The following is a 113497-nucleotide window of genomic DNA, read 5'->3' as shown; positions in this document are numbered from 1 at the left end:
TAATCTAAACAACTCTTTATAATTCCCTAAATATTTCATTTGAGCTAATTTTACTTCCTAGGGTGTTTTCCCTACACATTGAAGAAAATCAATGAACGCATTGCCTGAACCACAATTGTGAGTCTATTAATATGTTTTTGTTTGTTTGTTTTTTAAATAAAGCGAAAAGAGGCAGAGTGGTGTTTTATAACACATTACACATTTTTATTGTTGCCTAAAATATACATACAGAGATAACTGGAGAAGCCAGAGCGAGCTGGGTGACGTTAACAAGTATGCTGCTGTGCCATTTGCAGAATCACCGTACTTGCATCCTCTCGTTCACAAAAGTTTGTTCTCCTGAGTCGAACTTGCCACGTCCTAACTACCAAGGATGCAAGTCCGAACTTTGCGAACTTGGTATTGAGAAACGCCTACTGTCTCGTTCCCTCCTCTCAGGGAATCATTGTTATGTTTGGTAACCAGAGACGTTTTTGTTACACGATTTTGACCAGCAGATGTCGCCACTTGCCAGCTTGAGGTGTTTCAATTACTTTGAAACGGAATAGTTTTTTGAATCAATTGGTTCAATTGATGTTTGTGGATGTTTTCACTCATCCACACATTTTAATCATGTTTGTTTTGTATGTATAGCCTATTTGTCTATCAAAGTTGTGTTTTTTTTAAGAAAAATGAACATATTCTGCTGCATAAGGGCCTATTTCTGTTTTGTTGGTGAGTCATTTAAAAAAAAAAAATTATACACTTTGTTCTTTTATCTTTGGTAATGGACAAAGAAATATACCACAATTAAAATAATCCAAATAAAAAAAATGTAAGACTAAAAAAATAGGAATATACAAATAAATATACAGAGGGCAACTAATCACACTCCAATTGAGTTCAGCTTCATTTAGTTTTAAGTTTTAATTAGTAAACTTGCAATGTTTGCTTTGATCATGAAGTCCGTTGAGCTCAGTTTGATCAACAGTCCATCGTCATCATTGGTTTAGTGAAAATTTGTATTATAGTTCAGCATTATGAACAATTTTACAAAAACAAAACACACAAACCACAACTTTACAACAAAATCTTAAATTAAACAACAATTGAAGCTCAAAGATCTGCCAATTCAAAATACCATTTACAGTCCAGATCTTTGCTTTGACCAAACACAAAATTATTAAAGAGCAAGGGATTATGGGTATTCCACAGCCACAATGCTTCTCCAGTGAGCATGAACAGTAAGAATATGAGGTTTTATAATAGTGTTACAACAGTGTACTGAAGTTTCTTTCTTTTTACAGTACATTAAGTTATTGTTTCTGTTTTCTCTCTGATGAATCCTCAAAACTCCACCTTCAACAACTGCTTGATCCATATCTGTTCCCAAACACTTGGGGGATTGAACTCTTTTAGAGACTTTTTTTGCGATTGAACTCTATCAGGGATGTTTGGAGATTGAACTTGTTTAGAGACAATTGGCAATTGATCTTCATCTACTCTGTAAGGAGGAACAGAAGAGAAAACAATCAGTATTCAGTTGAACAAAATGCAAATTAGTTACTATATTTAAATTACTGTTTTTTGAGAAGTTACATCAAATTCCTGTAATCAGATTAATTACTGACTTTACATGATCTTGCAGAGATATGTGTTCTAATATAATACATTTAAACATGAATCACGTTGATATGTTTGTTTGTTTTCTTGTCAAAGTAAAAACACACTAGAGACAGAGACGTTTCTCATGTGAGGCTGGACAGCTGTGAGCTGAAGCTGAACACTGATTTTAGCAGGAGTGCAGCGTTTCCTACAATCTGAACAAGTCTATTCTCAAACTGAAATGATTCACTTCTACTGACACAGTTAATAAAACAGGTGTTGTTGAATAAAGCTGTGACAGTTTGATTTTGTTCTCTTTCCTCCTTTGTGTTGAACATTTTAATAACTTCACATTTTGTTCTCACACAAACCCTTTGTTGCAATAAAGCTTAATGATAATTTATTTTCATGAATATCTGAAAAGTTTGTTCGCATATCAGAGGTAAATGAAGATCTTTAATATCACAGTGATGTTTTCTCACCTCAGGACACAGTTTGAGTCTCGTATCACGTCACGGAGACGCTGCATTGAGTCTCCTATCTTATTCTTCCTCAGATCAAGAACTTTTAAAAACTGCAGTGCTTTTGAGTTAATGAAAGACTGAGTTAAAGAAGAAACATCTGTAATGCCACAGAACTGTAGACTAGAAAGACACAAACAGAGGAAGAGAGATCATCTTACAAGTGAAGAATTTTAATTAAAATATAATGATGAACTCAGACTCATTGAGAGATATTGAGTATAAAGTGTTTTAGTTTAAACTGTTGAAGTGATTTTCAGCATTTTGATTCTTGTATGTGAAGAATGTTACTGACCTCAATCTCTCCAGTTTACAGTGTGAATCCTTCAGTACGTCACATAAGCGCTTCACTCCTGTGTTTCCTATTATATTCTCTCTCAGGTTCAGCTCTCTCAGGTGTGACGGGTTTGATTTCAGAGCTGAAGTCAGAGCAGAACAACCTTTTTCTGTGATATAACAGAAGCTTAAACTACATTAGGAGAGACAGTGAGAGAGAGAGAGAGAGAGAGAGAGAGAGAGAGAAGAAAATAAGAGAAGAAAAGAAAACCCTTTATTCTGTAAAGACACCATCTTCATAAGCAAATAAAACAGAGGAAGAAGATCATCATTTTTATTTCAGCAGATCACAAAATACTAAGATGAAGAATTTTATACAAATATAATGTGAACTCAGACTCACTGTGAGATATTGAGTATAAAGTGTTTTAGTTTAAACTGTTGAAGTGTTTTTCAGCATTTTGGATTCTTGTATGTGAATGTTACTGACCTCAATCTCTCCAGTTTACAGTGTGAATTCTTCAGTACGTAACATAGGTGCTTCACTCCTGTGTTTCCTAGTTTATTCCTGCTCAGGTTCAGCTCTCTCAGGTGTGATGGGTTTGATTTCAGAGCTGAAGTCAGGATGACACACTGTTTCTCTGTAATACTGCATCTATCCAGACTGAAGACAGAAAGAGAAAATGACTCAAATCCATGTTCAGTTCATGTGTGAGTAAAATGAATCATGAATAAATGTGACCAATTGGGAATAAATAAAGTAAATAAACTTCAATCTCACTGTAACTGCTGTACAGTATAATGATACTAACTGTAGTTTCTCCAGCTTGAATTGTGGGTTCATCAGTAGATCACTGAGGTTTTTCACTCCATAGTCTCCTAGTTTATTCCCGCTCAGGTTCAGCTCTCTCAGGTGTGACGGGGTTGATTTCAGAGATGAAGTCACATCAAAACAACCTTCTTCTGTGATATAACAGAAGCTTAAACTACATTAGAGAGAGACCAGAAAATAAGACAGAAGAAAAAAAACTCTTTATTCTATAAAGTCACATCATCTTCATAAGCAAATAAAACAGAGGAAGAGAGATCTTCATCTTTACTTCACCAGATCACAAAATACTAATTTGAAGAATTTTACACAAATATAATGTGAATTCAGACTTATTGTGAGATATTGAGTATAAAGTGTTTAAGTTTAAACTGTTGAAGTGTTTTTGAAGTCATTTTGATTCCTGTATGTGAATGTTACTGACCTCAAACTCTCCAGTTTACAGTGTGAATCCTTCAGTATGTCACATAAGTGCTTCACTCCTGTGTTTCCTAGTTTATTCCAGCTCAGGTTCAGCTCTCTCAGGTGTGACGGGTTTGATTTCAGAGCTGAAGTCAGGATGACACACTGTTCCTCTGTAATCCTGCAATCACTCAGACTGAAGACAGAAATAACAATAGTTCACATCTATGATGATCATCTTATTGAAGAGCTTCAGCAGCATTTAGTTTCCAATAGTCTGTTCTGAAACCCAGTTACATTAGTTCTGTGTGCTGAAGACACTGTTTCTCCTATTTCTTTTGAACTATTTATTTGAACTCTTTATTCTCAGTTGAAAAGGCAAATCTCTGCATGTACACAATCAGTACATTAGGGGTGTGCACGAATAGTCGTATAATCAATCTGTCTTTATTATTCGAAAAATAAACATATTGAGTACTTTTTTCTTTTTTATACTGAGTTTTTCTTTTTTTATGTTGGTACTCATCACTTTCTCTTAAAAACAGGAATTGTTTGCAGACTTTAGTTAGGACCTGCTAAAAATTATTGGTGTGCCTTTGTGGAGTCTAACAGAATTCCATGAGCAACAAATGCTAAAGAAAACTCGGAGGGTCACGGAAGATGACTCTCATCCCTTGGGGGTTTACTTTGAAGCACTGCCCTCTGGAAGACGATTTAGAAGCATTAAATGTTTATCTATCTAATAGATATAAATTTACCTTTGTTCCAGAGGCTATTCATCTTTGCAATTTTACGTTTTAATTAGTATTTTTTTTTAATGAATTTATTTATGAAGCATGTTGGGTTATGTTTTTACTAGTGGTGGGCTATTATTGGCATTAACGTGCTGCGTTAACTTGAGACTCTTATCGGGCGATAAAAAAAATAACGCCGTTAATCTATTCTCAAAGTTGGGTTGGGAGCTGGGTCTATACTAGCCTGACTACGTCAGACTTCCTACTTCCGCTCAATTTCATTTCGCTTCTGTACTCAGTCTGATACAGCGTCAGAGCTTTCTGTTTGCCACCGGTCTGGAAACAGCCGGGCCAATCAACGAACAGAGGGCGGGCTGAGAGCCGTGACGTAGATGCTAAGCGCCGAGTTTTACATTGTAGGTTAGAGAAATCAAAAACCGAAACGACCGCGGAAATGGGAAACGAGACACGGGATGCAATTCGCTCTGTTATGGAGAACATTCAACTCTTTTTCAAACTGAAGCCAGAACAAGAAGAGTGTTTGATAAACATTTTAAATGGAGGTGATGTTGTGGCCCTACTCCCGACTGGTTTTGGGAAAAGTTTAATTTATCAATTTGTTACCGTTAGTTAGCGAGAAACTGGGGAGGCCAAAGGCCGGCAAGGCTATAGTTGTAATTGTGTCCCCCTTGGTTGCACTCATGGAGGATCAGGTCAAGGAGGCAGAAAAACTTGGTCTGTGTGCTGCACAGCTTGGCGTGCACAATGATCAAGATATAATGGCGGGGTATTACAGCCTTATTTTTGGTAGCCCCGAATCCTGGATTCTGAATCCCAAATGGCGAGCTATGCTAGCATCAACGCTTTATCAAGACAACCTTGTCGCCATTTAATGCAATGTATCTATACACTGTATCTAATGTACAAATTAATGTGTTCTTGGAGCAAACTTTAATGAAAAAACAAGTGTAATATTTGGAGTAATCATTTCAAACATTTTAATAATAAGATGTAATATTTCATATGAATATTGATAACTTATTTCTATATTCACATGTATGAAATAAACATCCTGTTCTGTATCAGAAAGTCATTTTATGATTAAAAAAAAAGAAAAGTAAGGCCTGCCGTGTTTTTCGTCGCAGATTTAAACGTACCTAGTCTGCATGTCTCTTTAACATTCTCATATGAAAAAAAGTAACAGAAAAAAAATGCTAATTTTAAATTTAGTAGATTTGTAAACAGGTAGTTGTAGTGTTTAACCCACCTCGGTGACACTGCTCCGTGATCGCAACTCCATGGACTTTCTCGGCTTTTTTATGGTCCTTGGAGTTTTAGATGGTGTATCTCGGTCTCTTTTATCGGTCGAGCTCGAACTGGCGAACGTTACCTTTTGACAGGCCAGTGTCTCCTTTCTTTTCCAGTCCTTAAATATTTCCATGTCATGATGTAATCTTGAAATTACGTTGCAGCATTTCCGAACAAACTCGTGAGGAACAAAGAGCTGTGTTTAAAAGATCTAATCCTAAGTTTGAGAGTTGGCTACAAACATTTTCTTGTTTCACTCTGTCAAAAATAAGTTTAGAGGCCGTGATTGTACCGTGTATGCGTAGATTAACTTCGCATAATCTGCAAAAGTCGTTTACAGCCATGTTCACTCCGGTATTTCGCTCGCATCATCATGTGTTTACAACAGGTTTACAGTGGAAGTTCAATCATAGATTTGAGTTCGATGCATGATGTCTGTGCTTCGATGCGGCTGTACAGGCGCATAACATACGTCATAACTAAACGTATCTGATTGGCTTACGGGTAACCAATGATTTTAAACTTCAGACAAGCGCCCCCTAGCGAGAGAGAAAACACTTCTCTATTATGCCATTCCAGACTCTGTCTACGAAGCAAAGTGAAGTAGCAGAGTCTGGTATTACCAGGCTAGGTCTATACTACGCAAGCTATGATGACTTTCACCTTGATATTTTAGCGCGGATGTATACCTAGCTGAATTGACCCTTCGCAAAGACCCACCCCCTTAGTTACAGGTGCTTTGTCCGATAAGCCATGGCGCTGTCACACCACACACTGTGATTAATGCATCACGGAGCAAAGAGGATACTGACAACACGTCGACAGACAAGACAGAGCAGGTTACTTATGATATTAAACAAAGTCCCAGCTTTAAAACTGTGTAGTTTTTTAAGAAATTCAAACAATAAAAACCGTTTTGTGGCTCTTTAATGTGTCGTGACCATAGTCATGACAGATCACTGTAGCGCCTCAGCTCAAGAGGCTCGTAAACCGATCATCTCTTACTACGAGTCCATTTATAGCATCAAATAAACATGAATGAACATGAGAATCAATGTTGTTTCAAACGCGGAAAGATGTCAATATACACAATTTTTCAAGTTTAACTCCACCGAGGTTAATCTTCTAACTCCTGACTGCTTTGTCGGACAAAATGGCGGATTACTTTTAGTCATTATTTGGGTAGCACACATATTCTGAATGTCTTCAGCAGAATTCAAATGAGCCGTTTTAATCTAGATTAATCTAGATTAATTCCAAGGCTACAGTGAGATTAATCTAGATTAAAAAAAATTAATCTATGCCCACCACTAGTATTTACTTCTTTATGTACTTATTTTCTGTACTGTCTAGGTGTTATTTTGTGTCTGCTATATGATGCTACTACCCTACTAGAATTGCCCCTAGTGGGATTAATAAAGTTCTTAAGTTTAACTTTATAAACTTCAATCTCACTGTAACTGCTGTACAGTATAATGATACTAACTGTAGTTTCTCCAGCTTGAATTGTGGGTTCATCAGTAGATCACTGAGGTTTTTCACTCCAGAGTCTCCTAGATTATTCCAGCTCAGGTCCAGCTCTCTCAGGTGTGACGGGTTTGATTTCAGAGCTGAAGTCAGAGCAGAACAACCTTCTTCTGTCATAAAACACAAGCTTAAACTACATTAGAGAGAGAGAGAGAGAGAGAGAGAGAGAAAAAGAAAAAGAGAGAAAAAAATAAGACAGAAGAAAACCCTTTATTCTGTAAAGTCACACCATCTTCCTAATCAAATAAAACAGAGGAAGAGAGATCTTTATTTCACCAGATCACAAAATACTAAGATGAAGAATTTTACACAAATATAATGTGAACTTAAGACTCATTGTGAGATATTGAGTATAAAGTGTTTTAGTTTAAATTGTTGAAGTGATTTTCAGCATTTTGATTCTAGTATGTGAATGTTACTGACCTCAATCTCTCCAGTTTACAGTGTGAATCCTTCAGTACGTCACATAAGTGCTTCACTCCTGTGTTTTCTAGTTTATTCCAGCTCAGGTTCAGCTCTCTCAGGTGTGACGGGTTTGATTTCAGAGCTGAAGTCAGGATGACACACTGTTCTTCTGTACTACAGCATCCATCCAGACTGAAGACAGAAAGAGAAAATGACTCAAATCCATGTTCAGTTCATGTGTGAGTTAAATGAATAATGAATAAATGTGACCAATCAGGAATAAATAAAGTAAATAAACTTCAATCTCACTGTAACTGCTGTACAGGATAATGATACTAACTCTAGTTTCTCCAGCTTGAATTGTGGGTTCATCAGTAGATCACTGAGGTTTTTCACTCCAGAGTCTCCTAGTTTATTCCAGCTAAGGTTCAGCTCTCTCAGGTGTGACGGGTTTGATTTCAGAGCTGAAGTCAGAGCAGAACAATCTTCTTCTGTGATATAACAGAAACTTAAACTACATTAGAGAGAGAGAGAGAGAGAGACTTTTGACTTTTAAACCGCAATTTAATTCACCATCAAAAAAGATACTTTTAACATACAAAAAAAAAAAACATTATTTAAAAAACTATTTACCAGTTAAAATAAATCTCTTCATCTTCTATAAAAATCAATCCTTTGTTTACACACCATTTCTTCTCAAACATTAAAAGATCACTATTCATTTTATTAAATTCATATTCTAACCTAATTCTAGACTCAACCAAGGCCTTAAATATATTTACCATATTTACTTCGTGTCCTTCCATTTCAATTTTATATGCCTTCCAAATGGCTAATTTTGCTTGACCAACTAAAAAATTTGAAAAGGTACAAAATTCCCATTTATCACGAGAATATTTACACCCATAAATAAACACTGTTTTCGAAAAAATTATTCCTAAACTACTCAAAATTCTATCCAAAATATTGAAAAGCAGGGATAATTTACAACATTCACCAAAAACATGAAAAACAGTATCAATTTCATTACACAAAGTACAAAGTGCTGAAACTGAATAGTTACATTTAAACAAAAACACTTTTGTTGGTAGTGCACAATGCAAAATCCGCCACTGTAAATCACCAGACCTCTTTGGTAGTGGGTTTTTATACAATAGCCGCCAGGAAGGTGATTTATTTCCTGACTCTAAGAGATGAGTTCTCCACTTTGTGTCTCTCCTCTCTCTTAACTGCCCAACAAAAAAAGACTTTACACAAACATTATATAAACTTAGTTTGTTCACTACAGAAAAAGGAAGACTTTGTAAACCTTTAAAGGATAACAACATATTCACATTAACACCATTATCATTCCAAGCTTGATCAACCTGTGGAGTTATATACACTTCTGGAAAAAGCACATTTATATAATCATTACCAGACATAAAATTGGTTATATATTCCCCAATATATTCAAATTCTTCAATATATTTCCAACTATTCTCTCTGATCTGCCTCCAATCTTTGTTGTAAAAAAAGGTACTGATAACCACTCTCTATTTATCAAATCAACCAAATGTCCAACCTTAGTTACCCCACCTGAGACAAAGTTAGAAATATCAATGTTGGAAATAATACATTTTTGGGAAAACCAAGGATTATAAAAAAGTGGTTCATCCAAACCAAAATGTTCTTTTCGCTCCAACTTAAAATAACTCCAAGCTTTAAAAACAGATCCATAAAACTTAATCCCAAACACATCCTTTACAACTTTTCCTGAAATCAAAAACATTTCTTTATCAAATTCCATCTTATTTCCCCCCCTTATTATGGCAAGACCAAAACTAATCCACGGTACAGAGTCAGATGTATAAAGCAGTTTTTGGGCAGTCTGTAACCTCATGGCTTTCACCTTAGAGGCTAAATGAATTAATCCTTGACCACCCTCAATAACAGGAAGACAAAGTACTCCAGGGGGAAGCCAATAATGGCCACCCCAAAAAAAGTCTATAAAAGCTTTTTGAAGGTGTGACAAAAGTTCTTCTGGAGGATCCAGCACTGTTAGACGATGCCACAGCATTGAGGCGGCTAGATTGTTCAATACTAACACTCTGCCTCTGAAAGATAGCTGGGCTTGAATCCATTTCCATCTCAGGAGCTTTCCTGTCACTTTTTCTATTAGTCCTTCCCAATTTTTTTCCATATACTGCTCAGTCCCAAAAAACAGTCCAAGTATCTTAACTCCTCCTTTGATGTGGAAGCTTAGGTGGATTCTGATTTGTCCAATGCCCTAACAACAACATGTCAGTTTTTTCCCAATTAACACGTGCAGAAGAAGCATTCTGAAAGATGTTAAGACACGAAATTAGATTTTTAACATCATCATCGGATCGAATGATCACTGTGATGTCATCAGCATAAGCTGTTAGTTTCACTGCTGGTATATTTGAGAAGCAAGATGATGTCAATCCTTGCAGTTTCTCTCTCAACATCTTCAACATCGGTTCAATAGAAATGATGTACAATAGGCCAGATAAACTGCACCCCTGTCTCACTCCCCTACGTACAGAAAAAGGACTCGTCAGATTTCCATTGATTTTCAACATACTATAAACATCCTTATATAGAAGACTTATCCATGAAATAAAAACTTTCCCAAAGCCAAAGCCCTCAAGTGTTTTGAACAGATATTCATGATCTACTTTGTCGAAAGCTTTCTCCTGGTCCAAACACACAAGACCAAGATCAAGTTTGTGCAATTCAGTTAAATATAACATGTCTCGCACAAGAAAAAGATTGTCAAATATAGATCGCTTTGGTACACAATAAGACTGATCTTCATGGATAATAGTTGCTATACATTTCTTAAGACGATTTGTCAAAGTTTTAGATAATATTTTATAATCAGTTCCCAAAAGAGAGACTGGTCACCAGTTTTTTAATAAACCAAGATCTCCTTTCTTGGGTAGAAGAGTCACTACAGCTCTTCTGCAACTAAGGGGTAAGACTTTTGATTCAGAGCTTTCAAGAAACACAGCATACAGATCCTGTCCAATAAGAGACCAGAAAGCTTTGTAAAATTCAGAAGTCAATCCATCCAGCCCTGGTGATTTTCCTGGAGATTGTTGCTGAACAGCCATGGTTAACTCTTGAAATGACAAAGGTTTCTCTAATTCAGCTTCATCATCTTTTTCAAGATGTGGAAGTCCATTTAAAAGCTGATTAGTTGCTTCTAGGTCACAAGGTTGTGCAGTATATAAATCTTCATAAAAAAGTAAAGCTTGTGAAATTATTTCTTTCTTTTCCGTTATCTCTTTCCCATTTGACAATCCAATGAGAAAAAGAAAGTTGTTGAAGAATCCATGCTGTTTAACTGAAGATATTTTCCCCGTAAAAATGCACTGCGACTTCTTTCTTCATATAAATTCTTCAAAATCAAGTTATACTCTTTTAGCCTTTTTGCTGTTTCCGTCTCTTCACCCTCACTGATGGAACTGCTTAACTTGAGAATCTGCTGTTCCAAAAACTGGACTTTTTCTTTCAGTTCCATCATTCGATTGCTTGTATATTGTTGGCAAAAAATCTGAATCAGTACTTTTCCAATATCCCACCACTGGCATAACGTTTTATACTGTAACTTTCTCTCTCTCCACTCTCCCCAAAAAAGAGTGAAAAATTTTACGAAAGATTTATCTTGTAATAATCTATTATTAAAACGCCAAATTTTATGGTAAAATTTTTCCTGTTCGTCGGAGTGATGAGATAGTTAGCAGGTTATCATCACTCAATGGCTGGCTGTCTAAGTGGTGTGCGCAGAATAATATAGGTTTCATAGACAATTGGAAAAGCTTTTGGGGCAGACCTGATCTGTTGAAAAGAGATGGTATTCATCCCTCCCGGGATGGTGCTGCTCTTCTTTCTAGAAATTTGGCAAATAGTCTTAGAGCTGAAACATGACAAACCAGGGCCCAGATCAGGACGCAGACAAACTGGCTAAACCGACCGTCTGCTAGCCGCCTCATGTCACAGAACTCAGATAATTCACAGCACATAGAAACACTTTCACCTAGATATTATCACATAGAGACTGTGTCTGTACCTCGAACTAGTAAATACAAAAAACTTCCAAAACCTTTTAAGGGTAAAAATTTAATTGATGTTCAAAAAATGAAAATCACAGATAAATCAGATAAACAAATGATAAAGCTTGGGTTACTGAATATTAGATCTATTTCTTCAAAAGCACTTATTGTAAATGAAATTATCACAGACAATAAACTAGACTTGCTGTGTTTGACAGAAACCTGGCTAAAACCAGACGATTACATTACTTTAAATGAATCTAGTCCTCAAGGTTATGATTATCGACACAATCCTCGACAGAAAGGCAAAGGGGGAGGTGTTGCTGTAATTTATAGTAATATATTCAGAATCATTCAAAAGAATTTCAAATATAATTCCTTTGAAGTGATGGTGCTTTATGTAACATTATGTAAGTTGACATTTGTGCTGGCTACTGTATACAGGCCACCAGGGCACCATACTGACTTATCAAAGAATTTGCTGAGTTTCTATCAGAGTTAGTACTGGCTGCGGATAAAGTCCTTGTTGTTGGTGATTTTAATATCCATGTAGATAATAATAAAGACGCATTTGGATTGGCATTTGCAGATATTTTAAACTCTATTGGAGTTAAACAACACGTGTCAGGACCCACTCATTGTCGCAATCATACCCTAGATCTAATACTGTCGCATGGAATAGATATTGATGCTGTTGAAATTCTACAGCAGAGCGATGATATATCAGATCATTATTTAGTCTCGTGTATAATACAATTAGCCAAGGCTACAAAACCACCACCCAGCCATAAATATTGTAGAACAATCACGTCTGCCACTAAAGATTGCTTTATAAATAATCTCCCAGAGCAGTTTCATCGCCTTAGTATACCTGACAACTTAGAAGAACTCGATGCTGCAACAGAAACTATTGGCTCTCTCTTTTCCAGCACATTAGATGCGGTCGCTCGTTTGCGTCTAAAGAAGATTAAGGAAACTAATCCAACGCCGTGGTATGATGAGCACACTCGGGCTCTAAAACGAGCTGTTAGAAAAGCTGAACGTAGTTGGAAGAAAACAAAACTAGAAGTTTTTCGCCTTTCGTGGAAAGAAAAAATGATTGAGTACAGAACAGCCATAAGAAATGCTAGATCTACTTATTTTTCAAATCTCTTAATAGAAAACAAACATAATCCTAGGTATTTATTTGACACAGTGGCTAAATTAACTAGAAACAGAGATTCAACTGCTGACGTTTCCATAGAGCACAGCAGTAATGACTTTATGAACTTCTTTACTTGCAAGATTGATAATATTAAAGAGAAAATTATAAACATGCAACCGTCTACAGTTTCTCTTCAGACAGTGCACTGTAGTGTCCCTGAGGTAAAACTAGAATCATTCGCCGCTATAGGAGAGGAAGAATTATCTAAACTTATCAAATCATCAAAATCAACGACATGTATGTTAGACCCAATGCCGACTAAACTACTGAAAGAAATGCTTCCAGAGGTCGTAGGTCCACTTCTTGATATAATTAATTCATCTTTAACACTAGGACACGTGCCAAAAACCTTTAAGCAGGCTATTATCAAACCTCTTATTAAAAAACCTCAACTAGATCCGAGAGATTTAGTAAATTACAGGCCAATCTCGAATCTACCTTTTCTGTCAAAGATACTAGAAAAGGCAGTTTCAACACAACTGTGTTCCTTTTTAGAAAGAAATGGAATCTGTGAGGATTTCCAGTCAGGATTTAGACCATACCATAGTACTGAGACTGCTCTCGTTAGAGTTACAAACGATCTACTCCTATCATCCGATCGTGGCTGTATTTCTCTATTAGTGTTATTAGATCTCAGTGCTGCTTTTGACACTATCGATCATAACATTCTTTTAAAAAGACTTGAAAACTATATTGGCATTAGTGGAATTGCTTTGGCATGGTTCAAATCATACTTATCTGACCGTTATCAGTCTGTGGTAGTTAATGAAGAGATGTCGTATCGATCACAGGTTAAATATGGGGTACCACAAGGCTCAGTATTAGGACCGTTGCTTTTCACTCTGTACATGCTGCCCTTAGGAGAGATAATTAGGGAAGCATGGTGTTAGTTTTCACTGCTACGCTGACGATACTCAGCTCTATATTTCCTCGCGCCCTGACGAAACCTACAAATTCACAAAACTAACAGAATGCATAGCTGACATTAAAAACTGGATGACAAGAAATTTCTTATTATTAAATTCAGAAAAACTGATTTCCTAATCTTTGGACCAAAAACTTCCTCACGAAAAAAACCTTGAATACTCTCTAACACTTGACGGGTGCTCCATTAAACCTTCGTCCTCAGTTAGGAACCTGGGTGTGCTCTTTGATACCAATCTTTCATTTGAAAGTCATGTTTCTAGTATCTGTAAAACCGCCTTCTTCCATCTAAAAAATATATCTAAATTACGACATATGCTCTCAATGACAAATGCGGAACAGTTGGTTCATGCATTCATGACCTCAAGACTAGATTATTGTAACGCTCTACTGGGTGGTTGTTCTGCTCGGCTTTTAAACAAACTACAGTTGGTTCAAAATGCGGCAGCTAGAGTTCTTACTAGAACCAGAAAGTATGACCATATTAGCCCAGTTCTGTCAACATTACATTGGCTCCCTATTAAACATCGTATAGATTTTAAAATCTTGCTACTTACTTATAAAGCTCTAAATGGTTTAGCTCCCCAGTACCTAAGTGAGCTCTTAATGCATTATAGTCCTTCACGTTTATTGCGATCTCAGAATTTAGGCCAGTTGATAATACCCAGAATATCAAAATCAACTGAAGGCGGCAGATCATTTTCCTATTTAGCACCTAAACTCTGGAACAATCTTCCTAGCATTGTTCGGGAAGCAGACACACTCTGTCAGTTTAAATCTAGACTAAAAACACATCTCTTTGCTCTTGCATACACATAACACATTATCAATACATTAACATTTTTCAAATCCGTTAAAGGATTGTTACGCTGCAATAATTAGGTCGGCCGGAACCGAGAACATTTCCTATAACACTAGATATACCTGTACATCAGAACAAGAATGGCATCTACGCTAATATCTGTCTCTGCTTATCCTGAGGTTTGCCGGGTGCTGGATCCAGGCCGTATCCAGGTCAGATGGAGAACCTGCGTCTGGACCTGACTACAACGTAGCCCAGGATCCCCGTATCCGCTTACGTATATTTATATATAATAGATTTTTAATCTCTAAAATAAAAATGTACAATTCAGATTTTGATCTCCATATACATTTACATATATATATCTTCCAAGGGGTTTTTTCCCTCCTAGGACTTTTTTCCCAGTGCTAGCACGCTGGGTTTTTCTCCTAGGGGGTTTTTTCCACCCCTGGAAGTCAGCCGACATTGGCTTAATGTAGCACCATCTTGTATATGTTACATATTACCACGCTTGTTTGTACAGTTTTAACCACTTCCCTTTTTTTCTGTGCTTCTAATATGTAAAGCTGCTTTGAAACAATTACCAATTGTAAAAGCGCTATATAAATAAATTTGACTTGACTTGACTTGACTAAGAAGTCCTCTGTGTTGTTATCATAGTTACTGCAATATAATGATGATCAGAAAAAGATGTTGGCAAAATATTACTATTAAAAAATCTACCTCTTTTGTTCATTTGAACATAAAATCGGTCAAGTCGTGCACCAGAAATAGTGTTAGAATTAATTTTAAGCCACGTATATATTGTTTATCATAAGGAAAAGCTTCCCTCCATATATCCACAAGATTATGATACTGAACAACAGTTTTGAGGTTCGACATGATTCCATAATATAATCAAGAGTACAATTAAAATCGCCAGCTAAAAATATTATACTATTGTGTGATACTTTCGAAATAACCTCTTTTAATTTTCTAAAAAAAGAAACTCTTTCTACACTATCATTTGGAGCATAAATATTAATAAGAGAAAAAGACAACTCGTATAATTTAATCTCAATCAATTGCATTCTTCCAGGTATGATTTCTTCAACTCTACTATCTTTAATTTGTAAATCTGGAGAAAAAAGAACTGCCACTCCAGCACTAACATTAGAACCATGGCTAAGAAAAGCTGTTCCTTTCCACTCCCTTAACCATTGCACCTGATTATCCACGTCCGTGTGTGTTTCTTGCAAAAAAACTACACTCGCTTTTTTCCAATTCAAAAAATCAAACAAAGCAAACCTTTTTTCAGCACCACGGCATCCATTAACGTTTAATAATCCAAAGTTTAAGGATGCCATGATACTGACTATTAGAAAAGAAGGCAAAAGGCATCCAAAACCAAACTCAATCCTTCTTTGCATTAGCTTTTATCATGCCCTTCACCTTTGTTACTATTTTCTTAAGACGATATCGCTTCTGTCTACTGAGTTCTTCAAGGGTTGCCTTGTTCAATGCAGTTTTACATGACGCCAAAAAGCGCTTCAAATCTGGGAAAAATTTCACAATTTGTGGTTTTCGAGCTCCTTTGGTTTCATCTAGAAAATTGTTAATTTGTTTTAGTGTGTACAATCTAGCACCCAAAGTCTCCGTTCTTTCAGAATCATCCATATCAGAAATACTGCCTACACTCTCAAGATCATTTTCTGATTCATTTTCAGAACAAACATATTCTGAACTCATAATTGACATCTGAGTATTACTCTCATCAGCTGCCTCACTTTCACCATCTTTATTATTTTCTGTTGTTGTTTGTTCTTTTTCTGATCGTTTGTCATCTTCATTAATCGTCAGATTGGATTTCTCTCCACTATTTGCCTGATTGACGATCTCCTCGCCCTTGTCACTATTTACTACATCAGTGTTTTCTTTTGCTGCCGTTTCAACACCAGGGACAAAGTCATTACTTTGTCCAGTGTGTTGCACATTTGTTTGGAAATTAGACGGCTTATCAATTGGTTTATTTGGGCATGTTTGTCTAACATGCCCATGTTCTCCGCATGAAAAACACAGCATGTGATCCGAACTAATGAAGATTGTATAGTCTTTACCCTCATTAGTTAACTTTACAGCCAAGTTAAGCGGGTCTTGTTGTTCATTCAATATCATGTATGTGCATCGGCGAAAAGACATAACATGTTTGAGATCCGGATTTTTTAGACCTATCGGAATCATTTTTATAGGTGCTGTTAATCTTCCGTATCTTTCGAGCACTCCTTGAATTACTTCGTTCTTAATAAACGGAGGAACATTCGATAGCACTATTTTCTTTGATGGACTAGATAACGGCAGTACCGGCACAAACGTGTTATTAATTGAAATTCCACGTTCAATCAAACCATCTACCATCGTAACATCTGCAAGAAAAACAACAACAGCTATGTTCATTCTGGAAGCTGACTTAATGTTTATCCCACCAACCGGTTCGCTGACCGCGACCAACACATCTTCCACGGATATGGAATCATCAGGTGTACACTTCAAACCATGTCTAAGAGTCAAGCGTGAGAGATCTCCGCTTGACCCCATTTGCCAATTTTGCCGACCTCAGTCAGCGCGCAACAAAAAGTCTGTTATATAAATTTAATCTCTTTCTACGAAATTTCAAATAAAAGAAAACGAGAAAAAGATTAACGTAACAAACTCTCAAAAGCGTGTTCCCAAACTCTAAGCTCCTCCCACTACCCACAATCCCTAGAGAGAGAGAGAGAGCAGAAAATAAGACCGAAGAAAAGAAAACGTCTAGGTTACGTATGTAACCCTCGTTCCCTGAAGGAGGGAACGGAGACATTACGTCAGAGACTGACGAAATGGGGTCTCGCCCGAGAGCCCAATCACCTTCGAGTGTTAACAAAACAAGCCAATGATACGAGAAGTATCTTGGTCTGCGGAATTTGCATGCGCAAGCTCCGCCCCACACTGTGGGTATATAAGGAGCAGCGCGAGCAACACGCATTCAAGTCTTCGCTGAGGAGCCGAGCCAAGTGACCCGGCCAATCAGCGGTACAGCTTTTGTGGCAAGGGGACGTAACGTCTCCGTTCCCTCCTTCAGGGAGGGGAGGACCTTGTACTGAAATGCCTGCCCCTCGAAAGCAAACCGAAGAAATGGTCTGTGTCGAGGAAGAATGGAGACATGAAAGTACGCATCCTTCAGGTCTATCGCTGCAAACCAATCTAGTGGACGAACACACTCGAAAATGCGTTTGGGTGTCAACATTTTGAACGGGAGTCTGTGAAGACTCTGCCAGGTTCAGCCATAGGTGGCGCTCCTGGACTACCAAGGTGGACATCACCTGACCAACTGAGTGCACGGCAACCTTAGTCGCCCGAAGGGCAAGGTCGGCGGCCGTGCGAGCCTCCTGGAGGGCCGCTTGGTCAGCACCCGCCTTGTGCAAGCCCTTGAGCACCTTAGCCTGGTAAACCTGCAAGGTGGCCATGGCGTGCAGGGCGGAAGCAGCCTGACCCGCAGCTCTGTAAGCCTTGGCCACAAGTGTGGATGAGAACTTACAGGCCTTGGACGGGAGCTTAGGATCACCACGCCACGTGGAAGCGCTCGGAGGACACAATTGCATACCCTTTAGCCGCTCCGCCATCGAGGGAGGTGAAGGCGGAGGAGGCGCCAGAACGGTTTCGGGCAGTTAAAGGTGCCCTCCATGAACTGGTGACCTCCTCATGCACTTCCGGGAAGAAAGGAACTGGAGGGGGACCCTGGCATTCAACAGAGCGTGCAGCCCCTAGGAACCAATCATCCAACCTTGAGCGCTCAGGGCGGGGTGGAGGATTCCACTCCAACCCAATGCTCTTGGCTGCACAGGCAAGCATGGCCGTCAGCTCGGGATCTGACGCGGACAACGCTGCTCTCCCAGGGGGAGGCACCGCAGCCGAGTCTTCATCTCCCGAGGACTCAAACCCGCCTTGTGATGCAGCGATCAACATACGATCATCCTCCGGAGCCCTGAATGAGACGCTGGGTCCCCCAGAAGGGGAGGCAGCAGGCCCATCCGGAAGCTCCACCGGCTGAGACGCTTGAGAGGGGGGCGTGGCCCGAGGAGGCTGGCTTGTCAGGTTGTTCCAGACCGTAACCCTCAGATCACTCTGGCCACCAGCCGAAGATCGGGGTGTGGCAGAGGGGACTCGATACTGTTTAAGGTAAACGAGTCTAGATCTAAGCATCTTGATAGTCATGTTCCCACAATGAGAACATGAACCATCCACGAACGCTGAGACAGCGATCATGGCCGTCAAGAGGCGCCATATACCGGCCGCACCCAGAAACACAAGGGCGGTACGACATCTTGAAAAAGACGCGACCTGGAAACTCGTTAGCTCTTTCAGAAATTACTCTTTTAGTACTGAAGCACTCAGGGGAAACAGGCAAGGCAGGAACACTGGAATCCGCTGAGATACGCCGTGACACCAGTACTGCAGAGACTCGCTGAAAACACTCCGGTGAAGGCACGATGCACTCGGCTCCGAAGCGAAAGCTTGAATGCGTGTTGTTCGCGCTGCTCCTTATATGCCCACAGTGTGGGGCGGAGCTTGCGCATGCAAATTCTGCAGACCAAGATACTTCTCATATCATTGGCTCGTTTTGTTAACACTCGAAGGTGATTGGGCTCTCGGGCAAGACCCCATTTCGTCAGTCTCTGACGTAACGTCAAAGTGACCGACTGAAAGGGAACTCTTTATTCTGTAAAGTCACACCATCTTCATAATCAAATAAAACAGAGGAAGAGAGATCTTCATCTTTATTTCACCAGATTACAAAATACTAAGATGTAGAATTTTACACAAATATAATGTGAACTCAGACTTATTGTGAGATATTGAGTATAAAGTGTTTTAGTTTAAACTGTTGAAGTGTTTTTCAGCATTTTGATTCTTGTATGTGAATGTTACTGACCTCAATCTCTCCAGTTTACAGTGTGAATCCTTCAGTACGTCACATAAGCGCTTCACTCCTGTGTTTCCTAGTTTATTCCTGCTCAGGTTCAGCTCTCTCAGGTGTGACGGGTTTGATTTCAGAGCTGAAGTCAGGATGGCACACTGTTTCTCTGTAATACTGCAGTAAATCAGACTGAAGACAGAAAGAGAAAATGACTCAAATCCATGTTCAGTTCATGTGTGAGTTAAATGAATCATGAATAAATGTGACCAATCGGGAATAAATAAAGTAAATAAACTTCAATCTCACTGTAACTGCTGTACAGTATAATGATACTAACTCTAGTTTCTCCAGCTTGAATTGTGGGTTCATCAGTAGATCACTGAGATTTTTCACTCCAGAGTCTCCTAGTTTATTCCAGCTAAGGTTCAGCTCTCTCAGGTGTGACGGGTTTGATTTCAGAGCTGAAGTCAGAGCAGAACAACCTTCTACTGTGATATAACAGAAGCTTAAACTACATTAGAGAGACAGAGAGAGAGAGAGAGCAGAAAATAAGACAGAAGAAAAGAAAATTCTTTTTTCTGTAAAGTCACACCATCTTCATAATCAAATAAAACAGAGGAAGAGAGATCTTCATCTTCATCTTAGTATGTGAATGTTACTGACCTCAATCTCTCCAGTTTACAGTGTGAATCCTTCAGTATGTCACATAAGTGCTTCACTCCTGTGTTTCCTAGTTTATTCCAGCTCAGGTTCAGCTCTCTCAGGTGTGATGGGTTTGATTTCAGAGCTGAAGTCAGGACGACACACTGTTCCTCTGTACTACTGCATCTATCCAGACTGAAGACAGAAAGAGAAAATGACTCAAATCCATGTTCAGTTCATGAGTGAGTTAAATGAATCATGAATAAATGTGACCAATCGGAAATAAATAAAGTAAATAAACTTCAATCACACTGTAACTGCTGTACATGATAATGATACTAACTGTAGTTTCTCCAGCTTGAATTGTGGGTTCATCAGTAGATCCCTGAGGTTTTTCACTCCAGAGTCTCCTAGTTTATTCCAGCTAAGGTTCAGCTCTCTCAGATGTGACGGGTTTGATTTCGGAGCTGAAGTCAGGATGACACACTGTTTCTCTGTAATTCTGCATCTATTCAGGCTGAGGACAGAAAGAGAAAAGACAATGACTCAGATCTATGATGATCAACTAACATGTTTAGCTTCATTCAGCAGACTTTTGCTGACAAATAAACAGGGATATCCAGGAGCAGAAACGTGGAGGAAGACTACACATTGTTCATTTAAATATACTACCAACGTTGTAAAGGTACAAAGGTTGAATTCATTGATCTATTTATGTTAGATTACACATTCATTTCATATCATCTGTAAGGTCCTTTTGTGTCAATGTCACTCTTGGTTTGATCACTGGGACAAATGTGTTTATGTTGGTTGTTTTCAGACCCATTGTCTACTCTAGGCCCATCTCCAATTTGTCTTTCATTTCAAAAATTATTGAGAAATCAGTTCTTGATCAAATACAATCTTTTATGGCTGAAAATTTGATCTTTGAGGTTTTCCAATCTGGGTTTAGAAAACATCACTCTACTGAGACTGCACTGCTGAAAGTTTCAAATGATATACTGTTAACATGTGACTCAGGTAACTATGCGGTTTTACTCCTTTTAGATCTCACCGCTGCATTTGATACTGTCGATCATGCTGTACTTCTCGATCGACTGGAATATAGCGCCGGTATTACTGGCAGTGCCCTGCAGTGGTTTAGATCCTATCTGACAAATAGGACCTTTTCAGTGAAGTTAGGAGATCATACCTCAAGTAAAGCTGCGATAACCAGTGGAGTTCCTCAAGGATCAATTTTAGCTCCCTTTCTTTTCTCTCTCTATATGCTCCCTCTTGGCTCTATTTTCAGAAAGTATGGGCTATCGTTCCATTGCTATGCGGACGATACACAAGTTTATCTGCCTCTAAAACGGAATGCACCGGATGGACTGAATGCACTATTGCTTTGTTTGAGTGATGTAAAGAAATGGTTGTCTCTAAACTTTTTAAATTTTAATGAGAGCAAAACAGAATTGATTGTTTTTAAACCCTCTGTGTCTGTGACTTCTACAATTCCAAATTTGGGTGAGTTATCACCGTATGTTAAGCAACATGTAAAAAATTTGGGTGTTGTATTTGATGAACAAATGAAATTTGATAGACAGATTAATTCTGTGGTTAAATCTTCCTTTTTCCAACTGCGGCTTCTTGCTAAAGTAAAACCTTTCCTATCTTTTAAAAACCTTGAAAAAGTGATACATGCTTTCATTACCTCCAGATTAGATTACTGTAATTCACTGTACGCTGGGATTAGTCAAACAGCTCTTTCTCGTTTACAGCTGGTCCAGAACGCAGCAGCAAGATTTCTGACCAGGTCTCGTAAGCGGGATCATATTACTCCAGTTTTACAGTCTTTACACTGGCTGCCTGTACGCTATAGAGTTGATTTTAAAATTGTATTAATCGTGTTTAAGTCACTACATGGTATGTGTAACGAAGGCGGGACTCAGGTAGGGATCCAAATGCAGCGTTTATTAAAGATAAGCGTCGTCGTACAAGCAGGGTAAACCAAGGGCAAACAGGAACAGCAGAGGGTAGACAGAATCGTAATCCAGGTACAGGCAGAGGTCAGAACGGGCAGATAACATTCACAGGTCGGTAAACAAAGCAAGGGTCAGAGGTAGGCAGCACAGGATCGTGAAACAGACAACAGGCAGGAACGGTAACACAGGACAGGCAGACAAGGAATAACGCTTAGAAATGACACACTGGGTAATCAAGACTTCGCAAACTGGTGGTGTGAGTGTGAGTCCTTTATGGTCCTGATAATGAGCTGCAGCTGGGTGTGGTAATCAGTGTGGTGTGCTAGGGTGGATGTGGCAACAGGTGATTGGTGGAGTGAGTGCATGTGATAGGCAAGGGAGGATTATGGGAAATGGAGTCCGGAGTGAGCAGGAACGGATGGTGATCGTGACATAACGCCCCCCTCCCGGAAGGCGCGTCCTCGCGGCGTGAAAGGAACAGCTAGGGAGGGGGGGGTGGGTGCATTGGGGACCTGCATGCAGACAAGAACAGGGTCCCCAATGCAGGTCCAGGCACTCGGGCAGCCACGGAGGGTCAGGTGCCACGGGCGGCCACGGCAGGTCAGGAGCCTCGGGCGGCCACGGCGGGTCATGTGGCTCGGGCGGCCACGGTGGGTCAGGGGCCACGGGCAGCCACGGCAGGTCAGGCGGCTCGGGCAACCACGGCAGGTCAGGCGGCTCGGGCAACCACGGCAGGTCAGGCGGCTCGGGCAGCCACGGCAGGTCAGGCGGCTCGGGCAGCCACGGCAGGTCAGGCGGCTTGGGTAACCACGGCAGGTCAGGCGGCTTGGACAGTTCAGAGGCCGCTGATGGCCGCGGACGTGCAGGGTTCCCACCCACAAACTCCCCACCCTCAGGTATACTGCCCCCTCCCAAAAAGTTCTTAGGGATTTCAACGGGGACCGTGGCGGGTTCGTGGGCAAGGAGATTGGGTGGCGCCGGCAAAGCGAGGAGCTCGGGTGGAGCTGGCAGGGCAAGACGTTTGAGTGGCGCTGGCAGAGCGAGGCGCTTGGGTGGCGCTGGCAGGGCAAGGAGCTCGGGCGGCGCCGACAGGGCAAGACGCTTGAGTGGCGCTGGCAGAGCAAGGCGCTTGGGTGGCGCTGGCAGGGCAAGGAGCTCGGGCGGCGCTGGCAGGGCTGGAAGCTTGGGTGGCGCTGGCAGCGCAAGGAGCTTGGGTGGTGCTGGCAGGGCAAGGAAGACCTCTGGAGTGGTCACCAGACCCACAGCGGGTTCGAGGAGGACCTCCGAGCCCTGAAGAGGGGAAGAAGCCTTCTTCCTCCTCCTCCTCTTCTTACGAGGGTGAGGCGATGAATCACCGGTAGGAGTGGATTCTTGAGCAGACTCACCGGCTGAAGCGGGTTCTGAAGCGGACTCACTGGCTGCAGCGGTTTCTGGAGCGGACTCAATGGCTGGAACACCCCCTACATCCTTAATCACCGAGGGGGCGGCCATCTTGCCCGTGGGCACTGGCAAAGTAGCCATTTTGTCCATCGCGTCCAGGGGGCTTGAGTGCGTGGCAACCGGTGCATTTGAGTGCATAGCAGCCGCCGGGCTTGAGAGCGAAGCAACCGCCGGGCTAGAGAATGAAGTGGCCACCGGGCTTGAGAGCGTAGCGGCCGGCTGGCTTGCGAGCGTAGCGGCCTCCGGGCTTGAGAGCGTAGCAACCGGCTGGCTTGAGAGCGAAGCGACCGGCTGGCTTGAGAGCGAAGCGACCGGCTGGCTTGAGAGCGAAGCGGCCTCCGGACTTGAGAGCGTAGTGGCCGGCTGGCTTGAGAGCGAAGTGACCGGCTGGCTTAAGAGCGTAGCGACCGGCTGGCTTGAGAGCGAAGCGGCCTCCCGGCTTGAGAGCGTAGTGGCCGGCTGACTTGAGAGCGTAGCATCCGGCTGGCTTGAGGGCGTAGCGACCGGCTGGCTTGAGTGCGAAGCGGCTGGTGGATGCTTGGGGATGCCAGCCGCTCGTGCTGATGTCATCGGTGGATCTGCCACACTGCAACGCAATCCTCTCCGCTCCCTGACTGATCTCGAGATGAGACGTGACTCTGGGCGATCAACGGAGACGTGGCATTGCCCTGGGCGATCAGCGGAGACGTGCCGTTGCTCTGGGCGATCAGCGGAGACGTGCCGTTGCTCTGGGCGATCCGCGGAGACATGATGGGGCGTTGTAGCATCCGCCATTTTGTGTGCGCTGTCTGTAGCGGTTGCCGTTATGTGGTTCAGCGTGGTATCGCGTTCCTCTGCGACCCCCACAGTAAAAGTTGAACCCACTGTGAGCAGGGCAAAGTCCAGGAATTCCACGAACGACCCTCGGGGACCATTGGTGAGTAAATAGTCCTTAAGTGGTTCGTTTAATCCGTAAATGAAAAAGTCAATGAGGGCACAGTCAGGTAGATCAGATAGGTGGGCTATATCCAGAAACTTCTGAATATGTGCCTCCTGGGTACAGTTACCTTGACGAAGGCTGACAAGACATATGGCTGGGTCCATGCTGAGGCTGGACACACTCGTAGAAGCTGCTGGATCGTAGTTGGCGAAGTCTTCTGTAACGAAGGCGGGACTCAGGTAGGGATCCAAATGCAGCGTTTATTAAAGATAAGCGTCGTCGTACAAGCAGGGTAAACCAAGGGCAAACAGGAACAGCAGAGGGTAGACAGAATCGTAATCCAGGTACAGGCAGAGGTCAGAACGGGCAGATAACATTCACAGGTCGGTAAACAAAGCAAGGGTCAGAGGTAGGCAGCACAGGATCGTGAAACAGACAACAGGCAGGAACGGTAACACAGGACAGGCAGACAAGGAATAACGCTTAGAAATGACACACTGGGTAATCAAGACTTCGCAAACTGGTGGTGTGAGTGTGAGTCCTTTATGGTCCTGATAATGAGCTGCAGCTGGGTGTGGTAATCAGTGTGGTGTGCTAGGGTGGATGTGGCAACAGGTGATTGGTGGAGTGAGTGCATGTGATAGGCAAGGGAGGATTATGGGAAATGGAGTCCGGAGTGAGCAGGAACGGATGGTGATCGTGACAGTATGGCCCCTTCGTATATATCTGAACTTTTAATTGAACGCAGCGAAACAAGATCTCTCCGGTCATCAAACCAGAGACTATTGTTTACACCAAAGACAAGGCTGAAGTCCAGGGGCGATCGTGCGTTTTCATCTATCGCCCCAACTCTTTGGAATGAGTTGCCCTCTTCTATTCGATTAGCTCCCTCTGTGTTCATTTTTAAGTCAAGATTAAAAACCTATCTGTTTGACAAAGCTTTTATTTCTGGTTGAAGCACTGTGTTTTACCATGATTTTATTTATAGTTTTTTTTAATTTCCTTTTAAATTATTACAAATGGCTGTGGTACTTTTTATAAGTTTTTTTTTTTAACTGTTACTTTTATCTTTATTGTGCAAATGTGGTGTGTGTTTTATGTAAAGCACATTGGTCAACCATGTGTTGTGGAAATGGTGCTATATAAATAAAATTGACATTGACATTGACATTGACATTGACTCTCTAACACTTTACAACAGTTGTTGGCAATAGGTGGCCTGCTGGCCAAAACTGGCCTGCCAGCAATAATATCTGGCCCGCACCCGCAGCCAGATTATTTTATTAGCAGCTGGTTCTAAAATAGTGATGTCCGGTTCGTGAACGAATCGTTCTTTTTAACCGGTTCTTTTCAGTGAACTGGTTGAACCAGTTCACCAAATCGGTCTGAATCGTTCCAAACAGTTCGCATCTCCAGTAAGCAAACACGAATCCACAAATTACTAAAGTTACTCACTTTTTGACGTGCCTGACACTACCTCTCGAAATATACCAACATCCTGGAGTTACTCAGTTAATCCAACAGTACAATTACTTAACCTGCTGTGAAGAGAGAACTGATGATGATGAGCACGAGCAGCAGAGCAGCTGATATGAGTGCGCGTGCGCGGAGCACACGAACGAACATACACGGCCTGTCACGGTTCTCGTTCTTGAGTCAAGAACCGGTTGCAACGGTTTTCGGATCATCAGTACACAACCGAGAACCGCTTTTTCGGACGTGTCCGATTTGAGAACCAGTGAGCTGATGATACTGCGTGTGCGTTTAACTTTTCAAGAGAACGAAAAGCACGTTAGTCAAGTTTTGTTGAACATCGGACAGTGTGATAATACAAAACATACTGGAAATATGTTTATGACTTATTTCAAAATACAAATGTTTTTGTGCTTTTCCAAATACACCATAGCAGATTGATAGTATATAATACTGTACATAATACTGTACATAAACTACATGCCAACATGAACATAATATTTTGTACATAGATTAATAATGTTCAGAAATAGTTCTACAAATTTATTGTTCTATATTAATGTTATTTAAAAAGCAATATAGTGAAAGTTGTGCAGTTGTGCTTTCAAATTATTTTTTTTAAAGACTGGAAACTTATTTATTTCATAAATAATCCATTTAATTTCTAAACAAGGTGATATAAACATAACTACAGCAAGAGCAAACAAGCGACTCCTTTTGAATCGCTCTCGCAGTTCTCGAATCTCAATCTCGTTCTCGAGTAGAATCGGTTTTCGGATAACCAGTACACAACCGAGAATCGCTTTTTTCGGACGTGTCCAATTTGAGAACCGATGAGCTGATGATACTGCGCATGCGTGATTCAGTGTGTGATCTGAAGCTACCGAACAGTAACATCACAGCACCGGTACCTAGGACAACTATTAGAGGACTCGAATGAGGGGCCAATCTGGCGAAACGTAAGTTTATTTAATTACAAATAAATCATAATGCAAGCGGATCAGGGTTTCTGCTCTGATGAAGACTAATTTATTTACTTTATAACTGTAAAACTTTGTTTGCACATCACTGCCTGTATATGTCATGTGTTTGGATGCTTTAGATGCAAAACTATGCAAAACTAAATTGTGTTGTGTTGTGTCCCGCCACATCCAGTGTAGACAATATCATTATAATGGTTTCTATTATCTTTTGTAGCGTTGCGTCGCGCCGATCACGTCTGGTGTCGGTGTGATATTCTTTGAAAACAGCGACAACGTCGTTGCAGATAAGACACACCGGCTTTGCATTCACAAAACTAGATCGGATTGTCTTTCCATTCTTCTTTGTATGCCCTATTTTCGTTGTCAACTTTCCTCTTTAGACTCTTTGATAGTGCCATTTTCTCTTACCAGCTAGCTTAAATGTTAAATTCACTCTGCACATGACGTAATAGCGTACCTCCATCACACAAACAATTTAAAAAAAAGCAGTTTAGTGCATGAGGATGCCAAGGAATAATTCTGAGTGTAACAGTAAGCTACTTCATATAATTATTAAAATAAATTATGCTTCATTGTGTAACAAGCAAATTAAAATGTTACACATTTATTATTCACAATATGGAAAGAGGAAATAAAACATAGTTTGTTAAGAGCATGACTCAAACATGCCATTAATGGGCTTATTCAAGTTACATTTATCCATTTCACATCTCTCACATATATGTGTTTAAGCAAGGCAGTCTGTGTTGCAAGATGGTGAATGATGATACTTGACAGGTTACATGTCACCTCTCTGCTTTATTAATTTATCATATAAAACCTGGTGGCTTTTTGTTAATGACTGTCCTACTACAGGATTTAACAGAGTAACAGCTCACTACAAGTTACAAAAAACACTGTAAGAGTCTGTCACAGTCAATTCTAGTTGCATTTTTCAATTAATTTCTTAAATTATACTTTGACTATATTCTGGCCCACCATCTAGTGGCATTTTTTTCTTTTTGGCCTGATGCCAAACTTAATTGCCGACCCCTGCTTTACAATAAGTTTTCATTTTTTTACATTAACTACATTAGTTAACCTGAACCAATGATGGACAATACAAGAAGAGCATTTAATAACCTTAATGTAAGTTTTAATTAAACAAGTTTTGGAAAAGGTTCATTAGCTTTAGTGCTGCACCATGAGGCAGTGTCACGTCTGTTCTAGTGCTAGTTCTGCTGCTCAATTGCTATATTTAATATTTAATATTCATATTGACTCGCACATTACATAAACCAGCAAACTGAGTTAATATAATTTGTGAAACATAACATGACAAATTGGCTAGATCAAATCGTCACCCGCCACAGTTGATTTTTACCTGCATTTGACAAGTGTTAATTTCAAACCTTTTACTTATGAAACTGCACAGAACATCTTTTGAGTGTAAAAGCAAACTGTTTAATTACATTGTGGTTATGACAGTATAGTAATTGGTAATGTTAGTAGAGTTATACAAGTTGTATTTGGAATAGAAATGTACGTTAACAATGTTAAATCAAAACAAGTCAACCATGTCAGGCTAATTAACAGTCCCAATCTTTACATATCGATACTTAACATTCAGAGGTCGGATGGTCGCGCCAGCGATACTACTTCATTTTTTTTTCTTGCCAGTGTGTAAGAGACTAAAAATACTCTGGCAATTTTGGAAGTACAATTTGGATGTATATCATTAAAAACTGTGGAATGTCTTTTTTTATTTGTATACACTTACAGTAAAAACTATGTTGTGCTTTTTGCAAAATAAAGAAAACAAACATGATGCACGAGTCGCAGTCTCTCTCTCTGAATTGTGTAATGACACGCAGTATGATATTTCAATTATCATTTTAATACCAATACCAAAGCAGGAAAGGGTATCAAAAAGATAGGCCCACTCCACCCTATCAAAAGCCTTCTCAGCATCTAGGGAAAATAAGGCTGTATCAGATGTTCCTTTTTTAACATGTATGATATTTAACACACAACATATATTATGAAAGGCCTGTCTACCCTTTACAAAGTCATTTAGGATCAGGATCAATCAATAATGGTAAAAACGTATCAAGTCTGATGGCTAAAACTTTGCCAATTATCTTGGTGTCTGAATTCAAATGACTAATAGGTCTGTAGGAGGTACATTTTGTAGGATCTTTCCCTGTCTTAAGAATTAAGTTAAGGGCTGAACACAAGGAAAAAGGAAGTTCTTCATTGTTGAAAGATTCTTTAATCATATCAATCATTGGGGTTATTCATTTGTTATGAAAAATCTTGTAGATGTCAATAGGCAGGCCATCGGGGCCTGGAGCTTTTCAACTATTCATCCAATTAATGGCTGCACTCAAGTCTGCCTCTTCAATTGGTTGATCCAGTGTTTTGGAATCTTCCTCATATAGCAGGAATAACTGAATTTCATCCATAATTTTTTTATAGAGATGGGAATTCACAGGAGGTGTCCATTTATAAAGATCTTGATAATAGTTTCTAAAAGAAGTATTAATTTCAGTTGGAATCATGGTCTTTTGTCCGTCTATAATTTCTATTTCATTTATAGCCTTAATTCTCCATGCCAATAGCCTACCAGCTTTTTCTCCTTTATCATAATACGATTGTTTAAGCCTAGTTATATTAGCCACAGCTGTATTGGTAGAGAGCTCATTTAATTCTGCTTTAAGTAGTAAAAGGTTATGTCTCAGATCAGGAGTATCTTGTTTGAAAATTTCTTCTTCTAAGTCCTTAATATTCAATAATTTTAAGGGTAGATCTGTTCTTTTTAGAACTAATAAAGCTGATCATTTGTCCTCTAATGTAGGCCTTGAATGCCTCCCATCTTATTGAGGCAGACGTCTGGTTTGTGTTACATTAAAAAAATGTCAATATTATTACCTACAAAATCAAGAAACTCTCAGGGTTATGTGACCATTTTGTTTTCATCTAGGTGGGTTATTTTGTGTTAAAATTAACAGTGGTTTGTGAACGTAGACGCTTTAATAACAAATGGTTTATCAGGATTTTTAATGCTGGGCTGTGTAGGATTCGCGACGACACGTGAACAAATTATTTCAAGGAAATTGAAATATTTGTTTTTAAAGGTGAAGCACTTCTCCTTAGCCTTACCTTGGAGTTATGGTTCACTCTATGTGTGTGTGAGAGAAAGCATAGGAGTCATGTAGTTTACCTTTGTGTGTGCAATATTTATATATGCCATATATTTTTGACCTCTATTCATAATGAAGAGCTGAGCACGTGCAAGTGACAGGATTTTGGGTCTGAGAACCACTTGCACACAGTCACTTCACCACTACGAGAATTACCACCGATTTGCGACTTTCGTGTGTCTTTGAAAATGAATAATAGACTTTGAGCGTCTCGAAGTTCCTTTTGTGTTCTTTTTGGAAGTTTGAAACGGCTTGCCAAAGCGAACTTTCAGGAAAAGGTCACTCCAGCAGCATAACACCTTCGTACTACCATTGGTCAGTGATGATAACATATTAGGAGGTGTGCACTGAGGCTCCGCCTTCACTCACGTGGGACGCATCTTTGACTCATTTCGTGTTTTTGAGTTCGTCAAGGTAAGAGCTACGCGGGTGAAAACATGAACACACTGGATAGCCGCTTTATAGTACAAAATGAAGTTGTGCTTGTAAAAAAACAAGGCAATAACAATGTTTTTCATGTTTGATACTGTAAAGCTGCTTGATTTTAAGCAATCTATTGAATAAAGTGCTATATGAAGATGTGACGTGACTGGAGTGCTAATTTGCAGAGCTCTTGCTAACATAGCCATGTTGTTCTGATCAGATGTTTTTCTTATGCTTTCTATAATAAATGCTTGCTGTTTTCTCATTTTTGCTGTTTATTTTGTTACTGAGAAGAAAGTGCACGGCACATATTTACATATTCATCTAACCGTCACTCTCAGCAGTGTGGGTGGCGTCAGATGTTCGATTACAGTATATCTCTGGTCATTCCGAACTTCATTTGAAGTATACCGAGGCCTTTAGTGGTTACCAGGGCTGAAAATGGGTGAGATTCATTGGGGGGACTCTATGTGGGAAGGATTTATACATATACAGGTGCTGGTCATATAATTAGAATATCGTGAAAAAGTTCATTTTTTTATTGTAAATTATTTTAAAAAATGAAACTTTAATTTATTTTAGATTCCCTACATGAAAAGTAAAACATTTAAAAAAATTGTTTAGAGTGTACAGCTAATGAAAGTTCAAAATCCAGTATCTCAAAATATTAGAATATTTACATTTGTGTTTCATTAAATGACCATCCCTACAGTATAAATTCCGGGTATATCTTGTTCTTTGAAACCACACTAATGAGCTTCACAATGAGTCAAATGAAGCCGGAGTCAGGGCATCAAGAGTCACCACACTCAGACATCTTCAGGAAAAGGATTACCAAGCCACTTCTGAAACAGAAACAACATCAGAAGCATCTTACCTGGGCTAAGGAGAAAAAGAACTGGACAGTGAACAGTGGTCGAAAGTCCTCTTTTCAGATAAAAGTAAATTTTGCATTTCATGTTAAAAATCATGGTCCCAGAGTCTGAAGGAAGACTGGAGAGGCACAGAATCCAAGCTGCTTGAAGTCTAGTGGGAAGTTTCTGAAGTTAGTAATGATTTGGGGGGCCGTGACATCTGCTGGTGTTGGTCCATTGTGTTTTATCAAGTGCAAAGTCAATGCAGCCATCTTCCAGGAGATTTTTGAGCACTTTATGCTTCCATCTGCTGACAAGGTTTATGGAGATGCTGATTTACTTTTCCAGCAGGACTTTAGCACCTGCCCACAGTGCAAAAACCACTTCCAAGTGGTTTGCTGACCATGATATTACTGTGCTTTATTGGCCAGCCAACATGCCTGACCTGAATATATGGGATATTTTTTTAAGAGAAAGATGAGAAACAGTCGATCCAACAATATATAGATAGATAGATAGATAATAATGCCTCAGCAGTGCCACAGGCTGATCACTTCCATGCCACACTTCACTGATGCTGTAATTTGTGCTAGGAGCAAGTCATTTGCTGTAAAATGTGCTGCCGACCAAGTATTGAGTGCACAAATGAACATACTTTAAAGAACTTGAACTTTTTTGATTGATCTTAGAAAATATTCTAATATTTTGAGATACTAGATTTTGGACTTTCATGAGCTGTACGCTCTAATCATCAAAATAAAAAAAAAGAAAAAAGAAAAAAATGTTTGAAATGTTTTACTTTACATGTAGGGAATCTAGAATATATGAAAGTTTAATTTTTAAAAATAATTTACAATAAAAAAATGAACTTTTTGATGATATTCTAATTATATGACTAGCACCTGTATATATGTATGTGTATATATATATATATATATATATATATATATATATATATATATATATATATATATATATATATATATATACTTTCAATGACTTTTTAGATGTATTTAAATATAAAATATTCTATAATATGCTAACATTAAACAGGCCTAATTCATGTTTCCTCAAAACAATATTTTTTAATTATCAAACAAGCACATGAAAGGTCAATGAAGAACATTTCTGAATTGTGTGTGGCACAGACATGTTCATTCAACAGAATCTTTGCTTAGAGAAAATTACCTGTTTGATTTTGGCCAAATTAAAGATACATTGTCTAGGAATTTGCATATGTGGTGCATACTGAATTGAACAGGTCACAAACCTTTTAAATACATCTGTCCTCAGGTTAAAGAAAGCTGAATGTTTTGGATGGCTACCTCTCAGTTTAGTATATTTTGAAAATCAACAATTAAACACATTTAAAGGGGAAAAAAAATCCATAGACATGGAGTTTTTTGAAACATTGCTACCTGAACATGCAGTTCTATTTTAATATTCACTGAAATAATTTCATTATAATCCACAGTGTAAAACAGTGTTCACAATTCTCCCACGATTCTGAACAGAACTACCTAAACAATATGAGATCTAAACATCTGTTGGGTGCTGCCCCTTTAAGGACACTGGAAACCAGGTTGCCATAAAGTATCACTCAAAAATAATTATAAGAGCTTCTCTCACATGAGTGAAAGCTGAATCAGGTGTACAATACTACAAATGAAGACATACAGTGTGTTGGGCGTTACCTTAAGGACGCTGGTACGGTGGGCACATAAGATTTGCAAAAAAACAGAAAAAAAAGTTGCACATAGAAAACACTGAGAAAGCCATGTTAAACTTCATTGAACCTCTTTAAGTATGTTCATTTCAGTTTAAAATTATTCCCTGAGAGTAATTGTGAATTTTTTGTTTTTACAGTTTGACCACACACATACACATAAAAATACTCAACTAAAATTTAACTACAATAACAACAACGACCAAATGTATATATTGTGAGTTCTGCACAAGAGGAATAAAAGAAAAAAGAAAAAAATATCAAGATCCAAGTCAATGTTATCATTTCATGGGTAACAACATCATTGGTTCAAACGCACGCTGGAGCTTTCATTTTATCTAAATGATATGATCTTATGTAACTTACGTGCGTTGATATAAATTATTTGATCGTTTGAATGACACACTGACCTGTCGATCTTGTCTTGTAAATCAGGATAAGCAAGTGACAGATGCTTGGCAAGGTTTGATGGTTCTTCATCATTTTTACAAGCAAAGTATTCCAAATTATGCATCTACTGCTCTCATTATTAATTAGTTTTGGGTGTGTTGAGTGAGATTCAACTGCTTTATCCATTTTATTCCTCTATGTTGTCACATTTGCCGGTTTCGCGTCAGATTAGGTAGCACAAAATGAGCAAAATCATGATATCGTACCGTTTGAATTAAAATATATACCGGTATTTTTCCGGTATACTGCACATCCCTACATTGAATCCTTTAATCAAATAAATAAAATAAAATACTGAGAATGTTTCATGATGGTATTCACCAATACAACTTATTAACAAAGTCAACGTGTGACCAAAAATTAGAAACACATGAAATACCTTTTATCAGATGATGTTTTTTTCTCACTTAAATTTGGTGGTACTTCATCTTTTGACCGGTCACTCTTCAGAGACACAGAGCTGGACACATGTGAGTCTGATCTTACTCTAATGACACAAAGAACAGAGAGAAACACTTTAGTAAAGGAGGATAAACTGTGTCTGAAACACAACCGTGTCTTTATCTAATCCTCCAGAGAAATACACACACTCAAACAATTTACAGTTTTTACTTTTATAATTAATGATTTCTTTAATTTACATGAGTGAGACTAAATATGATAAAAAATACCTGACTGTAATTTAAGTCAAGTGTCAAGTTTTGTTTAGAGAGCAGAAATGTCTGTGTGACAGTTTTGTTAGCAAACTTCAATTAAATAAAGTGTATAGTTGTTTCCTAATATCTGTCAATAATTTATGATCTAAAAAACAAAGTCATGTATTTGGATTAATTCAGTGTGGTCGCGTCTAGAAGGTAATTAACAAATTATTAACTGTTATATTGTCTATAGAGAATGTCAGAGAATGTCTTAATTTAAGAAATTCAAAATGGAAACAAATATAAAACAATGTCTAGAGTTTTGTTATTCACAGTAAAACAGAAACTCCAGTAGAGTTTAAAGTGAAAACAGACGCAGTGTTACCTGTGTTTCTCTGAGAGACTCATCTTAGAAAGAGAGTCCTTTCCTCGCTCAGATAAACTGACACTGAACACAGATCAATCAATCAATCACTCAACCTGGAAATGACACGATTTCACAGAGATGAAGAATTATTGAAGAACACAATGAAGAATACTGAGTTAACAACAACAGCAACAACAATCAATAAAATAAAGTGAGTTACAAACAAATATATTGACATGTAAAATAACTGAATGATCTTAATCATTTCAGATTAATGAGTTTAACTGATTCATGCATTAAATATGAATTCATTTGGGAACAGAAATTTACATTGTGCTGGAAAACTCAACACTATTGCAGCTGAATATTATTTTAAAATCATATTTACCCCATCTTTATTAATAGTTTAATCATTTGTTATTTAATTATTACTTTAAGTTCACAATAATGGTTGATTATTATAGTACTTCCTAAAATAACAGAGTAAAAGTAGCCTGAATTATAATGGTCAAACTCTATAACTACTAATCATATATCACAAAAACGGCAGCCTAAAACGGAAGAGAAAATAAGAGAAAACCTTCAGAAACATAGTCGTTTTAATAACATTTTCCATAAACTTCATGTTTTATCACCCATGGCCTTAAAAATATTGTAATTTCTGGAAGATTCTTCATCTGTTCAGAGCAGCTGTAACACTTCTGTAACTTCACATTTAAATCACGCTTACATATACAATATCAAGTTCCTAGTAAAATTAGAATCGAGAATGTGTTAAAACTTACTTGCAGTTTTGTCCTCTAAGGATTCATAAGTATTGAAAACTCTTTTCGTCCTGCGTTTGTTTCCTGTCAGCGCTGATATCAGTTTCTGTTGATGATGTGTTCCAGTTCATCTTTTAAATGCCCTTCCCTCGCTAACTTCCCTCAGTCTCGTTGACTCATTGCTCTACTGGCAGAACCCGTGCAATGGGCTGAACTGGAACATCCCAATCCCTTGATCACTTGGAATCTGCTATGGAGTTAATTTATTATTTAATTTTTCCCCTTTCAAAATTGTTTAATGCAGCATTCTATATGTATATATGTGTGTGTTTTAAATATTAAAAAATTATTATTATATCATAGAGTTTTTTTGTTGTGTGTTAATGTGTTTGACACATTGTTTGCATTTTAGAAGAAGAAACAAACGCACTGCCGTCTGAGGTGCCAGTCAGGAGAGATGAATTCAGATGTATATAAAAAGATGTGACCGCACACTCAACTTGCAAATAGTTTATTTACCAACGTTTCGGCAAAAATCCTTTGTCAAGCCTTCACAGGCTCCCGTTCAAGATGCTCTTGCAGAAACACATTTTCTAATGCATCCGTCTCTCCGAGATTGGTTTGCAGCGATTGACCTCTCGACCTGATTGTCAGGTTCCTTACGGGTGCCAGAAAGCTAAATCCTCCTCGCCCTTATGTCATACCCTCTTGGGACTTCTCCTTGGTGCTAATGGCATTACAGAGAGCACCTTCTAGCCTCTGCAATCAGCTGAGCTGAAAATCTTCTTGTTAAAGATGGCACTCCTGACTGCATTGGCCTCCATCAAGAGGGCAGGGCACCTTCAGGCATTTTTGGTCGATGAATCACTCCTTTCAGGGACCAGATGGTGAAACTGCAAATGCTGCACCTGGAGGAAGGAGACCCAGCCCTTACTCTGCTCTGTCCCGTCTGTGCATTGTACCTGTAGGTGGATCGAAAGCAGAGCTTCAGGACCTCAGACTGTCTGTTATGGAGGCCAGCAGAAGGGAAAGGCTGTCTCTAAGCAGAGGTTGGCTGACTGGCATACCAGTCCTGTACCAGTTGAGCGCTCACTCTACTAGGAGTGTTGTTTCCTGCTGACAGACATCTGTAGAGCTGGGGGCTGGTCAACACCCAACATGTATATGGCTTAATGTAAAGTAAATGATGTCCCTTACTGAAATATGTAGTATGTTACAACCCTGTCTTTTCCTTTGTCACCCGGTGGTGGCAGTGTGGAGTCTGGATGTGACGTAAATGCCAAATTGGATAATTTATGGGTGGATAGTATAAATATCTGGCTGATTTACTCAACAGTACTTCCTCTGGTAGAACGTGTTTCTCCAGAGAAGTCATTTGCTCCGACCTGTTTTCATTTTGTTCTTTCCAACCTTTCTTACCCATTGGATTCTTATTTTCTTTTGTTTATTTAAACCACTAGACATTGTGCTATTTTGTTTGGAACAGATAATTTTTGTAATAAACATGGCAATTCAAAGAACTCATTTGTGTGATTCTCTTTATGTTACGGTCAAGAACGAGCTGGACGTGACAAGTAGAAAACCCATAAAAAGATTTACCTTATTTAAAAAATCCATGACATAATTTGCCAAAGTGAAGAGATCTTTAGGAAGTTTTATTCTTCCCATTCTTTTCTCCTCTTATCGCAAGTAAAGCAGTAAAGATCGCTTCTCGTGGCTCATCGACTGAAAATTACAACCAAAATGTGGCATCATATATTATATGAGAGTTGTGTTGTGGTAAAAAAAATAGCAATAGGACAGTGTCAGTAGCTCACAGAGAACAACCATTTGACGTCATCGACATAGAACACAATGGCGCCGCCCATTGTTCAAATATGTTATGGATTTTTTAAATAACGTAAATCTTTCATGGGTATTCTACTGCATATTTCAGTAAGAGACATCATTTACGTTATATTTATCCATACAAGTCTTAATACCAGGGGTTCCCTTTAAGTGATTTGTTTTATCACAAAAGTAGTTTATTCAATGTACTGAAGCCTCTTCTCTAATGGCATCCATTCAAAAACAACTGACACATCTGTTTTTTCATAGTTCTTTATACAAAACAGATTGTTTCAAAGCAGCTTCACAAAAATAAACAGTAAAATAATGATCAATGATTCAAACTTCAAATATAAGACAAATTCTGCTGTAAAGCAGCTATACAGAGGACATTAGTGTCATTATTCAGATAAGGTCTGTCCAGTGCTGATTCAGTTCAGTTCAATAACTGTGTAAAGTTAATCAGTTATGAGTTCAATTCAGCTATAAGCAGCTTTACAGAAGACAATAGTGTTGTTGACGGAGTCAGTTCAGTGTTGATTCAGTTCAGTCTGGTTGAGTTAGTCAGTAGTGTGTTGAAACTGGTGGTTATGGTAAGGGGCGGGACATTTCCCAAACAAGCTCGAAACATTTGACCAATCACAGCACACTGCTCCAACCAACCAATCAGAGCCCATTGTGCTTTCAGAAGGAGGGGCTTCATAGAGACAGGAAGTAAACAGAGCATTACTGACAGACTGGGAAGAGAGGAGCTGAACAATGGAGAATATGAGGAGAATAATCAACATTCAAGCAGGAAAACCTGTTCTTGTAAACTTAATTAAGGGCATAACATGGGCACAATACAGTACATCCTATTGACATAAAAATAAAATCTTTTATATGCCTTCAATATGCCTTTTATTATCTTTCTTGTTCCAGTTTGTGCTATTCTGGACAATGTTTGAAACTTTGTATTGTAACAAATTATTAATAAATTTAATCACTTGTCCTTATTTTTAAATTTGCTAAAAGTGATATATAAGTGTGTATATTAAATGTAAATATATTTTAATTTGATTTATTATAATTATTTTTTAATTTATTTTTATTATTTTAATGTAACATATGTCTGATCTTTTGGCACCTATTTCTCAATCCTACAGTCTTGTGTACAGTCATATCATGACAAAAAACAAACTTGTGGCAAAAGTTTTCTCGTTAGTTTCAGGTGCAGTATACACAAGGAGCACAGAGACAACAAAAGCTGGAGGATTCTTCATCCTTCCGGTACTTCCCTGAGTTGGGTGGGTCCCTGCATTCAGATATGAAGGCCTGCAGCTCTGATAACGGAGCTCCACACTTCTGGTAATGCTGCAGTTAAAGAGAGAGCAGCGGTGAAGTGTGATTATTCATGCTGCTTACTGAGACTATCAGCACCACACAATAGATCCTGAAGATGTACACATCTAGTTTCACTTGTAATCTCTTGCACCACAGCTGTGGTGTTGTTGTGTTGTATAAAGTAGTGTTGTCAAAAGTACAGACTTCAATACCAAGTTGGTACTGAAATTTTAAAAATGTGACACTTTGAGCACTGTTGAGGGGATTTATAAACACCTCTGACTGGCCATTGAGTTCACATGCTCAACAAATATGTCTCTGATTGGCCATTGAGTTCATACGCTCAACAGATATGTCTCTGATTGGCCATTGAGTTCACACGCTCAACAGATATGTCTCTGATTGGCCATTGGGTTCACACGCTCAACAGATATGTCTCTGATTGGCCATGCTCAACAGATATGTCTCTGATTGGCCATTGCGTTCACATATTCAACAGATATGTCTCTGATTGGCCATTGAGTTCACATGCTCAACAGATATGTCTCTGATTGGCCATTGAGTTCACACGCTCAACAGATATGTCTCTGATTGGCCATTGAGTTCACATGCTCAACAGATATGTCTCTGATTGGCCATTGAGTTCACATGCTCAACAGATATGTCTCTGATTGGCCATTGAGTTCACACGCTCAACAGATATGTCTCTGATTGGCCATTGGGTTCACACGCTCAACAGATATGTCTCTGATTGGCCATGCTCAACAGATATGTCTCTGATTGGCCATGCTCAACAGATATGTCTCTGATTGGCCATTGCGTTCATGCGCTCAACAGATATGTCTCTGATTGACCATTGAGTTCATGCGCTCAACAAATATGTCTCTGATTGGCCATTGCGTTCATGCGCTCAACAGATATGTCTCTGATTGACCATTGAGTTCACATATTCAACAGATATGTCTCTGATTGGCCATTGAGTTCACATGCTCAACAGATATGTCTCTGATTGGCCATTGAGTTCACATGCTCAACAGATATGTCTCTGATTGGCCATTGAGTTCACGTGCTCAACAGATATGTCTCTGATTGGCCATTGAGTTCATGTGCTCAACAGATATGTCTCTGATTGGCCATGCTCAACAGATATGTCTCTGATTGGCCATGCTCAACAGATATGTCTCTGATTGGCCATTGCGTTCATGCGCTCAACAGATATGTCTCTGATTGACCATTGAGTTCACATATTCAACAGATATGTCTCTGATTGGCCATTGAGTTCACATGCTCAACAGATATGTCTCTGATTGGCCATTGGGTTCACATATTCAACAGATATGTCTCTGATTGGCCATTGAGTTCACATATTCAACAGATATGTCTCTGATTGGCCATTGAGTTCACATGCTCAACAGATATGTCTCTGATTGACCATTGAGTTCACATATTCAACAGATATGTCTCTGATTGGCCATTGAGTTCACATGCTCAACAGATATGTCTCTGATTGGCCATTGGGTTCACATATTCAACAGATATGTCTCTGATTGGCCATTGAGTTCACATGCTCAACAGATATGTCTCTGATTGGCCATTGGGTTCACATGCTCAACAGATATGTCTCTGATTGGCCATTGGGTTCACGTGCTCAACAGATATGTCTCTGATTGGCCATTGAGTTCACACGCTCAACAGATATGTCTCTGATTGGCCATTGGGTTCACACGCTCAACAGATATGTCTCTGACTGGCCATTGAGTTCACATGCTCAACAGATATGTCTCTGATTGGCCATTGAGTTCACATGCTCAACAGATATGTCTCTGATTGGCCACTGAGTTCACACGCTCAACAGATATGTCTCTGACTGGCCATTGAGTTCACATGCTCAACAGATATGTCTCTGATTGGCTACAATGATCAACACTTCAAAAACATGCTGTAAATAGACAATAGCCAATCAGAGGTGTTTACGAATCCAAATTTTTAAAATGATCAACTTGATATTGAAGTCAGCACTTTTGACAGCACTAGTATAAAGCACTATTCAGTAGCAGGCTTTAATAAACTCACCTTGATGGTTTCATACGTGTCTGTGATAATGGCAATGAAGAGGCTCAAAATCATGTATGTAAAGAGTGCGATGAAGCTGTAGATGTACATTCTGCTGAACAACCACACCAGATACGTCTTGTCCCGGAGCTTTTTGAAGGTAGAGTAGACTTCATCCCCGTTAATCAGGGAAAAAAGGCAGTAAGCTGCCATGTTAAATGTCCGAAACTGTGAGGAAATAATCATTAGTATTGTTTTCTTCATCATCTCTTAATTTAAATGCTTAATTTAGCTTAAAGCTGCTTGAATGGGTAGCTGACATCATGGTAACAAGCTTAATGAGATAACGAGGCTCGACTGGGGGAGTCAATCGACAGGGAAAAACTACAAAGAACTGTTTGATATTGCTCACGTTTTCATGATGTGGTCCCAAAACGATCCATCCGCAGAAGCAGTAGCTGAGATAGATCATAACAGCGCAGAAGGAGAATCGAATGGCATTAGGAAGAGCAGCCTGCAGGGTGAGGATGAGGATCTGGAGACACAAAAGAGACAAGGAAAGCAGACTCATCAGTGTCTTACATTAATTATGAAGCAGATTGAACTTGTTCTAAGTTAATGAGATGAACTGAGAAAAGACGTCATTTGCTTTGCCAATGACACCTTTTTGTATTATATCACATCAAAAACTGAATAAATGAGTATCTTACATAATATTTCTGAAAGAAACTCAGATAACGCATTACTCCAATCCACACAAGCATTGTAGCTGTGCCCAGCAAAATACTGCACACGTCATAGTTCGTCAGCTCCTGAAAACAAGACCATTACTGAACATTAGTGCATAGATCTGAACAACTGTACATGTCTGATCATATGATGAGACGACTGTGGCTTATTTCCTTTTAAAGTGCCCCATGATGCTATTTTAAAGCTCCCTAATGTTGTTTTGTCTTATAATAGGTTTACATGCTTCAACAATTTAATTTTCTCATAATATATACTGTACTGAGCTTCACCTCTTTTCTCACAGTGTCTGAAACGGTTTGATTCAATCTCTCTAAACCCCACCTTTCCAAGAGCCTACTCTGCTCTGAAACCAAATACCCATTACCATATCTGAATCTCAGCACTTGATACACAGTGATACAAACAGTAATGATGCCGTTGGTTTTACCGTATCAATCTCATCCTTTAGAAGTGCATCAAAGTGGACTTGATTTGGTAGCAGAAAACAGCTTCTTCTCAACATATTGACAACACAAACCAAACTCTTCCAGTCTCAGCTACAACTACAGTGTTTGAGGGTCAAAGTTGACATTGTTCGTGGGCAGCCAATGAAGACCATAGGCTGATATTATGCAAATGCATTACAAACCCACGTAGGTTCAGCAGGAAGTGAGACTGGAATTACTGACGACTCGTTTCAGGCAGTTGGGAGACAATAACTCCAATAATTCATCTGCACTTTGTTCTATGAAACTTTGCAGACCTTTTACTTTCACTATATTACATATTACATGAAAGGTAATATATGAAAAAGCATAATAGGGTCACTTTAGATCTCTTGCTCACCTTGCTCTGTATGCAGATTTTGAGAACTGAACCTGCAATACTCAGCGTATCACTGATGATGATGAGAATGTACCAGCCGTTGATAAACTCCATTCTCTCAGACCAGGAAACTGTCTTATGGTGGTGAATGGACACAAACGTGGTGTACTCCTGAGGAGAAAAGACATAGACATAGCTGTTACTATCGACATATACCCTGCTCCTGATTTTATTTTTTCTTCAGTTTTAGGATGGTGATTTGTTGTCTGTTTACTTGATGGATTATAGCCTTAATGGGCCTTAATATATGATTTTAAGCAGAGATTCCATTTCCTTTTTTGTGATCTATATAAACTATATGGACAAAAAAAGTATTAACCATTAGACCAACAAATATAGACATTAATATGGATTTAGTCCCTTTTTGCAGCTATAACAGCTTCTGGGAAGTCTTTCCATCAAGATTTTGGAGTGTTTCTTTGGGAATTTTTGCCCATTGATCCAGTAGAGCATTTGTGAGGTCAGGCACTGATGTTGGACGAGAAGCACTGGCTCTGTACGAGCCAGTCAAGTTCTTTCACACCAACCATGTCTTTATGGACCTTGCTTTGTGCACTGGGGCACAGTCATGCTGGGATAGAAAACAGCCTTCCCCAAAGTGTTCCCACAAAGTTGGAAGCATAGTATCATCCAAAAAGTCTTGGAAATGTTTGTAAATGAAGACTGCATGACCAGGTGCCTGATTTTATACACATGTGGCAATGGGTCTCAATGAAACACCTCAGTTCAATAATTAGGAGGAGTGTCCCAATACTTCTTGCATCTCATTTTGAAGGCTGTGCTTAGCTGCATAAATCACACGACACAGGAGAATTACTAGAATAAGTCAGTTTTTAGAGGATCTGTTCAATTTCAAATGAAAATTAGCCCCTCAAGCCATCCTAGATGTATATGACTTTCTTCTTTCTGATGAACATAATCTGTGTTCATGATTGTGTTCATCCGAAAGAAGAAAGTCATATACACTAGGATGGCCTGAAGATGAGTAAAGCTTGTGCTAATTTTCATTTTAAAGTGAACTAATCCTTTAAAAACAACACTCCGGGAACTCAAGAAAATCACTGGAATAAAACAGTATACATCAACCAAGTAAACTAAGACAACACAGAAAAATGAACAGAGGAAACTAAGGGCACATGTACACTTAAATACACATGGGAATCTAATTAACAGAAACAGAAACATGTGCGTGAAGTAATCAGTAACCAGAGGAACTAAAAAGGGAATGTAGATGGGTAGGCAGACAGGGAAAACCAAAACAAAAACACAAACAAACTGAACATAAGGTTACTTTTCTGAAATGAGACATCCTTGATGACATATGTGGCATAGAAATCTGACCACCAGAGGGCGAGGCCTTCAAAATGAGCCATAGCTGTTGAATTAACTCTTAGTTCAAAGTTTAGTTTGAACTTTTAGTTAGTGTTTGACTTTTTCATGGATCGTAACTCTAGATCTACACTTTATGGAGACTTACTGACTGCAAGAGAAGGCCTGAGTAGACTGAGCGCGTGCAGAGGATGAGCGACAGCAAACAGGAGCAGATGACCACACAGTCAAACAGAACAATGAGCCGGAAGTGACTGTCTGCTGGAACAAACACAGCAAAAGAGACTTTTAGACATTAATCTCATTATGGCACATACTAGTTAGCTGCTACATGGACGGCAGTAATAATTATAGTTGATTAAAAATGTATTCAATGTCCAGATTTTTATTTGCTCAGCCATCGGAAACTGATCACATCAATGTGTTGAAAAAAAAGGATCAGAAAAGTGAAGTTAGCTTTAGGAAACTTCTTTCTGGTATTATTTGCAGATTGGTCACTTGGTTTCATCTTTAGTGTCCAATCATTCATACATTTTTAAAATCTTTCCAAAGTGTCCAAATACTTTGGAGCCACTGTATATTTATGTAATGTCCAGTTTAGTGATGACCACAGTGAGGTATGTGATGATGACCGCTGATTTTGTAGAGAGGAAGTGTTTGTGGTAAATGGTCCAGTATCACAAATCAACTTACTTGAGCCAGAAACATTCCAGTCCTTACAAACATTTATCTGTACATGACTGCTTAAAGATATCTTGATTTTTCCACTGTGTGCACTGTTGTCAAACATGATCTGTAATCAAACACAGCACTGAATCAGTCATTCATTCTCTAGCTGACACTGAGAAATAAAGAACTGAACAGCTTGTGACATGAAGAAATTGGTTGACATGAAAAATTAAAACCAAAATGATGTAGAAGTGGAAAACGTATAGCTTTCATGTGACTAAATGTGACAAACCTCTATTAGCCAATCCTGGAAATTCTGGCAAGTAAAAACTTTTGAAAATGTTCTTTTTGAATTCTAAATCAGAAACTTTCTTTGAATGTTAAGGAAGCAGAGAAGTGTATTTCTTGAAGTCTAACACTTACATTAATGTTGAAGTCATAGCAGTCAGGAAGCTCTTGATGGCGTACTGTTTGAAGGTTGATAGCCTTTACTTTAAAATGGATGTTTACTGCTAACAACCTGGGAAATGATCACAGAATCATTTCATAAATAACAAACTCTATGCAATAAAACTGATCAATGTTTTTAAAGAAGAATGTAGTGTACACACCTTTGAAAATCTAAAGTGAGGTTCATGTCATTGTCCAAACTATCATTCTTGTAGGGTGATATGGGATAAATAGAAATACATTCTGCAAAATTAATATAAAAAAATATATATTTAAAAGGTAAATAAACACCAAACAATAAGCTATAAATCCAGTGACCAAAACCCTTCAAAGAAAAATCTATTAACATTACAACACATTATTTAACAGAAACCCCCGATCTAATAATGTACAGTAACAGTGTGTGTCTACTATCTAGAAAATTGTGCATAATATCTATATCACTCATCTGATCTTTTCCACAGAATGTTGATGAAGTATGGTACAGACCTGTCTCTACACGAGGATCAATATCAAAGGTCTCACTGGCGGGTGAAATCTTAGCGTGTCGATAGAAGTCTTGACAGAGGGACAGAGGGGTGAACATGTCATCGATCTTCTCAAACGCGTGATTATCTACTGTCAGGTTTTGTAGGTGTAGATACTAAAAAAAAAAGAGACAGTTTGTCAAATATAAAGCAGTTTCAGTCACGTCACTCCTAAGACATTTAAAATGTTAGCAACTTAATATTTAATTGTGCTAAAATGAAATTAAGCAACCTAAAACATTCCCTTTCGAAGTGGAACTTTGACGCTATGTCTTGTGTTGATGTTACGGGAATTATCCATACTTCCAGACCCAACAGTAGTTGGAGAGGGAGGTAAAAGAAACAGAGGGACTCTCCATTGCCCAAATAATTTCGTTCACCTAAGGCTGAGTTTGAAGCCAGTTCAGTTCAGTCCCTGGTCGGTTTTTGTCTGTAATTTGCTGTGGTATCATTCTAGGTGAGTGTTTGGATGATAAAAAGACTGTTTTCTAGAATCTGCTTCATGTGTGCTTACCCCAGTGTGACATTGACCCAAAAGACTTACCCTTCTGATAACGTAGAGTATGTGGTCATGGACCTCGTGTCTTGTGTACAAGGCATAATCTTTGTTGCTGTCCTTGTAATTTTTTAGGAAGAAATGTTTGAAGGCGATGAGATTTTCCTCTTTAAAGGTGACCATCATCTCGTTGCTCAATCCAAAAGAGATTAACTGTGATACAAAAACAAAAGGTAACACGTTATTTCAATAGTCCACTTTAGACATTTTACTAACTATAAGTAACTTTGCAACTACATGTCAACTAGCAGACATTAGAGTATTAGTAGACAGTCTGCTTAATATCTGATAACACTTTATTTTGATGCTCCTCAACAGACATTTTGGTGCTGCTCAAGAGTTGATATGTAAATATGTGCTGTGTGCTTTCCTTTCAATAATAAACACACAACAAAACTAAAATTGGTGAGAAAACAGCAGATAAGAAAGCAGTGATGTGGATATGTTTGCATGCGCTCTGCAATTCTGCACTCCGGTCAAATCACATTATGTTTATTTATATACCACTTTATGCAATAGATTATTTACAAGCAGGCAGCTTTACAGTATTAAACATGAAAAAAAAAAAACAGTATCAGTGTCTCTTTAAATTAGAATTACAACTATATTTTCTACTATAAAGTAGATATCTAGTGTGCTCATGTTTTTAATCACAGACGTCTGACCTTGAAGGACTGAACAGAAGAAAAAAACCGGAGAAGATTTACGATTTCCACGAAGGCAGAGCCTCAGAGCCAAACATAAATATTACATAATCACCATTGACCAATGGTAGTTTGAAGGCGTTTACCAGCCAGAGCAAACATTTCCGGAAAGTTTGCTTTGGCAATTTTTTTGGAACTCCTGAACCGAACACAAAACAAACTTCCTTCTGGCCTAATTTTGTTCTAAATGACGTCACACCAGTTCGTTCTTCAATTCCACTATTAGTATATCAGAGACTTAACACTGTTTAGTTCCTGTCTGTATGAAGCCCCTCCTTCTGAAAAGCATGATGTACTCTGATTGGTCAGCTGGAGCAGTGTGTTGTGATTGGTCAAGCGCTTTGAGCGTGTTCGAGAAGAAAAAAATATCTTCACAGATATTGTAAAGAAAACTCAAGAAATTCAGAAACACTGACACTGATATAGAGAATAACTTTATGTTAAAGTTTTAGAGTGTTTTTATGCTCAAACAGCAACATTACACACTAAAGAAAGCTAAAAAATGCATAATAAGTCCTCTGTAAAAAGCTTCTCCTGTGACAGACTACAAAAACAATTTGATAAATCAACAGTTCTGGGGTAAATAACATTTATTAGTAAGGTAATCACATACCTGAATGGTAATAATGGCGATCTTGAGTATCTGCAGGATCATTTTCCATGGCTTACGACCTCTTGCTCTGTATTTCTGGCATGGACTCATGAAGAAATATTTTAGTTTCCTCCTGAAGTTTTCCACAAACTGCGGGTCCGCATGTGATTTATCTGTCCTGTTGCATTTCAAGTGATTATTTGAAGCACCACACAGAAAAGGCTCCCCGTCAGTCATTTGTGCCACCTCACTCTCGCCAGAGCATCAGACTGACTCGGCACTTACCACACACAGGGCTTTTCTACATTTGAGGAACTGAAGCTGTTGTCTTGCAGTTTTCAAACTGGCAGAACCAGAGCTCATCCTCAAGTTGAGTTATCTGTCAGTGCTGATAAAAGTAAAAATCAGATAAAGTCACATTTTTTAAATCACCACACTGTAGAGCGGAAGGTGTGCAGACTGGAGAGCAGGTTGAACAGCATTCACTTCATTTGTCAGTCACTCTTTATGGGTGTGACTGTAAAGTATAACAATATGAAAATGCTATGATATCCCTAAATAAGAGATAAATAACATGAAAATAATGCTTGAATCAGCCAGAATCTGTTTCCTTAACATCAAATAGTTAGTGAAGTCAATCGATCTGAGAATGAATTCCTCCATCACTCATCAGCGACACATTCAGTTATTCAGACATTATATGACTGGGATTTCGCAAGCATGGCTGCCGGCATGACACGTTTTCAAAATTCCAATCTGACAGTTTCATAACATTTTGTTGACAGTTCATAAAAACTGAGAGATGTTTCTTTATAACTTTTTAAACACATTTAACAACACATTTTAGCATTATTGTAAAATAAGTGTAACTAAACATTGTGTGATGTTTATATTAGTTCATATGACTGTCAGTATGAAAGATGGTTTTTCTATAATGTCCTTGAAGGAAGTAAAGTCATTCAGTATGTGTACAGTAATTAATATATTAGTAACACTTTACAATAAGGTTCATTAGTTGACATGAACTAATAATGAACTGCACATATACAGCATTTATTAATCTTTGTTGATGTTAATTTCAACATTTACTAATAAATTATTAAAATCTTGTTAACATTAGTTAATGCACTGTGAACTAACATGAACAATGAACAACTGTATTTTCATTAACTAATGTTAACGAAGATTATTAAATACAGTAACTAATGTATTCTCATGGTTAGTTCATGTTAGTTAATTAACTAATGTTTAACTAATGAACCTTATTGTAAAGTGTTACCAGTATATTCAACACAGATCAGTCAGTTCTAATTCATTTCGAATTTGAAGTCCTAGTATTATTTTTTTCATGGAATCTAAATGTAGCGGATACATGTAAATATAAGAAAATGTATTCCTTGACAGTGTCAGAAATGTGTCATCACTTTCTACTTGCTTTTACAATTTGCATGTACAATACAATTAAAGAGAAAAAAATATTTTCTCCATGTTCATCTTTCTTTAGCGTGTGATGTCACTGTTTGATCATGAAAAAGTCCAGCAGGAGTTCTTCTCTATATCACTGTCAGTGTTTCTAAACTCCATCTTGAGTTTTCTTCACAATATTCCTCATTTAAATAATTTATGCACAGAAAAAAGGGGCGGGGCCTGCTTGAGTTAGTTAGTAGTTCCCAAATTACCAATCACAACACACTGCTCCAGCCGACCAATCAGAGCACATTGTGCTTCAGAAGGAGGGGCTTCATAGAGACAGGAACTAAACAGAGCGTTACTGACAGACTGGGAAGAGAGGAGCTGAACAATGGAGAATATGAGGAGAATGATCAACATTCAAGCAGGAAAACCTGCTCTAGTAGAGCACAAAAACTAAATAAAGACTTGAAAAGGTAATCTTTAATACTACCATCATTATCATTATTAAATCATTTGCTCTTGTTTGTGTCTCTGATGGGTACAACTAAAAGAAACAAGATCCAGGGGTCTTGAGGTGTTTTTTTTTTTTTTTTTACTTAAAGGCATAAAAACTAAAAATCAAACATAAATACTGTAAAACAATGAAATTATAGAATAATATCCAAACTGCTCTTCTTCACACAGTGGAAGTGAACGGTGACCACAGCTGATTTTCAGTGTGTAACAGCTTCAGTTTCAGTGGTTAATAATCACAGGAAGATATGATATGGCTTCAGAAGCTGTGTTGGGTGATACCAGGAGTGTCCAGTAGATGGCAGTGGATCTTTGTATTCAGGTGAATCAGAGCGGGCGGAGGGTGAATGGCACCTACCTGTATGTCTATGGCTACTGAGATGGGTTGTGAATAAGAGACCATCAAGATTACATCCACAGTTTTCCTTTAGTATTCAAGATACTACAGCAGTCATCTGGAATTGCTTGTTAGTATTATGCTGTTTTTATCTCTATATAAACTTGACAGTGCCAGATCTGTAAGAGAGCAGTGTGAAGAAACTTCTCTTCTGCTGTTCCAGAAAATAAAGAAAGTCATGTAAGTTTTGAATGATTTATAATGTACCTGTTGAACAGACAAAAAAAAAAAAAAAAAAAAAAAAACGCTCATGCACAGTAAAAACAAACCCACAGTACTCGAAACAGGTCATTTGCACCCATTTTGTTTGGGAAGACTTCATCCAATGTGATAAGCAAAGTCTTCGTTGCGGTAAATTTAACATTTGTCGGTACAATACACAATACAAAGAGTGAGTAATATGAACTCCTGTTTGTTATTGTACTAAAAAAGCTTCTGTTTGCCATGAACAAGAAGTTACTCATTTCTGCACTGATTTCAGTACAGCTTTTGCTCAGTGAATGGAGAAACTTACACTGAACTTAATTCATGCAGCCGCCCACAGCCTCACCACACGCTTCACTCTGCAGCACAATGTAACCACAAACACTTCAACATAAACTCGGTTAAATGTCAAACAGCAAATAATAACTTAATTTCAACATTTACTCGCCTGATCCAGCCCTGTGTAAAGCATGCTGGAAACTAAAAATCAAGTACCCAGTTTCAGTTAATGCTAAAAACGTAAAAAAAAAAAGTCCCAACACAAAAACAGACTTCAGTAGTTTGGACGCAGTTAAATTAACTCTTTCCCTGCCAGAGTTTTATTTTTAAGTTGCCAGCACCAGTATTTTCACTAAACTTTCATGGCCGCCAGAATATTTTGTTGCACAAATATGTAAACAGTCAATACGTACTCGATAATTCATGGCTGTGGGTTATCATTTGCCAACATTGACAACATAAGCTGATGTTTTCAGCTCAATATTTGACCAGAAGGGTAAAAATTATGGTTATTTTCATCAGTTATGGCTCGTTTGAACTAGACACAAACTAGTAAGAAAGATTGCATTTATTTGAATTCATTATCGAGCGAGAGAGAGTGAATCAGCTGCGTCTGTGAGTTTAATTACTTCAAAACCAGCGATGTTAACCCCTCCTTGCTAAGAAATATAATGTAGCGAATCAGAAGCTAAGCTATTTTACTAATAAGAGTCGTGTAGAACCCGTTCTCCACTATATGGAGAAAAATCCTGGAATGTTTTCCTCAAAAACCTTAATTTCTTTTCCACTGAAGAAAGAAAGACAAAAACATCTTGGATGACAGGACTTGAATTATCAGGACATTTTCATTCTGAAGTGAACTAATCCTTTAACTAGTTATCATGAGCACTGAAATACAAACTGTAACACAGAACGCAACGAGCGCAGCGCTGAAAAGGGGCGGAGCTACAGAAGCTCTATAAATCAAAAGAAAGAACCTCTGCTTTTAAACATCAACAACAAAAACATTTTATTCCAGCTTCATTCATTATTACCAACACTTGAATGTGGGAAAGTTTCATTAAAAATATGCATTTTCGAACAAAAAGCTGAGAAAATCATGTTTTCGTCCATAGCTGTAGTAGATCGAGCCCATCAACACCCCAAAGCCGTTTCCTCTTCATGGGTTCGACAGGTCATTCAGTAACGTTAGTCAGTTTGGATTATATGATCATGTTAGCTTCCATGTGTGTAAACAACTATCCGCTCCTCCTGGTTTACAAAGATCTTTTTCTTTGATTGTTTTTGGATCTGGAGATGCTGTGCTATTTCAGAAGATCTGTAACAGCGCCCCCTACCGTATAACAGTGAAAACACAGAAAAACTCGTCAATGGCGAGGAAAGAGTTAAGCGGAAACCAAATGTTACTTTAACTTATTTCAATTAAGCAAATTTAACAAGCAGCAGAATGTGCTTTGATTGGAGAAAGACAGACTACTGGTTTGGAAATGTTCTGAATCTCACACAGAGATTGCGTTGAAGGGTTACGCTAGGACATGTGCGGAGTTAAACAACGCGAGCGCAGCGGCTGGAAGTTGGCGTCCCCGCTGCTCCCTGCACTTCCACATACAGCAGCGTCCGGATCCTCCATGTCCAGCTCCTCCGGCAGCGCTGGAGCTCCAGGGTCTCCAGGTTTAGGAAGGCTGGATGATGTTGTGGAAGACACGTTCATGCTCCCGCTGCCTCCACAGCCCGACAGAGCCTCGTTCCCTCGACCCGACCCGTAGCGCAGGTTAAAGGATCCCGTAGCGACTGAGGCGGATGTACTTGCTTCTCCTTCAGGATGGTAACATATAGTGGAGTACTTGTCATAGTCCAAGTCCAGTTTGGAGAAGTCATTGGTTGCGATTTTTGTGCTTGAATACGCCGAATTGGCCGAGGAGCCTGCTGCAAAACATGAAAATATGGGGTTGTTGAATATTGTCATGTCTGGAGGCCTTACATGATAAACAAGAGACTATTCAATAACATTCAAAACCAAGAAATTTATTACAAATACTTAATAAATGACTCCCATACTATTAGTTATGAATGCAACTTCTTTTATTAACCACAGTCTCCAGATGTTGAGAGCTTTGGGAGACATCATAATATATACATCAAAAAACATAATTTAAGCTATTTTCTATCCTGTTTTTGATTCTCTTTTTCAAACACACTGTTCTGATTTGAGATTTGGATCATTTGGATTGTAACAGTTTTGCATATTAAAATTATTTTTAACGTCCCTGCGATTACACGTGTGGAACTGTTTTGAAAACTTCTGATGTTGAAAAATGGTATTTTATTACACTATATTATTGTTGAAGATGCAACAGAAAGGTGTTTATCACATTACACAGTTGGAACATTTGCCAACTATGAAACATTACTGGGTATTAAATATTATTTATCAATGTTGGTTGTTGCAAATAAAGTTTAAGGAGTTTCCAGTTATATCTGACCGGATAGCTTGTGGTGTTTCGTGTAAACTAATTATTGTTGCGTTGTCATTCTTATAGTCATTGTTCATAATCTTCAGTAAAGTGAGTACATATCAAATGACCTGTAACAGACAAAGCAATAGAGACACATGGTACAAACTCACACTTGTGAGACACAATATAGTCGTCACTGCATCATCTTTTATTTTCAGTCTCTCTGAAAAGTCTGCGTCAAACTGTGTCGTTTAAAAACGAATCCACAGTAAAATGAAACAAACAGTGTTTACTAACGCGATTCTGGAACTTTGTTCAAATAAACGACACAAAAATGAAAATGATCCCATGATTTACTCATCCTCAAACCATCCTAGGTGTATATGACTATCTTCTTTCAGACCAACACAATCCGAGTTATATTAAACAATATCCTGGCTCTTCCCAGCTTTATGATGGGAGAGAATGATAACGGAGATCTGGAAGCTTAAAAAAGTGCATCCATCCATCATAAACGTATATGCATAATATAACCACCATCTGTTTCAAGCTAAGATTTAAATCTGAATGAGGTATGCTGCAAAATATGACCATAAACCCTAAAAAACCTACAGTAGATTTGATCCACAAATTTCTAAGGCCTCTCAATGATCCACATGATCAAATCTTTGCTGATAATCTGTCGATCGACTGCAGTATTTCGTCTGAATCGTCTGAATAATAGTTCACACTGTGTTAGCAAATAAAAAGTAATTAAAGTAATTGTACAAACGTCAGCTCGTGCTTCATGTCTTTTTGCTTTGAAATTATCAAGTAAATGTAAGAATAATTTGATCATAAAACTAAGTATTTAAATATCATCAGATAGAGTGACGACTGATATTGATATGCATTTTATGTAAGTATCTGCTATATTGTTATAAAGATCTTATTGATTTACATTAAAAGCATCATAATTTAATATAAATATGCAGCAAATGGCATGTTTTTGCTCAGTTTGGAACTCTGAATAAATTGGAGGTGTTTTCCCTCCTCAAGTTTGAGCTCCATATTATCACATTATATGAGCCATAAAAGCCTGATACTCAGTTCAAAGCGTTCATCGCTGCCACTTCACTCTGCGGCCAAAAAAGGCTGATGGTCTTGTTTGAGTCACTGTTTTCATCAGCATCAGCTCGTCTACAGGGGCAGCTGTGGCCTGGTGGTTTCAGAGTTGGACTACAATGAAAGGTTGTGGGTTTGAGTCTCGATATTGGCAGGAAATGTAGGTGGGGGATTGAATGAGCAGCGTGAAAAATAAATACGTTTCAGACCTTAAAAATTCCTCCTCGCTGCAAACTGGCATTTGTTCAAACCAAGCTGGGCATTTTCTACTTCCACCACAATAATATGTATGTGTACACTCGCACTAATATACATCAATCATAATGAATCCACTCCGATTCGGACATTGTGTTTATATGAAAACCCTAAACATTGCAATCTGATTCACATGTTCATTTAGATGAGCATTACATGTGTTCAAACAAAACCAGTCCGTCGCGTGTTCAGGACTGAACTGTGGTTTGTGTTTTTGTTTGAAGGCTTTTTAATCCGACTGAGTCATCCATCTGATTTCTAACGATTATTTGGTTCCATGTACGTCACGCTGAGGAGGAGGTGATGTTTTTGTTCTGGAGGACTTTGGTTTTACCATTACTAATTTTTAAGTGATAACGGCATGTCTTGCCTGACAGCTTGTGGTCAAAATGAGCAGAACTTGTCCTAACACCACTGTAAACTACCCTTTGAGATCGGAAAGTGGTAGTGTACTTTCATCTCGTAAAAAACAAGAACATTTGTATATATATATCATCACTGTTGAGCAGAAACCGCATGTGTACGAAACAGCTACTTCACAGGAAATGGAAATAATTAGACACAATGTTGCCATATATATGGCTTTATAAATGGTCAGACACCTGCATGTGTATTATTAACAACAATATTAATAACATTCTACCAAAATCAAGCTCAAATTAGATTTCCAAGTATTTGTCCAGTGAATTTTTGACATGCGTGTTTTATACTTCAACAGATCGGAAGCATCTGAGACAGTAAGAGCATCACATTACGCTTTCATACAGGTTATGAAGTTTACTGTAGATATATGTGGGTACTCAGTTTTTCCTGTAATTTCTCATCAAAATCTCGTCTGATTAAAGCATTAGTTCACTTCAGAATGAAAATGTCCTGATAATTTACTCACCTCTATGTCATCCAAGATGTTCATGTCTTTATTTCTTGGACTTCACTGGGGTTCAACGGGTTGAAGGTCCAAATGTCAGTTTCAATGTCAGAGCTCTACATGATCCCAGACGAGGAATAAGAGTCTTATCTAGAGAAACCATCGGACATTTTCTAAAAAAATTAAAATTATTTACTTTTTAACCACAAATGCTCATCTTGCACTGCTCTGTGATGCTCCACGCATGACGTGATCATGTTGGAAAGGTCATGTGACATAGGTGGAAGTACCGCAGTAGAGCAGAAAACTCAAAATCGTCCGACATCAATGTTTTAGCTTTATTGTTTGTAAAGGCCGTTTGACTTAGTCTTTGACATTCGCTTTGTAAACACTGGATCGGTACTTCCGCCTACGTCACGTGACCTTTCCGACATGATTACGTCATGCGTGGAGCATCACAGAGCAGTGCAAGACGAGCATTTGTGGTTTAAAAGTATATAATCATTATTTTTTTTAGATAATAACTGATGGTTTCTCTAGATAAGACTCTTATTCCTCGTCTGGGATCATGTAGAGCTCTTTGAAGCTGCACTGAAACTGACATTTGGACCTTCAACCCGTTGAACCCCAGTGAAGTCCACTATATGGAGAAAAATCCTGGAATGTTTTCCTCAAAAACCTTCATTTCTTTTCCACAGACATGAACATCTTGGATGACATGGAGGAGAGTGAATTATCAGTGAACTGACTCTTTAAGAAAAGTTCTAATTCTGAATAACAGCGACAGTATTTCATTCATGATATGACATCTTTAAATAATATTTCTTTTACCTTTCAAAGCTTCCAGTCGCTCATTTTTCACGCGCTGCACCTCATCTGTGATCTTTGCGATGATGAAGTTGAGTGTGCGGCCCCACTTGATGGACTCGATCAGCATGTCTAAACCCCGTGGGTTTTCTGCGAGGATATCCAGCAGTTTGCTGGTGCGTCTCCCTCTCGTGGTCCTGCAGCTGATCTCCTCCGTGTCCTCTCTGGTCAGGATCTTCTTAGAGCGCAGGTAATCGAAGTGCCGCTCCGCGATGATCTTATCCACCAGGTATGGCCGTAACCGGTCTATGGCCTACAGTGAGAAACAACCAAAGTGAAATACTTACAGAATGACTTTTACAATTAAAGAGGACTTTTCTGATGTTGATGTTTGAGCATGAAAAAGTTCCAGTTCTTCTCGCCTCCATCTTGAGTTTTCTTCACAATATTCCTCATTTAAATAATTCATGCGCAGAATAAAGGGGCGGGGCCTGGTTGAGTTAGTTAGTAGTGTGTTGAAACTGGTGGTTATGGTAAGGGGCGGGACATTTCCCAAACACCAATCACAACACACTGCTCCAGCCGACCAATCAGAGCACATTGTGCTTTTCAGAAGGAGGGGCTTCATAGAGACAGGAACTAAACAGAGCGTTACTGACAGACTGGGAAGAGAGGAGCTGCAACAATGGAGAATATAAGGAAAATAATCAACATTCAATCTAGTAGAGCCCAAAAACAACATCAAGACTTTGAAAAAATGTGGAAGATTTAATTTCACATTTCTTTGTATATTTACCATTACATATGACATAATTTAAAAGGGCCTAATGGTTGTATCTAAATAGTTAAGATGACATATGGCCTATTATAAATCAAATACATCTTAAAGGCCTTCAGCCAATGGGATCACCCGTTTGTTAAGGAACACCTTAAAGAATTGAATTCATGATAGTTAAAAATAGTATGTGTAAGCGGTTTCTCAACCCCAGTCCACGTGACTCACTTCCCAGAATGCTCTACATCTCTCCCTATTCAACACACTAAGAAGCTGATGATTTCAATCAGTCCTTTTAATCTATCTAAAACATTAAGGTATCCCGAGGACCAGAGGTGAGAAACTCTCCCTGTGTCTGAATATGCCTACTTCCATACTATATAGTAGGCGAGAAATAGTATGCGAGTCAAGTAGTATGTCCAAAATCACATAACTTGGTGAAAAGTGACCAACTAATTTTTGAACAGATTCCAAATGTAATTCCTACTATGTAGTATGCGATTTTCTGACACTACTTGCTTCACCTACTCAGTAGGGAAGTATGCATATTTGGACTCCAAGCTGTATGATTGGCTGACACGTGTGGAAAAGCAGATGTTTGTTTACTCAGACACTGATTTCTCATAAAGCAGAAATAAAGGTTTAACTTCTGTTTTTGAAAGCTGTTTTGAGCTACATATTTAATACATAAACTTTGAACAGTAACTTAATTATTGTGTCTGATATCCATATAATTTATCGCGTATTCCAATATAATTAATATACAAGCATGTCTGAAAGTTCAAGTGTACTTTATAGTGTTTATACACTGTACGTAAACTGATAAATCTCAATGAACCGAATTAATATGTACGCTCTTTCATACATTTCGATCAGGTTTATGATCAGCAGACCAACACCTCTTTCACTTCCACTTTATCGAATCATAATCAGCCAAACTCACCGACATGTTCACACACAGTGTTTTACACACTTTCATACACATCACACTTACTTCCTTCTTTATATCGGCCATTTCGTCCTCCGTCAGGTGAGTAACCTCCATCCTCCTGTTCTGTTTTTCACCTCTCGAGTTTTCAACTAGTTCCGGTAAGAAAAATATCACTACGATTCCACGTCAAAGACGGGAAAAGAATGAAATGAGTATTAATGTTATAGACGTTCATAAACATGCGATGGCGAAGCTCGAACTATAATAGTTCTCTAAAGTTAAGGGGAACTACCGGGATCTCCAACTTCCTGATTTGATACATAGAGACGCTCTTACGTCACAATCCATGCCCTGATATCTGCTCAGTGTGTAATATCTACATCTGCTTTACTGCTGCTTCACACATCACTGGCCACAGAAATCTCTGATTCTTCTGAATGCTTGGGCACAATTCTGTCTGTTCCTTCATTTATAGCTTATTTCAGGATTATTCATTTACTTTTAGACTTTATTTTAAGGTGTCTTTGTCTGTACTGAGTAATGTACTTACTATAGGGTTATGGTTTGGTTTAGGGTCAGTTATTCATGCAAGATTTATAGTTTTTATTATAATAAGTACATTTAACTGAGTGTCATATCTTAATGCATAGTTTATTAAGTTTATTATGCATAGTTATTTGAGCATTTTATGCAACCTTGACTCAATAGTTCAGATTTGGCACAATATAGAAATGTTGAAGCTGGCCAGAGGAAAATGGCTCCCCCTGCTGGTTCATGGTTCATCCCAATCTTTATTTTTTTACTTCATCTCATCAGGCTGCTGAAAAAAAGTTTCTTATCCTTTCATATAATGTGCAATCTTACAAATAACAGTAATAATTTAAAAAAAATAATTATGTCCTATAGCTTACTACTCATTAGTACAGTTCAAAACTGTAATTAAAAAAAAAATACCACTCTGCTACTAAAACTATGTTTTGTACCTTTAACATTTACTGACAACCACCATAATATTCCACATGATGAATCAAAGTTCATTACAGGCAGCTTTTCCATAATCTGAGGAAAATACTGATATATAAAAGGTGCACAAAATAATACAAAACACCATCATGGTAACACACACAACACTAAAATAATGCTTTTAATAACATTTGACGTAACAAAAATCCCTAAGGTACATCACTGATAAGAAAAAAAAAACATCAAATGTGAGCTGTCAGAGAGAATTTATATATAAATTATGTATAAGATGTATTTTTAAGATGTATTATTGTGAAATCATTTTAGACATGTCAAGTTGCGATGCTGAACAGAACCACATGGAGATGCTAAAAAAAAAACTAAACCAACCACCTTGACCTGACTGCATATTAGGGGTTGCACAGACTAATCGACTTTAACGCTCTGCCATGACACTTTAAGCATGACATTAGCTAGTCGCTGGTCATGGCCTGTGGAGGGCGCAACAGGATAAAAAAAAAATGTTGCAATTTTACAGTGTTTTACAGTTAAAATTACAATAATTTTTAGAGTATTCAGGGGCATTGTAATTATAGAATCCTAATCACTCTTCATGCAATTCATTATTTGTTTTAATTTTTTAATAAAAGTGTAAATTGTGCTGATGGAAAGCAACCAAAGCACAGTCCACTGAGCCCCACTAACACCAGGCCTAAATGGGGTTTTATGGCAGATTCACTATTCCCTGGTTTCACAGACGAGACTTAATCTAGTCCCAGACTAAAATGCATGTTTGAGCTGTTTTAACTGAAAGTATATCACTGAGCCATCGGATTTCATCAAAATATCTTAATTTGTGTTCTGAAGATGAACAAAGGTCTTATGGGTGTAAAACTACATGAGGGTGAGTAATTAATGACAGAAATTTCATTTTTAGGTGAACTAACCCTTTAAGAGGGTAAATAGCAGGCAGGCGCTGCTAATTAAATGTCTTTGATTAACTTATCACCAGCAAGTGTCATCACCTCTATAAAAGCTGAAGTTCTGGCAGTTTGAGTGTCTGGAGTGTCTGGAGCCTCCAGATGTGTGTTAACACAATGCCAAGAAGAAACGACATCAGATATGATCAAATGTTGCTTCCATCAAACTGGGAAGGGTTACAAGGCCATTTTAAGGTACCTTAACAGAGCTCCTGCATAAACAAATGCCGTGAACCTCAATGAACTGAAGCATCGTTGAAAAGAAGAGCGGCCCAAAACAATGCTTATTATCTCAACAGTGTGAGACACTGATAAAGTTATTGCTGCTAAAGATGGTACTACAAGCTATTAAATCATAGGGTGTACTTAGATTTTCACACATGGCTTCTCCATTTTGGCTTTATTTTTGTTAAATAAATAATGACATGGTGTGATATGTCATGTGCTGTTGTTCAGACCTGCTAAATACCAGGGACCAAGAGTTCTCCTAAACAGCAGTAAAAGTTCTTATGTAAGAGCTTCCTCTTAAAGGTAGGGTAGGCAATTTTCTGAGAGGCTAGCAATAGCGAGCTAGCTTTGAAAGCACATGATCCCTCCCTCCCACGCCTCTTTCAAAACACATGAACGCACACAGCAGAGAGCTAACAAAAGCGTCACAAGAGACAGTGTTAAACTGCCTCATGTCTCAAAACACATAACATTTTTATATGTTTTGCAACATAATGACAATTGACTTTTAACCTTGTAAAGCCTTACATAAGAAATAATAGTCAGAAATATATATTTTTAAAAATGGAACAGATTTATTAAACCTTTGTCTTTTAATGGCTTATATAGTTTTATGTATTGAGAATATGGAGCTCAGACACCTTCATTTTATTTAGAGGCCTAAACTGAGCAAAATTATGCAGTTTACTGCAGATGTTGATATTTATATGTCCAAAAAAACAAGATGAAATTCTGAATTCTGAATTTTTGAGGGCTGTCTCTCACTCGAGCAAGCATGTTTAAAATCAGGGCTGCGTTGTCCTCATGTCTAGGCACAGGTCCTTCATCTCATCTGGATACGGTGTGGATCTGGCAGACTACAGCAAACCTCGGGATAAACAGAGAGACTAATATTAGTGGTAGATGCCATTCTTCTTCTGATGTAACGAGTACATCAGGTGTTATGGGATGTGTTCCCAGTTCCGGCTGACCTAAATTATGTAGCCTAACAAAAACCTGTTCCAAAGTTTAGGTGCTAAAAAGGAGAAGGATCTTATAATTGCCCTCCTCTATTTTAAAAAGGCATAGCTAAAGATAAATCTAAGGGAGAGGCTTACCAACCACAATTAATATCTTTTGTGATAGAAGTGATAGTTCTACCATATTTGTAACCAGGAGTCGACTTTGCAGCCTTGGCTAAATTAAAATTGATGTTCTAATCGGAATGGAAGAGCGGTGTTTTGTCGCACGAATATGCCGCCTCACGGTCACCTAATCGCCCTGCTGCGCGGGCTCTACAGCCAGAACTGAACAATGTACACAGTTCACTAAGCTAGTCGCATCCAAAAAAGTATCTAAAGCCTTACATTCTTACTATGGATGTGTGTCTCTAATACTGAAATATTCTCCCTGCATTTATCACATGTGTAAATATCACAGCTGACAGAGAAAGCTATATTACACAAGTGGCAGGCAGTGCAAATAACAGTAACAGGTGAAGATGACATGACTTAACATGTTTGATGACTGATCCAAATCACCACAGTCAGTTGATGGACTTGTAAAGGTGCGAATGCCCACGAGAAAAGAAAAAAAAAAGACGGCAAGCAAGTTATGGCAGGTTAACCCTTAAATGCATGACTGTTTTGCCAATCATTCTTACATATTCGGGTCTTTATCGACCCGGAACTATATCTAACACGGAAGGATCTCTACCTGTCGCGATAATATAAAACTCCTCTGATATTAGAGTAACAATTACAGAAGAATAAAATAAAGCATATTTTGTTACCTTTTGGAGCTTGAAAGGGCTCAGATTGAGCAGATGTTTTATGTCATCATCACTATCCTCGTCAGAGATCATTTCCCAGTAAATTCAGCAAATAATAGGCAAGTTTTATGTTTGAGGTCACCAATATCAGCCCATTCATGATCTCAAACGTATTCTCAAAACTATAGAATTTTCAACATCTTCAAAATCAATATTTTGATCACTAACAGCTTGACCAGATCCATCCAGTAACAGTTAGTCATATTTGATTGCGTTCAGTACTCGCTCTGCAGTAAATCACTGAGCCATTTCATGTTTGTTTTATTATTTCGTTTTCTGTCTGAATGAGTCGTCACTTCAGCATTGTGTATCAGACATTGCCACCTTGTGGAATAAAGGTGAATTCCACTTATTCAGTCATCTAAGATTAAATTATTGTTGCGCAGAAAAAATATATGTACACTCATACACACCTCGGGTCGTTAGCGACCCTATACAATTTTTTCACAAAATGAACGCAAAAATAGGCAGTCTTCTGTGATTTTTTATGATTTTTTTCTTGTTATATTCTTTATAATGAATTGATTGAGGAATACCAAGAAGGTTGTCTAACTTTAAAAAATGAATGAGGAGGAGGGTAGTGAATGATGTCCCGGGTCACTAAAGACCCGAGGTATGCATTTAAGGGTTAACAGGTTAGTGAAATGCTAGCACATTGTGCTAACAATAACAATTTAGATTTAAGCTAGCAGTGTCAGATTAATATGGTAGGCAATATTAGACCATATCTGATATATGGTGAGGAGTAAGTTATATTTAACAATATAAACAACAATAAATGATAGTGAATAGAGATTCAAAACAAAAAAACTATACAAAACTTGCAGAAGCAAATCACTCAGCAGTGAGGCAGACAGGAGGGGTTAATGCATGATGCTTCTGTCTGCCTTGCTGCTGAATAGCTTTCATCTGTAGCTCCGTATAGCTTTGTTTGTTTGTTTTGTTTCTATTTATTATCACTGCTGTTATCACATTATGACTGTTGTTTTCTAATTTATCATCACCATATATCTGACATTGTCTATTATTGTCTAATATCATCACGTTAATCTAACGTCGCTAGCTTTTCATCTTTTAATCTAAATCGTTATCACGTGTTAGCATTTCGCTAGCTTGTTAGCTTGTCATCCTTGCCCACAGTCCTTTTCTCTCATGTGCTCCTTTTTTCTACGATTCCATCAAACAACTGTGGTAAGTCGATCAGTCTACAAACACTGTGAGTTATGTCATCCTCTCCTTTTGTTGTTACGTGCACTGCCTGTCATATGCATAGTATAGCTCTCTATGTCAGCGGCGAGGGATTCACATGTCACAAAAAACAAGGGAGATAGTCAGGCTGACAGAGAAAATCTCAGAATTAGAGACACGCATCCAAACTTTAACCCTCTGAGGCTGATTTGGGGCCTGGAGAAGTTTTGACATGCCCTGACATTTGTGCTTTTTTCAGTTGTTCATAAACATATTAATGGAAAAAGTGTCATTACACTGTATTCAGCACAAACTAGGCTACAATAATATGTAAGGAACATGTATGTACATGTTTGTATTTTTGAAGGAATAACGTTTATGCGTGGTTATTGAAAAAACAAAAAATTAAGTCACTGAAATAAAGCCAAAAAATATATATTAAATCTTTGTTCATGTCACAGACACGTCAGGCTCCACCTCCCTGCAATATCCACGCACTCAATCAACGGAGTTCTAATCACCGCCGCCTGCACGTCATCATCCCCGCAATCACCAGCACTATATAGCCCACACTCACACACACAGTCTTTATCCGGTTTCGTTTGTTATACAGACTCATGTATACTTACCTCAAGGACTCCAGCCTGCTACTTACCTGCTACCAGCGATCCCAGTCTCTCCAGTCTTCCTCCTGTGTTCCTCCCTCCGTGTGTGTGAGTGTTCCTCGTCTGCCATTCTCCACTTCAAACACGAATTCCATCTACAAGCAACAAAGGACAGTATCAATTCCCTATCTTCACCTTGAACTCTCTATCCACCATTTACTCACCTGCTCATTGCTGAATTTCAATAAACAACCTTACTTGCTTTTACTTCTGCTTCTGTGCCGTCTGTACCGTAACACCTTCATTTGTGATATTACAATATCTCAGCCTGCAGAAAACAATGACAATCTATCAGTTCAGCAGCACCTACACAACCACAGAGAGAATGAGATATTAAAAACTAAATCGGTGTGGGTTTAATGATTTCATTACTTTACTTATTACTTATTTTTGTTTACTTTTGTTTTATTGTGTGTTATCGTAATCACTAAGATTTAAACAGTACAAGGAGAATAATTCCTTAATTTGATTCTTGTTGCACTTAAGATTAATGTAAGATCTTACTTCAGTATCTCCAGTTTACAGTGAGGATCCTTCAGTCCATTAGAGAGCAGCATCAGACCTCAACCTCCTATTTTATTTCCAGTTAGACTCAGTTCTCTGAGGTGTGAGTTTGATCTCAGAACTGAAGCCAGAGCGGCACAACCTTCAGCTGTGATATTACAATAAAACAACCTGCAGAAAAACAATTACACTCTTCACTCTCTCAGTTCAGCAGTTATGGGTTTAATGTTTTTATTCATTTATGTTTACGTTTGTGCGTTAATGTAAATTTTAATCTGAAAAAAAAAAATAAGGATAATAATCCCTTTTGTAGATCTTTTGTGTACCGATCCAAGTGTGTCTTTTGTTAAGAAAACCAGGCAAAATTAAAGGGGTCATATGGCGGTTCTAAAAAGAACATTATTTTGTCTATTTGGTCTAATGCAATGTGTTTATGAGGTTTTAGGTTAAAAAAGTAATTATTTTACACATACCGAACATTATTTTTGCTTATCTATGCCGCGCCTTTCTGACATGTATCAATTTTTACAAAGCTCATCTTTCTGAAAAGCGTGGTGTGCTCTGATTGGCCAGTTATTGGCCCAAATACTTTAAGCATGTGACGGAAATGTCATGCCCCTTACCGTATTTGGAACATCAGCTCCCAAAGCAATATTGTATGTGTTGGACAGGAACAAGGTCAAATCACAGCAGAGTATGCTACTTTAATAAATCACAGGAGGTGACATACACACGGACAATTGTGACACAGTGTACAATAGGCGCGTGCTTCTTCCCTTATTGGGTGGCCAGTGTGACACTGTGTCCCAGAGAGACGAGACAATGACAAAACAACCCATTATAAACAAAGCATTTGTCGCATCCATTGGGGACATAATTACTGATCTATAATCAGTCTTTGTGCACAGCCTGTCTTGTACTCTTCCAGGTTCTGGAAACAATCCTCTGAAAATGTGCAGTACACTGTTGAATATTTGGGTTGTACTGTTCTGGAACATTGTTGTAAACCACTGTTTTCTAATTGTGCCCTCTTTTGGAAGGCCAAACAAGGTAGTTTGGCTTTCGCAATGAAAAACACAGCGTCTCCACGACATGGTGGCGTCTGAAAGTATAAAATGTAGGTCTCCTCCTTTGCGTATACATTTTGGGTGGTGTTATGAAACTCTGCCCCCACAGACTGATGTAGATTTGTGGGGGCATGTTTGAATGAAGCGTTTTAAAGAAGGCATAGCTGAGCCTTAACTTTTACAAAGAATATCTCTTTGAGTTTGAGACTTTGAGCTGTGTAGCTCTGCAGATATTATACATAACACACTAAAGAAACAAGAAATCGCATAATATGGCCCCTTTAATTTACCATAGATGGCATAGAACAGAGAAACACTGCACTACAGACTTACTGAGCTGATCTGGAGGCTTTAACTACAGGCAAGAGCTTCTGAAGTACTTCATCTGATGACATGTGGATTTGGCCTTGACTGATGTTCATGTATTTCCTTAACTTGAACTCATCCAAATGCTCTGAGGTTAATAAAACAAAGACAATAGCTGACTACTGAGATGCGGACAATCTGGTGCTTAAAAGACTTCCAGATCTGACATACTCCTGGATTTCATTTATGAGAGAATTATCACCCAGTTCATTTAAAAGGTGGAATAGATTGATGGATTTCTCTGGTGAGAGATTTGTTTTAATTTTCAGTTTTATGTATTGAACCGTTCTTCCTTTGCTGTACAAGATTTTTCTAACACGTGTCAGAAGGCCTTTCAGGAGCATTGAAGATCCAGATGTCCATTTCTACTCTGCAGAGCCATGTCCACGGCGCTCTGATGCAGCTCAGATATCGTGTGACATGCATGTTTTGAGCTGAGGTTTTCATTAAGCACATCCCTCTTGTACAGCAGAAATGAAAGCAGCACATAAAGAGCTGCTAGATGTTCCTGAATGCTCAGATGAACGAAGCAGAAGACTTTCCCCTGATACAAGCCAAACTCCTCTTTGAAGATCTGAGTGCACAAACCTAAGTACACTAATGCTTCTGTCACATCAATGCCACACTCTCTCAGATCTTCCTCATAGAAGATCAGTCAGGTTGCCTTTCACAAGCTGCTGGAATGCCAGTTTCCCCAGTTTGAGAATCATGTCTTCATCTTTCACTTTCTTCTCATAGTCCTTCTCATGTTTGATGTTGGTCTGAATGATCAGGAAGTGTGTGTACATTTGAGTGAGAGTCTTGGGAATCTCTCCACTCTCTGCTTCACTCAACATCTCTAGAACAGTGGCAGAGATCCGGCAGAACACTGGGATGTGGCACATGATGTGGAGGCTCCTCGATGACTTCAGGTGTGTGATGATCCTGTCGGCCAGACTCTGATCACTGATTCTCTTCCTGAAGTATTCCTCCCTCTGTGGGTCACTGAATCCTCGTACCTCTGTCACTTGATGGACACACTCAGACGGGACGAGATCAGCTGCTGCTGGTCTGGAGGTGATCCAGAAGAGAGCAGAGGGAAGCAGATTCCCCTCAATGAGGTTCATCAGCAGTACATCCACTGAGGCTGATTTAGATATATTACACAGTTTCACATTAAAATTCAGAGACAGACGACACTCGTCCAGACCGTCAAAGATGAACAACACTTCATATTCTTCACTGGATATTTCCATTTCTTTGGTTTCAGGGAAAAATACATGAAGAAGCTCTGAAAGACTGAGTGTTTTGTCCTTCATCAAGTTGAGCTCCCTGAAAGGAATTGGAAATATGAGCTGGACATCCTGATTCTCTTTCCCTTCAGCCCTGTCCAGGATGAACTTCTGCACAGAGACTGTTTTTCCAATGCCAGCGACTCCCTTTGTCAGCACAGTTCTGATGAGTTTTTCTTGTCCAGGTAAAGGTCTAAAGATGTCATTGCATTTGATTGGTGTGTCCTCTGTTGCTGCTCTCCTGGACTGTGTCTCAATCTGTCTCACCTCATGCTCATTGTTGATCTCTCCACTCTCACTCTCTGTGATGTAGAGCTCAGTGTAGATCTCATTCAGGAGTGTTGGGTTTCCCTGCTTTGCTGTTCCTTCATACAGACACTGAAACTTCTTCAGCAGATTTGATCTAAATGTCTTGAGGGCTTCGGCATGTTGAGGGTCACTGCTGTAAGATAAAAATATAAAAATCATTAGATAACTAATGCATATTTCATGTAGTATTTTTAATGACTACCAATTTGTTTAATAAGATCTTCCTTTAGTGTAGGTAGTTAAGACTGCTGTTTAGTCCAATCAGACCATTCTTTAATGAACAATCCAACAGAGGTCTCAAGACCGTAACAAGCAAAGGTCCAAGTAGGAACAAGTAGACTCAGAGATGCTGTCCCACTGATCATTATGAGCTTTTACTACCCCTTTGCTAACACTAGTCCAGCAACTAGTGGACCTCAGGCACATTCCAGGAGGAGGAAGGCATGCAAAACAGAAGGAATGCGAACGAGTTAACTCTCACTCCATTTCCCCATTGAAACACACATAATGCCCATTAGGGCTGCACGATATATCGCATGAGATTGTCACGCGCATTTCGTCAGTAAAGCCGGTTCCCTGATTACCGGTAAATCGCCATCACCTGCTTTCAAATGGAGCGGCATTTAATAGACAGAGCCGTAGATCACTGATAAGCCACGCAATATCACATTCATTATCGAAGGCGATTCATCTGCGATATGAACGCGATATTGCGTGGCTTATCAGAGATCTACGGCTCTGTCTATTAAATAAACCTGGAAAACCAATAAAAACAAGACATGAGTGTCAGGACCTTGAAACAACATTAGCCTGTCAGGATAAAAGTCTGTCAAATGCATACACGTAAATGGAAACATGTATAATCAAACAAATGAATATAGCATTTACCTAAATCCAAATTTAGTGTGTCCACTAAAGTTATGTTGAGTATCCGTTGAGCAATCACTCTTCATGGATTTACAGCTGGATCCTGAAGGGTCCAGTCTGTGCATTGAGATGAACACAACACATGAATGTAATTCACGCTTTCTTTTATTAATCACTTTTGTAATGACTGATTGTTTTAGGTAATTAAAATATTTCATTAATATGTACTATTCACAGAAAATGTACTATAATCAGTAGTATTAGCTGTTAATTATGATCTTGATTCTAAAATGCATTGCATACAGGTATTGAAGATACTTTACAGCATTACATTTGATCGGTTCTTTCTTGGTTTTAAAACAGATGTGATGAGATAAAGACACATTAATGCATTGTTTACCTAAACCCAGGATCAGTGTGTCCACTAAGATTAAGTGGAGGATCCATTGACCAGTCACTCTTCATGGACACACAGCTGGATTCTGGCTGGTCCAGTCTGTGCATTCAGATGAACACAACAAGTGAATGTAATTCACACTCTTTGTCATGTCTACATTTGTGTTTCCTTGCCTCTCAGATTATCTTGTTTATTTGAATAAATATTGCTGCAAACATCCCTGTCCCTTCTCACCCTTCATCTTACTTGAACAGCACCACTAAACTTAGGGCTGGACTGGGAGAAAAAAAAAATCAGCCCTGGGATTTTTAGTCCAGGCAGCCCACCACTACGATCCAGAATCATTCCAGTCGGACACCACCCATATATTTGCTGTTTAAACAAGTGGATCCTGCAACTGGGTAGCTTATTGAGAGTCTACAATTTAGTGCCTGACAAAAAAAAAATATGCTTTAAACACTTTAATATTTCCTGTATTATGTTGGAAAACACCTTATCAGAATAGTTCATGTTAACTTTGTGTATATTTATAGTTAAAGCTGCACCGGAGAACTGCACGCCACACCCAGGAACCAATCATCCAACCACGAGCGATTGGGACATGGTGGAGGGTTCCACTCGAGCTCAATGCCCGCGGCAATCCGGGAAAGCATGGCCGTCAACTCTTAATCTGATTCAGTGTGAGCAACCACCCTGGAGGGGGGCAGCTCAGCCTCCTCATCCTTTCCAGAGGACAAAAGCCCTCTCTCCGATGCAACAATCGACATCCGATTGAATCCAAGCGCCGAATGAGATCATGTGAGGGACCCACACCAATATTCAACAACTCGTGAGAGCATCTCACAGTGAGAGCATGCATCAGGCATGTGAGACATTGATCGTGGCCGTCAGATAAGTCAGGAAACGAACCCATCAAGAAACACACAAGTGAAAAGACATCTTGAAAAAGACGCTGACCGCCTATGCTTGATCTTTTAGGGAAACTGCTCTGAACACCGAAGTGCAAAGGGGTGAAGCGCTGCACTCTCCAATGTTCATTGGCTCGTTTTGTGAACACTTGGAGATGATTGGGCTCTATGGTGAGACACCAATACGTCAGTATTGATGTAACGTCAAATGTGACTAAATGGGAAGTGTGGTTCTTACCCCAAAAACATCACGTTAGAAATGAGATGAAAAAAGTTCAATAAGAAATTCTAATAAGAAACCCAACTTTATGTCTTTGTTGACTGAAGTAAAGTTCTACATTGACAATGCACTAAAAAAAAAAGCTATAAAGTCTTAAGGTTTGTTAACTTTACACAATTTAATTGATATTTTTATACCTGCATGCATTTCGGATTTTTATATTTCTACTTCCCTCTGGCGCCTTTTATTTATTAATTTATATTGTAGTTATTCTCTCTTTTTCCTTTCCCTTACTTTAATTTATGGGTTATTTTTAAAAAAATTTTAAAAAAAAAAAAAAAAAAAAAAAGAGTATAATATAATAAGAGTATAATCTAGAGCAGGGATGGACAACTCCGGTCCTGGAGGGCCAGTGTCCTGCAGAGTTTATCTCCATCCCTGATAAAAACTCACTTGCCTATAACTTTCTACTAATCCTAAAGACCTTGATTAGCTGGTTCAGGTGTGTTTGATTAGGGTTGGAGCTAAACTCTGCTGGATACTGGCCCTCCAGGACCGGAGTTGTCCATCCCTGATCTAGAGTATAATATATAAGAGTATAATCTAGAAATTTATCTAGCTGGCTCTGCAATGATCCGTTAGTGCCCCTGGTGGTCAGGAGGAATGAAACAGAAGATTTTCAAGCATGTTTTGAGCCAAGCCTTTACATGGCAAGTTTTGAGATTTAATGTCAGAGCAAACTATGGCTTTTTCTAGTAAATATCATTAAACTGCACCACATTATTTACAATGGGTATTCCTGTACTTTGTGCCAAAAGAACTGTAAAACTGTTTATGCCATTAAAATATTACGGTGGTAAATCTGTAGAAGAAAAGCAACTTTTTGAACCATATAAACTCCTGTAAATGTGTCAGAAACCAAATATCTGAATACAAAAATCGAACTAGTGTTTTTAAAAAGAAGAGTGTCAGAGCACATTGTTTAACATGCTATATTTAATAAAAAATTTTAAATGACTGAATATTTTTTTGTGTTTAAAGCTGTTTTATTTACTCTTTAATGGATATTTCAAATAAAAATAATAATAAAAAAAATAGGTCTGGCATAAATGGGTTTAAATAATGGCTTTTTAACTGTCGGTCACATGTGGGCCGTCAGCACTTTACAGAACTCAACCATACAAGAATTACATATAAGGTTCACATATCTGTGATATATGTGGCCCTTGTTTTTATTATTTGGTTCACCATGGGTGGAGATTTGGTTTAGTTCTGGCTAAAAAGTAAGTTGGGTCAGTTTAGGCAAGTATATGGACGTTAAACAAGCTTCAAACCAATCATCTTTTCAGACCTTCTACTTTGGATTCAACCTTCAACCTTCTGAGCACAGCTCAGAAGGGCTTCATTTCATGATTTGTTTTCCGATATACATTTGTGACATTCAATGATTTGCTGAGGTGATTCAAAATTTCCAAATCCAATTTATTGATATTTTTAATTATGTGGAGTGCTAAAGCACATTTTGCTTCCATCACCAGCCAAAGGAAAATTTAATTAAAGTTATAATGTCACTTTCGAAATCACACAGAGCAGGTGGAACAAATCAAACATGTTCTAATTTGACCCAAATCTATACCAAAGGAAATTTTCTGGCTGGGAATATGTCTACTTTAAGATATAAATTATGTTTTAAATAATTTAAATAAGTTCGCAAAACACAGTGGTGCTATGGAATGGGACATAGCGGCAGCTAGAAAAACACAAAATTAAAATATAAATCGATTCCTTAACTACATTTGTTACTCACCTGTGTGGAAATGTATCCGTGGACAGGTCTTCATAATGCTGACCTCCATGATGTTCCATCAATCTAAAATCTAAATGAAGAAACTCAACACTTTGATAGAGTCAAGTTGTTTTCCGTTTCATAAAATGCCAGCATAGGATTGAACTTTGTACTTTGATAACCACCTCAGGTGAACAGAAAAGGGGCGGGAGACTCAATCTGTAGACTTTAGTTCCAGGAAGTGCTTTAATGGCAATTCAAATAGATATTCCTATAGAGATAGAACTGATTTTTGGTAATTTGAAAAGCACTGATTTACAATATTATAATACACTGACATGTGAAAGTATTGTGTGTGTGTAGTTACAGCAATGTTTTTAAAAGATAAAAATCTGCTTATATTTGAGGATCTGTGTGGTCAACCAGCGTTGCCTGTCTTGTTAAAGGTTTAGTTCACTTCAGAATTAATTTCCTGATGATTTACTTAACCCCATGTCATCCAAGATGTTCATGTCTTTCTTTCTTCAGTGGAAAAGAAATGAAGGAAAACATTCCAGGATTTTTCTCCATATAGTGGACTTCACTGGGGTTCAACGGGTTGAAGGTCCAAATGTCAGTTTCAGTGCAGCTTCAAAGATCTCTACATGATCCCAGACGAGGAATAAGAGTCTAATCTAGAGAAACCATCTGACATTTTCTAAAAAAAATAAACATTATATACTTTTCAACCACAAATGCTCGTCTTGCACTGCTCTGTGATGCTCCACGCGTGACGTAATCATGTTGGAAAGGTCACGCGTGACGTAGGTGGAAGAACTGCGGTAGGGCAAAAATCTCCCTCTGTCCCTTCAAAATCGTCCGACATAATTGTTTTACTTTTTTTGGTAAAGGGTGTTTGACTTAGTCTTTGTACGATCACTTTGTAAACACTGGATCGGTACTTCCGCCTACATCACATGACCTTTTCTAACATGATTACGTCATGCGTGGAGCATCACAGAGCAGTGCAAGACGAGCATTTGTGGTTAAAAAGTATATAAATCCTGGAATGTTTTCATCAAAAACCTTCATTTCTTTTACACTGAAGAAAGAAAGACATGAACATATTGGATGACATGGAGATGAGTAAATTATCAGTGAATTAACTATTTAAGAAACATTCTGATTCTGAATAAAGTATGATGTTTAATTTGATAAAACACAAGAGAGAAAATTGTATTAAACAGTTTAGAAACAAAGCAAAACCTTTTTATTACAATTATTCCAAAACAGAGAATTTATTTTAACAAAACACTCTGTGGTAGAGTCTTCATGCCATTTCTTCCAGAAGGATTTTATGTTATTGTAGTTGTTCAACTCTGTTATTTCAGTCAAATGTCATCTTCATAACAGTCTGCTCCAACAAGCCCAGGATGAAGTTCGCAGGACGTTTTCATTCGCTGGTAAGAACTGAAACCTCTTCCAGGTGCTGACGCACAACACCGTCCAGCACTTTACTCAGACCTTTACACGCCGTCATGGCCGCCTCCATTAACGCGCTCAGGTGGTCCTGGTGGAGCCGGGCGTCCATCTGCAGCAGGGCGATGTTCCCGCTGCGGGGCAACAGTGCCAGTGCCAGCGACGTGCCGCCTCCGCTCTCCTCCGCGTGACACAGATCAGCCAGCGCCGTGTCCTCCACAAAGCCAGCGGTGCAGGCGCACACATAATCCCGCATGGGGATCCCAGCGTCCACCAGAGCCAGAGTCGCAGCATTGACACACGCGCTGTAGTTTCCACCGTCCGCCTGCAGAATCTACAGCACAGGATGAGATCGGGATTGTGGGGTTTTTAACTGTGATGATATTAATACGCATTTATAACACTCAATTCGATTATAAACACTCTTCAATTCAGACTAGCGCACATTTCTTTGCAGGTTATTAAAGTGCAACACAAACAGCACCGACAGACGCTCACCTTGACGTAGATGTCGATCTGTGAGCGCGGGTAGAGCTCCGTCAGCACTGCCGCTTCAAAGGTCTGCTTCAGATGAAGGCTCATCTCGCTGGACTTACGGTCGCCGTGTGGACGTCTCTTCCTCTCGGCGGTGCTGAACGTGGCCATGCTGTACTGACAGTTAATGACCGCACGATCGTGCAACGACTTACTGCGAGAGCCGCGGGTCTGAAGGGAGGTGTGACAGCTCACATTATTATACAGTTTATCCAGGATAATGATTAGGGCTGGGTATTGACAATTTTCACAATTCAATTCGATTACTATTCACATGCTTTTGATTCGATTCGATATCGATTATTTTGGATGTCGTATTTCAGTTTCAGTACATGGCAAATTTTCTAGAGGAATAAAATCTCTCAACTAATGCTGTAAACTACACATGTAAGTCAGCTGGTGCTACTGTAATAATACTGAAAGTTAAATTAACTTATTTATATACAAACACTTAAATTACACTCAATGATGTTTTTATTATAAATAAAGTTTAGTATGACAATCATATTTCTACTCCAATTCGTTTTTTTGAAATATAAACATACATATCGTGGCTGATTTATTCAAACATGCATTAAATACTGAAGAACATTAAAAATTATAATGAATATGTAACGGTGCATCACTATATTTATCTTTCCAGAGTTCACTTTTTTATCTGACTAATGAGTTTATGGTCACTGAATGTGTTTTTCTGAGGTAAATGTGACGTCACGTGACATTGAAGCTGTTTTATTGAGGTTGAAGCACTGATTGAGCGATTACACGAGACATGATACGGATTTCAGTAAGTTGTACTGTATATTTTAACATACCTTCAGATGTTCATGCATGTTTATTTCGCTGTAACTGGTATTAAAGCGGAGGAGCGGATGATCACATGCTTCTCTTTAACTGAGGAGCTAAAGCGATCCGTCACGCCACATTAAACAGCGCCAAAACTGTATTTATTTTTTGAATCTCATAATAAGATGGACATCATTTGAAATCTGAGACTTTGCTTCAATTCAAAAGTAACAAAGATTATTGTGATTTATTGGATGGGAGGAGCTACATATTCTGCTCATTCATCAACTGAAAACAGACTAGACTAATCGATTCTTGGATTTAAGAATCAATATCGGTTCGTAAAAATGAGAATTGATTAAAATCGAGAAATAAATATTTTTTACCCAGCCCTAATAAAGACGGAGGATAGTACGCATGATGACACATAACAGCAGGTTTCTTAATGGTGTTTCTGGACAAAGTTATATTTGCTTCAGATTTTAACAGCGCTCGTCAATGTCAAAATGACTGAGATGGCCAATCAAATCAAAGGAGGCGGGGTTTTCTGACCTCACAGAAACAGAAGGAATGTAAGGAACATGTAGGATGTAAGAATAAAAACATTTTGCAATATGTTTTCTAAATGTCTAGAGAGAAAAACAATGAGTTATATTTGCAAAACTTCAGAGATTAAAAACACAGTTTCCAACAGATATCAGTTACTTTTTAATTCATTTTATTAAAAAAGTATCTTGAAATAGAACTAAATATGGAAATACTCTGAATGCACTGTAAAACAAAAAATAATAATAAAAATTTGAGCTTCTTCCTCAGTATTTTTGTCTTGTTTTAAGGTGCAAATGTCTAGAGATTCTTAAATCAAAATACATTTACTGGAGAAGCAAAATGACATAAAATATCAATTAATCAAAATGTTCATGATTAAAACAAACAAATAAAAAAAAAAGATTTGCCAATAGACTCAGAAATTCAACAATTCAAAGGGTAAGTTTTTATTTTTAAGACTTTCTCTGCAAGGGCGAATTAAGACCCGAAACATCACGATAACCACCACAGGCTCTATATGAACACATATATATATCTCTATAAACACACACACACATGATGCACTCACCTCGTGTGGCCCGTACACCACCGCCAGAGCTTTGGTGTTGCCCTGCTCCAGGTACGCGGACCCGTCGGCCTGCGCGAACACACTCATGCGGGCCTGCACCTTCCGCAGCTCGGGGGCTTTCCGTCCATCGAGTCGGTATCCCTGATCTGACAGCAGCTCCAGCCCCGCCATTGACCAGCGTTCATTCGGTAAAAACACGCGTAGACTCTTCACCGTTCTTCTTCTGCTGTTGATTTCAGTCACCGAATGTGTACACCGCCCCCTGCTGGACTATTTCTTCTCCGGATGTTTATGATCATGCGCTACCGCCGCCTGCTGAGCTGGAGTGTGAAGTGTTTTTTTTTATAACGTCAACTTTATTGTTTTTTAAAGATTTAATTATCAAAGAAATATGCATCAAACATATCAACACTGCAAGGTGTTTCAAGAGCCATTTTTTTTTTACTTATGCTTCAACTCAAGCAAACATAACATCTGGACTTCTGTTTTCAGCTAAAATCGGAAAACGTTTTATGCTTTTGTTCGTTCATTTTGGGGGCCTGAAAACGCAAACAGGTTTCAAAGTGCAAGTTTTGAAAACGATACTGTTATTGTCTCTGTAAACTACAAAAATGACGCACATGTGTATTACGTGTTCAGTCTATTGTTTCAGTAGTGTTTCTTTACACAGTGACATCGCCATCTACTGGCCTGGCAGCAGAATACAGCAATTTTAGTCATTTTCACGGATCCGTGTGAACGGGATCTTACGGAGCGCAGGACATGACATGCAGGAAAAAAGTAGTAGGCTAAAACATGCACATGATTTATGAATCAAGGGAACGAAATAGTAAATCGTGTGCATGTTTTAATAAATCATGCGCACAATTAATTTTTTTTTCTTGCGTGTCATGTACGGGGCTCCGTAGGATCTGTATTATATTTGTGTGAAATGCTTGTATTTAAATATTTTATACCAATGATAAAACTGTACTAAATGTTATGTTTTGTGATCACTACGATATAGTGGTTTTCGATTTACATCACAGTGATAAAAATATGTATTTTATGTAAGGGAATGGCATATTTTGAGTTGTGATATTTGGGTCATTGGGCTATTTTTGGGCTATTTTAGATTGGACATTGCTAGTTTTGTTGCGTAGATCTGGCAACCCCGGCATCCGCTGAGCATTCTGGAACTGGAACTCCTGTCAGTCATTAAAGGAACAACATAATGGAGGGTTCACGGCTAAATTAAAATGACTTACCCCGTCTGTGTTGTCTTTCTTCTGTGCAACACAAGATCTTAGGCAGAATGTCCTCAGGCAGATTTCAGTATAATTAAAGAAGATAACTTTAAATGTCAAGCTCAGAAAAAGACCAAAACATCAAAAAGTAGTCTTCTGAGGACACACATAGCTTTGTGTGAAGATTCTGAGGAACAAAATTAAATTTTACTCATTTACTAAAGGTCTTTCCCTCTCTCTGAAGTTACTCACAAATGCCATCCCGTCACGTTCGATTAAAAATGGCGCCGCTGGACGATCCATTATTGGCGCCAAACACTTTGCATCACATCACAGACACGACCGCGAATGATATTTGAGTAAATAATGACTTAAATTTTCTCATACAAAGCTTTTACTGTAGGGGAGAGTGGGGTAAGATGAGCCAGTGGGTAAGTTGACCCACTCCCTGATTCTTGGCAGCCGTACTATTTTATTGTCATGTCTTACCCCACCATAAGGCACTGAAGTTAAGTTAAATCTGAAGTATAAACTGGTGTCATTTCAATGTAATATTATGCAACTGGTTTAAATCTTTATTTTTGAGTGTATTTGATAGGAATAGTGTACAAGTACACCAAATCCTTCTCTGATACGAACCAGAAGATGTTTAATCATATATATCTCTCCACCTGTAGTCTCTAATGTTCTAACATGGTCGACATTGCAGAAAAACTACCATGTCAAGAACCTTTTGACTAAAATGTTTATTAATTTCAGTGACATTTATTCATTCTTATTTAGTTTTTATTTAATTTTACTCAAACTCTCTGTTCAGTCTGTTAATAGGAAGGTTACATCTTTGATGTTCAACATATTGTTTCAGAAATGCAAACAATTAAATTTCAGCTTCATTTGGTTGGTTTTGTGTTGTTTAATTTAGCTTTTAAAAAAGAAAGATTTGATAAAATAAAATATTTTTTACAAAGACCATTTGTAAAATAAAATGTGATTATTAGTTTTTAAAATAGGCTCATTACCTTTAAAATTTCACATGTGTTTGATTCAGATTCAGTTAGATGGTCAGTTTACACCCACCTACTGACTCGGCTCAACTTACCCCTAACCTGGGGTAAATTGAGCCAGAGGAAACATTTTTTATAAGAAGCTATATTTTTAGGAACCTTCCTCATAGATATATTCTGATCATTTAAAATGATAGGAAACATCCTGAAATTACTTTAAATACTTTCACTGTACTTCTGTCTCATTTTCCCGTATCTTGAGGACATGAGTAAAAAAAATGGCTCATCTTACCCCACTCTCCCATACCTTCAGAGTTGCTCACATCGTGTGAACTAGTACCATGATTTTTTTTTAAATGGATAAATCTTCTCTGTCGGCAGGTCTACTGAAAAAGTTCCCAACAAAATGCAATAACGCCCACTAACCACTAGATGGCGCCTAATGACCCCAGTTTATTTGTTCGTTCTTTCCTCAAATGTAGGTTCAAAGGTCTCAGTTGACTTTGAAAATCTGGGATTGAAAATGTAATTTAAACCATACTCAGATCCTGCTGGAGAACATGATCATCAGGAGTTCATGCAGCAAACGCTCCTCCTCAGAAGAGCCAGAAGCTTCTGTTTTTAATCATTTTAAAGCTCTGTCGTGATGTCACGAGGCTCATAGATAACATCTTATACTTTACAACAATAACAATCAAAATGAAATTGTTTGTTTGCTGGCAGTCGATACTTCTTACCTCATCTCGGCTTCGGACATAAGAAAGACACAGCAAGAAGCATAAAGCCTTTAGAAGATATTACAAATTCCCACTGATTTAAAGCTCAACCAGTTTGATCTCAGAACACTTCTCATTAAATTATTCCTGGAAAACAAGTCATTTTGATTTTGGTGTCTGTTGGGGCAGCAGGAACTAGACTTTATAATTTGGCAAACACACGTTTCCACCATTTAGTCACAAAATGCATAAGAACATGACTATACATACATCTCAAACAATATTAAAACACATCAGAAATCCTTCAAACATTAAATGATGGCCTTAATCACGTCTGTCCTCACTGATACTAATCTAAGTCTCCTTTAATTCCCAGTCTCAGCCAAAGAGCTCGAACGCAGAACATGTTTTTATTTAAAGTTGTTGCATTTCCGAGGCTTATGTGAATTAAGTCTTTACTCAGGATTGTGAAAATCCATGGAAGAATGCGAACAGTCCCACACACTCGATAAACAAGAACATTGTGCTGTTTACAGAAGGATTCTGACCTCATTATATCACAGTCCACATGGTAGCTAAACGCTCACTGGATCCTGCTGTATGTAAACTGTGAGTTTAAATTATAATTGATGGGATAGATAAAATATATAGACTTTAAGACACTATATAAAGGTGCACCTGGAGGTGTGAATTCAGTGATTGGACGGCTGGGTGTTGATGTCATCGACCATGTGCGTGGGATTCTGGATTGATGTCACAATATTTTCTTAGATTGTATCAGTTTTATTAACCACAAGCGTGTCCTGTTTCTGTTGTGCAAGCATACTGTTGACACATTAATTGTAATATTTCCTAACCCTTTAATGATCAGTGGTTATTTGCACCGGCCCAGCAGTAGTAAACATAATTTTATCAGTTCATCACGTAGAATACAGAGGGTTGTTGAAAACATGCCTAATTCGTTTTTGAACCTACTAATTTTTATGCCGATACCTATAAATATATACAGAATGTAATTTTAAAATCAAAATTCATGAAAACATTTATTAAACTAATGATTAGAATGTGTACAACAGCATGTATTCAGGTAAATATATTATCACTTTTTATTTCCATATGCACTTATGCAAATGCTGCATTAAAAACAATTCAGGTTGTATTGAAAAGACAAACCCAGCAAATTGGATGTTTTTTTAACCCAGCGGTTGGGTTAAATGTTTGCCCAACCTGCTGGGTAGTTTTAAAAATTACTGTATTGCTTAAAATGAACCCAAAGTATGTTGTAAATTAGCATTTAAACAACCCAATCGCTCGGTTAAAACAATTCATTCGCTGGGTTAAAACAACCCAATCGCTGGGTTAAAATATCCCATTTGGTGAGTTAAAACAGCCCATTTGCTGGGTTAAAACAACCAATTATCGCTGGGTTTAAATGTCCCATTTTGTGGGTTAAAACAACCCAATCGCTGGGTTAAAATATCCCATTTGGTGGGTTAAAACAGCCCTTTTGCTGGGTTAAAACAACCCAATCGCTGGGATAAAAGATCCAATTTGGTGGGTTAAAACAGCCCTTTTGCTGGGTTAAAACAACCCAATCGCTGGGTTAAAATATCCTATTTGGTGGGTTAAAACAGCCCTTTTGCTGGGTTAAAACAACCCAATCGCTGGGTTAAAATATCCCATTTGGTGGGTTAAAACAACCCAATTGCTGGGTTAAAATATCCTATTTGGTGGGTTAAAACAGCCCTTTTGCTGGGTTAAAACAACCCAATCGCTGGGATAAAAGATCCAATTTGGTGGGTTAAAACAGCCCTTTTGCTGGGTTAAAACAACCCAATTGCTGGGTTAAAATATCCCATTTGGTGGGTTAAAACAACCCAATTGCTGGGTTTAAATATCCCATTTTGTGGGTTAAAACAACCCAATCGCTGGGTTAAAATATCCCATTTGGTGGGTTAAAACAGCCCTTTTGCTGGGTTAAAACAACCCAATCGATGGGTTAAAATATCCCATTTGGTGGGTTAAAACAACCCATTTGCTGGGTTAAAACAACCAAATATCGCTGGGTTTAAATATCCCATTTGGTGGGTTAAAACAGCCCTTTTGCTGGGTTAAAACAACCCAATCGCTGGGTTAAAATATCCCATTTGGTGGGTTAAAACAGCCCATTTGCTGGGTTAAAACAACCAATTATCGCTGGGTTTAAATGTCCCATTTTGTGGGTTAAAACAACCCAATCGCTGGGTTAAAATATCCCATTTGGTGGGTTAAAACAGCCCTTTTGCTGGGTTAAAACAACCCAATCGCTGGGATAAAAGATCCAATTTGGTGGGTTAAAACAGCCCTTTTGCTGGGTTAAAACAACCCAATCGCTGGGTTAAAATATCCCATTTGGTGGGTTAAAACAGCCCTTTTGCTGGGTTAAAACAACCCAATTGCTGGGTTAAAATATCCCATTTGGTGGGTTAAAACAACCCAATCGCTGGGTTAAAATATCCTATTTGGTGGGTTAAAACAGCCCTTTTGCTGGGTTAAAACAACCCAATCGCTGGGATAAAAGATCCAATTTGGTGGGTTAAAACAGCCCTTTTGCTGGGTTAAAACAACCCAATTGCTGGGTTAAAATATCCCATTTGGTGGGTTAAAACAACCCAATTGCTGGGTTTAAATATCCCATTTTGTGGGTTAAAACAACCCAATCGCTGGGTTAAAATATCCCATTTGGTGGGTTAAAACAGCCCTTTTGCTGGGTTAAAACAACCCAATCGATGGGTTAAAATATCCCATTTGGTGGGTTAAAACAACCCATTTGCTGGGTTAAAACAACCAAATATCGCTGGGTTTAAATATCCCATTTGGTGGGTTAAAACAGCCCTTTTGCTGGGTTAAAACAACCCAGTCGCTGGGTTAAAATATCCCATTTGGTGGATTAAAACAACCCAATCGCTGGGTTAAAATATCCCATTTGGTGGGTTAAAACAGCCCATTTGCTGGGTTAAAACAACCCAATCGCTGGGTTAAACTATCCCATTTGGTGGGTTAAAACAGCCCATTTGCTGGGTTAAAACAACCCAATCACTGGGATAAAATATCCCATTTGCTGGGTTAAAATGTCCCATTTGGTGGGTTAAAACAACCCATTTGCTGCATGGGTTTGTTAATTATCAACCCAACTTGGATTGTTTTTAACCTAAAATTTAGAGTGTGGATACACAACATTATTAAAGTCATTAAATCAAAACTTTTGTTGGAAATGGTATAAATGTTTATCAAAAACATTTGAAACCAACATGAATACAAATATTACTGTATTTTGCACAAAATTGTTAAACACTAAAAAGGTCTTTGTTGTTCCTAATATTCCAAATAAATAAATACATCAACTTTGAGATTTCATGGATTTATTTCACACTGCAGCCCAACAGTAGCGCCAACCTTCTTTCGCAAACATATTTATCAACTAATGATTAACAAAATTCCACATTGAACACTTGAACTGAGCGTGTCTACACACACACAAAGTTTCTTCTTTTATAAAAGCATAACCTTTACGTTTTGTGAGTATAAACACCAAAAAAATGTACTTGATATATATTTTTGGAGCACTGGCTATAACAAGTGGAGTTTTTAGCCAAGAAGACGCAACAACCGTACTGCCAGAGGTTCGAGGTAAGCTTTATTTGTTCAGAAACACACTCGTTGTCTCTCCTGCAGACACGAGCCTGTTGGATCTGTCCAAGCCTGTCTCTTTTCCTCCCTCAATAGAAGTGTTTGTAGCCATGGGTTCATCTGTGAAGATCCCGTGCGCTGACGGAGAGGGAAAAGGGGTGGAGTGGAGATTCAACAGCTCAGTGCTCGTCTCAAGCCCTGTTCTCTCCATACAGAACACGAGTCTGAAGGACCGAGGCTTCTACACCTGCCACCAACCAAATGGAAACCTCATACAAACAGTATCTCTAAATGTGGGATGTAGGTTGATGCTTATTTAAAGGAAGTCTGCTAAAAATGTCAGAGAGCTTACACTGAAATAACATTGAAATTTCATTCTGTTTGCTCTATTTAGATCCGCCTTCTCCTCCGAATGTGAATTGTTGGTCTCCAAGTTACCCTAAAAGAGCAATCTGTTCCTGGACACTGACTCCAGATCCCATACTTCCAACATATTATATTACTACATATAGGTATCTGTATATTAGAATGCATTGGTACAATACAAAGTTTGAATTGTATATATATATATATATATATATATATATATATATATATATATATATATATATATATATATATATATATACAGTACAGTCCAAAAGTTTGGAACCACTAAGATTTTTAATGTTTTTAAAAGAAGTTTCGTCTGCTCACCAAGGCTACATTTATTTAATTAAAAATACAGTAAAAAACTGTAATATTGTGAAATATTATTACAATTTAAAATAACTGTTTTCTATTTGAATATATTTCACAAAGTAATTTATTCCTGTGATCAAAGCTGAATTTTCAGCATCATTACTCCAGTCTTCAGTGTCACATGATCCTTCAGAAATCATTCTGATATGATGATCTGCTGCTCAAGAAACATTTAATGTGTACAATTGTACAAAATATTTGTGTACAATATTTTTTTCAGGATTATTTGATGAATAGAAAGTTCAAAAGAACAGTGTTTATCAGAAATCTAATCTTTTGTAACATTATAAATGTCTTTACTGCCACTTTTGATTGATTTAATGCATCCTTGCTGAATAAAAGTATTAATTTCTTTTCAAAAAAATAAAAATAAAAATTCTTACTGACCCCAAACCTTTAAAGGTAGTGTATAATTCTACAGAAGCTTTGTATTTCAGATAAATGCTGTTGTTTTGAACTTTCTATTCATCAAGGAATCCTGAAAAAAAAAGTACACAACTGTTTTCAACATTGAAAATAATCATAAATGTTTCTTGAGCAGCAGATCATCATATCAGAATGATTTCTGAAGGATCATGTGACACTGAAGACTGGAGTAACGATGCTGAAAATTCAGCTTTGCATCACAGGAATAAATTACTTTGTCAAATATATTTAAATAGAAAACAGTTATTTTAAATTGTAATAATATTTCACAATATTACTGTTTTTACTGTATTTTTAATTAAATAAATGTAGCCTTGGTGAGCAGACGAAACTTCTTTTAAAAACATTAAAAATCTTAGTGGTTCCAAACTTTTGGAACTTTATATATATATATATATATATATATATATATATATATATATATATATATATATATATATATATATATATATATATATATATATATATATATATATATATATATATATATTTATATATTTATTTATTTTTTTTTTTTTTTTGTTGATGAATTTAAAATGTAGTATAATACACAGTGAAATCCCCAGAGTTAAATCAGCTCTGCTCAGAGTACATACGGTCCCTCTCTAAATAGTGTTAAAGTAACACTGAAGCAGAGTTATATTTAATGAGATAATTAAGCAATTAATAAGACTATGACTGAAGTCAGTTGTAGTTCTTGTGTTTCTGTTTTCTTCAGTGATTCTGCTTGTTAACAGCAGGCGTTCATCACTAATGCTCAATCATCACTTAATCGCTTAGTTATCTCATTAACTCTGCTTCAGTGTTACTTTAACACTGTTTAGAGAGGGAGCATATGTACTCTGAGCAGAGCTGATTTAACTCTGGGGATTTTGCTGTGTAGTTCAGAATATTTGCTTCTGAATTTAAATTTAGGAGCTTCTCAGAGCCACTCTCAAGTGCCCGTCAGTGTCAGAAACGGGCAGAAGGAGACAGGCAGTGTGTGCTGGAGGAACTGGAGATCTTCGCCAGAGAACCGTCTCTTCTCAACATCACAGCTGTTAATGCTCTGGGAAGCACAACATACATGTGGCCATTTATTTTTGAGCAGATAGGTGAGATTTTCATTGTACTGTTCCCTTTATTCCTCTGGTTTGCAAACAGTCTGTATTTTTTTTTATTTTTAAATATTATATAGGCTAATCAATCGTATAATCAATATGCGGGAACAATCTATTTACAGTGGCTTGTGAAAGTATTCAAATGTTTTTTTTTTTTCACATTTTGTAATAAATTTGCAAAGTTATCACAGATCTGTTTCTTGTTGTCATTATGGTGTATGAAGTGTAGATTGATGTGAAAACAGTCATTTAAAGTAGTTTAACGTAAGGCAGAAACAACAAAATGTGAAAAAATGAATGGGTTTGAACACTTTTGCAAGCTACTGTACTTTAATCCATGTCACTACAGAAAAAACTTCTGCTGCTTATCAGTGTTCACATCTGGATGCCTCTGCCATGAATGAGTGCTTTAATTGTCGTCTGTGGTGTGTTGTAGTGAAACCCGATCCTCCGGTGAATGTGAGCGTAATGGTAATGCCGGGCAGGAAGCTGTCAGTTCAGTGGGCTCCTCCACCCACCTGGCCGGACCCCGTCAACTTTCTCCTGAAATACACAGTCAGATTCCACTGGGGCAAACCTGAGACGGCCAGAACTGTGAGACTCCTGTCTGCAATCATAGCTGTGAAGCACAACTGAAGCAGTATTTATACATCTTATTCTGTCTGTTTTCTAGCTTGGCCCATATGAGTCTAGCAAAATGGTTCTGAGTGGACTGGTGGCGGGAAGGACTTATTACATCCAAATATCTGCGAAGGACTTCCTGGATGACGGGCGGAGCAGTGACTGGAGTGCTCCGATACGAGCCACTATACCCATCAACTGACACCACGAATCACTAATCAACCAGAGCAGTTGTGTTTAGATGTTTATTATTGGTACCAGAAGGGTAACTGTTTATAACGGCGATGATAACCAACATGCGAGGTCAATGTGCAGAATGTTATTAATCTGAAAAATACAGAAGCTCCACCTGCAAATAATCACAAAGCTTGAAAGCATTTCAAGAGTTCTTATCTAAACTTTATTACTGGTTTGTGAAACAATAAAATCACACTTTATCAAGCAGCAAAAGAAAAACAAAAATTAATGACAGTTCTGATTTACTAACAAATCTGTAAAGAAAAGTTTGTTTGAAAACCACTTGATTGATTTTAATAAAATAAAGGTTTTAAAAGACTTTTTTTTAAGTATATTGGTTTCACTAATTGAACGCTCTATTATAAGTGGTGTTTTGTTGTATTATTTATACACTCTTATAGTATTTAGTAATATTTTGAATGTTTTAATTTTTATATTTTTATTTTAAGGTTAGTTTACATTTAGATTTTTGTTTATCTAAGTTTGCTATGCTTATGTCATTTTTTAAATATTTATTTTTAGCTTTAATTTTTTATTTAGGTTTTGACTTTAGTCGTTTTAGCACTTTGACTTAAACTTATTTCAGTTAGTTGCAAAGGCAACATTTCGTATTTTCATTTAAGTCTGTTAAGTTTATGGCTTTTCATCTGATATTAAATATTATTATTTATTTCAGCTTTATTTCAATTAACAAAAATGATTTTTAATTGTTTTACTTTTCATTAATGATATCAATTATTATAAACCCATTCAGAAAATAATTCAGTTCACACAAAGATTAAATAATCCACATGAATTGAAATTGCACGGGGAAAAACGACTGGTTTGATCAAGCCCCTCCTCAGTGGACAGCAAGCCAAATTAGCTAACCTAATACCCTAAAGATTATATGGCATATTAATTTACCATTAATGGGGAAGGAAATGTTTTCCACATATTTGTTAGTATGGAAGCTTGTTTCCGCCACTAAATAAAAAAAATTAAAAGGTAATTGCATCTTTTTATCTCACAATTCTGACTTTATTTCTCAAACTGCGAGATTTAAATTCGAAATTGTGAGTTATAAAGTCAGAATTGAGTGATATAAAGTTGCAGTTCAAACTTTTTTCTTGCAATTACAAGTTTTTTATTACACAATTCTAACTTAATATCTCACAATTCTGACTTTTAACTGCAACTTCATATATATTTATATACTTTTTATATTAAAAAGTAGCAATTACCTTGTTTATTTTTTATTTCATGGTGGAAACAAGCTTGCATTTGTTAGAGCTAGAGAATGAATGAAACAACTTGTTTGTTTACAATTAAACTCCACAGAGTAGCTTCCCTTTAATTTAAGGCCCCATGAAATCCATTTTATTTTCCCTAAATTCAATTTCCCCTTTTTTTTTTTCTGAATTCCATATAGTTTTATGATTTATTACAATTTGTCATCAAAAATGGTGTCTAATTAAATAAATTAATAAAACGTTAACAGTTTAATCAATCTTTTAAAATGTAATCAAATGAAAATATAACAATTAATTTACAACAAAACATTGCATTTTTATTTTTGATCAGATAAGATACTGCACAACAGAACTGTAAGTATTTTTTTTTTTTTTTAAATACTAATATTATTACTATAACTTTAAGAATTACATTTTAGTACACAATTGTAATATATTTCTGTCGTTACTTCTTCAAGTTAAACCGAACTTTTATTTTGACGGTTTGTTGGGAAGATCTTTTAGTCTCAGTTTCAGCGTGTATTTGACGGTAGTTTTTCTCAAATGAAATGGTGAAAAGCTTGTGAAGTCAAAGCGGCTCATTTCTTCATATACAGAGAGACACAATGAGCGTCACGCTTGTTTGAGTTTGTGTAGCAGACGAAACTACGGCACTCATTCACACTGACACACAGAACATGACTGGCTGTTGTTGAGTTTATTCCTGCTGTGTGATTGGCTGTTAGATTAAACCATGTCCTTTAATATTCATAATCGCCTCATTTCCACGTGTTTGTGTGTTCTGATGTCACATGGCGACGGCGCAACTGAACCTCACAGCAGCAACTTGATGAATAGCATTGTAATGTTTGAAGCAGATGTCTTATCAAATGAGCGGCTCATTCACAATCATATCTCATCTTCCACAATAAGTTCAGTGCTTTAGAGGGGCGGAGCTACAGAAGGTCTATATCGAACATTTTTTCTATCGCTATCGATACCGTTGATTAATACCGATACCGTTTTATCGCCTGATACTCGACTTCATTTTTTCCCTCAACATCTAAACAGCCAAATCCTGATTTTAGCATTGCAGGAATTCAGTCTAATACATCAACAATCAGCGGCGTCACAAACTCGGAATGACGGACACCCAGGGAGAACGACGGAGCGCGAGGCAGGTGCGCCGTCACCTTCTCCGGGCTGTGCGTGCCTGGGCCAGGCTTCCGCAAGGCATCGATGGGAATATTGTGACGGCTTTGCATGGAGAAAGAAGGCTGTCTGTTCAAGTAAACACTGGGGTCGGTGCTGTTGTAGCGGCCGGGCCCCGGGGTCATGGACAGATCCTCCGCCGGACCGCCGGCTGTCCTGCGCGCTGACATGCTGAAGCTGGCGCTGGAGGATTTGTTTGGGACGTGGGAGCCGAAGAGGTTGGGTAAGGTGTAGCGGTTGGGAGCGGGTACGGGATCCACACTGCGGTAACGCGTCCGGAAGGCCATGGTGTAAGACGGAGGTCTGTGGTGAAAGTTCAAAGGTGGAGCTTTCTCAGGACTGTAGGCTCCCGGTCCAGGAGTCTGGAATGATCCAGCTGGTCAGGAACAGAGAATCAACAGCTGCTTAATATGATGACAGAAACATTATGCTATTTAGCAGTACTTTCTAAATACACATGACCAAGATTCATCAGTGCATGTTGAAGCCCGGGACACAAAAAACTGCACTTCAACACACCACTTTATATACTTCAGTATATCTTTAATTAGACTTCAGCACTACTTCCACATAAGTAAAGTGCATTAAGTACAAAATTAGTTTAGACTTTAAATATACCAGTTTAGAATACCAAAAGTACAATTGCAGGGTATTTTTATTAGCACATAAATATATAAATGTATTTGTAGTATACTTACTTAGCTCAAAATAAATGTATTTCAAATGTATTTTTAGTATATTTTTTCACTAGGCAATAGTCTATTTTCATCAATCAAATTGGGAAACTGAAACTTGGACTGCAAACTGATATACAAACTTTAAACAAACTCTCTTCTTCATTCCAGTCGGCTCATGTTATTATGAAAATATTCATGAATTGAATGCTCAGGTAAGATAATAAAATCATACAAAACCCATAAAAAATGTGAATGACATAAACTAAATCAATAGATAAATTTAAAGTTAAAGCTATTGATTTAAAAATATTGATTATGTACACTAAAAAAATGCTTGGTTGAAAACAACCCAAGTTGGATTAAAAATTGTTTTAAATCAGCGATTGGGTAGTTTTATTTAACTCAACTATTGTTAAAAAAACTGTATTTCTTGCTTAAAATGAACCTAATGGATGCTGGAAATGAACATTTATTACTAAGTTTAATTAATAATAATTAAACAATAAGTATTTTTAAATTGCTTATTAATAAATGTTCACCTTTTGATTATTATTGTTTCCTCTAGTAATTATGTGTCTGATTTTAGTTTCCAACCTATTTTAGGTTAATTTTAAGCCAGACATACAGTCATTTTTAACAACACCCAACCACTGGGTTTGTCCATTTTTCAACCCAACTTGGGTTGATTTTAACCCAGCATTTTTTAGAGTGTATATAGAAACAACATATATTATAATACAATATTTACAGTAAGTGGTTTATTACGTCATTCACACCACAATGAGAGGGTGATGAATAATTAATTTGGCATGATTTGCTAGTTTTGATTCTGAATAGTGGAACTTTCCTTGCAGAATCACTGGGTAACCTGCTGTTAAAAGTGATTATTTAAAAAGTAAGCTGAATTAAAGTGGGCTTAAAAAAAAGGCATATATACCATCAATTAACAACCTGGACTTTATGAGTTATGAAAATGTTCTTGATACAGTAATAAACAGATATGTTTAATAAAAAAGATCAGATCAGATGAAAACCCACCTGTCTTCTTCTTTCTTCCCAGCATGGAGTACGATGGCGTACCGTCTTTGCCAAAGCGTGTTATTTTGGCATCTACATGATACTGCGGTCCTGGACTGGAATCCACTGACACCACTATTCAAAAACAGCATTATGGGAAAACAAGCAGAATTTACTCATTTACATTTGGTAGACATGCAAAGCAACATAAATTTAATTAGGCTCAAGCGTTCCTCGCAGCGCTCTACTGTTCGAAATGCTTTTTAACATTAATTAAAATGGATCTAAATCAAGCATATGGATTTTATTAGCTTAATACGCCAGAGAAATCACATTTATCATTTTATTGCATGTCGTTGTTTGTGATATAAAGTCCAGATGTGTATTAATACTTTGATCAAACTGGGTGTTCTCAACCCGCTCCAGTTCCTTCCAAACAAGTGTTACATGTCACTAATTAGGCGTGTAAGTGTGTGCCTGAGTGTAAATCCACCTACTATTTCAGTACGGCGCTGCAGACACTAATTAATCTATAAAATGATCAGTCCATACAAGTGTCATGTTGATATATATGTATTTTCTGCATGAACAAGCATGTTAAAAGCATTCTCGAGTGATTAAACCTAGCATTAGTTGAGTGGATCATGTCATCTGTCAGCGTGAGAAGTGTCTGATTTCATGTCGTGTCACTCACTGTTGCTGCTCATGCGGCTGTGGAAGGAATAGGCTGGACTGCTGGGTTTGGTGTAGTCGTGGTTTATGTAACCGATAGTGGGCGGAAGAGCGTAACGCCCGGGACCGGGTCCTGCGGGAACACACAAAAACATGCTGTGCAGAGCCTTTTAGGGTTACGCTTTCTTTTAAGGTGATGCAGTTACTCACATAAGTACTGAGTAATATTAATTAACTACATGTTCTTACTATAGAGTTATGCTTAGTGTTAGTTACTAAGTTAGATATGCATAATTTACTGTTATTACTCTTCAGGAAAGCAGGGCGGGGAGCAGCAGCTCATTTGCATTTAAAGATACATGCATGAAAACAGCATGTTCTCTTTTACGCTTGAATGGCATAAAATTATGCCAAAATGCTGGTTTTGTGGAGTATCCTTGTAAGCACAGTCTCAAATGAGTTAAATAAAGTCTTTAATGAAAGTAAAAAGTGAGGAAATGGAATACATGTGCGGCAGCTCTTAAAGTGACAGCAGCCTAATAAACCTGCTGCTAATGATAATCAAAGAACAAAAGACACAGAGAAATCACTCTCTGCTCTCGACTGAATAACTTTGATAGCTTAAATAAGGATTATTATATATCTAATTTATAATTTATGCAGTGAATACTGTTAAGTTTTTGATAACTTTATTCAATTTCCTAAATATTTAAAATACCGTCTTTATGTTGTTTTTAACTAATTTGGAGATTAAATGTGAAATTATTACAATATAAAAATATATTCAAAACTCTAATGTTAGATGTGATTAATCGCGATTAATCACAGAAAAAATGTGATTTAGTTAGTTTTTTTTTAACCTGCGTAACTACGTCACCTTAAAATAAAGTGTTACCCCTTTTAGCATTTATTACTGGAACTGTGTTGGGTAATTCATGGAAAACTATTAGTATTAGTACTGTATTGGTTATCAATCATTATGTGGGGTAAAAAAACAAAAAGAAAACTTGTTGTATTACCAATGGGACTTACGGGTAAAATAAAAGTAAATAATAAATAAATTATGGTTGTATAAGCAGGGTTATTATCACTAGAACTATTAACAATTATTTTTATTAAAGGAAATAAAGATGGAAAAACTTGAATGAAAAAAATTAAAAACTGAATTAAGTTTAAGTTGAAGCACAAAAAAATTACTAACTTTAAATAAATAAAAACAAAAACTGAGATAAAATAAATTAAGCCTAAATAATATTATATTACATAACAAAATGACTAAAAATGAAAACCTAAAATATAAAAAATGAAAACTAATTCAAAATTTAAAAAAAGAAAAAAAATTTGTATTTAAATAATACTATAATAACATTGTTTATAAATGATTGTACAGTAATAACTGATTACAGATACATGGCTGATTAATTTTGTCAAACAATATGAGTTATACATCTGCTATCTACATTCCTCAGAGTCATTTCCTTTTTTATTAAATCTAAAATAAAACTATGGAATGTGATTCATGCGAGACATAAAAGGTCACACATGCTGCGCACATTTCTAAAGTCCAGGAGAACCCTGCCTGTAAACTTTCATTTGAAATCGTTTGAATTTTGTTACACAGTTAAATGTCACACCTTTTCAAAGCTTTGAAACAGACAAAAGAAGTTCCATTCTCAGAATGATACAAGCAGGTGTTGCAATAAAAGACCGAACTGACAGTTTCTTTCATCAAACTGCCAATCCACTCTCAGGAGCCAAAGAGGAGCATGCGGTGCATGTCTGAACTACTTACAAAGCCCTGCGCTAAAATAAATCGTCAGATCTCCAAGCTTTGCTGAATAATTCTTTCGACACAATCATTTCCACAAATGAATGTCCTGAAATGAGCAGTCACAAACTCACCTCGTTCCCTGCCGGCGATGATGGGCCGCCGTCTCACTTCCCCCATGCCGATTATATTTTCTGGCTAGCTTAAAGAACCCACAGCAAAATCGGCAGCAAGAGTGTTCAAGGAGGTCCAGTAAAGGTTGAAGTTTCAGTTTAGACACACTGGAGAGATACAACTGCAGCCTGAATTATAAATGAATCGTACAAGCACAAGAAACCTTATCCTTGTCCAGGCTACAAGAACTTCCATCTCAATATCTTTACGCATAACAGATTTCCAAACATCCATCACTGAGTACAAAAGAACACCTGCACTTACACCTTGGCAACTTCTGTGTAATCGACAGCTAATGAACTAATTACACAATGTGAGACAGTCAACAACTGTGTGAAATTACTGATAGAACCACTTTATCCTTTAAAATCCGCCTCAAATGTACTTCATTCCATCAACTTGTGCTATAAAAATATTGGTAACACTTTACATTAAGGTCTGATTAGTTAACATTAGTTAAAGCATTAACTAACAATTATAAATACAACATTTACTAATGTTAGATAATAAAAATGTGAGTTCAAAGTGCATTATTAACAGATGCAACTTTTGCTTGATTTTAAATTTCGCTTTGGATAAAAACGTCTGCCAAATGAATAAATGTAACTGTATTAGTAAATGTTGAGATTAACATTAGCTAAGATTAATAAATGCAGTAAAGGTAATGTTTTTTGTTAGTTCATGTTAAATTAATGTAGTTAATATTTTCACCACATTCATAATTTAAAGGAAATATCAGGGACTTTCAAAAGTGTGATTTCCAGGCCAATCAAATTTTAAAATGACATTTTTTTTTACACTTTATTTTATGGAAGCTTGTTTTCCGCTCAAAATTGCGAGATATAAAGTCAGAATTGTGAGATATAAAGTCAGAATTGAGTTATAAAGTCAGAATTGAGAGTTAAAGTCAGAATTGTGAGATATAACGTCAGAATTATGAGTTAAAAATTAAGAATTGTGAAGTCTTAAGTCAGAATTGCGAGATATAGTCAGAATTGCATGATATAAAGTCAGAATTATGATATAAAGTCAAAATTATGAGATATAAAGTCAGAATTATGATATAAAGTCAGAATTGCGAGTTACAAAGTCAGAATTGCGTGATATGAAGTCAGAAGTTTGAAATAAAAAGTTTTATTTTTTATTTAGTGGCAGAAACAAGCTTCCATTTTATTTTAAGGTCCACTTTAGACATTCTACTAACTATAAGTAACTTTGCACCTACATGTAAACTAACTCACATTTGAGTATTAGTAGAGTGTTAGGTTAGGGTTTGGGTTAATAGGATAAGTTTACATGTAGTTGTCAGTAGAATCAACTACATGTAATAGTTATAGTCAGTAGAATGTCTGTTAGGGAGCATCAAAATAAAGTCTTAGCAGATATTAAGCAGAGAGTCTATTAATACTCTAATGACTACTAGTTGTCATGTAGTTGCAAAGTTACTTATAGTTAGTAGAATGTGGACCACCTAAATAAAGTGTAACCCGTTTTATTGAAAATGAATGACAGTTCAAAAGGTTAGTGGGTGAATCCTGATGAAGAAAGCATAACATGGATACATTACATCGATAGAATCCGTCAAACTCGCTGTTCCCATGGACACCTTTCAACCAGTATTCAAAACAAATGAAACGTCTGGAACCTGCTCTCGTTTCTGTGGCATAGTTTTACAGTAGGACGTCCCGTATCACGTTACTCTGATTTAACAGTGTGAAGCTGCTTCAGACTAGTGATGCATTGCTTTAAAACAGCTCTAAACTGATGAAATACTGTGTAAAATGTAAGAAAGTGTGTCTGGTGAAAGCAGAGACATCATCCCTGACCAGTGAGCGGACATTAAACATTAACCTGCTGTATCTTCAGACTCATGTAGAAGCGGGTAACACTACAGCTGACCTCTGGCATGCAGCCGGAGAGGACTAAAGAGGCGTAGGTCAAGTTACCTTTGAGTTGAGAAAATTAAGCATCTAAACAGATCCGTCTCCTGGTTTGCATATAACTGCTGATCATCAGCATACACTCCAAGAGTTTGATACCTCACGAGCTTTAAATAAAAAGCAGGGAATGTCATTCTGAAACTTGATACTGAGCATATTATTGATCTCTGTACCATGAAAGTGCTTGAGGACTCACTTTACAAACACTTATATGTGAAATAATACTCGGGATTATGGTTACAGTTAGAAGAGCATAGACTGTATTTTATTTTATGAACCGTATTTATTTGAATGTCAAGAAATCACACAGCTAAAATGTTAAGGACTCTAAACCCAATGGCCTAAAGTGTTTTATTTTTTGTTCTTTGTGGGTGTCACTTAGGGAAAAGTGAAATACTGACCGTGGAAGAGGCCAGTGTAAGAGCGCTAATTTAACCAGACAACTGCTCTACACACATTCATCTTCTTCCCTGTAGAGAATCACGCTCTGGCAAAACACTTCTGCTTTGTGCAGTTGTGATTACTGCCATTTCTGGATCTGTTTGGAATTTTTGTTCTTCTTAAAAACTTGTTTCAAAACCAGTATTGTTGTCTTGATTTCTAAGTAAAAATATCTAAACATTCATAAACATAAATAACCTTGAGGGGAAAAAATTGACTTGAAAAATAGTCTTGTTTTCAGAGTAAGTTGTAAAAAGTAAAGTTCTTATTACCCTAATTGTCTTTTACTTGTTTAAGCATACATCTATCAAAATGTGTTGATCTTAAAGCTTAAAACAAGAAATACAAACATGTGGTCTCTGGAAACAAGTCTTACTATCTTAAAAAAGTGTTGTCAAAAGTACCGACTTCGGCATAAAATATGTCTCTGATTGGCCATTGAGTTCACATGCTCAACAGATATGTCTCTGATTGGCCACTGAGTTCACATGCTCAACAGATATGTCTCTGATTGGCCACTGAGTTCACATGCTCAACAGATATGTCTCTGATTGGCCATTGAGTTCACAAGCTCAACAGATATGTCTCTGATTGGCCATTGAGTTCACATGCTCAACAGATATGTCTCTGATTGGCCACTGAGTTCACATGCTCAACAGATATGTCTCTGATTGGCCACTGAGTTCACATGCTCAACAGATATGTCTCTGATTGGCCACTGAGTTCACACGCTCAACAGATATGTCTCTGATTGGCCATTGAGTTCATGTGTTCAACAGATATGTCTCTGATTGGCCATTGAGTTCACACACTCAACAGATATGTCTCTGATTGGCCATTGTGTTCACACGCTCAACAGATATGTCTCTGATTGGCCATTGAGTTCACACGCTCAACAGATATGTCTCTGATTGGCCATTGAGTTCACATGCTCAACAGATATGTCTCTGATTGGCCATTGAGTTCACATGCTCAACAGATATGTCTCTGATTGGCCATTGAGTTCACATGCTCAACAGATATGTCTCTGATTGGCCATTGAGTTCACATGCTCAACAGATATGTCTCTGATTGGCCATTGAGTTCACATGCTCAACAGATATGTCTCTGATTGGCCATTGAGTTCACACACTCAACAGATATGTCTCTGATTGGCCATTGAGTTCACATGCTCAACAGATATGTCTCTGATTGGCCATTGAGTTCACATGCTCAACAGATATGTCTCTGATTGGCCATTGAGTTCACGCGCTCAACAGATATGTCTCTGATTGGCCAATGAGTTCACACACTCAACAGATATGTCTCTGATTGGCCATTGAGTTCATGTGTTCAACAGATATGTCTCTGATTGGCCAATGAGTTCACACACTCAACAGATATGTCTCTGATTGGCCATTGAGTTCACATGCTCAACAGATATGTCTCTGATTGGCCAATGAGTTCACACACTCAACAGATATGTCTCTGATTGGCCATTGAGTTCACATGCTCAACAGATATGTCTCTGATTGGCCAATGAGTTCACACACTCAACAGATATGTCTCTGATTGGCCATTGAGTTCACATGCTCAACAGATATGTCTCTGATTGGCCATTGAGTTCACATGCTCAACAGATATGTCTCTGATTGGCCATTGCGTTCATGCGCTCAACAGATATGTCTCTGATTGGCCATTGAGTTCACATGCTCAACAGATATGTCTGTGATTGGCCATTGAGTTCACATATTCAACAGATATGTCTCTGATTGGCTATTGCGTTCATGCGCTCAACAGATATGTCTCTGATTGGCCATTGAGTTCACATGCTCAACAGATATGTCTGTGATTGGCCATTGAGTTCACATATTCAACAGATATGTCTCTGATTGGCCATTGAGTTCACATGCTCAACAGATATGTCTCTGATTGGCCATTGAGTTCACATGCTCAACAGATATGTCTCTGATTGGCCAATGAGTTCACACACTCAACAGATATGTCTCTGATTGGCCATTGAGTTCACATGCTCAAAAGATATGTCTCTGATTGGCCATTGAGTTCACACGCTCAACAGATATGTCTCTGATTGGCCATTGAGTTCACATGCTCAAAAGATATGTCTCTGATTGGCCATTGAGTTCACACGCTCAACAGATATGTCTTTGATTGGCCATTGAGTTCACATGCTCAACATATATGTCTCTGATTGGCCATTGAGTTCACACACTCAACAGATATGTCTCTGATTGGCCAATGAGTTCACACGCTCAACAGATATGTCTCTGATTGGCCATTGAGTTCACATGCTCAACAGATATGTCTCTGATTGGCCATTGAGTTCACACGCTCAACAGATATGTCTTTGATTGGCCATTGAGTTCACATGCTCAACAGATATGTCTCTGATTGGCCATTGAGTTCACATGCTCAACAGATATGTCTCTGATTGGCCATTGAGTTCACATGCTCAACAGATATGTCTGTGATTGGCCATTGAGTTCACATGCTCAACAGATATGTCTGTGATTGCCTACAATGATTAACGCTTCAAAGCATGTTGGAAACAGGCATCTTTGCTCTTAACAGAGTGCTTACACACAGGAGTGTTTGATATCCCTAATATATCCACTGAAAGATGCCTGCTTTCAAAATGCTTTCAAATTCAAACATTCCCGTGTGCTTTCAAACGCTCCCATGCATTGATCATTGTACCCAATTACAGATATATCTGATGAACACAATGGCCAATCGGAGGTGTTTATGAATCTGCTCAACAGCGCTCAAAGCGTCACATATTTACATTTCAGTACTTGGTATTGAAGTCGGTACTTTTGACAGCAAGTGGAATTATCCTGCTTTGTATGATTCCTAGATATGTTTATAAGACAAAAATACTGACTTACTTTTCTGTCAAAAAGTTCAGAAGTTCATAAGTTTCATCTCAAAGAAGGATTTTATAAACAATATTAGGGTTTAACAATTCAGTCAATAATAATATAATCTACCTACAATTAACTTAAAGAGACAAAACATAACTTTAAATTTAAATATGCGGATACAATTCAGTACAAAAATAAAAGCAGTAAAATGTCTCAATACATACAATTATTTTCAAACAGTTCAATGCTACAAACACAGTTACAGTTCTGTAACCGCAACATCGGTCGGCCAAAACTTTCCTCTCCATTCATTAAATGGCCGTTTTATGAGTCCACTCTATGTTTCCAACATGTTAACTTTGTCGTGATGTAGATCCTGAATATAGTGAATGTCAGTTTCATAGGTCTGTTTCTATGTATTGATATGTTCAGCATTGCAACAACGACCGGTTAGAAATAAGAGACTAAAAGTGGCAAGTTGTTCTGTGAGGTATACCTGTCAGATTCTTTAGTATAGTCACAACTGACACACTCCAACATTCATGAAAGGTACCTTTGGTGAAACTGGATGGTCTGACTATTCATTTCCAGTCTTGAAGTTACACAAACCGTTGGCTGAAAAACATCCAGGCATTTTCCATTTGTCCTTGAGGAACCTTTTTAACATACAGGTTGGCTGAAGTTAGCAAGATCTGAAAACGTTACAGGTCCACGTACAGACCATGTGTCACGTCTGGCTTGTGCATAGCCGTCATCTAAGTAAATGTGCAAATTATGACCTGTAATTAATCGCTCCCTGACACGATCAAGAACTTGTCTCCACGGATATAGTCCACTTGACATGATTCAGTTTGTTTTCCTGTATAATAAGGCACTATAGAGAACTGCACAATTCAATCTGTGTCCCAGGGACCAAATGCCCGTCACCTTTTGTCGTTTGAACATCCCGTTTTGAGTCCAGCTGTACTTTGACTTTCTTGCACTGAGCCAAGCAGCAGTCTGGAAAATGAATTCCTCCACAGTGTGCTGTTGTTGTTAAATGTTCTGCCTGCCAGGAGCGACGTGCTATGATTTATCTCCTTGAAGAACCTGAAAGCAGACAATATTACAGTAATCAGATAAACGCCCAGAACACGAAAGGCTTCAAATAACCATTCAAAAACAATCTGAGATCAGGGTTCCTGCACGGATTGCGATGGCAAAAAATGATAGTTAAAAAAGCCATATTTGCGATGTAGATATTCTACACAGGCTTATCTCTTATTGGTAACGTCACGACGTGGCGGCAGATCATCTGATATGATGTAGACTCTAGTTTTTGATCAAATTAAGCATACACCATTTGTCTTGTTTAACACGTTCATTTTGTCAACATTTGCTATACCCAGCAAAGTAAACGAAAGAAGTTTGATTCACACAAAAGTATTTTCTGCAAGCTTTTTTCAAGGTACATTTAGGTGTCTTTCCCAAAAAGGACACTTGAAGATTCAAAAAGTACACCAAATAACCAAATGATATAAGGAGCCCATGTAATTCATAAATGTATGCACATCAAAGCACCAAATATTACAGAAACTTTCAGAACTCACGATGTACAGTATGTGTACAGTGCAACAGCAAAGATCTTGTTTGCAGTTTAGACAAGTTGCAATTGATTACAATCCGCATCCATCAAAACTTTACTAGCGAGACGCTGGTTTGCTTTATCCAGCCGAGAAACGTAGTTTGCATAGTTTGGCTATACTCAGTGGGATGCATGAGGGCTTACGCTCTTCAGAAACAATCACAGAATGTGACAGAGCTTGTGTTTTAAAGCGAAACACACACAGGAAAAAATTATTCACTGAAAACACAACATGAGTCTCTATTCTCTCTGTCATCTCTGATGATGTAATCAGCCTGGTTTTCTTTACGTTAGCACTGTTTTGGACTGATTGTTTGAATGAATTCGCTTACCGCATCATTGGACTGAAAACTTTCTGATCACAAACAGAGAAGCTAAATCGACTTATTGAAGGGTTAAAATAGAAACTTTCTCCTTCCAGGGTTTCAGGTGCTTGTGCAACAGTAGATGCTTAGTGCGATAAACTCCCAACTTTTAAAATATCATCTAACTGTGTAACATATATCATGTTAATGATGCAATTTCACATGCTTCATTTGCATTATTTGTGTTAAAATATTTTAACGTGTTAAAGATTTTTGAATTAATCAAATGCGTGAGGGCTCGTTCATACAGCATTCAGCGTTTTTGCTTCGATAAATGCAAGATGCAGGTAGTGGAATTAGGAAAAATGCAACGTCTCGAAAGTTTTTTAAAATTGATTTTAGCCATCATGCACGAGATGCTGCAAAAGACACAAGACGTGAGCACAACGGTCATACATGCCTGTCTACCACATGTTTCCATAGAAAAACGATGGTGATTACAGTTTACAAAGTTATAGTTATGGATATTTTTCTTACTAAACCCATTGCTTTGAATCAGAAGGCTTTTATTAACCCCCTGGAGTCATATGGATTACTTTTATGATGGATGGACTATCCCTTTAATGTGTTAACGTTGACAGCCCTAGTTTATTGTATAACACAGATCACAACACACGCAAATGGTCTCTGCTGGGAATATTTTGGAGTGAACGACAATCCCTGTAATTTCCAAAACAAGATTACTGTGGAATCTGACAGATGTGAGCTCTGAACAAAATACGCGTTGAATGAAATGTCATTACTGAAGTTTATTTAAACAGTCCGGTTTACTTCAATGGTTTATGAAAAGTTACCTGAAATCATATGAGTCGCCTGGTGTTATTTACTTCTGTGGTTACCGAGCAAAACACAGGAAACTCAGTACAATAACACAAGAAGCACTTTAATTCAATTAACCCGGGTAACTCCAATAACTCAGGGCAATGGATCCAGTCTCACAGTGTTATGAGAGCAAATATTCCTGGCATAACACGGTCAAAGAAACGAAAGCTGAAGAAAACCAGACTCTTAAACCGTGATTAATGGGGTGTGAGTTAAAAACATGTAGAATGTGAAGGAAAATCTCCTTACCTACCTGGTTGCGTGTTTTGTGGGATTTCTGGAGCCAGACCCGCCACTGATCATAAAGTTTGATGCTCATACCACTGCAACCGTAGGCGTGTTTGCGCACCCAGCCGAAGAACTGCTTCAAGTCCCGCCGCAGCGTGGAGTTCTGCTGCCCTGCCTTCGAGTCACATGACCCCGTCAGGAGTCGCTCTGCAGGGTGAAAGACAGAAATCAACACGCGTCCGTCCAGGGAGACAATCGTGCACGCATCAAGCTTATCACAGATACAGGCCACAGTTTACACAGCCAACCAAACACAAGTTGGGATAAAAATAAATCCTTTTCCATTTTAAATAAACAGCATGTTTCTGAGCTCCAGATGTGGGCCGCCCCAGAAGAGTTAATGTGCAGAGGAGTTAATCTGTTAATCTCCAGAAACAACCCTCTGAAAAAATACATCCAACACTCCCCCGTTGCTCTCTGGCAAGCCACAAAATGGGGAGATGTATGACTGAAGTAATGCGTTGCATGTGCTAGTTGGTGTCTGCTGGACCGAGCATCGTCTCCGAAATATGTATCTGATTATCGTATGGACGGCACGACACTTCCAAAATGTGAAAATACGATGAAGGTCAGCGAAGGCAACATCTCAATCCAACTCTTGCTGCTACCATTTAACTAGAGAGCCTGGCTAGATGTGTTTCTTTTTTATGTTGGTTTTGGGATTTCTGCTATTTTTGATAACAAAAACAGTTAAATAAGGCAGGAAATATTTGGCAAATAAGGCGAGCTTGAATCAAACTCATATTTTCCCCATTGCACTGCAAGACTGCTAGGCCAGTCCAAGATTAAATCAATTATAATTTCATAATCTGCATGAATGGATATTCAAACACAATAATTGCTATTGACAATCCTCATTTTGGCTGCGTGAGATTCTCCAGCTTTGTTGTTGTTGAGCTGTTAAAGCTCCGCCCTCTTCTGGAAAGGGGGCGGGGAGCAGCAGCTCATTTGCATTTAAAGGGACACACAAAAACGGCGTGTTTTTGCTCACACCCAAATAGGGGCAAATTTGACAAGCTATAATAAATGATCTGTGGGGGATTTTGAGCTGAAGCTTCACAGACACATTCTGGAGACACCAGAGACTGATATTACATCTTGTGAAAGGGGATTATACTGTAGGTCCCCTGCAACAAAAAAAAAAAAGCAAAGCGAAACCACTGTACTTTGATATTTACCTGGTACTTTTAAGAAATACCATGGTAAACTTCCAAAGAAGTTTGCAAGGATAGCGTAAATGACATTTCTCTCACCGCTGTGTGGTGTTGAGGCTGCAGTAGGGTGACTCCAGTCACTCCAAATCCCTGCTTTCCTAGATCCCAGAATCCCTACTGGATTACAGCGCACCTGCACAAAATACACTGTGCCCGGCCGCAACCCAGCCAGCCTGCAGGAAGTCTGGTTCCCAACATCATCAACCACCTGCAGAGAAAGACACCCAAAACAGTCTGTTACATCAAACACCTACAGCGGCCACACACACACACACACACACACCGTTACCCTAACGGGCATATTTAATGTTCTCTATAAGAAGAAAAAAAGCCATTCACTTTCAAAATCCTTAAGCAAGTTGACACAAGCTCATCTACAAAGAAGAACAAAAAAGAAATTTCCCCCCTTTTGTGCTCCTGCGGGATACACCAACATATATCAGAGACAAAGACAGGGACACACACATCAATAATTGTCCTGCCTTCTGGCTCTACATACACACACGAGCATCAACACTACCCCGAGAGGAAATCTGTTATCTGTTACTTATTACAGATTGAGTAATTGCACGGGTGCAGACAGCATCAACAGGGCCATGCCAGGCTCGATTCCTCCTGCTTCCTAAAGCAGAGGTAGAGTCGGGATTCAGGAATGTGGGAACGGCCTGGGCCCCTGTAATTATTTACAATCCCGGTTCCCCTGAATCAGTCGCTCCATTTCCAGACTCACATTTCAAAAGCTACAAACACGGTTAATATGCACGGCTCCGTAATCCGAGCAGCGTCATTACTATTGGAACGTGATGAGTGGCAGAATGTTAACATCATCAGGTTGGCGTGTAACAGGCACGCTGGGTAATTATTTCCCGTCGTACAGACTATGTAAGCAGTTGAGAACGACCCGGGTGATAATACGGCTTTCTAACGCACTTTGAAAACAATGGATCGTCTGCTGTGATGTGCTTTTGATGGTCACTGTCATGTTTTGATTTTGCTCTGATGGGTAAAGGGGGGGATTATGTAACCCAACTCTGCCCAGCCTCAGGAAACCTGCCAACTGATTGGATCCATATGAGCGGAATGGGGACAGAGAAAGCTTAAGTTTATTTGAAGCCCTAAAGTTTAGCCGGACTCTTCCGTGGCCGGAGGACTGGAAACCATGTGCTGTTCTGCTACAGCTGGAAATGACGTTTCAGACAAGTAATACAAACAGCACAAATTCTACTGAAACATGGCTGTTATCTTTCGAACCGCTCTAATTAATCATTGCTCCGCTCTGCAAATGCTTTCAAATTCAGATACTGACATTGGCTCACAATCTGCACTACATAAACAAGAGTGTGTGGCGGTGGGAAGATGGTCCAGTAATGAGGATGATGGTATTGTATGATGGAGAGATTCTGTACCTTCCAGTCGCTGCTCTCCTCCAGTCTGTATCTGATCTGATATTTGGCCTGAAAGAGGAAGTCTTTCAGAGCAGGCGGCGTCCCCCAGCGCACGGTCAGCTGGTCCTCCAGGTCTCCCACTCGACTCACCGTCACGTCCGTCGGTGGATCTGTCGTCACTGGAGAGGAAAACAAACAAACAACAGATTAAGACTGAAACACTGCGACAAAAACACCTTATTCTTGTTTTCTTGAACTGGAATTTGAATGGAATGACAGGAAGAAGAGTTTACCCATTCACCCATCCATCCATCCATCCATCCATCCACTATCCATCCATCCATCCATCCATCCATCCATCCACTATCCATCCATCCATCCATCCAGCCATCCATCCTGTCTATCCATCCATCCATCCATCCATCCATCCAGCCATCCATCCTGTCTATCCATCCATCCATCCATCCATCCATCCATGCATCCATCCATCCAGCCATCCATCCTGTCTATCCATCCATCCATCCATCCATCCATCCATCCAGCCATCCAGCCATCCATCCTGTCTATCCATCCATCCATCCATCCATCCATCCATCCATGCATCCATTCACCCATCCATCCATCCATCCATCCACTATCCATCCATCCATCCATCCATCCATCCATCCACTATCCATCCATCCATCCATCCAGCCATCCATCCTGTCTATCCATCCATCCATCCATCCATCCATCCAGCCATCCATCCTGTCTATCCATCCATCCATCCATCCATCCATCCATGCATCCATCCATCCATCCATCCAGCCATCCATCCTGTCTATCCATCCATCCATCCATCCATCCATCCATCCAGCCATCCAGCCATCCATCCTGTCTATCCATCCATCCATCCATCCATCCATCCATCCATGCATCCATTCATCCATCCATCCATCCATCCATCCATCCATCCATCCAGCCATCCATCCTGTCTATCCATCCATCCATCCATCCATCCATCCATCCATCCACCCATCCACTATTCATCCATCCATCCACTATTCATCCATCCATCCATCCATCCATGCATCCATTCATCCATCCATCTGTCAATTCATTCATCCATTCACCCATCCATCCACTATCCATCCATCCAGCCATCCATCCTGTCTATCCATCCATCCATCCATCCATCCATCCACCCATCCACTATTCATCCATCCATCCACTATTCATCCATCCATCCATGCATCCATTCATCCATCCATCCATCCATCCATCCATCCATCCATCCATCCATCCATCCATCCACCCATCCACTATTCATCCATCCATCCACTATTCATCCATCCATCCATGCATCCATCCATCCATCCATCCATCCACTATCTATCCATCCAGCCATCCATCCTGTCTATCCATCCATCCATCCATCCATCCATCCACCCATCCACTATTCATCCATCCATCCATCCATCCATCCATCCATCCATGCATCCATTCATCCATCCATCTGTCAATTCATTCATCCATTCATCCATCCTTTCATCCATCCATCCATCCATCCATCAATCCAACTATCTGCCCATCCAACCATCCATCCATCCATCCATCCATCCATCCATTCCCTTCATTCATCCATCCATCCATCCATCCATGCATCCATTCATCCATCCATCTGTCAATTCATTCATCCATTCATCCATCCTTCCATCCATCATCCATCCATCCAACTATCTGCCCATCCATCCACTATCCATCCATCATCCATCCATCCAACTATCTGCCCATCCATCCATCCATCCATCCATCCATCCACTATCCATCCATCCAGCCATCCATCCAACCAACCTCTATTCATCCATCCATCCATCTATCCATCTATCTGCCCATCCATCCTCTATCCATCCATCCAGCCATCCATCCTGTCTATCCATCCATCCATCCATCCATCCATCCATCCATCCACTATTCATCCATCCATCCATCCATCCATCCATCCATCTATCCTTTCATCCATCCATCAATCCAACTATCTGCCCATCCAACCATCCATCCATTCCTTCCATCCATCCATCCATCCATCCATCCATCCATCCATCCATTCATCCTCTGTCTATCCAGCCATTTACCCATCCATCCATCCAGCCATCCATCCAACCAACCTCTATTCATCCATCCATCCATCCTCTATCAATCCATACATACATCCATCCAACCATCCATCCTCTGTCTATCCACCCATCCACTATCCATCCATCCATCCAACCAACCTCTATCCATCCATCCATCCGTCCATCCATCCTTCTATCCATCCATCCATCCATCCAGCCATCCATCATCTATCCATCCATCCTTCATCCATCTACCCATCCATCCATCCTTTATCCATTCATTCCATCTATCAATCCATCTATCAATCCATCCTCTATCCATCAATCCATTCATCAATCCATTCATTCATCTATCTATCTATCTATCTATCTATCTATCTATCTATCTATCTATCTATCTATCTATCTATCTATCTATCTATCTATCTATCTATCTATCTATCTATCTATCTATCTATCCTTTGTATTGTAATTCAGTTTAATCCTACTTCAAATTTCAATTCTGCATCATGTTTATGAACTCTGCATGAAATAAATAACACACTAATAGACTGGCAAAGAAAAATGGATTCAATTAATGTCATGGCAGTCTAAAATGTACAGAAAAGACAGAAACGCACAATTTCTGTCCATCCACAACTACTGATTATTTCAATATTTAGTATAGTAGATATCCTGCTCTCCCAGAACTCTAGTCTGCCTCAAAAACAAAAGCCTTGTGATTACTTTGTCCTAAAAATGGAGCTCATTGCATTGGTACCTTAAAACAACAACAACAACAAAAACGTGCAAGCAAATCATATTGGAACTGGTGATGTTTTTGTGTGCAATATGCATCTACTGGTCAAAGAACTAACTTCGGTCTGCAGGCAGAGCCTTTTGTTCTTGTGAATCAAATGAGAAGAAATATACTCAGTTTTCCAATATTATATTATATTATATTATATTATATTATATTATATTATATTATATTATATTATATTATATTATATCAGAATAATATATAATCACATAGCACAGAAAATGCTTCACATTCCAAGTAATTGTAGTGTTGCTGGATCTCAGAGCTGTTGTTTAATTAGTCAGATGAGCATTGTCTCTGTTGCTAAGGCGGTGGAGGCACTAGGCGCGGTGGCTGTGTCATAACTATGGCATGTTTCGAGGAGCACCCACCTTCCTTTACTGCACTTTCCATTCAGAATGGCCCTGCCTCCCCCTTCAGGTGCAGTTACACTGATTTACACACACAGGATGTCAAAGTTTTCTCATCTCCTTCTAAAGGACACGTGGGGGTGGGCGCTTTAGCTCAGTGTTAAGGCTATTTCAATTTAATTTCAAATACTTTCTAATGTCTTGCCAAGACGCAATGCCCCTCGACTCAAGTCCTAACCACACTAATTCCATTTTTATTAACATGTTTGTAGTTTAAAATGTCTGTTTGAAGAGATTATGTGCAAGCTTGGCCAGCACTCAAAGGATTCAACAAAGTCACATTGCTAAACAGTAGCCCCAGGCCGGGCCGGGTACTGGGATTAGTGAAAAACTTCGTAAAAATTCCACTCGCTGTCTGTAAAGGAGGGGGCCGCGAGAGGGTGGGCAGATCCTCAATGACGCTGCGATGGACCGCTGCAATTCGTCATGCCTCCTCCCGGTTTTACAAGGAGTGGCGCTCTCACGTTGCACGCGGTAGTCTCGTATTGCCCATGAGGAGAACACCTGGGGCTCGTGTCTGATACGGGGTCAAAGGTCACGCACACTCACCCACGTCTAAGATATCCAAGTAGATGACGTCAGATGTTGCGGTTCCGAGTTGGTTAGAGGCCTCCACCCATATCTCGTAGGGCGTGAAGAGGGCGAGGTCGCGGGGGATGTAGCATGTGTACGGCTCTCCCGCGCTGTAGTCCTCACACTCCTTCTCTCGTCCGTACCACCTACAGGTGCGCACACAAGTTTAGTTCTCTGAAATGAAACTCTTTGGACACAATGCATTCGTATATGAAGGCCCTTAATGGAAAGAGCCAATGTGGGAATGGTTCCTTAACTATGGCTTGGAATGAGGATTTGAAAATTGTTGTGTCTGGAATCTGCATTCCATCTGCTCACTGGGCATGAAAGCCAATGTTAATTACAAAATATATATAAATATAAGGCATGTGCCCATCAGGAGGGATTAGCACATCCTTGAACATCCTTCCACTGTCCTCCAGTGAACAGGCATGTGGGAACATGAACTATACAAACAAGATAAGGCGTGAATTTGGGAAGAGGCATTAACACGAGTGTGAATGACCTGTGGCACTGACCTGAGCTTATATTTGAGTGTGTATTTGGTCTTGATGAAGGTCTCTCCCTGACCCCCGGGGGCCCATCGACAGGTGAGGTCTTTAGTGTTCCTGGACCAGCAGGTGAGGTTCACAGGCTTCTCAGGAGGCACTGAAAACACACGGGATGATGAGATTTCACTGAGCTGTCAAAGTGAGTTAGTGGAAAGTGACTCATGCCTCTCATAACACCTCGTTAAAGCTATAAAACTTGATGATTTCCACTACTTACAACACACAATTCTCTAGTATGGAAAATCATTAAAAAGCTTGATGACTTTCAGAAAATAGTCAGTTTAAAGTCAACATGAACAGTGTTTGCAACCCATTTTACTTCTGTAATATTATTTCTGAGTGAAATACAAATGGAAATAGAAAGATTTTGTAACATTATCACTACCGTTCAAAAGTTTAAGGTCAGTAAGTTTTTGGAAAGAAATGAATACTTTTATTCAGCAAGGATGCATTAAATTGATCAAAAGTGACAGTAAAAACATTTATAATGTTGCAAAATCTTTATATTTCAGATAAATGCTTTTTTTTTTACTTTATATTCATCAAATAATCAACACTGATAATAATAATAAATGTTTCTTGAGCAGCATGCCTCTCATAACACCTCATTAAAGCTATAAAACTTGATGATTTTCTCTGCTTACAACACACAATTCTCTAGAACGGAAAATCACTCAAAGCTTGATGTTCAGAATTTCTGAAAATAGTCGGTTTGGTGGTTTAAAGTCAACATGAACAAGGTTTGCAACCCATTTTACTTCTGTAATATTATTTCTGAGTGAAACAGATAAAATACGAATGAAAATAGAAAGATTTTGTAACATTATCACTACCGTTCAAAAGTTTAAGGTCAGTAAGTTTATGGAAAGAAATGAATACTTTTATTCAGCAAGGACGCATTAAATTGATCAAAAGTGACAGTAAAGACATTTATAATGTTGCAAAAGCTTTATATTTCAGATAAATGCTTTTTTTGAACTTTATATTCATTAAATAATCCTGAAAAAATTGTTTTCAACATTGATAATAATCAGAAATGTTTCTTGAGCAGCAAATCATCATATCAGAATGATTTCTGAAGGATCATGTGACACTGAAGACTGGAGTAATGATGCTGAAAATTCAGCTTTGATCACAGGAATAAATTATTTTCTAAATTATATTAAAAACAGAAAACCATTATTTTAAATTGTAATAATATTTCACAATATTACTGATTTTTCTGTATTTTTGATCAAATAAATGCAGCCTTGATGAGACTTCTTTCAAAAACATTAAAAATAGTAATGTTTTGACCAGTACTGTATGTCTAAAATAACATATACAGACATTTTAGATCACATTTTTTACAAATATAAGAAGCAGCACAGCAGGTTTCAACTGTGAAAGCAATACATGTTTCTTGAGCAGCAAATCAGTATATTAGAATGATTTCTGAGGGATAATGTGACACTGAAGATGCTGAAAATTCTGCTTTGCATAAAAAATATATTCAAATATTGTAAATTGTAATACATTTTGTTTCAAAATATTGTTTTTTTTTTTATCAAATAAACCCAGCCTTGGTAAGCAGAAGAGATTTAAAAAGCCTCTTCAAAAAATAAAAGTCGTTTTAAAAGAAAAGAAACATTTTTCTACCTTTTTTTTGGAATAACGCTCACAGATGAATCATTCACAATAAGACGAGAAACGTGCATTAAAGAAGTAAACAGGGTCAATTTTGACTTCGTGTTGACTTTAAATATTTTCAGTAATGGATGAGTGTCTTCAGCTGTCATCCTCATTTAAGTTCAGGAACGGGGCCAAGATTCCATTCAGCTGAGAACAAAAGACACTGCGTCTAAGTGTAAGACTGTGATTATATGAGCCGAACCTTAGAGAGGAGACCTCAGAGACGCAGAGAGCTTGAGTCAACACACACACACACACTTATCCTAACCATGTCTCTACATTTCTTCAATCTTTTTTCCAAATGACCAGACACTCGCTTCCTCGACTTTGTCTCGCTCTCTCAATTTCCGCCTTTCTGTGTGTGTGTTTGTAATTTTCCATACTGCCACCATTCCATGTAACTTGACAAATGCGGTACATTTGTTCTGTCATACGCGTCAGTCGAGGAAAGCGCCGATAATGGACCACACAGGTGCTAAAAGCATAACAGTGGAACAGATAATATCTTAAGGGGCTTAAACAACTCTGCAGTTCATTGGTGGACAGGCAGAAAACATTAAATACTGCAACAACTGTGGCAGGGGTCAGATCATAAAGACCGTCTAATACTTCCAGGTCTGATCCGAATTCCCTGAGCTTAACCACAAAACTCATCTCATTGCATCAAAGTTGGATGGCGTTCACAATCGCCAATTAAACACACTCGGCCGTAAATACGAACAATATGGTAGACGAGACTCACTGCCAACATAGATGCAGGAGCCGGCCAGCACATGACCCCCGCTGTTATGGCACACGAGGTTGTCTCCGGAGCGCTGGCGGGAGCCGGAGAGGCGCGGGAGGGTGACGCTGAGAACGCTGGGGCTCAGGACGCTGTAGGTGCTGCTGGGAAGACGCTTCCCGTTGAGCGTCCAATAGAGCGAGCCCGCGTGGACGCCGTGGTCTGGGTTGACGGAGCATGTGGCTGTCAGGCTGGAGCCGATGGGAAGAGCAGGGTCTTGAGGGAAGATGGTGGCCACCTCTGAGGAGGACAGATAGAGCAGGTTATTATGGGCTGAGCTCATGTTATATGATGTTACAGGAGGAGACAGACCGACCGATCAAACAGGCTGATAGTGACAGCCTAAATCAGAGCAATGTGGGATACGCTGGAAGATCAGAGAAGAAGATAATATCCGTTTACTATGAAAGGGAACATATATCTGACTGTGCATTATCCCAGCTAAAACATGCTGGGTTAAAAACAACCCAAGTTTGGTTGAAAATGGAAAAACCCAACGATTGGGTTGTTTTAACACAGCAGTTGGGTTAAATGTTTCCAATCACTGGGTTAAAACAACCCAATCGTTGGGTTTGTCCATTTTTAACCAAACTTGGGTTGATTTTAACCCAGCATTTTTTTAGTGTAAAAGTATTTATGCCACTTTTGATCAATTTAGCGTGTCTTTGCTTATTTGTGGAGTGAAATAAGTATAGAAAGAATATAAACCTTTTCATGACTTCTTTTATTTCTCAAAGTTTGTTTTTAACCCATAATACACTAAAACATGCTTGGTTAAAAACAACCCTAGTTGGGTTGAAAATGGAAAAACCCAACGATTGGGTGGTTTTAACCCAGTGGTTGGGTTAAATGTTTGCCTAACCTGAGGGGTAGTTTTATTTAACCCAACTATTGATTAAAAATGACTATATGTCTGGCTTAAAATGAACCCAAAATATGTTGGAAATTAAAAATCAGACACATAATTACTAGAGGCAACAATAATAATCAAAAGGTGAACATTTATTAATAAGCAATTTAATGTTTATTGTTTAACTATTATTCATTACAGTTATTAATAAATGTTAATTTCCAACATACTTTAAGTGAGCAATACAGTAATTTTTAAACAATTGAGTTAAATAAAACTACCCTGCAGGTTGATCAAACATTTAACCCATTCACAGGATTTGTCAATTTTCAACCCAACTTGGGTTGTTTTTAACCCAGCATTTTTTAGAGTGAAGGGTTTGGTTTAGGGTTAGTTACTTGTAATTATGCATAATTTACTGTTAATAATATAGTAAGTACATGTAGTAATGTGTAATTGCTATAATAACAGTATGTACATGTGGAACAGGACCGTAAAATAAAGTGCTAATAAAGTGGGTTGAAAATGGACAAACACAGCGATTGGGTTGTTTTAACCCAGTGGTTGGGTTAAATGTTTGCCCAACCTGCTGGGTAGTTTTATTTAACTTAACTATTGTTTAAAAATGACTGTATTTCTTGCTTAAAATGAACCCAAAATATATTAATAAATGTTAATTTCCAACCTGTTTAATAAATTATTTTTATAATGTGTAATGAATAATAAATGCTTATTAATAAATGTTAATCTTCTGATTATTATTGTTTCTTCTAGTAATTATGTGTCTGATTTTCAATTTCCAACATATTTTGGGTTCATTTTAAACCAGACATATAATAATTTTTAAACAATATTTGGGTGAAATAAAACTACCCAGCAGTAGTGTGCAAACATTTAACCCAACACTTGGGTTAAAACAACCCATTGGCTCTGGGTTTGTACATTTTCAACCCAACTTGGGTTGTTTTTAACCCAGAGTGTAGAAAGCTGCGATTCACCAATAACCATCAAGTATTCCAGAACAGTGTTTCAGAAGTTTGACGTCTATCACTGCGCTGAAAGATCCCAAACAGGAACTCACACATAATTATAATTTCATAAACCCGTTTGGAGTTCATTATCACCCGTGTAATGTGACACTGAGGAATCCCTCAAGTCTTAATTCAGCACAATTGGGTAATGGAGGTGACGAGGGAACAGATTACATGTAATTACATCAAGATGGATAGATAGAATAACCTTAAAAGAGAGATTACATATTCAGAGGAAAGAGAGTGAAATCTTCTCTCTGCATCAAAAAGGGGAAAGATACAAATCATGGTATAACACTAATGAACACTCGGCTAGGTGCTGCTTCATTACAAAATTCAGCCTCGAAAACATTTCAAACCGTTTAATGACAGCAGCAATTACAAGTATTTATCACAGGTGTCTGAATACTAAACGAGTTGGGTCTCGGATCGCAAGGTCTCATGAGGTAAGCGAGGGAAACTCGGAGACGGTGAACAGCGGGACCACCCTTTGGACATTCCTGATCTTTTAAAAGGTTACTTCTGTCTACACACTTTCCTCCGTTTAACTGTGTTTATATTTCACTGAGGCCCAGAAAAAGTCAGCCTGACGTTTGTGCGGTTAATGTTAACTAGAGGAGAGGGAAGTGTAACGCACCTCACTTCCCGATTCCCTGCCTGGCACTGAGGGTGTGAATGAGGCAATACTTCATTAGATGTAATTAGTCTTAATCTTCCCCTCCAACAACACCTGCAAATATCACGTAAGGGGAATGTGCTAATCGCTCGCATTGTTAATGCATTTCACAACAGCTATTAATAATTTAGCCCTTTGTTATTTACAACACAGTTATGCCCTTTGATCCTGATACACTGTTCTCTGCAGTCCATTAAAAGCAAATTAAACTTTCACAAGAACCTATATTTCACCAACACTGAAACATCTCGTGTTGATTTGAGCTGAACTTTATCCTGCGGCCACATACGCATTACAAAAACAAGCGTAAGAAACATGATGTCAGAGTATTATTGTGGCTTAATCATGCTCTGACCTTCTGAGATTTTAACCCCTGGCACACTTTTATAATATAGTGCAATATTTTGCACAGTAGGCCAATTTGATAAACCAGGCACTTTAAAACACGTAAATACAAGATTTAAAGCTGTTCTCCAAAAAATATTACATTAAAAATATATATATATATAAAAAAAAAATGCAATACTCAATACTACACCTCTTCTAAAATAAACGTGTTTCCAATTTCAGAGTTAAAAAATGACTAATTTTGACATTTTTGTTCACTTTAAAATGCTTTTTTTAGAGTGAACAAAAATGTCAAAATTAGTCAAAACAACCAAAGTTGGGTTGAAAATGAACAAACCCAGCGACTGAAATGTTTTAACCCCGTGGTTGGGTTAAATGTTTGACCCAACCTGCTGGGTAGTTTTATTTAACTCAACTATTGTTTAAAAATTACTTTAATTGCTTGCTTAAAATGAACCCAAAGTATGTTGGAAATTAACACGTATTAATGTTTAATGAATAATAATTAAACAATAAACATTAAATTGCTTATTAATAAATGTTCACCTTTTGAATATTATTGTTTCCTCTAGTAATTATGTGTCTGAATTTTAATTTCCAACATATTTTGGGTTCATTTTAAGCCAGACATACAGTCATTTTTAATCAATAGTTGAGTTAAATAAAACTACCCAGCAGGTTGGGCAAACATTTAAAACAACCCAATCACTGGTTTGTCCATTTTCAACCCAACTTGGGTTGTTGTAACCCAGCATTTTTAGAGTGTAGTGCTTCACATCTTAAAGTTGACTATAAAAAAGAACATTTCTGGGAAAAAATGCCCACAAGATTGGCGTAACAAATATTTAAAAAGCCAATATTGTTGTGATGTGACAAGAAAACCATGATTTGTTGGAGGTAGAACAAGAACTATTGTTTTTTTTTTTGTTTGTTTTTTTAAATGTATTAATACAATAAAAAGTACCTGGTACATCTTAATTTGTTATTGATCTATACACAGCTTCATTTGTTATTGATCGATATCATGCTTAACAGATGCTGGATAGCCTACCTATTTTTTTTATGATCATTTTAAGTAACTTTAAAGTTACTATTCCATCCAAACTATTATATTTACTAATACTGAACGCGCCAGTTTCCTAAACTAATCCCATTTGATGAAGAAGGCACGTAAGAACACACACACACACACACACACACACACACGTTAATGGACTCACGGGTGGAAGTCGACAACACGCCGGCAGCACAGAGGAGCAAAAACAACAACCAGATCATCTTAGGAGAAAAGTTCGCTTTCTTTCTTTCAGGACACGAGAGTGTTGTTGGAGTGTGCGGGAATATCTGATCCACGCATGCCACCGCGACTCCAGCTCCAGTGCAGCCGATGATCCGCGTCAGGCGCGGCGCTGCTCGCGTCGGTCACGCGGATGTTCCAGAAGACTGAACTTTAAAGAATATCCTTCAAATGCTCTGTTAATGCGACGGTGCATTCGTCCTCTTCTTTTACTTTTAGCATCGTGCTGAGGCACTGCTAGGACACATCCAAGTTTATACTTTGCAAGCTCCTCCCATGTCTTCCCACACAGTTCCAAGTCATTTTGCCTCTTTCGTTTTATTCCTCCCTTCCTCCTGTCTGTGCCCTCCTCTTGTCTCGAGCAGGTCTTGAATATCTAGAGCAGTTCTTGTTTCCTGAAGCTTCAGCTACCTGTGGGTCAGAACAAGTCTTTCGACTTCAGCCTTTTTATGCATAGTCACTTAAACCTGAATCATTACATTCTGTGTTTACTGACTGGGTCTGGAAGAACTTGCCATCTTCAGCCCATGTCTCAAACCATACATATCTGTCTGACATCTGTAATTTGAATATTATATTTTAAGTTTAACGAA

The 113497-nt window shown here is 38.3% G+C and overlaps 6 protein-coding genes and 1 pseudogene across 9 annotated transcripts; 1 reads left to right on the top strand and 6 right to left on the bottom strand.

Annotated features, from left to right (window-relative positions):
* Nucleotides 1-1326: 1326 nt before the first annotated feature.
* On the bottom strand, nt 1327-70669 carry LOC137003847 (NACHT, LRR and PYD domains-containing protein 3-like; annotated as a pseudogene).
* Nucleotides 37241-47618, bottom strand: mcoln3a (mucolipin TRP cation channel 3a). 2 transcript variants are annotated; one of them, XM_067361907.1, is made up of 12 exons: nt 47000-47618; nt 45671-45835; nt 45089-45242; nt 44761-44842; nt 44573-44669; nt 44174-44273; nt 43629-43741; nt 42113-42262; nt 41248-41349; nt 40950-41072; nt 40559-40765; nt 37241-38515 (listed from the first exon to the last, which is right to left on the bottom strand). In XM_067361907.1, exons 1-12 carry the CDS (start codon nt 47213-47215, stop codon nt 38369-38371), a joined length of 1656 nt encoding a protein of 551 aa, XP_067218008.1. In that variant the 5' UTR covers nt 47216-47618; the 3' UTR covers nt 37241-38368. The 2 variants fall into 2 exon arrangements, with proteins under 2 accessions (XP_067218008.1, XP_067218009.1); XM_067361908.1 differs by having other exon boundaries at nt 43629-43738.
* bcl10 (BCL10 immune signaling adaptor) lies at nt 50821-57297 on the bottom strand. 2 transcript variants are annotated; one of them, XM_067361917.1, is made up of 3 exons: nt 57044-57297; nt 55299-55587; nt 50821-51707 (listed from the first exon to the last, which is right to left on the bottom strand). In XM_067361917.1, exons 1-3 carry the CDS (start codon nt 57092-57094, stop codon nt 51313-51315), a joined length of 735 nt encoding a protein of 244 aa, XP_067218018.1. In that variant the 5' UTR covers nt 57095-57297; the 3' UTR covers nt 50821-51312. The 2 variants fall into 2 exon arrangements, with proteins under 2 accessions (XP_067218018.1, XP_067218017.1); XM_067361916.1 differs by having other exon boundaries at nt 50830-51710; nt 57044-57291.
* Nucleotides 70670-70738: 69 nt separating the features above from the next.
* exosc4 (exosome component 4) lies at nt 70739-74649 on the bottom strand. Its single transcript, XM_067362905.1, has 3 exons — nt 74405-74649; nt 72466-72672; nt 70739-72301 (listed from the first exon to the last, which is right to left on the bottom strand). The coding sequence occupies exons 1-3, from the start codon at nt 74573-74575 to the stop codon at nt 71942-71944; spliced, it is 738 nt and encodes a 245-aa protein (XP_067219006.1). The 5' UTR covers nt 74576-74649; the 3' UTR covers nt 70739-71941.
* A 6202-nt stretch (nt 74650-80851) lies between these two features.
* On the top strand, nt 80852-84391 carry ebi3 (Epstein-Barr virus induced 3). The gene is made up of 6 exons (XM_067362846.1): nt 80852-81019; nt 81116-81319; nt 81414-81531; nt 83102-83280; nt 83723-83880; nt 83960-84391. Exons 1-6 carry the CDS (start codon nt 80929-80931, stop codon nt 84107-84109), a joined length of 900 nt encoding a protein of 299 aa, XP_067218947.1. The 5' UTR covers nt 80852-80928; the 3' UTR covers nt 84110-84391.
* A 535-nt stretch (nt 84392-84926) lies between these two features.
* odf3l2a (outer dense fiber of sperm tails 3-like 2a) lies at nt 84927-89183 on the bottom strand. The gene is made up of 3 exons (XM_067362848.1): nt 88956-89183; nt 88283-88396; nt 84927-86943 (listed from the first exon to the last, which is right to left on the bottom strand). Exons 1-3 carry the CDS (start codon nt 89086-89088, stop codon nt 86456-86458), a joined length of 735 nt encoding a protein of 244 aa, XP_067218949.1. The 5' UTR covers nt 89089-89183; the 3' UTR covers nt 84927-86455.
* Nucleotides 89184-94499: 5316 nt separating this feature from the next.
* crlf1a (cytokine receptor-like factor 1a) lies at nt 94500-113248 on the bottom strand. Of its 2 annotated transcripts, none has more exons than XM_067363807.1 (8): nt 112828-113248; nt 108664-108942; nt 106218-106347; nt 105676-105845; nt 101840-101997; nt 100473-100641; nt 99181-99366; nt 94500-97209 (listed from the first exon to the last, which is right to left on the bottom strand). In XM_067363807.1, the coding sequence occupies exons 1-8, from the start codon at nt 112883-112885 to the stop codon at nt 97193-97195; spliced, it is 1167 nt and encodes a 388-aa protein (XP_067219908.1). In that variant the 5' UTR covers nt 112886-113248; the 3' UTR covers nt 94500-97192. The 2 variants fall into 2 exon arrangements, with proteins under 2 accessions (XP_067219908.1, XP_067219907.1); XM_067363806.1 differs by having other exon boundaries at nt 94501-97209; nt 99185-99366; nt 112828-113245.
* Nucleotides 113249-113497: the final 249 nt, after the last annotated feature.

Source organism: Chanodichthys erythropterus, chromosome 16, assembly GCF_024489055.1.
Source record: "Chanodichthys erythropterus isolate Z2021 chromosome 16, ASM2448905v1, whole genome shotgun sequence".
Taxonomy (NCBI): domain Eukaryota; kingdom Metazoa; phylum Chordata; class Actinopteri; order Cypriniformes; family Xenocyprididae; genus Chanodichthys; species Chanodichthys erythropterus.
This window is presented reverse-complemented; position numbering and strand designations above follow the sequence as displayed.

What these genes read in the sequence shown, in the direction of transcription:
- ebi3 (XM_067362846.1), top strand. Translation starts at nt 80,929, where the DNA reads ATGTACTTGATATATATTTTTGGAGCACTGGCTATAACAAGTGGAGTT. An exon ending in CGTACTGCCAGAGGTTCGAG is followed by an intron (nt 81,020 to 81,115) that starts GTAAGCTTTATT and finishes CTCCCTCAATAG; the next exon opens with AAGTGTTTGTAGCCATGGGT. An exon ending in TATTATATTACTACATATAG is followed by an intron (nt 81,532 to 83,101) that starts GTATCTGTATAT and finishes ATTTAAATTTAG; the next exon opens with GAGCTTCTCAGAGCCACTCT.
- bcl10 (XM_067361916.1), bottom strand. Translation starts at nt 57,094, where the DNA reads ATGGAGGTTACTCACCTGACGGAGGACGAAATGGCCGATATAAAGAAG. An exon ending in TGGCCGATATAAAGAAGGAA is followed by an intron (nt 55,588 to 57,043) that starts GTAAGTGTGATG and finishes TTCTCACTGTAG; the next exon opens with GCCATAGACCGGTTACGGCC. An exon ending in GCGACTGGAAGCTTTGAAAG is followed by an intron (nt 51,711 to 55,298) that starts GTAAAAGAAATA and finishes CATGTTTTGCAG; the next exon opens with CAGGCTCCTCGGCCAATTCG.
- crlf1a (XM_067363806.1), bottom strand. Translation starts at nt 112,885, where the DNA reads ATGATCTGGTTGTTGTTTTTGCTCCTCTGTGCTGCCGGCGTGTTGTCG. An exon ending in ACACTCAAATATAAGCTCAG is followed by an intron (nt 105,846 to 106,217) that starts GTCAGTGCCACA and finishes GCGCACCTGTAG; the next exon opens with GTGGTACGGACGAGAGAAGG. An exon ending in AGGAGAGCAGCGACTGGAAG is followed by an intron (nt 100,642 to 101,839) that starts GTACAGAATCTC and finishes CTTTCTCTGCAG; the next exon opens with GTGGTTGATGATGTTGGGAA.
- mcoln3a (XM_067361907.1), bottom strand. Translation starts at nt 47,215, where the DNA reads ATGACTGACGGGGAGCCTTTTCTGTGTGGTGCTTCAAATAATCACTTG. An exon ending in CTCACTTTAGATTTTCAAAG is followed by an intron (nt 44,670 to 44,760) that starts GTGTGTACACTA and finishes ATCATTTCCCAG; the next exon opens with GTTGTTAGCAGTAAACATCC. An exon ending in CTGGAATGTTTCTGGCTCAA is followed by an intron (nt 43,742 to 44,173) that starts GTAAGTTGATTT and finishes TGTTTGTTCCAG; the next exon opens with CAGACAGTCACTTCCGGCTC.
- odf3l2a (XM_067362848.1), bottom strand. Translation starts at nt 89,088, where the DNA reads ATGTTTTTGTGTGTTCCCGCAGGACCCGGTCCCGGGCGTTACGCTCTT. An exon ending in CAGCCGCATGAGCAGCAACA is followed by an intron (nt 88,397 to 88,955) that starts GTGAGTGACACG and finishes GTTTTTGAATAG; the next exon opens with TGGTGTCAGTGGATTCCAGT. An exon ending in GGGAAGAAAGAAGAAGACAG is followed by an intron (nt 86,944 to 88,282) that starts GTGGGTTTTCAT and finishes GTTCCTGACCAG; the next exon opens with CTGGATCATTCCAGACTCCT.
- exosc4 (XM_067362905.1), bottom strand. Translation starts at nt 74,575, where the DNA reads ATGGCGGGGCTGGAGCTGCTGTCAGATCAGGGATACCGACTCGATGGA. An exon ending in TGGTGTACGGGCCACACGAG is followed by an intron (nt 72,673 to 74,404) that starts GTGAGTGCATCA and finishes ACCTCCCTTCAG; the next exon opens with ACCCGCGGCTCTCGCAGTAA. An exon ending in AGATCGACATCTACGTCAAG is followed by an intron (nt 72,302 to 72,465) that starts GTGAGCGTCTGT and finishes CCTGTGCTGTAG; the next exon opens with ATTCTGCAGGCGGACGGTGG.